We start from the raw sequence: 127,081 nt of genomic DNA on the forward strand, positions 1-127,081 counted from the left end.
GCAAATGATTCTGATTTATACGAATTGTGTTGACAGCATTTGTTTGTTTAGTGAATGTTGAACTTCAGCTACTTCAGATTTATTTCCTTAATGGAACGGTGTGGTTCTTCTATCTGTTAAATAGCATGTACTCTTTTTTCCTTTGTCTTTTTAGTCATTCATCATATGTTCTTCGGACTGCAAAGATGAGAATCAAAAGAAGATCCCCGAGAATTTTTCGAGATTCCGATCATTTCTCTACTTAAAAAATTAAAGGAGAAATACAGACTGAACAAAGTGACTTGCCATTTTGCAAGTTATGACAATTCAGTGCAAACTATAGTGAGTAGATTTGGATTAGTGAAATATTGAAAAAACAGTTCTCACATTTCCAATAGTTTGCTAAATACAAGAAAAAAACATGAGGGCATAACTTATCCTCTCAATCTACTGATCTAGAATGAACTATACCTGACAAATCTGTATCAATCTCATTCTACTGCAAAAAACAACACCCTATCCTCAAGATGACTACAAACAAAGGATAACAAGCGAAGACAACTACAAATTTGAATATAGCATCCTGTAAAGGAAACAAATGAACTCTAGGACGTTACACCATGAAACAGGATATTGATAATACATGATATCTGACAGAAATTGGTCTAGATATTGTTATCCATCCACTAGTATGTGCTTTCAAAGTAACATTTATCAGTTCAATTGTTGCTAAAGGTACTGTCAATCAAAAAGAAAGGTAAAGGTTTTAATGTGAACAATGGCATTGGGATTGGCCCGGAAAGACAACATTCTGTTAGGGATGTTTTTATTTGCCTCTAAACTATATTCTCAATTTTTTTTCCCACCTTCAAAAATGAGCTACAACACGAATATGTACACAGAAAATTTAGGAAAACAACTACAATTGGAATGAGAATGACATTTCTAGAGAAGGTTGATCTGGAGATGACCGAGAAGAAACTCTGCGTTATGAATCATGCGTGTGATCAAAACGTTCACCTTATGTAACTCTTAACCTATGGGCTTCATTACCAATAGGTATATGCAACAGCCCTCAAAGAATCAAACACAAGTTGGTCAGCAGCTGGAAGAACACCATTTGAACAGGAAGCAAATTGCGGGTGCCTACCATGGGCGTTATCTAGAATACCGGACAAATTTGTAGATACAAATGTGCGTCATGACCTCTGTGGGCAAGAGGCTCATGCTTGTATGACTCCCACCTTTTATCCTCATGATTTCTAGCTGCAAGAAGCCGGCCAGTCCGGGCACTTGCTCTATCAGATTGGTTGCGGTCATGACTGAGATCAAAAGCCCTTGGTCTGCCCCCAGTATCATTACAATCATGGTTCCGGCTCCATTGATTCCTCGAACTACATTGCCGATCTCTAAAAGAAACTCGGTACAATGACAAAGAAATTCTTTTACATGTCATATAATAGAAGTACAAAATACAGTTTTATTATTTATAAAACTTCCCTTATCGCTTTTTGGAACAAAACACAAATATATTATTCATATCATAAAAGATACCTAACTTTTAGAAAGCATTAATTGGGAAATAGCTGATAAATCAACCAATGCCCACAAAACAAAAGAAAATGCAAAGGAGGCTATGGAGGGCATCAAAAGTTCAAGTGTACATGGTTTTATGGTGCAAAGAGGAAGCATGGTTAACCAGGTATTATCTATCAAAACTTTCTCGCAAATGATAATGCATTAAAATGGCTAAAGGTACATATGGAACTGATGCATAGAGAAAGAATAACTTCTATGTAAAGTAAATTAGACTAGTAAGTTAAATAAAAACATCATATTGAGGAAGAGTTAACGGACAAAAATGTACAGTTCAGCCTAAAGTGCCCCATTATCTATGACTAGGAAAATGAAATAAAGTGAAGAAATTTTAGAATTCATCAAAAAAGAAAGAAAAAAGTGAAAGACAAAATTTTACAAACTTATTCTTCATTTAAAGCAAATTAGAAACTTCTTTTTGAATTAGAAGAGTTAACAAGTAATCAACTATAAATTAGTAGTGTAGACAAACAGTTATAAATCTCCTCCATGGGTATATTAAATTTTTCATGCTTTATAATTCTTGACAATAACAATTACAAACTAATGCAATGCAAAGATAAGAAGCAAAATATAAGCCAAAAAAAAAAAAAAATCAACTGTTAGCACAAAAATTGGATAAAAAAATACAAGATCTAAAACAACTCAAATAAAACATCTATTATAATCTCAGGAAAAAATATAAAACTATAAAAGTTTCTAACAGACTTACAGATTTTCTTATAATATCAAAATGTTATGAGAATCTTATAAGATCTGGCAGGTAGGTTCTAGTACCAACACGAGGCCTCGGAGCTTCATCTACATTATGTTGGAAGGTAACAAAGGCCGCATCAAGACCAGACTCGAGCTTCCTCTCCTACTTCTTGTTCCAAAAGCTACTGGTTCAAATTTAGCATCGACTATAGGATCGCTTGATTCAGATTGCACTCCTTTATTATTTCCAGTATTCTGCCAACCTATCATTCATATGCATGTTTTTCATTGTTAGCTTCTTAATTCGATTTTCTGGAATAATGTAGTTACAATATTCCTTATTACTTTGGCTTCATGCTTTGTTGTCTTCAAATTGTAATGTCTCTATTGGACGTTGAATGTCATCAACGAAATCAAAGTTCTCAACCAATAATTTTTCATATTGGGTAGGGATTAGGTCAATCATAACCTGTCAAATTATTAAATCAAATGTTAAAAAAAACATATTAACCTAACTAAAGTGACAGTATTCAAAATTTATCTCTTCAGATGAGACTCGGTGGAACAAATCCCTCATCTTACTTATATGCGAAGGAATATTTCTCCACTTATTTATTTGTGCCCCTTCAATTTTGTATGATTTTTTGATTGGAACATGCTCTAAAAACCATGTCTGATTCATCATGATAAATGTTAGATATTCATACACGTCTGTAAAATATTGTTAAATTTAACATAGAAAATAAACTCACTGCCAAAAGACCAGCAAAGCCCTTTACCTAAGGGAGGTTGGTGTTGAAATGTATTATCTAAGTTGATGAAAATATATCTCAATTCTTAGGTAATTACTGAGTCATAAATTCATGGATGATTTCAATCCAGTTGAATCTAACAAGATTCTCAAAATCGTCTACTATATGTATAAGACATAAAGAGACCTTATATGTACTAGAATAAAATAAGACATAAACAAATATATACAAAATGTAGAATTTGCAAAATAACAAAATATCGTCATATTTTTAACACGATTGATATAAAATTTAAGTAACTCCTCAATTCTTGATATAATAGCTTCTTTTTTATTTGAGAAATAATTTAGAAAGAGGTCACTGATAATGAGTATTTTGGTGCATTATTTTGGCTGTTATTCTTTACATTTTTACCTTCCCACATGCTTAATTTTATAGTTATATTATATTTTGTGCCGAGAATTTATTTTGAACTTAATTATAATTTTTCTACAAATTATGAAATTTAATTTCATATTTTATGTGATTTTATAGGAAATTCAAAGTGTCATAGATTAGAATCGAGCTGGACCGAATTTGGCCGGATTTGGAGGTCAAACGGAGAAGATCAAGCTGAATCAGTATGGACCGTTGATCTTGATCAAGAGAGATCTTGCTCCTTCATTCTGATATAAGCATCCTACTCTTGATCCAGATCTAAAATGATATAGACCATTGGATCCAAACAAGAAGATAACTTGATCCGGACCACTCATCTTTTCATCAACGAGATCAAACGATTAGATCTTCATCCATTTCCTTTTTCAAGATGGACGGCCCAGATCGAAAGAGGGAAAAGCTCCCTTTTCGTACCTTCACGCGGACGAACAGAACTCACGATCTGCTGCTCGCGACTTCTCTTAGGCTAGGGCACGCGATTTCCCCACCGCCAGCCACTCTCTTCCTTTCTTCTTCCTCACCACAGGCAGGCGGCTCTTTCCTTACCTTCACTGCCGCCGGCCGGTCCCCACATCCATTTCTCCACTTCTCTGATCTGCTCAACTCCGCGACGACAGCAGCTCCGGCGGTCTCTTTGAGCGGACAGCAGTGTGGGTCTAGGGTTCTCTTGACGGCGGAGCGTTCTCCTCCGGCAAGGTATTCCTTCTTCATTCCTACCTCAGCGGACATCTTCCTGTGGACGGCGTTCCGAAAGCAGAGGATTCCAGCAGAGGAATCCGACTGTGCCTTATTCTCCAGTGAGCTTCTTCTCAACTTCATCACTGACGTTGTTGGATCTTCTGGTGATGGCGTTCCACAAACAGAAGGTTCCATCTCAGTGCATACTCCAATTCCAGCACAAGCACTCCAATTCCGGCAGATCACTCAAGCAAGCTGGTCGTGATCAGGGGCTGTCGTTGTGTGCTGTTCACCAGTGATGGCGTTCCAGATCTGGTACCTTTGTGTGACGGCGAAGGGTAGTTGAATGGGTGTATGATCGCTGAGGAGTGGATTTGGTGATTAACTAGTTTGTTTCCTTGTTTGATTTGTTTTGTCTTTGTTCTTATGCATTTTGGATATTTTAATTATTGTTTTGATTCATGTTTGAATTGCTTAGTTGTTAGTTTTCCTTCATGTTAATTGTTTAAGGTTAATGTAGTTTACTTTCTTGCTTAATTAGGTTGTTATGTTTTTTATTGCTTCTTAGATTGATAGATTGCACTATGTTTAGTTCATTTATGCATGTTAGTTTCGTTTAAGTATGATTGTTGATCTTGTATCATAGGGTGACAATGTGGTACAAGTTTAACACTTATGCTTAATTAGATTTTGTTTAATTGTTGTTAAGTTGTTAGTTAATTGTCTTTCTTTAATTGTTGCTTTCTTTATGCATGTTTCTTCTCTAGAAATGATCCTCACGACGTAGAGTGACACTGCGTTGTTAGTTCATATTTGCTGGTTAGTTAGGATTTCCTTATTTGCATTAGTTGTAGAAATTCCAAAACAAAATCTCCATTATTCGATTTCGTTTGAGAGCAAATGTCCTATCACTAGTTCCACGTGAGAGACGAGCCGGTCCTCTACTATACTATCTTAGTGTAGGTTTAGGGGTTTGGTTGAGTATAAATGAATTAATTTGATCCTGCGCAAGTGATAGTTGCGCGCTAATCAGTCACCCGATGCTTTAGTTGAATTGATCAAAACTGAAGCGCCTCGGTCTACAATACCAAGCAACAAAGAAACACCTCTTCTTGTAAAGTCAACCAGTACACCTGAAAAACTTAAATGATTAGTAATTTTCTACGACAAGATCAATATTATATAGGATGATATCATGGTAAACGAGGGCCTAAAATGATCCCATATCAGACCCAATGTTAGGCCTGATATGTTATCATATTAGATCCACGTTGGGCCTGATATGAGATCATTTCAAGCCCTCGTTTATCATGATATCCCAATAACCATGGCCATCAGCTGACTAACATAAATAAATATTAAGATTTTCAAACTATTTTATTTTACTAAACTACTACTTCGTGCTTCAAATTCACAATAATAAGTTGTACCTGAAAATCTAAAGGTTTGAGAAGTTGATTCCCAATTTTGAAATATTGACTAATATACTACGTATATGTTGTATATCTTGTATGTCCAAGAAAATACTAAAGGGGGATTATTTGATTATTACTATGTATTGATTATGTAAAATAATACATCTATGATGTCTTCCTTTCTTTATGGATGTTTTATAAAAACTATTAAAGTGACCTAATACGCTGTTCCAATGTAATTTCTATCTACACTGGGTGGGCCTTTGCAAATCTGATAGTTTCGAAGGTGATACATTTGCGGATAATTTAACAACAGAGGATGAAACATCCGACCCACTTCCTTCCGCCATTGTGAAAGGAGAGTATTGATAGAAACCTTAAATCTTCACTATAAAGACGGGACTAGTGTGGATTTTCGTTGGAAACCGTTGATGTCGCCTGATGGACCCACGAAGATACGTAGTCTTTCGGTGGGGGGATGATCTCGCAACTAAAAAAGAGCGAAAGATTTTTTGCAATCAGAGAGTTAAGAAAAGCGCGAGGCTTGCATGCGTTGAGAGAGGGAGGGATAAAGATGTTGACGCCATTAACATCCGAACCATCAATAAAATTTTTAAATTAAAATAATTCAAATGTGCTTCGAACGTTTGAGAAAATGGGATGAGGTGTACAAAAGAAATTTTATATTTTTTTTAACGTGGGGTTTGGCAAATACAAAACTGGGGTATATCTTTTGATAATTTCAAATTTCCACGTACACTTTATGGTAAAATGCTGTAAAAACTTAGAGTACGTTTGGGTTGCGCATTTTCTATTTTCATTTTTTGAAAAATGCGCTTTTCTTAAAAATGGTGTTTGGATTGTATTTTTCATATCTGTTTTCTAAAAAAATAGATATCATTTTCTGGAAAAATAGAGAATGACCAAAAGTTACTTTCTATTTCCTAGAAAACGTGCATTTTCCAAAAAATAAAAATAGAAAATGTGCAAACCAAAGGCACCCTTAGTAGTTACGTCTTTTTCTTGTCCCATAGTAAAATTTTATTACTTGGTGGTTATTTGGGTTATAGCCCAGCCCAAAACGAGGACACTGAATCCTAACCCTAGTCTCTTTTATTCTTCTTTCTCCGCCGTCCCTCCCAGATCGCCTCCTGCAGCAACCGTCACGTCCGCCGGCCCGATCGAGTTGGGAGGCTGCCGTCGATGTTGCTGCTGCCGCGACCGCTGATGTTGCCGCGCGCATAACCAACTTCTATTTTTTCAAAAGCATCTGTCACAGGAACATTGGCCGCTTACAAACTTACACTAGCCTGCAGTTTTTGGACAATCTCAACCTCTCCTAGCTGTTCCCCCTTCCTTGCCTATCCCCAATCTCAGCCTCTCACAATTCTCCCCCAATCAGACTGGCACAGGTTTCTCTGAAGAGCCAGAATCTTATTTCAATAAATATGAGAACCTTGGAGTCTCTGCAGAAGCATATGCACAAATATCAAACAATCAATAAGGAGTTCCGTCACAACAAGAAATCGTCGACTCTCTGGTCCAGATGTCATGAATGTCATAGTGGTAGCTGCTGAATGTGCGCCATGGTCTAAAATAGGCATGGCTTGTTTCACATTGACTAAATGAAATCATCTTTATTGAAAATTTATATTTTTGACAATGGAGGTTAATTTTTTGGTTTCACATCATTCTCAATCAGTTCTTCTGACCTTTCGTTTTGAAGAAACTTACCTTCTAGTACTAACCATTACATGAGTTGTTTGAAATTTGAACTTGTTATTCTTGGTGCTTAAATTGGTTGATGTTTTCATTTAGGTGGAGCTGGAGATGTTGCTTGAACTTTACCCAAAGCATTGGCCAAGAGAGGACATCGTGTAATGGTACTTGTCATAACTCTAAACTCAAAATTGTTTCTATGAATGGATCCTGCTCATTGGTGAGAACACGTCAATATTCCTATAGGGTCCTTGGCGTGTCCCATGTGGTTGATTTTTCTGATAATGGACTTATGATGTATACCCTAATGTGCCAGGGTAATACACAACGTTGCACATCAGGTATATGTTTATTCATGTGTTGTTTCTAGTGTCAAATACATTAAGAACCTAAGACCATTATTGTTCATATTATTTCCAGGATGATTTCTTGAATTTCATAATTATGTTCATGGCGAGCCATGCTTATTTTAAGAACCCTTATCTGAGAGCTAAAATGGTTGAAGTACTAAATTGTTGGTTACCAAAAAGAAAGTTGGAAATTCAGTTTTTTCAATTTAATTTCTTTCTAAAATTTAACACAATTTACAAATTTTAATTCTTACAGTGGGTTTTCTGCTACTGCTGTTCTTTTTAAAGGACACCAGTTGTCTCTTGACTCTCTAGTTAGAAATCTTCTTAATATTGAATTCACTGGTCTGCATACACAAGTAGATTTTTTTCTGCATTTATATTCATATTCTAGAAGTTTTTTCATGGGTAGTGAGTATAACGACTCAGTATAAGAAAAATAAATATAAGAAGAAAATGTAAATAGAGGTCGCGGAAAATAAACCAAACAACTCGAAAGAGAATCCAAGCTCGAGTGAGTCTGGCCGGTAGAACTTCTGAGTCACACAAACCTAAAAGTCATAGGAAAAACACAAGGGGTAGTGAGTCTAACAACTCGGCGGGTATAAGAAGAATAGTGCAAGGAGATCAAAGGAAGCAATATAATGTTACTTCCTAACGTAAATAAGAGCACCAATATAAATATCTGCTGATAAAAGCAAAAGCAACAACATAAGTATCTACTAACATGAATAACCAGGTATGCCAAATAACACTGTCTCCGGTTATCTTACCTACTATCTGATATCAAGGATGTCAATATAACCAACAATTAACCAAATCCATCAAGTATAATAAACAACAATAATAATCACACAACCAATGCAAATCTTGCACATACCAAGTCTTGACTACGGGGAACAATATTTTACCCGGAATGAGCCTCATGGGCAGTCAGGTGTCTACATACTAAGGGCAATATGCTACCACGAATGGTTCTTGTGGGTAGTTAGATGTACACATGACCATTATCTACGTGCAACAACATGCTACCACGAATGAATTTCGTGGGTAGGTAGGGTGAGGCAACTATTTAGCTACTGACTGCATGCAACAACATGCTACCACAAATGGGTCTTGTGGACAAATGTAATAATAAGCAAGTAAGCAGTAAACAATCACACCCAAGCGTATAAGCTGCCAATTATGCAACGGTATACTATTATTAACATAGAGCACAAATGCAAATGGCAAACAACATAGTATGAATAACAATGAGACTGCATAGATATCAAAATAGATTAAAAATAAACTCAAGCAAGTAAGTATCAAACTCAAGAAGCAAATAGAGTGGAGTCAAGGTAAGCAAGTAAAGCTACTTAATCAACATAAATGAAAGACAATCATGCACTAAGATCAAAGATCTAAAGAGGTTAAAGAAGAAACTATCCAACCTCTATTGTAGATTGTCCTAACTGTACCGTCTTCAAGTCAAAGGTCTACCTCGAGCTCGATCCTACAAGTATAAGATACCAAACAAACTAAGTACTAGAATAATACTAATAACTCTAAATAATCTAAGTAGGTTAACCATTTATTCCCCTTTTTATCAAGTATTCATTTAACCTTCTTAATCATCGTGTAGCACATTCTTAAGTGATTGCGTAAGGATTTATCAATCAATTAGTTGTCTTACAACCTAAATAAATCAATTTATTAGTTTATCTTGATTCAGCTATACTTAATCTTCAGTTTAGTTATGTAAGTCATTAGCAACTGTAATTAGACTTCAATTAACATCCTTAACTAATTAATTGATTATTTAATCAGATTAATCTCTATTAGTGATCTATCAAATCCGACAATGAATAAATCTTACTTTTATCTTCTTCTCCGCATCTGCATATAAATCAATTAGTTTAATTTACCATTAAAAATTGAATTAATCTTACCTTCTTCTCTATTTGGTGTGGGCTACATGGTGTGGGGCTATGACAGGAAGGAAATAGGTTAGCGATCGGCAAAGCCGCAACTGTTGAAATCTGACATTAGTGGCAGTGACTCACCAACTTATGGAGATCTTCCATCTTGTGGTGAGAGATTTGTTGGCTTGCATTAGAGATTCAACTTGCCACTAAATTTCTCCATGTTGCCCAAAAGGAACACAAACATTGACCTTCGGTGCAAGGGGGAAAGGTCAATGAGTGGAAGAGGCACAAGGCAAAATAGAGAACAACGGTGCATGGGTCATAATGACAAAGTATTCACTCCATGGGGAAAAGGGTTCGGGAGGTCTGCGGTTATGCCGATGGACTCGAGAAAGAATAGGGTTCAATATAGTTTTTCCTCTATTTGTTGAATTAGTTAATTCATTTGATTTGATTACTTTATTTTAATAATGGTGTTAACATGCATCTAATTAATATGATCTTTATTGATTAATATTTTATTAACATAACACTTATTGCTTCCACTAATAGTGATACATCTATTCTAGATATTTCAACATTTACTTAATTAAGTACAAAATATGCATTCGACAATTGTACATGGGAAGAATGTTGTCTCATCTTTGCCCGTCCCTGCATTCCATGCTTTGTTTTCTTAGAATATTAACTTTGTCCTCCATAGAGAAACCAATATAAATTTATAACTAATATATTTTATATTACATCCTCAAAAGGGATCATTGTAGTTTGAGTTAGAGCTTTGGATTATTCAAGACAAAGTTCCAACAATTTCAAAAGTTGAAACTAAAGATCTTTAATCTGTTTCAATTTTTACAAGTTATTGTTAATTCTGGTGATTTTACTGTCATCCAGAAATATTACTGGTGGATTAATTAATTCTTTCCTCTTTTTCAGATTGAAAGGGTAGCTAGCATGTTAATTCACTTTCTCTTGCAACTTGCTGATCTTCAACGGAGGTTTCGTAATATAAAAGATCCTGAAAAATACGAATTTAGAACCAGACAATTGTGAAAACAAGTTAGTGCAATGCCCATTTGATTTTTCGTATGATCTTAAATTACATTGTTGTTTAATGCTTGTGAATTTGCTGTGAAAGATTGTCGAGATTTATGTTTATATTGCAAGAAGTGATAAAGAGAATGTATTTCTTGTTGCAATCTTGAAGGATGGATGAGCATACAATGAGAGGTGTCGACTATGCACGATTAACTTGTATGGATAAGGATGCCTTGTGAATCAGCCTTTTCTATCATGTTTTATGTAGTGTTAATTTTTTGAAGTTTTATAAACGGTTGTTTACATCTACAGTTGATATTCTCTCGAATATTGACAAAGATGGTAAGGTGATCCAAGAGTTTGTTCAGTTTGATCTCAAACAAAATCAACAACATTTGAAGCATTGAATGTTAAGGCTATTTTTGGAGAGATACTAGATAAATTTCTTGTCTCGATTCAAGCCTGAATCGGGTTAAAAAATTCATTTGGTATCTTGTTAAGAATAGTCTCAGTATTCAATGCTTCAGAAGCTGCTTATTTGGCTTTAAGCTAAACAAACTTTTGGATCACCTTACCATGTTCACTAATTTTCGATAGAATATCAACTGCAGATGTAAACACTGTTCCATTTATAAAACTTTAGAAAATTTAACACTGCATAAATCATGATATAAAGGGTTGATTCATAAGGCATCCTTATCCATGCAAGACAATCGTGCATAGGAGATGTCTCATTGTATGCCCATCCATTTCAAAGCAGGAAACACATTCTCTTTATCATTTCTTACAATATAAATATAAATCTTGACAATCTTTCATAGCACATTCACAGACATTAAATAAAAATGTAATTTAAGATTATACGAAAAGTCAAATGAACATTGCACTAATTTGTTTTCACAATTGTGTGGTTCTAAATTCGTATTTTTCAGAATCTTGTATATTACGAAACCTCCGTTGAAGATCAACAAGTTGCAAGAGAAAGTGAATTAGCATGGTAACTACTCTTTCAACCTGAAAAAGAGAAAATAACTAATTAATTTAATAATAATATTTCCTGATGATAGTAAAGTCACCAGAATGAACAATAACTTATAAGAATTGAAATAGTTTAAATCATTGATGGACAAGAGTGATTCACAAGGCATTCTCGCCTATGGAAGACAATTGTGCATAGAAGATACCTTCTTATTGTATGACCATCCATCTTTCGAGATTGGTGAAGATGGTAAAGTAATTCAGAAGTTTTTTCAGCTTGGTCTCAAAGTCAAATCAGCAACTTCTAAAGCATTGAATGTTGAGGCTATGCTTGAAGAGATATCAAATGAATTCCTTGATCCGATATAGGTATAACCTCCTCGAGTCCTTGAAAAAAAACATCTTAATCTTGTAAAGCAACACGAGATAAATTCATGTTTATGCAGTGAATAGTTTATTAATTTTCTCCTTGTGATGCTGACCAACATTATTACTTTTGTTTAGTATAACTGATGAGAGATCCTGCCATTTTACCTTTATCAAGAATATAAGTAGACCAGCCAGTTATCCAAAGGCGCTTGCTGAGTGGTAATGTATAGTTTTCCTATCATTAATCATTTTCTTTCTCATGTCTGATGATGAAAAAACTAAAATATCGTCTTGTAAACCCAGACCGATCCATTCAACCATTCCCATCTCACTCAAGACATGCTGATACTCAACACAGAGCTGAAACAAAGAATCCAAGATTTCATCAGATCTGTAGAGGAAACGAAGCAGAGGGAATGAAGCTTCTGAAGATGTTTGTGGTTGAGTAAATGCAGATCAAAGCTGTTTACGAAAATGACAAAGGGTGAAGCTGAAGGTCCACCTTTCTAGTCTTCAATAGTGGGGGAAATTGTTATCCATATTCCAACACCTTTGTGACCGACAAAAACACATTAAAGGCCTTACAAAAGGCTTCTGCTATGAATTGTAAAACTTTTCTTATTCTTTCATTACATAACATATAGAGAATTTATACTCGTTTACAAGGTTTTTCCACTTCTCGGTTGCCTAAGTGGTTGGTTTTTTTTACTATTTTTTATACATAATATTATAAATAGTTATTATTCTTTATCATATTTATTTTTAATAAATATATTAATAAAAAATAAAAAATTTAATCTAAATATTAAAAAAAAAAACAAAACAATTTTTAATATATATGTATATATTAAATTAATAGAATAATTTTATTAGGTTTTAATTAAACTTATTTAAATTATTTCAATTACAGTTAAATGTTAATTAAAATTAGTAACAAGAAGTTATTTAATTAAATCTAACTTATTCGTGTACAAATAGTTAAGTAACGAGTTTGACGCATCGTCGAGACTAGGCATCGCCTAGGCTATGTGACGCATTCTGATGTGTCCTTGGGTTGGGGTGATGTGTTCGGTCTTGTCGCCAGGCTTAGGAGATACATTGGACTCATCGGGTTCGGGTGATGTGTCTAGGCCCTTCGTTAAGCTTGGTCGATGCGTTCGGGCTCGTCACTCGGCCTGGGTGATGCGTCCAAGCTCGCACGACGCGTCCGGACGTGTTGTTTGGCTTATCGTCAAGCTCAGGGGACGCATCCAAATTGACACATGTTCAGACGCATCACCAGGTGCATCGTCGATCTCGGGCGACTCATCCGGACAAGTCTAAGGGTTCGTTGCTGGGCTTGAGTAACACGTTATAGATGACACGTTCGTGCTTGCGCGACGCGTTCGAATTCGTTGTCGAGCCCAAGCAATGCGTTGCGGTGGCGAAACAGTGGCTACGGTAGCAATTCTAGGCATAGCGATGGCAGATGGAGGGGGGTTATTGCCTAAAGCATTGTCTCGAGCAAAGACAGTGTAGTTGATGTCCGTCTCCCGTTTAGGCTGCCACCATTTAAAACACTGTCTAAAGATAACACATTAACAACTAGGATATTTCAACAATAAATTGAAATGATAGTGTAAAATGGTGATTTTGAAAGTTTAGAGTGGTCATGCAAAATGGAGCAAAGTAAAAAGGGCTAGCGATTGTACGATGCTCCAGCCATGCGGGGTCCCGGGGAGGATCCACTATACGTAGTCTTACCCTGTTTTTTGCAAGAGGATGTTTCTAGGATTCGAACTCATGACCTTTTGGTCACATGACAATAACTTTACCGTTGCGCCAAGGTAAAATGGAGCAAAGTACAGTGGTAAAATAAAATTTGTAAATTATATCACGTCTTTGATAATGGTTGATTGGTCATTTATTAACTTCTTTATTAGAATAATTGAAGAAAAAGATGATGTTGTTCACTCTAAGTGGTTCAGTATTATTGATCCCATGATAAAATATAGACAAGTAAATTATGGAGGACATTTTGTTTTAGCGCAATGGTCTTTTATATAGGAAGGTAAGGTAGAATAGTGATCCTATATATAGAACTAGCATGAAGCTTCCTTCATTAGCTCCCATAAGCATAGCTGAATTTTATTCGAGTGGTAGATTGTCATAAAAGAACAGAGATCAAATCTCCTAAAGAACAATTCCTTGGGAAATAAAATCCCTCCCATCAAAAGAGACATCATTCGATCATTATGATTTACCTCCCTTTCAAATGCCTTAGGCAGACTTGAAGAGGCACCTTAGTTGAGCCCATCACCACTTCATTCAGGATTGGCGAGGAGTTTCTTCTATACATTACATGTGTCGGGCTCAAATCTTAAATGAGTTCACAGTTTTTTTTTATTGAGTTAGACCTTCAGTTGGAGATTAAGTTTTTTTTAATATTCTACATAAAGCCTCAATTGATAGAGATAGGAGATTGTTTCTTATTCATATCATATGATTTACTTTTCTGTCGGATTTTCAAAATTTAGACCTAAACCTATGATTTTCTGTAATATCTAGAAAATCTCAAGCTAAATTACGAGGATGGCCTTCTTCCATAACCTTGCACCATGAATAAACTGCATGTGGTTAGTTCTTGTCACTTCCTGAATGAATGTGGCCTTCTTTGATATGTATGGGTTTTCCCAAGTATCGCTTATAAGAAGTTAATCTACATATATTCCATCTATTTAGATTGAAATGACATGCAAATGATTCTGATTTATACGAATTATGTTGACAGCATTTGTTTGTTTAGTGAATGTTGAACTTCAGCTACTTCAGATTTATTTCCTTAATGGAACGGAGTGATTCTTCTATCCGTTAAATAGCACGTATTCTTTTTTCCTTTGTCTTTTTAGTCATTCATCATATGTTCTTCGGACTGCAAAGATGAGAATCAAAAGAAGATCGCCGAGAATTCTTTGAGATTCCGATCATTTCTCTACTTAAAGAACAAAAGGAGAAATCCAGACTGAACAAAGTGACTTGCCATTTTGCAAGTTATGACTCTGCAGTGCAAACTGTGGCGAGTAGATTTGGTTAGTGAAATATTGAAAAAATAGTTCTCACATTTCCTATAGTTGCTAAATACAAGAAAAAAACGTGAGGGCATAACTTATCCTCTCAATCTACTGATCTAGAATGAACTATACCTGACAAATCTGTATCAATCTCATTCTACTGCAAAAAACAACACCCTATCCTCAAGATGGCTACAAACAGAGGATAACAAGCGAAGACAACTACAAATTTGAATATAGCATCCTGTAAAGGAAACAAATGAACTGTAGGACTTTACACTATGGAACAGGAGATTGATCATACATGATATCTGACAGAAATTTGGTCTAGACATTGCATCCATCCACTAGTATGTGCTTTCAAAGTAACATTTATCAGTTCAATTTTTGCTAAAGGTACTATCAATCAAAAAGAAAGGTAAAGGTTTTAAAGTGAACAATGGCATTGGGATTGACCAAGAAAGATAACATTCTGTCAGGGATGTTTTTATTTGCCTCTAAACTGTATTCTCAATTTTTTTTTCCCCACCTTCAAAAATGAGCTACAACACGAATATGTACACAGAAAATTTAGGAAAACAACTACAATTGGAATGAGAACGACATTTCTAGTTAAGGTGAAGAAGGTTGATCTTGAGAAGACTGAGAAGAAACTCTGTGATGTGAATCGTGCTTGTGATCATAACGTTCACCTTCTGTAACTCTTAACTTATGGGCTTCGTTGCCACTATGTATACGCACAGCCCTCAAGAATCAAACACAAGTTGGTCAGCAGCTGGAAGAACACCATTTGAATGGGAAGCAAATTGTGGGTGCTTGCCATGGGCGTTATTTAGATTACCTAACAAATTTGTAGATACAAATGTGCGTCATGACCTCTGTGGGCAAGAGGCTCATGCTTGTATGACTCCCACCTTTTATCCTCATGATTGCTAGCTGCAGGAAGCCGGCCAGTCCGGGCACTTGCTCTATCAGATTAGTTGCGGCCATGACTGAGATCAAAAGCCCTTGGTCTGTACCCAGTATCATTACAATCATGGTTCCAGCTCCATTGATTCCTCCAACTACATTGCCGATCTCTAAAAGAAACTTTCTGTACAATGATAAAGAAATTCTTTTACATGTCATATAATAGAAGTACAAAATACAGTTTTATTATTTATCAAACTTCCCTTATCCCTTTTTGGAACAAAACACAAATATAATTTTCATATCATAGAAGATACCTAACTTTCAGAAAGCATTAGTTGAGAAATAGCTGATAAATCAACCAATGCCCACAAAACAAAAGAAAATGCAAATGAGTCTATGGAGGGCATCAAAAGTCCAAGTGTACATGGATTTCTGGTGCAAAGAGCAAGCATGGTTAACCAGGTATTATCTATCAAAACTTTCTCGCGAATGATAATGCATTAAAATGGCTAAGGTATATATGGAACTGATGCATATAGAAAGAATAACTTCTATGTAAAGTAAATTAGACTAATAAGTTGCTCTATGCTTATCTTTAGATTCAAGCATCAATAGACTTTCAAACTAAAAATTTGTAGCTAACTAAAAACATCATATTGAGGAAGAGTTAACGGACAAAAATACAGTGCAGCCTAAAGTGCCCCATTATCTATGACTAGGAAAATGAAATAAAGTGAAGAAATTTTAGAATTCATCAAAAAAGAAAGAAAAAAGTGAAAGACAAAATTTTACAAACTTATTCTTCATTTAAAGCAAGTTAGAAACTTCTTTTTGAATTAGAAGAGTTAACAAGTAACCAACTATAAATTAGTAGTGTACAAGAACAGTAATAAATCTCCTCCATGGGTATATTAAATTTTTCATGCTTTATAATTCTTGACAATAACAATTACAAACTAATGCAATACAAAGATAAGATGCAAAATATAAGCAAAAAAAAAAAAAAAAAATCAAATGTTAGCACAAAAATAAGATAAAAAAAATACAAGATCTAAAACAACTCAAATAAAACATCTATTGTAATCTCAGGAAAAATATAAAACTATAAAAGTTTCTAACAGACTTACAAATTTTCTTATAATATCAAAATGTTATGAGAATCTTACAAGATTTGGCAGGTAAGTTCTAGTACCAACACGAGGCCTTGGATCTTCATCTATATTATGCTGGAAGGTAACAAAGGCTGCATCAAGACCAGACTAGAGTGACATAATAGGCATCAGTCGAGAACTGTATCCCATAGCTTGTACATAGCTCAGATTAGTAGAAATAGATCTTCCAGGACCATCCCATGGATAATGACTACTATGATAAATTTCTAGCCTACATAAGGTGAAGTGTAGAATACAGTTCCATAACAAGGATTTTGGCAGAACCATCCATATACTAGATTTTGCTCATGGCCATTCAGATCACTGTTTAGAATGTGAAGTAGATTCCTTAGAGAACTCAAAACCAGAATTCATAGAATGTTTAGAATGTGAAGTAGATTCAGAACTTTCTTGAAATTGATCCGTCACTTCTTCCCTATCCAATTGCCCTGCGTGTTCATCTGTTTTTCAGAGTTGGAAGTGAAACTACCAAAGGGAAATACCAAGTATGGAACTGGTGGACCGGTAGCAACAAATGTAGGAAAGAACTTGGAATAATCCAAGGCCCTCCGCTGGGAAGTGTCAACAAGAACGGGTGCAAAAGGGATCAATGGATCTGACGGATGTTTCTCAGATTCCTGGCCTGGTAGGTTCTAGCTCTTGCATCTGGTGCGACTAAAGATGATGATTCTGTGATTGTTTCAGGCATATCATTTCCCACAGTTGAGGGTATCAAATCTGAGACATCATTATTTACCTTGACTAAACCAATGTCAGAGGAACCCTCAAACTGCAATCTACTGCTGTCTTTTCTACGAGGAGATGGTGATACTGATGGAGAACTTGATTTTCTACCCCATTGTTCCCTAGCAAACCCTGAGGTATTTGCAGTTAGCTTGTCTTTATGATTTTCTAATATAGATTTGCCTCTAGAACTTCTTCTAGAAGAAGCTGACCGTGACAGAGGGAAAATCCTAGGGTTTGCAGTCCAGGAATTAGATTGAACATCATCAACTTTAGTTGTTTTGGATTGAAATGAGCCATTGGTTTCTTCTCTAGTCAAACTCCCATCTTCTCTAACTACTCTATCACATTCCCATATATTTGAACCCGAATTGATGCCTCTTGCTGTAGGACTCGAGGTGAAACTGCCCTTTAGTTTTTGCTGCTTGTAGTCAGGAGAAACACAGTGACCAGGATTAGACCCTCTGGAGAGTACAGCCTTTTCTTCCTGCCAATTACTGTGACCAACTTCATTTGCCTTGAGCTCCGCTTCTGCAGAACCATCATTAAAAGAATCAACAGTGCCCGCATTTGAACTTAATGTGGCAACATTGATGTAATGGGAAAGGGAAATGGAGGCAAGACCAAGTCTTGTTCTTCCTGCTGCATCTCCAAGGCCTCTGATACAGAAGCAAGTTCAACCCCCATCTTAGAAAATCCACAATCAGCCTGATGGCTATATGAAAGATTGTAAACATTTTTGTGATGGAATCAGCTGCTTTGATGCAGAATCATCAAAAGACTTGGAATTGTAACTGCCTCTCATTTCAGATCCCATGTCTTTCTTTCTGATATTAGAATTGAACTTTGCTTGGCTTTGTATTTTCACTGTTTCCATTGCTCTACCACGTCTTGCACGAGATAAATCCAAAGATGTTTCTGTTAGCTCAGGACTAGATCTAGTCTAGTCCTTGCAAAGTGAAGTTTACCCTGCTCTTTCCATGGATTGGCAGAGTAACTAGATTTCAATTTTTTATTTTTATTTTTGTCACTATCAAGAGAGACTGCAGATAAAGTGTTAGCTTTGAACATTTCCTGATGATTGGTAACAATTTCATTAATCAAATTATGAGAACTTTGGCTAGGTTTAGTAGAATGTGTTGGTGCGGTTCGCACGAACGGTCTAATCCGGATTTTGATGAATGGCAAGTTAAGTTAGATTCTGTTGTGATCTAACCACTTGATTGAGTGTGCAGGAAATCCAGCTAGGTCGATAGGCCGACCGAATAGCTGGTATAAAATCCATCTAGGTCGACAGACCGACCGAATAGCTGGGACGAAATCTAGCTACGTCGACAGACCAACCGAATAGCTGGTACGAAATCTAGCTAGGTCGACGAACCGACCGGATAGCTGGTATGAAATCCAACTAGGTCGACGGGCCGACCGGATAGCTGGTACGAAATCCAACTAGGTCAACGGGTCGACCGAATAGCTGGCACAAAGTCCAGATAGGTTGACGAGCTGACCGGATGTCGACAAACTGATAAGTTAAGGTAAGTCACTGCAAGAGAGTGACCAAGGGAGGACATGTCCTAGTTGGAGGGACAGTAGGCGTCAGTCCAGTTTAGGTCCATTTAGGATCCCTAAGCTGAGACCTTGACTAGTTCTTGGTCTTAGGAGGACAGGAACTAATTACTATTCTACATTATTATTAAATTATCCTAATGCTTATTTTGCAGGGTATTTCTGGATTAACATTATTTTGCAGGGAAGAAAATTACCTTCGGATGAATAGTGTTCGAAGGCGCCTTCAAGCAGTGAAGGCGCCTTTGTATTGTTCATTGAAGGTGTCTTCCACAGGATAAAATTTTGGCATCGTATCGGATAAGTGCTGGGATGTTCGAGATCAAACTTGCCTCATTAGAGGCGCCTTCCATGGCTATGGAAGGCGCCTTCCACAGCCTATATAAGGCAGACTCGACCAAGCAACCAACAACAACTACCATACAAGCTACTACGCGTTCTTTTGAGGTTCCGACTGCTCTGGGCTCCTGCTACTACTTTGCTACGAATCTGCTGCGTCCAACAACTTCTCTGAGGAGTTTTGATCGTGGCCGGCAGACCGATATCGACACGAGCAACTCAACATCAATCTCTAGGTGTCGGTAACATTTATTTTTGTGTATTTAATTCTTGCAAAAGAAAAAGTGCAGGGTCAAAATCCAAGTCTGAACCAGAAGGCGAGTCTGACCCGGACTCAGATGATGAAGAACACTTGGTGAAGTTGGTAAGAAAAATGTTCACTAGGAGAATGAAGAATTTCACCAGCAAGAACTTGCAAAAGATCAACTCCACCTCCAACTCCAACAACAAGAACGTGACCTACTTCGGATGCAACAAAAAAGGGCATTACAAGACCGACTGCCCGAATTTGAAAAAGAATGCCCTCAAGGTGAAGTGGGATGAATCGTCCGGAGATGAATCAGACAGCAGAGAACCGAAGCACTCCAACAACCTCGCACTGATGGTGCACGGTCCAGAATCGGAGAGTGAATTGGAAGACGGGTCTGAACCTGAATCGAACCACGAGTCCGCACTCGTTTTTGAAGGTTCCGATGAGGTATATTTTGTTGGTCCTTTTGGAGGCCGACAAGAGGGGAGGGGTGAATTGTCCTACAAAAACAATCAACCCTTTCTCGACTTATAGCTTGAATAAGAACACTTGTAATTAAAAATAAAGAGACTAATTAAAACGAAATAGACACAAGAGAAATTACTTAGTTTGCAATCAGAAGATTGCTAATCCAAGGAATATGAAGCACACTTTCTTGAAGATCTCCTTCGGACGGAGTAGCCTCTTACAGCATTAACAGCACACAAAGAAAAGTAGAACAAAAAGAAATGGATTACAAGTTGTTCTAACTGGTGAAATCAGTGCTATATTTATAGCACTATTTCGGGCGCCTAGAAGGGTTCCGGGCGCATGGAGTGGGATAAAATTCAATCCCCGACGTGTCAGTTAATGACCACGTCACTCTTGATAAACTTTAGGTTCCAGGCGCTCGGAAGGACTTCGGGCGCCAGGACTCTGGGCGCCCGGAATGGCTCCGGGCGCCTGGACCACAAAAGTCAACGGGATTGACTTTTTGTGGTCTGGTTCCTCTACTCCAGTTGTGCTCGTCTCGGTCCAGCTCTTCCGCTCCGACTCCACTAGCTTGGGTGATCTCGTCCATCCAGAATAGAGCTCACCCGAACCCAAATTCTGGCATTCTCCTCGAGCAGTCTTCCTCCCCGGTTTCTCGTCCCTCGAACGCCGCGTACGTTCTTCTCGTCCACCGGTGTACTCTTCCGCGACACCTCGTCCCTCGGATGCACCGAGCCCGTCGGTTCTCTTCCCGTGTCGTCCTTCTCGCTAGCCGCATCTTCCGCTCGACTTCATGTGTTCCTAAGCTCCTGCACACTTAGACACAAGGGTTAAACCAAACAGGACCTAACTTAACTTGTTTGATCACATTAAAACAACCTTGAGGTTCCAACAATCTCCCCCTTTTTTATATGAGCAACCCAAGTTAAGTTAGGGTAAACTAATAAAAAAAATGCAATGTAAAGACAATTAATTTTGCAAATAAGTGTAAAAAGATTTTTCAGTTTAACAATTGGATATACCTCCCCCTAGACTTAATATCCTTCTTCCCGTTTGATCACATAAAAAATGGGGTTCCTTAATAAGTCTAAGGTTAATTTTTTTAAAAAAAATTGCAATAAATTAGAAAGTTTTAAGTGTTAATAAAAATTTCTAAGTGAGAAAATTTTCAAGTAGAAAAATTTCTAAGTTAAAAATCAAATTTTTGCGCAACGGAAAAAATTTAACAGAAATAATTTAAATGAAGTCTGCTGCTATATATAAAAAAATTTGCTGAGTTAAGAAAAAAAGTTTCTAAGTGAAGATTTTTTTTAAAAAATTTTAGAAGAAATTTTAACAAATGTTAAACCATTGACAAAGATTGAAGACAATTAATTTTTCTACTTATCAATTTGTCAATTAATTATTTAATTCAGAAATTGGCTTCCAGGCTGTGGCGAGGCACTAGGTCTTCTTGGTTATTGGATCATTAACCACTTCTAGACAAAGACTTTTAATGAATTCAAATATTCAATTTTTTACCTGAAAGCCCTAGGTCTAATTTCATTTTTAATTCAAACAAATTTTTGGAACTCAATACAGGTTCCTGTTGGAACCCCAAGGTTGTTTTGGTGTGATCAACAAGTTAAGTTAAGTCCTGTGTGTATTTAACCTTGTGTCTAAGTGTGCAGGAGCTTAGGAGCACAGGTACTCGAGCGGAAGACGCAGCTAGCGAGAAGAACGGCACGCTGTGCGTCCGAGGGACGAGGCGCTGTGGAAGAGTACACCGGCAGACGAGAAGGAAGCGCGCGGTGGGTCCGAGGGACGAAAGCCGGAGCGGAAGATTGCTCGGGGAGCAAGAGACGTAGCTAGCGAGAAGGTCGACGACCGAGGGACGAAGACTGCGGATGAGTACGCTGGCGGACGAGAAGGAAACACGCGGCAATTCCGAGGGACGAGAAGCCGGAGGGAAGCACTCTCGAGAAGACTGGAAGTTGGGTTCGGGTGAGCCGTATTCCAGATGGCAGAGATCACCCAAGCGAGCGGATCCGGAGGAGAAGAACCGGACCGAGGCGGGACTGAACCAGAGAAGAAGTACCGGACGAAAAAGTCAACAACTGTTGACTTTGCCCTCCGGGGCACCGCCCTGAGCAGTAAAATTGATCAGATCGAGTTTTGACTCGATCTGAACGTTGGGGGATAAGTTTTATCCCCCCCAGGGCGCCCGGAACCCTTCCAGGCACCCTGACCAAGACTATAAATATAGCCTTGGTCCAGAAGCTTCAGATCAACTCAGAGATTTACATTCCAAACACTTGTGCGATTCTGTTCTAGTTTAGCTTCTGTCTTTTGTGCTTTCACTGCTGTAAGAGGCTTCTCCGCCTGAAGGAGATATTTTAGTGCATGTTCATTCCTTGGATTAACAACCTCCTTGGTTGTAACCAAGTCAAGTTGTGAGCCTCTTCTTTCTGCTTTTTATTTACTGCTAATTTACTTTATGCAAGTGTTCTGTTGAAAGTTCGAGAAGGGTCTTTGTTGTTTTTTTTATAGGCTATTCAACCCCCCTTCTAGCCGGCCCAACGGTCCTACAAGTGGTATCAGAGCCGAGACGCTTCAGGAGGACTAACCGCCGAACGAAGCAACGAGATGGCCGGATCTAACATCCATCCGCCAAAATTCGAGGGGGACTTTGCAAGCTGGAAGAAGCACATGGAGGTATTTTTCGGTACCGATTTTGATTTATTACTAACAATGGAACTCGGTTTTGAAGCTCCCGAGGGTAAAGCAAAAAGTCAATGGACAAAGAAAGAGAAGGCCGAGTACGTGGCAAACAAGGAAGCAAAATTCCATCTGCTAACCGTACTTCCGCCACAAGAAGTTAACCGTGTCGGCACCTACAATTCGGCAAAGGAGCTTTGGGAGAAGTTCCTTGAATTACACGAAGGAACATCCGAAGCCAAGCTTGCGAGACGGGACTTACTTCGCAACCAGCTCACCAACCTCCGTCTTGAAGAAGGTGAAACAATTGCACATCTACACTCGAGGATACAGGAGCTCATCACCGGACTTTCGAATCTCGGAGAAGAGGTAAGTAACCGAGATTCGCTCAGGTACGCTTTAAATTCCTTCCCTAGAAATTCAAAATGGGCATCATTAGTAGATGCCTTTTACATTTCGAAGGACTTAGAAAAAATTTCATTAGAAGAATTTTTTTCAACATTTGAAGTGCATGAGTCAAGATGTGCAGGAATGAGGGAGCCAAAGAACAACGTCGCCCTCAAAGCTTCGAGAGACGAACCTGAATCAGAATCTTCTCTCGACGACGAGGAAATGGTAATGATGGTAAGACGATTTAAGAAGTTATACAATTTTAGAAAAACTAACCATCCACATGGTAGAAAGAAAAGAATCCGCTTCTACCATTGCGACGAAGAAGGGCATGTCAAGGACAACTGCCCCAAGCTGAAGAACAAAGATAAGGAAAAGGGTAAGAAGCCTATCCAAAAACGAAAGGCCCTGAAGGCGACGTGGGACGATACGTCGTCCGAATCGGAAGTCGAAGCATTCTCCGGACTCGCACTGATGGCGAGTCATCAAGACGACGACTGCGATTCAATCTCTTCCGAAATGAGCATCGAGAGCATCGATGAAGGGGGAGACACGTCGGAAGAAAGCAGCAGCTCAGGGGGAGAAATGGACAATGACATCGACAAGGTAAGTCAGGTACAATCTCTTCCTCCCGATAAATGTTTAAGTTCGTTAAACTTTTAACAAAAGATTGCTGCAAATTAGAAAGTGAAAATAAAAATTTAAAAGTAATTCTAGCTAAGTCTTGTCCCTTAGAAGAATTAGATAAATTAAAAATAGAAAATGAAAAATTGAAACTTGAAAATGATGATTTGAAAATTCAAGTAGATAACTTGAAAAACTATGCATGTTCATCTAAAACCAATTTTAGAAGATTTAATAATTTAAATTGGTACTTTAAATATCACCCGGGACAAATTAGGAACATTTCAAGAAAATATGTCCCTAAAAGCTTTTTAATTAATCCAGTAGGGTGGAACCTATATTGGGTTCCTAAATCATGCCTAAACTAAATTGTAAAATTAGCGCTTTAAGTGAGAAAATTAAACAAAGAATTTCCTTATGAGGCTTTGTCAAGGAAGTAGTTGTTGCTCCAATAACCAAGAAGGCCTAGTGCCTCGCTATGACCTGGAAGCCAAAATATTGAAATAAATGTTTAATTAACTTACTAATAAAGCATTAATACAAAAATTAATTAGTGTTTTAAAAAGGTTATTCAAAACATTTTATTTTAGAAATTTACTTACTTAGAATTTTTTTCCCTAAGTCATTTTTTTGTGCTTAAAAATTCTCAAAAATTTAAGTTAGGATTTTTTTAAGGATTTTTCTTACTTAGAAAAATTCTCAAAAATCACTTCTTCCTAAGTTAAAAACTTTTTCCTGAAACTAGAAATCTCAGCTTAAATTACTTAGAAAAATTTTCTAATTTTCTTAAAAAATCTAGAATTTTTTTTAGAAATATTTTCTAAGTTTTTTAAACCCTTTGATTGTTTTTTCTTGGAATCCCATTTTTTTGTGATCAAAGGGGGAGAAGGAAAAGTATAAGTCTAGGGGGAGGTAGATAGATTTAATTTTTTTTATTTTTTCTATCTTTTTTCACTTAAATTGCAAATTAAGTTAATTTACTTAATTTTATTTTATGTCTATTTTAACCCTAGCTTAACTTAGGTTGATCACACCAAAAAAGGGGAGATTGTTGGAACCCCAAGGTTGTTTTGGTGTGATTAACAAGTTAAGTTAGGTCCTGTGTGTATTTAACCTTGTGTCTAAGTGTGCAGGAGCTTAAGAGCACAGGTACTCGAGCGGAAGACGCAGCTAGCGAGAAGGACGGCACGCTGTGCGTCCGAGGGACGAGGCGCTGCGGAAGAGTACACCGGCGGACGAGAAGGAAGCGCGCGGTGGTTCCGAGGGACGAAAGCCGGAGCGGAAGATTGCTCGGGGAGCAAGAGACGTAGCTAGCGAGAAGGTCGACGACCGAGGGACGAAGACTGCGGATGAGTACGCTGGCGGACGAGAAGGAAACACGCGGCAATTCCGAGGGACGAGAAGCCGGAGGGAAGCACGCTCGAGAAGACCGGAAGTTGGGTTCGGGTGAGCCCTATTCCGGATGGCAGAGATCACCCAAGCGAGCGGATCCGGAGAAGAAGAACCTGACCGAGGCGGGACTGAACCAGATAAGAAGTCCCGGACGAAAAAGTCAACAATTGTTGACTTTGGGCTCCGGGCGCCCCGAGCAGTCCGGGGCGCCCGGAGCAGTCCGGGGCGCCCGGAGCCCTCCGGGGCACTCGGAACCCTCCAGGGCGCCCTGAGCAGTAAAATTGACCAGATCGAGTTTTGACTCGATCTGATCGTTGGGGGATAAGTTTTATCCCCCCCAGGGCGCCCGGAACCCTTCCAGGCGCCCTGACCAAGGCTATAAATATAGCCTTGGTCCAGAAGCTTCAGATCAACTCAGAGATTTACATTCCAAACACTTGTGCGATTCTGTTCTAGTTTAGCTTCTGTCTTTTGTGTTTTCACTGCTGTAAGAGGCTTTTCCGCCTGAAGGAGATATTTTAGTGCACGTTCATTCCTTGGATTAACAACCTCCTTGGTTGTAACCAAGTCAAGTTGTGAGCCTCTTCTTTCTGCTTTTTAATTACTGCTAATTTACTTTATGCAAGTGTTCTGTTGAAAGTTCGAGAAGGGTCTTTGTTGTTTTTTTTACAGGCTATTCAACCCCCCTTTGGCCGGTCCAACGGTCCTACAGTTCCTTCCAACAGGGTTAATCAGGTATTTTCTAAGTATATAAACTTTTGATATTTTTCTGATATGACTTTTGTGAAACCTATAGTACCGGTTTAATTCTCAATAGTTTCTAAAAGCAAAAAAATTTGAACAAGCAGAATTTTTCAAGTTTTCTATTTTTCTGTTAATTTATCATTTTCAAGTCTTACTTTATCAAAATCTTCTATCAGACATGATTTTGCTAAAATTCTTTTTATTTCTAAACTTTTATTTTTTTAATTTATTATTTTTACTTTTAAATTTGTACATAGATTTTGCCATAGACTTAATACCATAATAAAGTTAATCAGGAGGTAAGAGGCATACCTCACTTATCATATCAGACTTGAAGCCTGACTCTCCCCCTGCTTCGTTGCATTCATCTGAAGTCACTCCCCCTTCATCGATGCTAGCTTCTGATGTGCTTTGCTCTTCATGGTTCGTGATAACTATGATTTTACAGTATTATTTTGATTCATACATGCTTGGTTTGATGTTATTTTCATAGATGAAACTTATATTTACATCACATTCACGCATTGCCTTTATTCTTGGACTTAATTGCAAATTATCTTATTCTTTGTGTTATTTGATGCTAATATTTGATTGTGTAGGCATCAAAGTTCTTGGATTTGGATTTATTCGAACCAAATTTGTGCTCGAATCGGAGTTTAAACGAAAAGATCAAGCTTTGGAGAATTATGGACCGTTCATCAAAGATCAGAGAGATCTGAGCCATCCATTGAAGATCTGGTCCATTCGACCTAAGGAAGAGTAGATCCAGACCCTTGATCAAGATCAATACCTTCAGATCAGATTTTAAGTGACTTTTCACCGTTGATCAAGATCCAAATCAATCACAGCCACCCGTTCAGATCTGAAATATGATTTAAAACAAGAAGCTACAGTTGCTTCGTTTGTCGATCTCTCCGCACAATGTTCGCGTCGCGCGGGCATCTCCTACGAGTTCCGATCCCGATTTTCATCTCCGATCATCTTCTCAGGCGACGTCTTCAGTGGAGATCTTCAAGGCAGCTTCATCCCGATCATCTGGAGCTGCCGGCAAGCATTTTTTCCAGCGCAATTTTGCTCTCGACGATACTCTATTTTCACATATTTGTTGGGTGTTCCCTCATATCTGTGACTCTCCTCCGATCAGCGGCATTTGGCGGAGTTCCTCCGGTGTTCATGAGCTTCATTCGACGATCATCCATCATCCGTAGCTTTCATTCCACATTCAGAGATCCAGATTCGCAAATTTCCAGATTTTCAGCACTTGATTAGATTAGGGTTGTTTCTAGCTTGCCGGAGGCGTTCCTCTGGTGTGGCTGAACAATTCCGAGCTCATTTACAGCTGAGGGTTCTTTATTAATGACCGGAGTTGGGTGTTCCCGTCCCCGGCCTCTTGTGTGACGGCAAGAATGTGACGTTTGGTTAGATTGATTGTGAGATTGGAACGGTTATCATTTTATATCACTTGTTACTGTTTTTGTAGCTAAAACAAGTTTCTTTTGATGTTTGTTATATTCGTATTAGTAATCTAGCATTTCTTTATCTTGTTGAAGTTAAATTTGTGTCTAGTAGTTGTAATTTCATTGATGCAATTTAGTTTAAGTCTTGTTTGATGCTTAGTTAATTGTTAAGGGTTTAATTTCTAAGTTAGGTTTTGAATTGAGCTTTAGATCAGATTTATCTTATGTCTTGTTATCTCATTCCCTATTTTATTCAATGCTTTAGATTAGATTTTATTTGAATCTTGTTATTTCATTGCTTAGTTAGTTGTGTTGATGGTGAAATCTATAATGTAGAGTGACAATGCATTATGGATAAACTATTGGCACCTAGTTAGCTTTCATTATTGCATTAGATTAGTTTCCTACTCGTTTTGTTTTTCATTCGTTATATTTAAAACCAAACAACCCCCATGTTCATATTAAAAACCCAAAAAATAGGAATAACATACAATCCTAGATTACCATCCTATCGTTGCTTTCGTTGGAGACGACCTGAGTCATTTCTATGCTACATTAGCTTAGAAGGGGTTCGGTACTAAATTCCTTTGATCTCGTAACACGACAAAAACGGGCTTATCAGTTCGCCATCAATAATATATCGACATATTCTTGTATTTCGGACTCAGATGATGAGTTGTCGTCCCAAGTAGCTTTTAGAGTCTTGTACTCCTTGGGTATCTTGACTTTATCCTTTTTGAGTTCTGGGCAGTCCTCTTTTAAGTGTCTTTCCTTTTGACACTGGTAGCATCGAACCTTTCTTCTATTTCTTGGATTTTTTTCTTATTCTGCATTTCTTTAAATTTATTAAATCTAAAGAATTTTCTAAAATTCCTTACCATATAAGCTTCTTGATCTTCTTCTGAGTCTGACTCAAGTTCATCATTCTTGGTTGCATTTAGCGCCATAATCTGGCTTGATTCTTTTGTTATCCCTGCACATTTGGTTTCATGTAATTCTAAAGTGGAAAAAAATTCCTCTAGGGTACTTAGATCCAGGTCCTTTGAGATGTAGTAGGCGTCGATTATTGAGGTCCATTCTGGAGTCCTGGGAAAGACATTGAGTGCGTAGCGTATCGTGTCCCGGTTGGTTACCGATTCACCGAGGTTTTCAAGTCCGGTGATTAGTTCTTTTACCTTCGCGTGTAGATCGGCTACCTTCTTGACTCTTTCCAGACGAATATTCATGAATTTATTCCAAAGTATGTCTCTTCTTACGAGCTTGGCTTCAGATGTGCCTTCGTGGAGTTTCAGGAATTTTTCCCAGAGTTCTTTTGATGACGAGTAACTCCCGATGCGGTTGACTTCTTGAGGCGGCAGTACGCTCAGCAAGTGATACTCCGCTCGGTTATTCACTACGGAATCATTTTTCTCTTTCTTCGTCCAAAGACTCTTCTTTTTCCTCTCCATTTTGATTCATAGGAGCTACAAAACCATATTCTATTATTAAACGAATCTCAAAGTCTGTTTTCAGAAATACCTCTATACGACGTTTCTAGTGTGCGAAGTCTCTCTCGAATTTTGGTGGAACGATGCTTGGTCCGGCCATTGGTTACTTTGCTTCAGACAGCGATTAGTCCTTCTGAAGCGTCCTTACTCTGATACCACTTGTTGGTCTCTTTGTAGACCGACAAGAGGGGAGGGGTGAATTGCCATACAAAAACAAATCAACCCTTTCTCGACTTATAGCTTGAATAAGAACACTTCTAATTAAAAATAAAAAGACTAATTAAAATGAAATAGACACAAGAGAAATTACTTGGTTTGCAATCAGAAGATTACTAATCCAAGGAATATGAAGCGCACTTTCTTGAAGATCTCCTTCGGGTGGAGTAGCCTCTTACAGCGATTAACAGCACACAAAGAAAAGTAGAGCAAAAAGAAATGGATTACAAGTTGTTGTTCTAACTGTTGAAATCAGTGCTATATTTATAGCACTGTTCCGGGCGCCTAGAAGGGTTCTGGGTGCCTGGAGTGGGATAAAATTCTATCCTTGATGCGTCGATCAATGACCACTTTACTCTTAATAAACTTTGGGTTCCGGACGCCCGAATTCCGGGCTGAAGGGCGCTGGAATTCCGTTCTGTTTTAATTTCCTTGTACAAAAAAATTGTACAAGAACAGAACTCTTCCTAGCAGCTCGCATGTTCGATCAAAGATGTGTTCGATCAATCAAGAAAATTCTTGAATGATCAAAGCACACCTTGATCGAAATACAAGATCGCTGGTCTCTTGTGTTGATATTCAAAATCAATACGCAAAATCGATACAAAGAAAAACGAAACTAGATATGCAACGGAATTAAAGAACAAGTTGTACCTTTTCTTTGTATTTAAAGACCTCCTGATCTTCTGTCGTATTCCTCTCCTCTTCTTAGACGTCGTGTGGGCGATGATCTACCAAGAACAAAACCACCCTCCTCTTCTCTTCCAAAACCGTCGGCCAAAAAAAGGAGTCTCTAGGATGGGGTCTCTTCTAATCTTCTTCCTCTCCTTCCTCTTCTTCCTTGCGTTCCTCTTCTTCCTTGCGTTCCTCTTCTTCCTTTTCTTCAAGTCGCCGGCCACCACGAAGAAGAAGTGTCGCCGACCCTAGCTAGGAGAGGAAAGGGAGCGGCCCTTACAAGGTGAGAAAGGGGGGGGCCCTTGGTGGAGGTGGCGCCGGCCCTAGGTGGGGTTGAAGGTGGCGCCGGCCACAAGGAGAAGAAGAGGTGAATGTGGCACCAGCCCTAGGTGGAAGAGGGGGCGCCGACCACAAGGAGAGAAGAAGATTATGGAGAATTAGAAAGTTAGGTTTTAGGGGTCACATCCTACTCCTTTTTATAGACTTGTCGTCGGTTATAAGGAAAGAAAAATTAACAAAATTTTGTTTAGAAAAAATCTAAACAAACTATGTTAAACCAAACCAAGTTAAGTTAAACTAAACCAAGTTAAGTTAAACCAAACTAAGTTAAGTTAAACCAAACCCAGTTATGGATGGGTGGATGCGAGGCTTTATATATAGAGGCTACAATAGGGACCTAGAGAAGGAATTGATTTAGGTCTCCCGAGGGGCTTGGGTTTCCCGTGTTCACCCCGAACACTGATGTGGTCGCGACTGCCACTCGCTCACATCAAATTAATTCATTTATACTCAACCGAACCCCTTAGCCTACACTAAGGTAGTATAGTAGAGGACCGGGTCATCTCTCACGTGGAACAAGTGATGACATTTGTTTTCGGACGGAATCAAACAGGGATTTTGTTTTGGAATTTCTACACCTAATGCAAATAAGGAAATCCTAACTAACCAGCAAATATGAACTCACAATACACTGTCACTCTACACTATGAGGATCCAAGAAACGTTCATAAAGAAAGCAATAATCAAAGACAATTAACTAAACAACTTACCAACAATTAAACAAAATCTAATTATGCATAAAAGCTAAACTTGTACCACATTGTCACCCTATGATACAAGATCAACAATCATACATAAATGGAACTAAACAGAATATGAAACTAAACAAAGTGCAATCTATCAATCTAAGAAGCAATAACAAACATAACAACCTAATTAAGCAAGAAAGTAAACTACATTAACCTTAAACAATTAACATGAAGGTAAACTAACAACTAAGCAGCATGAATCAAAACATTAACTACAATATCCAAAATGCATAAGAACAAAGACTAAACAAAATCAAACATGGAAATAAACTAAGTTAATCAATCACATTCACTCCTCCACAATCATACGCCAATTCAACTACCCTTCGTCGTCACACAAAGGGCCCAGATCTGGAACGCCATCACTGGTGAACAGCAAACCCAATGACTACCTACTGCTCGCGGAACAGCTTGCTTAAGTGATCTGCTGGAATTGGAGAGCTTCTGCCGGAATGGAAGTATGCACTGAGATGGAAACTTCTGCTTCTGGAACGCCGTCACCAGAAGATACCTCCACAGCACACAGTACTGGAATGAAAAGAAGCTGCTCGCTAGAGAAGAATGATCGGCCGACTCCCTCTGTTGGAACTCGCTACTTTCGGAACGCCGTTCGCAGGTAATGTCCGCTGAGGTAGGGATGAAGAAGGACTACCTTGCCAGAGAAGAACGCTCCGCCGTCAAGAGAACCCTAGACTCAAAGTCGCTGTCCGCTCAAAGAGACCGCCGAAGCTTGCTGTCGTCGCCGAGGTAAGTAGATCGGAGAAGAGGAGAAATGGATGTGGAGGACCGGCCGGCGACAGTGAAGAGAAGAAGAGGTGCCGCCGGCCGGAAAGAAGAAGAAGAAAGGAGAAAACGCTGTGGGGGGAGAGGGGAGCGCCGCTGTGCCCTAGCCGCGCGAGAAGAGGAAAACGCGAATAGAAGGGGATCGGGGCTACTGTGCGTCGCGTGAGAAGGAGGAGAAAAGGGAGTTTTCCTAATGGGTTTCGGGTTTGGGTAAGGAAAGGGATCTTGAGTTATGAAATTGGACCTAAAGTTTGGGTTTTAAAAGTGGGCTTGAGGATTGAGCTTCTCTCTTTGAAATGAAATGAATCAAGGCTCAACCTTAGCTTTGGGTTCAATTAATTTGACTTAGCTCATGTTTGTGGCATCTTTTTAATTCCCTATAAAATCATGAAATAATACCAAAATTAGGGAGAGACTATTATAAACTCATAAATATATCTTAACTCATGAATCATGATATAAAGCAAGATTTAAATGAATGAGAGGACAAAAATGCTAAGTATGAAAGCTAAAATATCACATAAAAATGATACTTATCAAACACCCAACTCAAGTCCATCAATAATAACTCATACCACTAAAAGGTTATTATTGAACTACCGTATCAATCCCATATTACAATATAGGTTTCTTCTTATTATGAGTGCGTTAAACTCCCTGTGTTTAAGATATCATATGTTCGTTAATTAAATGAGTTACCGACAAATCAATTAATTAACATCTAATTCCAAGAGTAGTACTACTCAACTTTATTATCATGCCGGACTAAGTCCACCTACAGGGTTTATATGATAATCCTTATGAGCTCCTCAAGAGGACATCATCAACCTAAATAATTATAACACAGATTCCTTCTATAATCAACAATACACCATATAAATAGTACTATCTCCCAACTTATTGGGCCTATTGATTTAACGAATAAATCTCACTCATTGATAAGTTAAAGAAATAAATACTAAGTATACGTGCTTGTTATTATATAGGGATTAAGAGGACTCACATCCATAATAACAGTGGTTTTGTTCTTTTATGTAGTCAGTACAAATCGAACAACCTCAAACGGTCATGCTCAATACACACATAATGTACTAGTGTAATTTTATAGTTAAAACAGACTAATACCAAATTACACTACAACCGTTCCAATGGTTTGTCCCAATCCATCTTGGTTGTGAGCTACTATTTATAATTTATAAGGAACCGATAACATGATCTTCTGTGTGACACCATACACCATCTTATCTACAATATAAATTAAATGAACAACTACATTGACATATATATAAATATAAAATACAGACATTTGACCAAAGTGATTCTCATTTCAAAATATTTCAAAATAGATGTTCATACAAAAGCTAGGCTTATAGTATACATCCCAACACGGGCGCCCGGACTACAAAAGTCAACAGGATTGACTTTTTGCGATCTGATTCCTCTACTCCGGTTGTGCTCGTCTCAGTCTGGGTCTTCCGCTCCAACTCCACTATCTTGGGTGATCTCGTCCATCCAGAATAGGGCTCACCCAAACCCAAGTTTCGGCCTTCTCCTCGAGCAGCCTTCCACCCCGATTTCTGATCCCTCGAATGTCGCGTACGTTCTTCTCATCCACCGGTGTACTCTTCCGCGGCACCTCATCTCTCGGACGCACTGAGCCCGTCGACTCTCTTCTTGTGTCATCCTTCTCACTAGTCGCGCCTTTCGCTCGACTTCCTGTGCTCCTAAGCTCCTGCACACTTAGACACAAGGGTTAAACCAAACATGACCTAACTTAACTTGTTTGATCATATCAAAACAACCTCGAGGTTCCAACATATTTAAGATTAAATAAAAAGTTTTTTAAAATCATTGTATACTTAAATAGGAAATTAACTACTTATGAAAAATAAATAAACGAACTAACAAAAGAAAATGATAAACTTAATGAACAATTAAAATTGAACTCAACAACTGAACCAATTCAAACTGAAATCACAACTCAAGTTGCAAAACTTGATGAGGATAATCTTAAATTGAAAAATGAAATAGTTAAACTAAAGGAATTACTTGAAAAATTCACAACGTGATCCAAGTATCTTACATGATACTTGGATCACAAAGAGCTGTGTACAACAAGTCTAGACACGGATATAAGCTCAGCTCAACCAACAAATCATTTATATCTTTAGTTAATCAAAATAAAAATCAGAGTAAAGCTTGGATTCCGAAAGCGTATCTAACGACGCAAGTAGGACTCAATCAATATTACATCTTAAAGATAAAATTTATTATATAAATCATAATAAATCATCTCCCTTAAACTCTAAAGTTAAATCTTCAAAAATAAATATAAAACAAAAGAAAAACCTTAAGTTATTCAAACCTAACTTAAACAAATACAATATAAACAAAAATTATAATAAAATATACTATAATTATAAAAGTAATCGACATAAACCCAAAACTTAAACTCAAAATGTTCAACAATTCAGGGGAAGCTCCAAATTAGTTGGCACCTCTAAAATAATAACTTATCCGATAGGGTAATTAGGACTAGCTAAAATAGGGACAACAGTTTAACTTGACAAAAGTACTGGTGAAGTTTTGGATGATTGTAGGTTAGAGAAACTATGTGTATGCATGTCTGGGAAGATATGACTTCGACCTGCTGCATTTGGCTTAGTGAAACTAACTGAAGCTACCCCTTACGGATTCTAACTAGTTAGACCAAGGTTTTATACTAAGTTCAATGGATAGGACTATTTGGAAAACCTCGAAGGCATGGTTACACTAATGATGTCCAAGTGACTCACCATAACCCAGAACTTTATCCAAAGAATGTCTATTTATTGAACTCAAAGCTAAACCTGAATTTAACACAAAGTTAAACCCAACCCTGAAATTGAATCTAACTCATCTCACAAAATAATAGGATTCCCTAATTGAAAACGTAGATAGGATGGGATGACTAAGGATTTAAATTTAAAATTAAACACAAAAATTGTAAATCAAAATTAAAAATTAAGCAAAAAAAAAATAAAAAAGTAGATTTAAACTTAAAAAAAATTTAAAAAATTAAATTAAATTTAAACTTAAAAATTAAAAAATTTAAATTTAAACTTAAAATTTTAAAAAATCAAAATTAAAAATTAAACTTAAAAAATTAAACTTAAAACGTAAAACTTAAAACTATTTTTTAAAAAAAAAAATAACTTAAAAGTCAGCTCAAATCTAAATTGATATTAACTCCTACCTATTAGAAGAAACCAAGTGGATATTGGTGTTAGGACCCTCGGTGATCGGCTAGAGAGGGGGAGGGATGAATAGCCCTTGATTACAATCGGGAAGTTGTTAATCTAAGGCAGATGGAGTCGTACTATTTTCTCCTCCAGGCAGAGAAACCTCTTTACAGCAATGAAAGCGCAGAAAGACGAAGTTAAACAGAAAAGGAAGTGTGTACAAGTATTGCTTGGATATTTCTTATTGTTGATAGCTTCTTGAAGTAGGGCTGCTTATATAACCCTGCTTGGGGCGCTTGGAAGGGTTCCAAGCGCCTGTAATGAGATAATATTTTATCCCCGATGTAACGGTACGTGCTACGTCAAATTTGGCTAAGTTTTGGGTTCTGGTCGCCCGAAAGGGTTCCGGGCGCCCCGGACTGCTCCGGGTGCCCTGAAGGTGAATGTCAACCTTTTGTTGACTTTCTCTTCGGGCCTCCAGCTTCGGCTCCGCTTGCTTTGGTCGAAATCTTTTGCTCTGACTCTTCTTGCTTGGGTGATTTCGGCCATCCGGAATAGGGCTCATCCAAACCCAACTTCCGACCTTCTCGAGCAAGCTTCCGCTCCGGCTTCTCGTCCCTCGAAAAATGTCGTGCACCTCCTTCTCGTCCGCCCGCGTACTCTTCCGCAGTAACTCATCCCTCAGACGCATCGAGCCCGTCAGCTCTCTCCCATAACATCGTTCTCGCTAGCTGCGTCTTTTGCTCGACGCACTGTGCTCCTAAGTTCCTGTACACTTAAACACAACGTTAAATACAACAGGACATAACTTAACTTGTTTGATAACATCAAAATTGTTGGAGCAATCCCAATGGTTCGTGTGACTATGTGTTTTGGTATTTGAGCAAAGGGTTTAAGTTAGGTTCACCCTTATATTTGATATGTGTATTTAAGTTGTGCAGATTTGTAGAATACACATGTGACTCAGGTTGATGGCTTTGGGTCCGGTGAAGGATGGAGCATCCGAGGGACCGTGGACAAGGCAGCGAGGACAAGGCCCAAGGGAAGCGAGTTCGAGGCATATGCGAAGGATGACATTGGGGACGAGCCGCAGGCTTGAATGCATCCGAGGGACGAGAGCCAAAGGAAATAGGCTTGAAGACAAGAGGTTAAGGCTGCAAAGAAGCGTCAAGTAAGTCATAAGAGTGAGGGTACGAGTGCATGAGAGATTGTACTCGGAGTAAAATCCTATTTTTAGGGTTTTACTGTACTGTTACTGAAGCATTACTGTAGTTTACTGTAGCAGTCGACTGCATGTTTTAGCAGTCGACTGGTGCAGTCGACTGGTGCAGTCGACCGTGCAGTCAATTGGGAGTGAACAGAATGCTTCTGTTCGTTCAGTCAGTGTGGAGCAGTCGACTGCTAGTTTTATCAGTCGACTGGTATCGAGCCGTTGGGATGTAACGGTCGAATTTCCACAAAGGGCAGTCGACTGGTAGGTGGGGTTTTCAACCCGCGACCTATATAATCAAGGCTTCGAAGCTTGGTTATCCTTGACGAAATTAGTGGTGGTAAACCCTAATTAGTAGTCTACTAGTCTCAAGAGTCTTGGTTGGTGTTGTGGTAAGGTTTCTCCACCCACAAGAAGCGACTTGAGCTAGCTGGAGTTTGTCGGGGGCTAATCCACCGACGGATAGGGATTGTCCACCTCAAAGTCACGTCGTGGAGTAAGAGCAAGCAATCTCCGAACCACGTTAAATGTTCGTGTAGCTTGGTTTGATTTCTTTCTTGTCTTTAGCTTTCTTTGTGTTCATATTAGTTTGTATTTCCGCTGCGCAAACTAATAAGTGTAGGAAGCGAGTATTTGGGAGTGTCGTCTATTCAACCCCCCTTCAAGCCAGCCACCGATCCCCTACAAAAACTACTTTGGGGTACTAACAATCTCCTCCTTTTTGATGCGAGTAACTCAAGTTAAGTTAGGATAAACCAATATAATGTAAGAGCAATAAATTTGCAATTAAAGTACAAAATTTTTTAAAAGTTTAAACTACCTCCCCCTAGACTTAATCTTCCCTTCTCCCCCTTTGATCACATAAAAAATGGGTTATCAAAAAAAATCTAAGGGTAACTTTTCAAAAAATAAGAAAGTTTTTATTTAAAAACCCTAATTTTCTGACAATTTTGAAAAACTTATCAAGTTTTAAAAACTTTGAAAAAATTTAAAAATAACTTTGATATCACTTAAAAATTTATAACATAAATAATTTTAGAAACTTTAAGTTTTGCAAAGAATTTTCTAAGTAATAAAATATTGAGTAACTATTTAAAGCATTAATTTCAATTAAATGCTTTATCAGTTAGTCAATTAAACATTTTATTTTATTAATTGGCTTCCAAGCTGTGGCGAGGCACTATGCCTTCTTAGTTATTGAAGCAACAACTACTTTCTAGACAAAGCCTCTTAAGGAAATTAAATATTTAATCTACTCTCTGAAAGCCCTAAGTCTAATTAATTTTAATTTAGACAAGATTTTGAAATCCAATATATGTTCCAGCCTATTGGATTAATTAAAAATTTTTTAGGAACATATTTCTTTAAAAATTTTCTAATTTGTCCCTTGTGATAATTTAGGTACCAATTTAGACCATTGAATTTTCTAATACCTTTATTATATGAGCATGTATGATTTTTCATGTTTTTTATTTCTTTTTGTAAATTATCATTTTCCAATTTTATTTTATCAAATTCTTCTAATGGACAAGATTTGGCTAGAATTAATTTTAACTTTTTATTTTCTTTTTCTAGTTTGCAACAATTCTTTGATAAATATTTTATAAACTGGAATGACTTATCAGGAGGAAGAGAACGTATCCAACTTACCTTGTCGATCCCGTTATTCGTAGCTCCCCTTGAAGTGTTGCTTTCTTCCGATGTCAATCCCCCTTCATCGATGCTCATTTCGGATGAGCTTGCTTCGTTTTCGTCGTCTTGATGACTTGCCATTAACTCAAGTCTGGCAACAGCTTCAATTTCTTATTCGGACGATATTTTTTCCCACGTCGCCTTTAACGTCGTCTTGTACTTGTTTGATTGGGCATGCTTTTTGTTCTTTCCTTTGTCCTTGATCTTTAACTTAGGGTAGTTATCTTTAACGTGCCCTTCTTCGTTGCAGTTGTAGCATCTAATTGTTCTTTTCTTTTTACCCTGCAGATAGTTATTTTTTCTAGATTTAAATAATTTTTTAAATCGCCTTACCATTATTACCATTTTGTCATCGTCAAGAGAGGATTCTGAATCTTGTTTGTCCATCTTTGCCTTAAAGGCAATGTTGTACTCCGACTCCTTCTTCGAATCTGCACATCTCGTTTCATGGACTTCAAATGTTGAAAACATTTCTTCTAAGGTGACAGATTCTAAATCTTTAGATATATAGTAAGCATTTACTAATGGTGTTCACTCGGTAGGTTAGGAAATGCATTAAGTGCGTACCTTAGCGAATCTCGGTTGCTTACCTTTTCTCTGAGATTCGTTAGTCTGGTGATTAGTTCCTTTATTCTTGAGTGAAGATGTGCAACGGTTTCTTCTGCTTCCAATTTTATGTTACTCAGCTGGTTCCTTAGCAGATTCCGTCTCGCGAGCTTGTCTTCGGACGTCTCTTCGTGTAGCTCAAGGAACTTCTCCCAAAGCTCCTTTGTTGAGTTATAGGTGCCGATCCGATTGACTTCTTGTGGCGGTGGGATGCATTGCAGATGAAACTCTGCTTTGCCAATTGCCACGAAGTCGGCCTGCTCCTTCTTCGTCCACTGGTATTCTTCCTTACATTCGGGTACTACAAAACTGAACTTCATTATTAAAAGCAATTCAAAATCGGTTTTAAAGAATACCTCCATTCTCTTTTTCCAGCTTGTGAACTCCCCCTCGAATTCTGGTGGGTAGATGCTCGGTTCAACCATCGTCTCGTGTGCTTTGTTTGGCGGTTAGTCCTCCTAAAGCGTCCTGGCTCTGATACCACTTGTGAGGATCCTTGGCGGGCGGCTAGAGAGGGGGGAGGGTTGAATAGCCCTTGGTTACAATCAGGGAGGTTATTAATCCAAGGCAGATGAAGTCTCACTATTTTCTCCTTCAGGCGGAGAAACCTCTTTATAGTAATGAAAGCGCAGTAAGACGAAGCTAAACAGAAAAGGAAGTGTGTACAAGTATTGTTTGGATATTTCTTATTGTTATTAGCTTTTGGGAGCAGGGCTACTTATATAGCCTTGCTCGGGGCGCTTGGAACCCTTCCAGGTGCCTAGAATGAGATAATATTTTATCCCCAACGCAACGGTATGTGCCACGTCGAATTTGGTTAAGTTTTGGGTTCCGGACGCCCGGAAGGGTTCCGAGTGCCCTAAACTGCCCGGAATGGTTCTGGGCACCCTGGACTGCTCCGGGCGCTCGAACTGCTCTGGGCGCCCGAAATGGTTCTAGGCACCCCGAAGGTGAATGTCAACCTTTTGTTGACTTTCTCTCTAGGCCTCCAACTTCAGCTCCGCTTGCTTTGGTCCGGATCTTCCGCTCCGGCTCTGTTCGCTTGGGTGATTTTGACCATCCGGAATAGGGCTCGCTCAAACCCAACTTCCGGCCTTCTCGAGCAAGCTTCCACTCTGGCTTCTCGTCCCTCGAAAATTTCGCGCACCTCCTTCTCGTCAACCCACGTACTCTTTCGCAGCACCTCATCCCTCAGACGCACCGAGATCGTCGCTCTCTCCCGTGACGTCTTTCTCGCTAGCTGTGTCTTTTGCTCGACGCTTTGTACTCCTAAGTTCCTGTACACTTAAACACAAGATTAAATAAAATAAGACCTAACTTAACTTGTTTGATCAGATCAAAACTACTTTGGGATACCAACAATTGGACAGTGGTTGCTCCAAACACATGATGGGGGATCATGCCAAGTTCACTCAGTTAATATACAAAAACTTAGGAACAGTTGCCTTTGGAAACAACGACAAACTCAAGGTAATTGGGATAGATAATATTGAACTTAAAACTGATTTTATTGTTAAGAAAGTATTACTTATTGAAAATATCAAATACAACCTTCTTAGCATTAGTAAATTATGTGATTCTGGATATAAGGTTAGGTTCTTTTCCTCTGAATGTCTAATTAAGCACTTAGATAACTGATGTGTGTAGATTATATACACTTTTATGCATGTTTTAACGCACATCTACTTGTATTTCATTAGCATAATCTATGTTTATTGCACCCTATTTCATTATAATGACATACTTCCATTATATTCTATTCGGAGATCTATTCTTTGTTTTTTTGATTGATAGGATGCGATTTGGAGCAAAAATGGAACTTAAATAAAGTCTAGAGCTTTCAGAGCGTCTGGGCAGTGTGGAATTCACACGGGCATGTGAAAATTAAGTTTTTCCATATTCTGGCCATGTAGATTCGACACGGCTATGTTAAGGCCATGTGGAATCGACATGGCCGTGTCAAGGCCGTGTGGAATCCACACGGTTGTGTGAAGGTCGTGTGGAATTTCAACACAGCAGAGTGAAACTAAAATGGCCATAACTTTGTTCTTGGTTGGAGTTACGGGCTGCTCTTTATATCAAAATGTAGATAACTTCAAGATCTACAACTTTTATGAAGGCTTCAATCAGAGAAAACCCAATCTTGGTAGTCTAAAACATGTTGCAATGAAACATAGCCATGCGGAGCCATGACAAGGGCCATGCAAGGGGTGTGCGAGATCCAGTGTGAATCCATCCAGAAACATTAGAACACGACCGTGTGAGCCACACAATCGTGTCACCTTGGCCGAAAACAAGATGTATGAGGCTGTGTCGATCCACATTCAGCAAGTGATAGACCCGTTCGGTAATCCGTCAAACCATTTTTGTGCCGAGCCAGATAGAATATTAAGGAACACTTGGCACCTAATGACATCACTATACTGATGCAGCAGGGCAGCGTTCCTAAACTTACGGAGATGATCTTCCGGGTCTTGACTACCATCATATTCTCCGATAGCGGGAGGCCGGTATCCCTTAGGTAAATTTTCGCAGAGCACCCTTGTAGAGAAGGGCACTTGCTTCTCATAATCCATTCTGAACTCCTCCTTGAGAACTATATGTTGGTGCAATTTCCAGCAGGTCAAGGTTGACCTAGTTGACCAAGCGTAAACCTTGGTCATGGTTTCGATGTTTGAAAATATAGAAAGACATGTCGACATGGACAATGCAGGTGCAGTTGTCCATGCGGAGAGATACTGATCAGGGTCTGATCAGGTTGGATGAAGAAGAGTCAAGTAGGTCAAGGTTGACCGGATACTTGACTGGGAAGTCCTAACTGGGATGTTAGGCAGTTCGGAAAGTCCTGGTGAGTGAAACCAGGCAGTTCGGAAAGTCCTGGTGAGTAAAACCAGGCAGTTCGGAAAGTCCTGGTGAGTGAAGCCAGGCAATTGGAGAAAGTCCTGGTGAGTGAAGCCAGGCAGTGGGAAAGTCCTGGTGAGTGAAGCCAGGCAGCTGGAGAAAGTCCTGGTGAGTGAAGCCAGGCAGTGGGAAAGTCCTGGTGAGTGAAGCCAGGCAGTTGGAAAGTCCTGGTGAGTGAAGCCAGGCAGATTGGAAATCCTGGTGAGTGAAGCTAGGTGAAAATCCTAGTGAGTGAAGCCGGGCAAGGAAAAATCCAGATGGATCAAGGGTGATCGGACATCTGGTGTTGAGAAGGTCAAGTAGGTCAAGGGAGTGATCGGATACTTGACACGAAGAGAAAAGTCCAAGTGAGTCAAAGGGATTGACCGGACACTTGGTGGGGAGTCTTAGCAGGTCAAGGGAGTGACCGGATGCTAAGCATGAGATACCAATAGGTCAAGGTTGACCGGATATTGGTTTGGAAGGCGTGGGACTTGGTTTGGGAAAAAACTAAAAGCTGGATCGATCAGTGGATCGATCCAGTGATACACTGGGTTATCTGATCGGTCTGGTGACCGATCAGTAACCAAACAGTATGCTACTGTATGTTATCTGATCGGTCTGCAGACCGATCAGAAAGCGAACAGAAGTTCAGGAGAAAAGGAAGGAACTGCATGCTGATCGGTCCATGGACCGATCAGAGGAAGCTATGATCGGTCCCCAGGACCGATCAGAGGAAGCTATGATCGGTCCCCAGGACCGATCAGCTGGAAGCCTGATCGGTCCCCGGGATCGATCAGGTATACACAGAGATGGGAGAGCATTTTGATCGGTCTGGGGACCGATCAGACTGGGGCCTGATCGGTCCCCAGGACCGATCAGACTGGGGCCTGATCGGTCCCCAGGACCGATCAGAGGTGCCCTGGACCGATCAGGCTTCAGCCTGATCGGTCCAGAACTATCCGTTGGCTCATAACGGTCTTCTTTCTGCTGTCTTCTGGCTTCTTCTTCGCAGGTATAAAAGAGGCTGAGGGCTTCTACAGAGGTACTTCTTCTTCCTTCTTCTTCCTTCTGTGAACTGAGCCGCTGCTGTGCTCTTGAGCTTTGCTGAGCTCCGAAGCTTCGTGTGAGCTTCTTCGACTGAGTTGCTTGTTGGCATTCGTCCTTGAAGTTGGTGCTTCATCCGGGACTTCAGTCGACGAGAAGGCAAGCGAGTATTTGTACATTCATTGTGTATTTTGTTCTTGCTCTTCTTTGTATTTCCATATTGCTGTTGCAAGCTATTGTGGCGAGGTTTCTCCACCCACAAGGAGTATTTATTAGCCGGTTCTCCGGGGACTCATCCACCGACGGATTGATAGGCTTCATCCACCTTACGGACACGCCGAGGAGTAGGAGTATATCTTCGAACCTCGTTACATCGACGCGTGTTGAGGTTTGTCTTCTTCCTTTTCGTTTCTACGGTTTCATTTCCGCTGCGCTAACCCTAATCGTAGGAAGAAAAACGAAGATTTGGGGGCGGCTATTCACACCCCCCCTCTCTCTAGTCGAGTACATCGATCCTAACAAGTGGTATCAGAGCGAGGTCGCTCTTCGTTGGATCAACACCCGGGGGAGCACGAGCTAGAGAATGGAGTTATTTGGAGAAGACGTCACAATTCCACCTTTCTACGATCGCGACGACTTTGCGTTTTGGAAGGTAAGAATGAAGTACTTTCTTATGACTAACCTTGAAAATTGGAGTTGTGTTCAATTAGGTTTCAAGCCTCCGATGGACAAGAAAGGAGAAACCCTAGAGAAGAAGGAGTGGACCAAGGAACAAGTCCACCAATCCCTAGTCAACGATGAGGTATTGAAAATTTTTGAATTTTCTTTACCTAATGATGTTTTGTGTAGGATAGGTGGATATAACGATGCCAAGGAGTTGTGGAACAACTTGGCAAAGTTCCATGAGGAGAACTCCACTTCAAGTCATGAAGAGGAGTCAAGTGAGCCAAGTAGCTCACATCATGGAGGCATGGACTTAGAGGTTGAGGGCTACTCAACATCTAAGGAAGAAGAGGAGGAGAGTTCTTCTTCAAGAATGGAGCAAGAGGAAGAAGCTTCTACCTCCGGAAGGGATGAAGAAGAAAGTCTTCATCTATCCTCAACCCTAGGTAACTCAAGCATTTCAATTTCAAATAAATTACACATAATATGCTTTGAGTGTAGGGAGTATGGACATTACAAGAGTAAGTGTCCAAGGAGGATTAGGAAGACTCCACCGGCACCAAAAGTCAAGGAAGCCGGAGTCCCGATATGCAAGGGCAAGGAGCACGTGGTGTGCTTCCAATGCAAGCGAAGGGGACATTATCGGAGCCAATGTCCGAGGGGGAGGCAATCTCACAAGGACAAGAGACTGAGCACATCGATAGGGGGAGCTAAGGCAAACCCTAAGGTAATCTCTAAGGCACATTATTGCAATTCTAGTAGGATGCATGCTAGTAGCCTTATTGCTATAGTCAAGAATGATAAGCATGTTAATTTTAGGAACCAATACATGAGCTTAGGAGCCAAACATGTTAACCTAGATAAGGATAATACTAGAAATGTCAACCTTAGGATTAACTCATCTAAGGTTAAGGAGAACTTAGATAGGAATCCCAAATCAACTAGACACATGCCTAGGAATACCTCAAAGAAAAATGAAAAATTAAAAATTGAGGTATTAGAGAAGGAGAATCACGTCTTGAGGTCAAGACTTGATACTTTAGAAAAGACCTTTAAAAATTTAGAGAAGTCATCTCTAGGGTTTAAGGGTCAAAAACCAATGTCCAAGGACAAGAAAGGTTTGGGTCACAAACCTAAGTCCCAAGTGGTCAAGCCCACTTATCACAATGTTCCATTCGATTATGGAACAAAATCTAGGGCTAGGAAGACCATCACCAAGGTCACAAGGGGAGTCACCCCTAGAGTTGATCTTGATGAGTCCCAAATGACCAAGGCTTCAAAGCCTAGGAGGGTCATTAGGAGGGTTGCTAGGGAAGTCATCCCTAGTGAATATTTAGTGAACCCAATGAGCTCAAATAGGTATTGGGTTCCTAGGAGCGTGATTTCATCACGCTAGATTAGTTAGGGTGTGCCAACCTTACTTGAATAGGTAGTTAACCTAATCATGGCAAAAGGTGACACTTTAGGATTTTTCAAGGTATAATCAAGCCTTGAAAATGAAATTAAGAATTATTCCTATGGTGATTAGAATGTGCCAATCAAATTTGAGGAATCTTTCTAGAGTCAATCTAGTTGGCACATAGTGATCTAAAAGTCTTGAGGATAAGATTTTAGGTCTATTACACTTAGGAATATAGAATTTATGGTAAAATGATCGAAATTATCAAAAATGACAACTAAGGCTGGAATTAGGTATCTTCTATACCTTTACATGTTATTTGCCATATATTGTTTGCCATATGTCATGTCATGACATCATATTTATTTTATGATCATTTAAAATGTCATGATAATGCTTAGGTTAGTTAAATGTCATGCTCTATTTAAGTTTCATACTTTATGCCATGACATCATGACATTGGCACATGTTTTTACTTATGATATCATTATTTGCCATGTCATCATCTTTGCATTTATAATCAATGAAATTGATTTAAGGTTAAAAACACAATTTGATATGGAGATCAAATTGTTGTTTAGAAAATACATGAGAACTTAGCCTAAGATGACTTAAACCCATATCTCACATCAAAATTGACTTGGATGTGTTTGATACACCTTAGATGTGTGTGAGATATTAGGATCATGAGTTAGGATCAAGGTGCATAGTTCTTGTACCTAGATGAGCCTAATTCGAAATTGGGGATCATAGGAAAAGCTTGTGTACAAGTCATGTACATTTAGCCCTAAGATTGTGGTCCTAAATTAAATGGTTTAAAATCATTTCAAAATTGATTTGAAAAACCTTGATGAAGCTTTTCTAGTGATAGCATTCATCATTGAGCAAGTTGATACAAAGTTTTTGAAACTTTGAGCTATTTCAAAACTTTTCGAACTTTGTATCAAGATTTGAAAATGGAAGCTATTTTCATAGAAAACTATTTTTCCATGATAGTATATGTTATGAGGAATGTATCCTCAAAATTTTATAATTTTTGAAATTTTCTGTGATTTTCTAGAGGTTTCTGAATTTCGGGAGAAGAAAAATTCAGAAATCGAAATCAGAGGTCGTGGACCGATCAGGAGGTTCCCTGATCGGTCCAGGTCTGTGTGGATCGGTCATTGGACCAATCCAGAGGGAGCCTGATCGGTCTGGTGACCGATCAGGGCGTGCCAAACTGCTGAAATTCGACTGGTTGTCTGAAATTTCAGCTCGGGAGTTGGTATTTTGAAGGTTTGAAACTCTCCAAGACATTGTTGGTGCAATGGTCAAGGGGGAGTTGACCTTTAGGGGGAATTTTACCTATTAGTCAAGGGGAGTTGACTTTTAGGGGGAGTTTTTACTCCTAAAGACTTGAGTGATATGGGATTATCACTAAGTTAATTGTTGACATTAGTATCAAGGGGGAAATTAAGGGTTTCAATGAGAGGTATAGGACTTTCATTAGGAAGAAACTCTTGACCTTGATTCACTCTTTTTGATGTGTGTCAAAAAGGGGGAGAATGGAGAATGTCTAGAGAATGTTCAAGGAAGAACATTGGAGTTAGTGGGAGAGTTTGTTGATCACAACGAGTGAAGTTGTGAACAACGATAACTTACTCTTCAGGGGGAGAGTTTGTTGATGTGTGCCAATAGGGGGAAAATGAAGGGTTTAAGTTAGGCCTTCATTATCTAAGAAGGAGGTTGTCTTCTTAGAAGGAGAATGTAAGGTTGTAACTTATGTTTCATTACCTAGTGGCATGAAGAAAGTTGAGGCTATTGGATTACCTTAACTTAAAGGTATTGTTAAACATCAAAAAGGGGGAGATTGTTGGTGCAATTTCCAGCAGGTCAAGGTTGACCTAGTTGACCAAGCGTAAACCTTGGTCATGGTTTCGATGTTTGACAATACAGAAAGACATGTAGACATGGACAATGCAGGTGCAGTTCTCCATGCGGAGAGATACTGATCAGGGTCTGATCAGGTTGGATGAAGAAGAGTCAAGTAGGTTAATGTTGACCGGATACTTGACTGGGAAGTCCTAACTGGGATGTTAGGCAGTTCGGAAAGTCCTGGTGAGTGAAACCAGGCAGTTCGGAAAGTCCTGGTGAGTGAAGCCAGGCAGTTGGAGAAAGTCCTGGTGAGTGAAGCCAGACAGTGGGAAAGTCCTGGTGAGTGAAGCCAGGCAGCTGGAGAAAGTCCTGGTGAGTGAAGCCAGGCAGTGGGAAAGTCCTGGTGAGTGAAGCTAGGCAGTGGGAAAGTCCTGGTGAGTGAAGCCAAGCAGCTGGAAAGTCTTAGTGAGTGAAGCCAGACAGATTGGAAATCCTGGTGAGTGAAGCTAGGTGAAAATCCTAGTGAGTGAAGCTAGGTGAAAGTCCTGGTGAGTGAAGCCGGGGAAGGAAAAATCCAGATGGATCAAGGGTGATCGGACATCTGGTGTTGAGAAGGTCAAGTAGGTCAAGGGAGTGACCGGATACTTGACACGAAGAGAAAAGTCCAAGTGAGTCAAAGGGATTGACCGGACACTTGGTGGGGAGTCTTAGCAGGTCAAGGGAGTGACCGGATGCTAAGCATGAGATACCAATATGTCAAGGTTGACCGGATATTGGTTTGGAAGGCGTGAGACTTGGTTTGGGCAAAAACTAAGAGCTGGATCGATCAGTGGATCGATCCAGTGATACACTGGGTTATCTGATCGGTCTGGTGACCGATCAGTAACCAAACAGTATGCTACTGTATGTTATCTGATCGGTCTGCAGACCGATTAGAAAGCGAACAGAAGTTCGGGAGAAAAGGAAGGAACTGCATGCTGATCGGTCCATGGACCGATCAGAGGAAGCTCTGATCGGTCCCCAGGACCGATCAGCTGGAAGCCTGATCGGTCCCCGGGACCGATCAGCTGGAAGCCTGATCGGTCCCCGGGACCGATCAGGTATACACAGAGATGGGAGAGCATTCTGATCGGTCTGGGGACCGATCAGACTGGGGCCTGATCAGTCCCCAGGAACGATCAGAGGTGCCCTGGACCGATCAGGCTTCAGCCTGATCAGTCCAGAACTATCCGTTGGCTCACAACGGTCTTCTTTCTGCTGTCTTCTGGCTTCTTCTTCGCAGGTATAAAAGAGGCTGAGGGCTTCTACAGAGGTACTTCTTCTTCCTTCTTCTTCCTTCTGTGAACTGAGCTGCTGCTGTGCTCTTGAGCTTTGCTGAGCTCCGAAGCTTCGTGTGAGCTTCTTCGACTGAGTTGCTTGTTGGCATTCGTCCTTGAAGTTGGTGCTTCATCCGGGACTTCAGTCGACGAGAAGGCAAGCGAGTATTTGTACATTCATTGTGTATTTTGTTCTTGCTCTTCTTTGTATTTCCATATTGCTGTTGCAAGCTATTGTGGCGAGGTTTCTCCACCCACAAAGAGTATTTATTAGCCGGTTCTCCGGGGACTCATCCACCGATGGATTGATAGGCTTCGTCCACCTTACGGGCACGCCGAGGAGTAGGAGTATATCTCCGAACCTCGTTACATCGACGCGTGTTGAGGTTTGTCTTCTTCCTTTTCGTTTCTACGGTTTCATTTCCGCTGCGCTAACCCTAATTGTAGGAAGAAAAACGAAGATTTGGGGGCGGCTATTCACACCCCCCCTCTCTAGCCGAGTACATCGACCCTAACATTATAGATTTACCCTTTTTAGAATCCCTAGGTGGGGAGCTTTCTGCTTCAAAAGCTTGCGGTTGCTCCTTCTTATTATAGCCGCTCGGGCCCTTGTGATGGTAATCAAGGCCAGGCTCTTGATAGAAGGCCGAGGGAAACTCCTCGGGCTGCTTTCTTTTAGACCCTTTATCAGAAGCATGAGTCGGCTCCTTAGAAATTGCCGATATCTTGTAAGGTCGAGAAGCGGTGGTCTGCTTCTCGGAGGCTGCCCACCTCTTGGCATCTTTGTACAACTCGAATTCTCCGACCATCATGGTTACATTGATCCTCCCGGTGTCCTCTATCTTTTCACTCAAGAACAGGCAAAGAATTTCAACCGACGACGTCAAATTGATCATGTCCGGAGTCTGAGTCAGACGAAGGTCGGATGAAGTGTCGCTAGCGTTGACAGGGAGGAGACTGTGATGCGGCGGTCACACGAGCTTCCCAGAATGGACCCCCACGTGACCCTGAAGAAATACGGGGCCTGCGTCGGTGGTACTGGACCCTTGCACACACTCAGACAAGCACACGAAGCGTTAGACCCCAAGAACCAGGGAAAAAGTTTCCGGAGCAGGCCCTCCGATGCTCAAGTCAAGTACTTTTTTCCCCAGAAGAATAGTGTACGAAGGAAAAAGAAAAAGTAGACAAGTGTGTGAGTGAGCGTACCTACGCGAGGGAGAGAACGCCCCTTTTTATATGACAATACGTACCTTCTGGAGACTGACCCTTGTCAAAGGATGTCGGGTGTCAGGACTTGTCGAGTAGTGGAGGACACGTGGCCTTCTCCTATAGGCTGGAGGAAGGATCTACTTGCAGGCGATCCCAACTGCTAGAATATTCCCTGACATACAGCAGATATTCTCTGACAGATAGTTATGATTCCCTGGCCTGTTGTTGTGTAGTACCTTCTATACTACCCGAGTGTAATTGAAACAACCCTGGTTAGTCTGTTGGGTGCTAATGAACAGATTGGTCGTGCCCCTTCTACCGGCCTTTATAATTCTGACCTCACCGAGGGTGACAGGTTTGCTCACGTAGGCCAGCTTGACAACCCCTGATCGGTAAAACCAGATTGGGTTTGGTCCTGACCGTGCTTCCTGCCCCGACCGCGCTTCCTGTCCCAGGCCTGGTTTCCTGATCGGTAGACTCCTCTCTGGCTTCATACACCGGCTGACCCTAGGTGGTCCCACTCCATATATCGACTGTTACTTCTCCTTATCTTCTGACTGTCACATCCTCTTGACTTCTGACTGCCATATCTTTTTGACTTCTGACTATTATGTCTCCTTAATCTATGACTATCATGTCCCTTGACTTCTGACTGTCATGTCCCCTTAACCAGATCCTACTACTATACATCGTATCAGTTAGTGTTCCGACAGAAAAGACCCGGTTGCCGCTTCAGTTAAGTCTTCATTCGAGGGCCAAGAGGCGGCCTTGCCTAATGGTTGACCGCAGATCTGTTTCTTCCTAGTCATCATGCAAAGAGCTAAACCCAAACTAATGATGATCCATAAGCTAACTTTTGTAATTGTCGTATAGCAAAGTACGATGAAATAGTTGATATCATATAAATTTGAGAGATCTCCACTTTTCTGCATTCACTTTTCCACATCGTGTTATCATGTTTTTGCTACGGAAACAGTTCTATTTGAGAGCAGGCAGTTGAATTCTGCAATGTACTGATTTCATATGCCCAAACAAAGATTTTGAAATGTTATCTTCATTCCCGATTTATATATTTTATTCTTCTGATACGCTAGGACTCCTTGAGCTTTTTGTGACTATTGTATCCAGATAGTACTAGAGTGGTGAGTAAAGTTGCCCTGTATGATATTCAAATAGTAGTTTTATAATTGTTAATAATAATAATAATAATAATAATTTCATTTTTTTTGGTTTAATTTTATGGTTTTCAGAATATTCCTAGACATAGTTGAGCAATTTTGATCATGATTTTTAATTTCCAAAATTGTGACAGTGAAACTGTCATGTAAAATAGTTAATATCACTTTTTATTATTTATTTTTAAAAAAAAATTATAATTTTAAACTCAAAATACAAATGCAGAGTGAGTCTTCAATCACCCATCTCATACCCTGCTACCAATAATCTTTACAAGAACAGGACCCGTGTCTGAACGAGTGAAACCTGTTTCGGTCTCGGACTACAATTTCGCGGTTAGTAATCTCAGATATCAATTTCAAAGCAGCGTGGCAGTCACTACAAACTCGGAGATTCTTCATAATCCTAATGGGTGTGCCGTTGGCAGTGTTCATTAGCCCAGACGCAGCTGCTAACTTCTCACTATGGTGATATAGCACACGTTCCTTGTTCTTCTCATCCATGTCAAGCAATACTGCTGATGTATCAGGAACATAACCCCGATGCCTCAACTTCTCCAACAGTTATCCAAACTTCTGTGGATCTCCTCAATTTGTGGATGATCACTCCCACCAGCTACGAACGAATGCACCACTCCGTCCAAGGAAATTGTGCTCCACCCTGGAGTCTTCTTCAGTCCTCGATCCTTCATCATCCGTCGAATCTTAGCCACATCCTCCCATCGCTCTGCGTCGGCATAGATGTTCGATAGAACGACATAATAGCCATCGTTACGAGGGTCCAATTCCATCAAATTGTGAATTGCCTCTTCTCCCATTTTGATATTCTTATGAACTTTGGCTCCGCCCAGTAGTGCACCCCAGACAACACTGTTGGGCTCGATTGGCATCTTGTTTATGAACTCCCTGGCTTCCTCGAGGAGCCCTGCGCGACTGAGGAGGTCAACCATGCAGCCATAATGTTCGATCTCAGGGACAATGCCATAGTCTTGGGTCATGCTCCTGAAGAACTGCCTTCCCTCCTGCAGCAGGCCTATATGGCTGCAGGCGTGAAGCAGCCCCACAAATGTGACGGCGTTTGGCTCAACGCTAGCTTCCTCCATCTTGGAAAAGAGCTCCAATGCTTCCTCGGCTTGCCCGTGCATCGCATGCCCACCAATCATCGCTGACCATGACACCACGGTTCGCTCAGCCATTTCATCGAAGACTTGCCGAGCCAGCTGCAGGCACCCGCACTTGATGTACATGTCGATCAGCGTGTTGCAGACGCGCACATTGTTCTAGTGGAGTGAGCACTGCATTGCGAACGCATGGATCCGTTTCCCCAAATCCAGCTCTCCGAGGTCAGCACAGGCCGCGAGCACGGCGACCACCGTCACCTCATTTGGCTGCATTCCGGTGGTTTCCATGTCGCGGAACAACCGGAGAGCCTCATTGGGATTCTTCCACTGGACATACCCTGCGATCATCGCCGTCCATGACCGGACGCTCCTCTCTGGCATTGAGTCGAACAGCTGTTGTGCGACCACCATTTCGCCTTCCTTCGTGTAATGTGTAATCATGATGTTCCAGGTGACCACGTCCTTCGCCGGAATGACATTGAAGAGAAGACTCGCGGAAGCCGTGTCACCGAGGGAGGCATACATGTGGACGAGGGTGTTAAGGAGAAAAATGTCAGAGCGGAAGCCGAGCTTCTCGACGAGGGCGTGGACGGCGCGGCCAAGGAGCAGAGAAAGGGGAGAGCGGGAGCAGGCTTTTAGCACGAAGGATAAAGTAAAAGTGTCCGGAAGGACGCCGGCGAAGCGGAGGCGGGAGAAGAGTGCGAGGGCTTCGCCGGGGCATGGGGAGGAAGAGAGGGTATTGAGGTGGGTGTTCCAAAGGAGTGTCTCGGAAGGGGCATCTCCGTATAAGAGGAAGACACGGCGGGCGTAGGAGAAGTCGGAGGGGGAGGAGAGCGCGCAGACCGCGGCGACGCGGGTGAGAGAGATGGGGAGGGAGGAGGAAAGGGGGAGGCCGGACTTGATGAGGCGGGCGTGGAGCTGCTGCAGCTGAAAGGGCGTGGAGAAGCGCAAATCAGGTGCCTCTTTAGAGCTCTGCGAGGCGGCGATGGCTGCGTTCACGTTGTAGGGAGGCGAAGTTGGAATTTGGAACGCGGATAGAGTATGCCATGGTAGGAACGAGTAGCCTACATGGTTTAAATAGAAATAGAATAAATTTATATTTTTAACTAAATTTTCATATAAAAATTAAATAAATGCGATAAAATAGCGATTAAATGAATTAAAAATTAAAATGATTAAATTTTCAATTAAATTAAACTTGAAATTTAGCTTTTTAAAATGGTGACAAAAGCGGTTTATATGAAAATATTCAAATTTTTAACTTTAATTATTCAGTTTCATCCGTTAATTCAATTTAATCTGCTCATTATGAAATCATAATCACTTATCATTTTGGACATATTTTGTCATTTAATATATGTACATATAAAGGGTTTAGTGGCTAGCACATGAGGTATTGTCACAATATAAGGGGATATATATCGTCCCCTCGGATGAGTCTAGTGGTTAACACATGAGGTGTTGTCACAATGAAGTCTGAGATTCGAATGTCGGCAAAGTTGAGGTAAATACCCCTCTTATGTGCTAATCACTATTCCAAAGGCTAGTAGCCGCCTGTGATTTACTTCCTCCGTATTGGTCTTGGGACGGATTAGCGGGAACGCTGAGAAATTAAAGATGAGTGCATTCATTTTCTGTCACAATATAAGGGGATATATATCAAATCAATAGTATCTTTAAAAGGAATCCTTTGATAATCGAACCATTTAAATTGAAATTAAATGATTAATCCAACCGATCAAATTTTAGTATAAGATAAATAAATAAATTGAATCAATAAAATATTAATTAATTTGATTGAAAATTAAAATGATTAAATTTTTGATTAAATCGGGAATTGAAAGGGAAGGAGAATCATGAAATTATGAAACTCTCAATTTTAATTTGGACAGTTGAATTCAATTTAATTCACATCCCTAGTACTAAGTTCTCACTTCATATAACAGAAGTGGAGTTTAGTGAAAAAGTTTATCTCTACCTATTTAAACACAAAAATTTGAAATTTATAATAACAAATCATTCTTTATGACGTCTTAAACTCTAACGATTTAAATCCTTGCCTTGTTTGCCCGATGGCGGCCAAGAAGCGTCAACGATTTTTGCTGAAAAATTTTCGCTTCCCACTTGAAAAACTCTCGTCCTATAATGACTCTAATATTGCTTTCTTTTGATATACATTTTTCAATTAAGAAGCACGGGAGGTTTTAATTTTTTTCCTTGCCAATTATATATGTATATTAGTTAGATAATATGAATATCGTGTGGACATTAACCTAACAACATAAATAACATTTAGACCTTTCATATTTTTTTTTGTTGGATATGTATACTAGTTTTACTTGTCATGAACCTTTCAAGCAAATGGATGATAATACCAACTAGGCTGGTTCATCAGTTGGTTTTATGAAATAGGTAAATTCATAGCATAATTCATGTATAATTTGAAATTTAATTTAGTTGTGATTTAGTTTAATCTCAATTAGGAATGATTTAATATACTGTACACTAACATATACACCGAATATATTGATATTAATAATAATTTTTTTATTTAATCGGTATAAAATTTATATCATTCCGAAAATCTAATATACTAAAGTTTTGGAACATTAATATATATCTTTTTTATATCGAATTTTTTATACTAAAATTTTTCCATATGATAGTGATTTCATATGTAAAATTTAATATACTATATCAAATACGTAGATAACGTCATTTTTTAAAAAATGTTTTAAATTCATAACATCTCTCTTTTTTTTTTTTACTTTATTTTTTATTTCGTTATCTTATTGGAAATGGAACATTTAAACTAGATAAGATGTCTACCTTTAATATTTAGTTACAGTATGTTATGTTTTGAAAATAATTATATGTTAGGCAATGAAATGCCTAAATTATTTCTTTCCTTTCACATTATTTGGTGCATGTGTTTATATTATTTTATTTATTTATATTTTTTTGTGACCTCTCTTTCATTTTCATTTTTTTCAATTCCAAAAGTTTTATTATTCTTTTATTCTTTCAAAATTTTCTTACTAAAATTGCTATGAAATGTTCAGTGTTGTTTGAAATATTTTCTTATATTTTATTTGACAGTGAACTAAGTGTTTAATTATCATTGTAACTGTTTTTCATTTATTTTTTTTTATTTCTATAGATAAATAAATTACTCATCATTATGAGATCCTTCCAAAAATCACCAACAACAATTTTTCTCATCTAATAGAAATCTTCCAATAAAAAGTTAATTCTGAATTTTTATTAATCTATTTGATTTTTTTTCTATATTTATTTGTTCTTAAGAGGTATTGATTTGCTAATCATGTTTATAGGTTGATCGATTATCATATGCAAGTTCGGGAATGTTTGTGAATCTTAGTTCAGAGATCCTTCCAATAAAAAGTTAATTCTGAAATTTTTTTAATCTATTTGATTTTTTTTCTATATTTATTTGTTCTTAAGAGGTATTGATTTGTTAATCATGTTTATAGGTTGATCCATTATCATATGCAATTCGGGAATGTTTGTGAATCTTAGTTAAGTGATACTAGAACAAAGATTGTTAATTATCATTGTAACTATTTTTCATTTTTTTTTATTTCTATAGATAAATAAATTGCTCATCCTTATGAGATCCTTCCAAAAATCACCGACAACAATTTTTCTCATCTAATAGAAATCTTTCAATAAAAAGTTAATTTTGAATTTTTGTTAATCTATTTGATTTTTTTCTATATTTATTTGTTCTTAAGAGGTATTGATTTTTTAATCATGTTTATAGGTTGATCCATTATCATATGCAAGTTCGGGGATGTTTGTGAATCTTAGTTCAGTGATACTAGAACAAAGATTGTTAATTATCATTATAACTGTTTTTCATTTATTTTTTTTTATTTCTATAGATAAATAAATTGCTCATCCTTATGAGATCCTTCCAAAATCTCCGACAATAATTTTTCTCATCTAATAGAAATCTTCTAATAAAAAGTTAATTCTGACTTTTTGTTAATCTATTTGACTTTTTTTCTAAATTTATTTGTTCTTAAGAGGTATTAATTTGTTAATCATGTTTATAGGTTGATCCATTATCATATGCAAGTTCGGGAATATTTTTGAATCTTAGTTCAGTGATACTAGAACAAAGATTGTTAATTATCATTGTAACTGTTTTTCATTTATTTTTTTTATTTCTATAGATAAATAAATTGCTCATCAGATCCTTCCAAAATCTTCGACAACAATTTTTCTCATCTAATATAAATCTTCCAATAAAAAGTTAATTCTGAATTTTTGTTAATCTATTTGATTTTTTTTCTATATTTATTTGTTCTTAATAGGTATTGATTTGTTAATCATGTTTATATGTTGATCCATTATCATATGCAAGTTCGGAAATGTTTGTGAATCTTAGTTCAAAGATCCTTCCAATAAAAAGTTAATTCTGAATTTTCTTAATCTATTTGATTTTTTTTCTATATTTATTTGTTCTTAAGAGGTATTGATTTGTTAATCATGTTTATAGGTTGATCCATTATCATATGCAAGTTCGTGAATCTTAGTTCAGTGATACTAGAACAAAAATTGTGAATTTAGATATATATCGATATGGTATTATATTGTACTGAATATTTCGATATTGGTATTTAGATTTAATATTTTTTGATAAAATATATACTAAAATACCAACCAAATTAGTAGGTAATTGGATAATTATAATTTTTATTAGTTTTTTTTTTCATGTTTTTTATTCGTTTAATTATTTTTCTTGCTTTATTAGTGAAGATGATTTATTTTTTAATTAGTGGATAATTGGAAAACTATATATTTGTTCCTTTTATAATTTTGGTATAGAAAGTATTGTAATATACATATTGTATCAAAATTTTAGTATATCAAAATTCTTAATAAGTATATCAAATTTATATCATATCAAAAATTTGATATATCGAAATTTTAATATACCAAATTTTAGGTATAATATTAATATATATTTTCTGTTTTTCTACTTCTTTTCTATCCTTGGAAGTTGTAATGCTAACATGATTTTTGATAATGTTAACTAATATACCTTCTTTTTGTTTTAAGTGTGTTCTATTTTGCAGTGCACATGTCAAGGAAAGTATTGTAATTTATATTTAAATTATTTACACTATTATTCTGATTATGGATTTTTTTAAAAAAATTTGATTGGATACTAGAGAATGTTTTATAAAATATATTCTCCATAATGTGGGCTGGGATGTTATTAGCTATTTATATCATATATAATTATTTATAATATTGGTCTTGCTCTAACTACTTTGATTTATTCTGACACTGATTGCCGAGATTTTGGTGTTTTATATCAAACAGGCTTAAGGAAAAAAATGTATGATTTCTTAAATTTTGTAGCTGAGCATTTTTCACAAGTTGTCTATTGAATTCAGTTACTTATCTCAAAATTGAGAAAATGGGTTATGTTTATAATTTCATCCTAAAGTGTCGCTAGACATGTTACCATCAAGAAGACCTTTCATTTATTTATTTTATACTATTTAGATTTGATTAAAAGATTACTTATCCCAAAATTTACTTTGGGCTCGCCTTTATGTATATTCTTAAAATATTCTATCTAGCATCAAAAGATCTTAATAAGCTTCCGATTAAATCTAAAGCTACTGTTAATTATAGAATTAATTTGGATATATATTGCTAATTTGAACTCACCTTCCTTACATTTCAAATATGGGTGTCAGAAATTGTTTTGATTCATGAGATGCAATGTTAAAGGTTATCCTTTTCTCCCCTTCTTCTCCTTAACTCACTCCATCCCAAACAAGGATTAAAATTCATGTGGAATGAGATTGTGATGGTGGTGTGAAGATATCTTAAATTCTATTTATATAGACATGGAGAGGAGAAGATTGTAGAAGAGAATATTGAGATTGATGAGCTTTCCGTTGTGTATCTACACAATTTTGTGAGGAGGATAAGAAACATTTGTGTATCAATTTTAACTTAAAATTGTGTCAGCCCAAAATTATAACATTGTTTTTGTCGAATAAAATGAAAAGTTTGAGAGCATTTGATTTTTTTTTTTTTTTTTTTTGAAAAATATATGTTTTTTCGTTTCCTAGAAAATTACTTTTAGACCTACTCTATTTATCCATAAAATGAGATCTCATTTTCTAAAAATAAATATGAAAATTATCAACTAAATAATATTTTCCATTTTCTCAAAAATTAAAAATTAAAAAATTACAAACCTTAGTTTTTTAGTTAGGGTTGAGTATTCTATTCAAATTGAATCGCAAATCGAATTCAATTAATCGAAACTAATTGAATAAATCAAACTCATAAAATATCGATTAATTTAGTCAAAAATTGAATTAATTGATTTTTTTTTAATAATGATGGAATCATGGAAGATTTAATCGAAATCAATTTTTTTATTTCGATTTATTCAGTTTAACTGAATAAGAATTTTTAAAATCAAAACTTAATAAAATATTTTTTTTAAAAAATAAAATATAAAAATAATTGAATTGAATTTTTAAATTTCATTGATTCTATTGATTTATTTAATTTAATCAAATTTTTACTTCGACGACTAATATAGGTATTAGGCAGACATGGGTCATTGTCCATGGGCATAAATAGGGCCCGCGCCAAGTTATCGGAGTGGATGTAAGCAAACTCACAATGCTATAATAGGGGTTTATAATATGAGGTTGATGCTATAAATTCAATATTATAAATCTGACCCCTACTATATATGGGTAGGGTTTATAGTTTTTTCTATAAATCGGTCCAAAAATTTTGGGACCGGTTTATACTTTTGTTTTTTAAAAAAAATTGTAAAGAGGGTTTTTGCTCTCCCTCTTGACACGAGCGTGAGGAGACATGTAGCAAGGACACGCTGTCCTATTTATTTATTTATTTATTTATATTTTTTGTTAAACATTTGTTTATTTTTATAGAATTATTATTTTTACATAAATAAATGTTTAAAATTTTAAATACTAATATAATTATAAATATTAAATTAAAATATTAATTAATATTATATATAGTAGATAAAATTATAAATAAAGATAAATGAAAAAATATAAATAAAAATAAGTAAATTGACAGTGAAATTATAAAAAAAAAGTTGTTGGAGAGGTTAATAATAGTGGAAAGAGGTTTTTAAAAAGAGTAAGATTTTTTAACTTTTGATATCACAGTGATATAATTGAGCATAAATCTATAAGAGGTTTACGATTGTGAATACTTACTAGGCTTACATGGTGCAGGTGAGACTGTTGACTTATATAGAAACAGGTGTTAAGCAAGGGTTTGACTAAGCCAACATTTGAGAATAAATTTATCGATTTACCCTCGCTATTCTCCCTTTTGCATTGACAAGGACGATTTTATCCATCAATATGGTGCAATAATAAAACATTGATATAATCTCTCAAATATATGATTTGATTATAAAAATGACATATTATATGATATTTTTACAATATTAGACTGTTTGATTGCGAGATCTTTAAAATTTATCACTTCGTGAGATAAAAATAATCATCTTTTAAATTAGTTGATTCAAAAAATTAAATATCTAATACTAAATAAAAAAAATTTAAAAAAAGGATAATGTATATTATTTCTCTCTCCGCTCCTGACTTCTTCTCCCCTCTCCTTTCAGGCCAATTAAAAATAACATTAACATTTGTTCTTTTAATTGACTTGTCTTGCTAAGTCATTTACAAATTTGAAGTAAAATTGCTATAATTTTTCATCCTTAATATGGGTGTTCATTCAAATATTAGAGGTTCATTTCGGTGAAACTTGATTTAACTAAATCTAATTTTCTTTGTTGTTTTTTTTTTCTATTTTTTTAGTTTGAGATTAGTTTTGCATATTCAATTATTAGGGTTCTTCCCAAACTTATTGATCTTTTGTTTAATATTTTTAACCAATACAAAAGCTTAAAATTAGCAATATGATATTGAGATTATGCTGTAACTTTACATTTTTTGTTTAAACATGTCCTTTAATTTTGTTGGTAAAAATTTCGGCTTTTTATCAAAAGGAGTATGTTGAATATGATATTTACCAAAAGATATATCATAGTTCTGTTTATACCAAAGGATGCACAAAAAAATAAAATTCTCCTTTTTACCCCTCCTGCCAACCTCCTCTATTCATTAATCATTTTCCAAGCATCTAAGTCATTTTTTAATTGAAAAATCATTTTATGGTTTAGATGCATGTGCCCCCCACTCTCCCTCCATCTCTCTTCTTGGTCTTATAAACACGAAATGATCATGTGCATCATCTGCTTGTCATAATCCTGTTCGGCGAGATTGCAAAAGACTATTTAGGGTTTAGAGATATTATCCTAAAAGTTTCAAGAAATGAGTTCAAAGGACAATAATGATTAAGAACCTCGGCGTTGAAGAACAAATTTCTAACAAAAGTGAAATTAGTAGAAGAAGATAGATAAATCTTTAACGATGTATATATAAATTTACTACTGTAAAATAGGATTATCGTGTAAAAAAAATTACAATTTTGTAGCAAAGGCTAATGACAAAAATCGTGTTTATAGTGTCATTGAATGTGTGGGGAATAAATATTGAACAACACCTGTAATATGATGTACTCCATTATTTAATCGGTTTGTAAGATGCTCCACTGTAATGTTAAATTTCAACTAGACCTTGTTCATGTATTTTAGTTTGATATGGTAGGTATTAGTACGTTAGGCCTAATATGCGATCATATCAGTCTCACTTTCTTCCTTGATCAAAATTTGATTTAATATCATATCTACCTTCTTCTTACTCAACCCTCCATGGTGATTGAGAGTTTGCATACATCCAATTACCTAGGTCTATCAGTGGATTTTATTCAAAACTCACTGATGAACCTAAACTTGTTTGATTACACCCATTTAACGTATTGTGAGTTTCTTGTGTTGCAAGGAGTTAAATTGTGCTATCCATTGCTTATTTAGAGCTCTCAGTGGTGATCCAACGTTACAAGAAGTTTTTGCTTCAATGCGGGCTTGATATGAGATGATATTAGACCCAACATGATCTTTGGTTAAAACTTTACTTTTATACCATATATATCTTTTTCTCACTCAACCCTTCCTAGTCGTTGAAATTATGTAAAATTACAAAAATCTTAGGTCTATTAGTCAGATTGTGTCACAACCAATGATAAATTATGAAAATCTAATATGTACACCATATCTATCGTTACATGGTCTTTGCTAAATTAGTATGTACAACAATACTTGATTATGTAGTTGTAAGTTTGCTAAATTAGTTTGTACTTTATTTATCAAGGACGATCATATTACTGAAAAAAAATTTCTCTGAGATATGGAATACGCTTGATACAAATTCTCATGGACGTGGAGTTATTATAAGAGAATTATCCTGAACAAATATTCCATCGTTTTCTGAGTATAGTGGTGTACAGAATACAAATAGAAATACAAGCAACAATTTAATATTTGATCTAAATAAAGAAGTAAATATTTTATAAGATGAGATTCTGAATTTTTGTATAATACTTGTTGATTAATTTGAGCCTACGGATGATGCATAAGATTCAAATTCATGTGTACCATTTTGTGGATATGTACAGAACGTAGGGGTTGTAGTGTGCAGCGTTCGGAGTTTTACCTAAGTCCGGATTTTGCTGCAGGTGACCAAGGCGTTGATTTCATTTCATGGTTTTTTGGTTTCGGTTTAGTGCATGGACATGGAATTGCATGGTTATGGGAATGGTGTAGAGATTGTATATGTTATGGAGTCTATGTGATGTGCATGGGCATGGAGAATGTAAGTTTTTGTGATTGGTGTGTGTGAAGTCCATGTGATGTGCATGGACTTGGGTGTGCATACATGTGTGTTTTGCCTGTGTGATGTTTGGTGGAGGTTTAACTCACATGTAGAGGTAAACAACTCCATGCTAAGATTGTCTTTTGTTCTCGCTGATGGAGGTCAGGATTAGAAAGATTGTCTTTTGTTCTCGCTGATGGAGGCCACATCCTGACGCTTTAATACATTTACCTATTCTATTTCAGTTTGAGCCTATTTGGAGGGAAGATGAAGAGCATTATATTTGAATTGAAAAGGACTTACAATGCAATACAAATATATAAGAATTTTTAATTGATGATATACAGATTGAATAATATGAAAATTTTTCAGAATAGTACAATGATTTAGAGGAGAAGTTTCTAATAGTTGATAATTCATATATTTTAAATTCTTGATTGCTCTAAAGTGTTAGGATGTATACTAAAAGTCTAGCTTTTGGTATAAACATTTATCTAGAAATAAGAATCACATTGGTCAAATGTCTACATTTATGATAAATGTAATTGTTCAATTAATTTATATTGTAGATAACATGGTGTGTGGTGCCACATACAGAGGATCATGTTATCAGTACCTTATAAATTATAAACAGTAGCTCACGACCAAAATGGAAAGGAACAAACCATTAGAAGGTCGTAGTGTAATTATGTATTAGTTTATCTTAACTATATAATTACACTAGTACACTTAGAGTGTATTGAGTAGGACTATTAAAGGTCGTTTCTTTTATACTGGCTTTATAAAGGAACAAAGACCTCAGTTATTATGGAAGTGTGTGCTCTTAATCCTAATATAATAATAAACACATATATTTGATATTTATTTCTTTAATTTATCAATGGGTGAGATTTAGTTTGATAAATCAATAAGCCCGATAAATTGGGAAATGATATCACTTATAGTGTGTGTTGTTGATTATAGAAGGAAACTGTGTCCTAGTAATCTAGGTTGAGAATGTCCCCAAGAGGAGCTCATAAGGATTGTCATGTTAAACCCTGCAGGTGGACTTAGTCCGACATGACGATAAGGTTGAGTGGTACTACTTTTGGACTAAGATATTAATTAAATGAGTTGTCAGTAACTCACTTAATTAGTGGACATTCGACATCTTAAGCACAGGGAGACTAACACGCTCATAATAAGAAGGAGCCCAAAATATAATTTGGGATTGGTGTGGTAGTTCAATAATAGTTCTCTAGTGGAATGAATTATTATTGATAAAATTAAGTTGTGTGTTCGGGGCGAACACGGGATGCTTAATTTTATCGGGAGACCAAAACTAATTCCTCCTCTCGGTCCCTATCGTAGCCTCTTGTATATAGAGATTTATACCCACCACATACCCACCTTCTTACCCATCCAATGGGGCCGGGCAAGCTAGCTTGGAACCCAAGCTAGGGCCGGCCAAGACCAAGTGGATGAGCCAAGTTGGTGGCCGGCCAAAGCTTGGGTCCCAAGCTTAGGTGGCCGGCCACTAGAATATTAAATGAGATTTTTATTAAAATTATTTCTTATGTGGATATCATGATTTAAAAGATAGTTTAAAAAATTAAAAATTTCCTTTTATAGCTTTCTACAAAAGATTAAGAGAAGAGATTAATCTCTTTCCTTATTTGTAGATTAAAAGGATGGTTTTAATTTTTAGTAAAAACTTTCCTTATTTGTAAATCATCCACATGTTTAAAAGAGAGTTTAAAAATTTGAAATCTTTCCTTATTTGTTGATTAAAAGGTGAATTTTAAATTTTAAGAAAACTTTCCTTTTTAAACATGTTCATGATTTAAAAGAGAGTTTAAAAATTAAATATTCTCTTTTATAAGTTTCTACAAAAGATTAAGAAAAGATTTGATATCTTTCCTTATTTGTAGATTGAAAGAGATTTTAATTTTTAGAGATAACTTTCTTTTTTATCCACATGTTTAAAAGAAAGGTTTTAATTTATAAAATTTCCTTTTTATTAACCAATCATGAAGGGATAAAAATTATTGGAGAAATTTTTATAAATTTCTGGAAACAAATTATGAAGTTTTAATTCTTGTTTTAATTAAAACTCTCCTTGTTTTGGGGAGAATAGTGGCCGGCCAAATAAATTGGAGAAGAGGAAATTATTTTTAATTAAATAAATTTTCTTTTTCATGGCAAAAGAATTAAGGAAGTTTTTATTTAAATTTCCTTATTTGCCAAGACCAAGGATTATAAAAGAGGGGGTAGATGTGCCTTCAAGATGAACAACTCTATTCTATTTTCTCCCTCTTTTCTTCCTTGGTGTGGCCGGCCCTTCTCCTTTTCTCTCTTCCTCTTGTGTGGCCGAAATCCTTTATCTCTTGGAGCTTGGAGGAGGTGGCCGGATCTAGCTTGAGGAAGAAGGAGAGAAAGCTTGTATCCCTTGGAGCTTGGTTGGTGAAAAAGTTCTTCATCCTTTAGAAGGTATGCTTGGCCGAAACTTGAAGGAAGGAAGAAGAAGGTGCCTTGGTGGTTCTCGTCTCGGAAGATCGTTGCCCATACAACGTTCGGGATTAAAAGAGGAATACGGTAGAAGACCTAGAGATTTTTGTATGCAAAAGAAAAGGTATACTAGTATTTAATTTCCGCATCATACTAGTTTTATTTCTTTGTAAAAATACCAAATACAAGAGGCATGCGATTCTAGTATTTCGAATTAGTTTTCAATGTCGTGTTCTTTTGTTTTTCTTTTCCTTGTGATTTGATTGTTCTTTTCGGTTAACCTAAAGTTATTTAAGGAAATTAAATATTAGTTTTCCTTAAAAGGCTTTGTCTAGGCGGTGGTGGTTGTTCCCATATCCAAGAAGGTCATGTGCCTCGCCATGCAGTCCTGGAAGCCAATTTTGAAAATTAATATTTAATGGAATTAATAACCTAGGTGATTTGGATCAAACGTGTTAAGTTCCGCAGGAGATCCAAGTCTAAACCTAAAAGAACAAATAGATTAAACTTTGGATCAAACGTGTTAAGTTCCGCAGGCGATTCAAGTTTAATTTAAAAGAACATATGGTAGCTAGGAAAAGGTTCAGACCTTTGTACAAAATTTTTGTACAGTGGAACCATTAGGTTTTCCGAGTAGCAACCAACAATTGGTATCAGAGCTAGGGTTTTGCCTCTGTGTATTTGGTATTAGTTTAATTATGCACATGTCATACATAATTTAAGCAGGATAATAGTAGGATGTGCTAATTTTATGGATGCAGGATCCAACTATTATGGCTTATAGATATTGTGTGTGTGATTGGACCCTTGGACATGTCAAGGGCATTTTATTGTGTGTGCATGATTATATTATAAAATACAGCAGGAGTTGTATTTAGTTTTATTAGGATTTTATTTTTTGATCTAGTTACATGTACATTCCTTTTATGGAATATATGATCGATGGATGTAAATTTTATTTTATGTTCGATCTAGTTTACATGTATATTCCTTCGAGGAATATAGGATCGAAAAATGTAAAATTCTATTTATGTCGCGGATCGAATCTTGCAAGGCGTGAAACCTTTTGAGGATCAGAGGCGCAGCGGAACAAGGTGCAAGATGAATGCGACAACTAGACCCGGTGGCGATGGCCAAAGATGGCAGCAGCTAGGGTTGGCGACACACGGAGGACAACAATAGATAAAAGCCATAATAATTGAAAATTAGTTTTTCTATTTATTGCTTTTTATGCTGTGCTGTGTGTGCTTGTTAGTATGCATGTTAAGTAGGCTAGCATAGTCAAAATTCCTCACTTTAAATAACTAAGTGGGAGAGAGATTTATTTTTAAATAAATTCCACGGTCTCCATTACTGGTTTATAAGTGATGCAACAAGCTTGCGCGTTGGCTCTGAGTGCCTTCCTCCATATCGGATGAGCTTGTTTGCCGATCACTAGATTAAACTTCCATTTTGGATGACTATAGGAAGTTAATTAAGAGCGTGTGATCTTCCCCATCGGAAGGGGCACAATCTTATTAATGGACTTAGTGTCAAGTAATGGTATACACTTAGGCACATCTAATAATATCCTCCCCATCGGAGTCACTGCTATTATTTGTGTGACCGTAGAAAACCAACTATTAATTTGTCAAAATAAATAGGTTGACAAGTTAATAAAATTAAAAACCCCTCTTACAAATGTTTGATTTTGTATACGTCCACATTATCGTGGCATACAAAATTCACGGTGTTTGAGGTAATTTTATTTGTCATAAAGATTTATTGACAAGATAATTAATGGGTAAACCCCTCCTCTTACAAATGTTTAATTTTGTATACGTCCACACTATCATGGCATGCAAAATTCACGGTGTCTGAGATGTTGGTGAATTTAAATAATATTGTTTGAGGAATCAATGTTATTTTAAATTCAAAAGTTTTGACCAAATATTTGATCAAAGAAAGATCAACTATTAATTTTATTCGTCATAAATTAAAGTTGACGAGATAATAAAATTAATGGATAAAATCTCTTCTTTGATTTTGTATACGTCCACACTATCGTGGCATACAAAATTCATGGGGATTTTAAGGAATTGATCTTGACCAAATATTTTTGTGATTCTTAGGATTTAAAATGTTTGTCAATTCCCTAGTTGTTATACTATAGAAAAGACTTAGTAGTCCCAATTGTAATGATTGAAAATAGGACTTGGACATTAAGGTAGTCTGTCTTCTTAGAACTAAGAACAATATAGGTGTATTTAATTCATTAGTTGAAACATGTTTAGTGGCGTTATCTACCAGAACGTGGAGTGTAGATACAGATGCCATTAATCATGTCCGCAATTCATTGCAGGGCTCCAGGAAACCTGACAACTAAATGAAAATAAAAACACTGTCTACATGGGCACTACTGTAAAAAGTGGTAGCTATTGCAGTGAGAGATGCTTATCCTCTGATAGGAATAAAATATGGATTTTAGAAATTGTCTTTACGTACTAAGTTTAGAAAGAACTAGTTTTCAGTTTCTAAACTATTAAATAATAGATATTGTGTCTATTTTGATAACAAAGTTGTTGTCAAGAAAAATAGGGAAGTTATCTATTCTGGTATGATGATTGGCAATTTATAAATCCAATAACTCCCACAATGCAACAAATGGAAATTAGTAACACATCTTTTAACTATAAGAGAAAACAACCTTCGGAAATGAACCATTTATATCTTTGGCATCTAAGGCTAGGTTATATTAACTTGAGTAGGATTCATTGGTAGCTAATGAACTTTTGGGTTCATAGTAGTGGAAATCTTTCCAACCTGCGAGTCTTACTTGGAAGGAAAAATAACCAAGAAGCTTTTAAGTCTAAGGGGTATAGAGCCAAAGATATGTTGGAATTGGTTTATTCTGATTTGTGTGATCCTATGACTATCCAGACAAGAGGTAGTATCGAATATTTCGTCTATTTTATAGACAACTATTCAAGATACAAATACATTTACTTAATGTGCCGCAAGACTAAGTGCTTTGATTAGTTCAAAGAGTACAAGGCTGATGCGGAGAAACGTTAAAGTAAAAGTATCAAATCACTATGGTAAGATCGTAGTGGCAAGTACCTCTTGGGACAATTTAGGAGTTACTTATCAAAAGTAGGGATTCAATCCCAACTAATTGCACTTGGTACACCCCAACAGAATGGTGTAGTAGAAAGAAGATATAAGGCTCTTATGGAATAAGTAGATCGATGATGAGTTATTACCAAATTTGTTTTAAGGATATATACTGGAAACGGAAGTGAACATAGTATCTTCTAAGTCAGAACTCTCTACTCCCATAGAATTGCAGATTGGGCGTAAGTCTAGTCTGAAGCATATTCGGATTTGGGTGGTCTAACACATGAGAGACACTGATAAAGTTGGACAGGAATTCACTTGTTTGTGGGTTATCCTAGAGAAACGAAAGTAGGTTTATAGTCTTAAAAATCAGAAGGTCATTGTTAGCATCAATAACTGATTTTTAGAAGAGGACTATATAATGAACCACAAGCCCATAAGTAAATTTGTTCTTAATAAAGGACACGTCTAATCTAGTACCAACTGTACAAGATGAAATATCACAAGAAACTGTAACACGTATCACAATTGATACACAATTATAGACAGTGCCTAATTGTAGTGGGAGGGTTGTCAAACAACCTAAAAGAGTCATGTTTTGAGAGAGTCTTTTGGACTTGATCCAAAATGAACATGAGCCTGATCCCGGACATATGATGAAACACTCCAAGATAAAGATGCAACATCTTAGCAAAGAGCAATGAATACAGAATTAGAATATATGTATTCTAATAAAATCTGGAAGCTTGTAGAACCACCAGATGGTGTAAAAGCTATTGGGTAAAAATAGGTCTACAATAGGAAAAGATGGATAGACAGGAAGGTGGAAACTTTCAAAGCAAGGCTTAATGAAAAAGGAAACTTTTTTACTGGTAGTCATGCTTAAGTTTATCTGGATTCTTTTATATATTTGGCAAGTGGATGTCAAGACAGTATTCCTTAATGGAAGTCTTGAAGAAAGTATCCATATAGAGTAATCAGAAGAGTTCATTGCAAAGGGTAAAGAGCATCTTGTGTGTAAGCTCAATTAGTGTATGGACTGAGGCAAAGCTTCAAGGTCTTGGAACATCCGGTTTATCAAAATAATCTAGACCTATGGATTTATTTAGTAACCGGATAAGTCTTGTGTATACAAAAAGTGTGATGGAAACGTGGTGATATTTCTTGTACTATACGTAGATAACATTTTTGGTAGTTGGAAACAATATCAAAATGTTGTCAAAAGTAAGGGTATGGTTGTCCAAACAATTCAATATGAAGGACTTGGGAGAATGTATATATTCTTGGGATCAAAGTAATAAGAGATCGCAAGAAAAGAATATTTTACTTATCCCAAGCTTCATATATCGAAAAAATCCTTGCTCATTTTAAGCATGCAAAACTCTAAGGAAGGTTTCTTACCTTTTTAGCATGGAGTAACTTTATCTAAAGAAATGTCTCCGTAGACATCAAAGGAGATAGAGGAAATGAAGGCAGTTCTTTATGCTTTGGCTGTCAGAAGCCTAATGTATACTATGCACGAGATCAGAAATCTGTTTTACCAAAAACATAGTTAGCAGATATCAAAGTAATCCTGGACAAGGATATTGCACTGCAGTAAAGCATATATTGAAGTACCTTAGAGGCACTAGAGATTATATGCTAGCTTATAAGGCAGTTAATTTGGTCCCTGTGGGTTGCACGGATTTTGACTTCCAGTCGGATAGGGACAATAGTAAGTCAACCTTGGGGGTTTGTGTTTACTTTAGGAGATAAAGTCATAACTATGGAAGAGTGATAAGCATAGGTGTTTTTCTGGACTCCACCATAGAAGCTGAGTATATGGCAAACCTCTGAGGTAGTCATAAAAGCTGAATGACTCAATAACCTCAAGATAGACTTAGATATGATTTCTGATTTGTCCAAAGATTATTACAATTTATTGTAATAATAGTGGTGCAGTAGCAAACTCGAAGAAACCATGAGTCTATAAGGCAAGTAAACACAATAGAGCGCAAGTACCACCCAATACGAGGAATCGTATAAACGAGGAGAAGTTGTTGCTGTCTAGATTGCATCAGATGATGACCTATAGATCTTTTCACTAAGGCCCTTAAGGCAAGAGCTTTTGATGGGCATGTTGAAGGGTTGGGAATCAGATGTATGGCAGCAGATATAGCAGCTTAGTCTTTTAGTATAAGTGGGAGATTGTTAGGATGTATACTAAAAGTCTAACTTTTGGTATAAACATTTATCTAGAAATAAGAATCACATTGGTCAAATGTCTACATTTATGATAAATGTAGTTGTTCAATTAATTTATATTGTAGATAACATGGTGTGTGGTGCCACACACAGAGGATCATGTTATCAGTACCTTATAAATTATAAACAGTAGCTCACGACCAAAATGGAAAGGAACAAACCATTGGAAGGTCGTAGTGTAATTAGGTATTAGTTTATCTTAACTATATAATTACACTAGTACACTTAGAGTGTATTGAGTAGGACCATTAGAGGTCGTTTCTTTTATACTGACTTTATAAAGGAACAAAGACCTCAGTTATTATGGAAATATGTGCTCTTAATCCTAATATAATAACAAACACATATATTTGATATTTATTTCTTTAATTTATCAATGGGTGAGATTTAGTTTGATAAATCAATAAGCCCGATAAGTTGGGAAATGATATCACTTATAGTGTGTGTTGTTGATTATAGAAGGAAACTGTGTCCTAGTAATCTAGGTTGAGAATGCCCCCAAGAGGAGCTCATAAGGATTGTCATGTTAAACCCTGCAGGTGGACTTAGTCCGACATGACGATAAGGTTGAGTGGTACTACTTTTGGACTAAGATATTAATTAAATGAGTTGTCAGTAACTCACTTAATTAGTAGACATTCGACATCTTAAACACAGGGAGACTAACACACTTATAATAAGAAGGAGCCCAAAATGTAATTTGGGATTGGTGCGGTAGTTCAATAATAGTTCTCTAGTGGAATGAATTATTATTGATAAAATTAAGTTGTGTGTTCGGGGCGAACACGGAATGCTTAATTTTATCGGGAGACCAAAACCAATTCCTCCTCTCGGTCCCTATCGTAGCCTCTTGTATATAGAGATTTATACCCACCACATACCCACCTTCTTACCCATCTAATGGGGCCGACCAAGCTAGCTTGGAACCCAAGCTAGGGCCGGTCAAGACCAAGTGGATGAGCCAAGTTAGTGGCCGGCCAAATCTTGGGTCCCAAGCTTAGGTGGCCAGCCACTAGAATATTAAAAAGGATTTTTATTAAAATTATTTCTTATGTGGATATCATGATTTAAAAGAGAGTTTAAAAAATTAAAAATTTCCTTTTATAGCTTTCTACAAAAGATTAAGAGAAGAGATTAATCTCTTTCCTTATTTGTAAATTAAAAGGATGATTTTAATTTTTAGTAAAAACTTATTTGTAAATCATCCACATGTTTAAAAGAGAGTTTAAAAATTTGAAATCTTTCCTTATTTGTTGATTAAAAGGTGGATTTTAAATTTTAAGAAAACTTTCCTTTTTAAACATGTTCATGATTTAAAAGAGAGTTTAAAAATTAAATATTCTCTTTTACAAGTTTCTACAAAAGATTAAGAAAAGATTTGATATCTTTCCTTATTTGTAGATTGAAAGATATTTTAATTTTTAGAGATAACTTTCTTTTTATCCACATGTTTAAAAGAAAGATTTTAATTTATAAAATTTCCTTTTTATTAACCAATCATGAAGGGATAAAAATTATTGGAGAAATTTTTATAAATTTTCGGAAATAAATTAGGAAGTTTTAATTCTTGTTTTAATGAAAAGTCTCCTTGTTTTGGGGAGAATAGTGGCCGGCCAAATAAATTGGAGAAGAGGAAATTATTTTCAATTAAATAAATTTTCTTTTTCATGGCAAAAGAATTAAGGAAGTTTTTATTTAAATTTCCTTATTTGCCAAGACCAAGGATTATAAAAGAGGGGGTAGAGGTGCCTTCAAGGTGAACAACTCTATTCTATTTTCTCCCTCTTTTCTTCCTTGGTGTGGCCGGCCCTTCTCCTTTTCTCTCTTCCTCTTGTGTAGCCGAAATCCTTTATCTCTTGGAGCTTGGAGGAGGTGGCCGGATCTAGCTTGAAGAAGAAGGAGAGAAAGCTTGTATCCCTTGGAGCTTGGTTGGTGAAAAAGTTCTTCATCCTTTAGAAGGTATGCTTGGCTGAAACTTGAAGGAAGGAAGAAGAAGGTGCCTTGGTGGTTCTCGTCTCGGAAGATCGTTGCCCACACAACGTCCGGGATTAGAAGAGGAATACGGTAGAAGACCTAGAGGCTTTTGTTTGCAAAAGAAAAGGTATACTAGTATTTAATTTCCGCATCATACTAGTTTTATTTCTTTGTAAAAATACCAAACACAAGAGGCATGCGATTCTAGTATTTCGAATTAGTTTTCGATGTCGTGTTTTTTTGTTTTTATTTTCCTTGTGATTTGATTGTTCTTTTCGGTTAACCTAAAGTTATTTAAGGAAATTAAATATTAGCTTTCCTTAAAAGGCTTTGTCTAGGCGGTGGTGGTTGTTCCCATATCCAAGAAGGCCATGTGCCTCGCCATGCAGTCCTGGAAGCCAATTTTAGAAATTAATATTTAATGAAATTAATAACCTAGGTAATTTGGATCAAACTTGTTAAGTTCCGCAAGAGATCCAAGTCTAAACCTAAAAGAACAAATAGATTAAACTTTGGATCAAACGTGTTAAGTTCCGCAGGCGATCCAAGTTTAATTTAAAAGAACACATGGTAGCTAGGAAAAGGTTCAGACCTTTGCACAAAATTTTTGTACAGTGGAACCATTAGGTTTTCCGAGTAGCAACCAACATAAAGGCTATTTGAAAAGGCAACATATATGAATTTTGTGTTGAACAGATTTTTTCGTCTTGACAAAAGTTCAAGAATGCACTTGTGAAATATGTCATGGTTAAACATATGAGGTATAACCCAGTTAACACTCGAAAAAATAAAGTAAAAGTTATCTGCTTTGATCAACCATGTATATAGAGAGTAGTTGCCTGGGGATGTAGAGTCCACCGTTACGAAATATGTAAAGGAACATCAATGTGGCACAATTAGGAAAAGTGCTGATCATTAATCATGCTCTTCCTCCTTTGTAGTCTCTTTTGTTGAAGAACAATTTGTTACTAATGAACAGTACAAACCAAGTAAGATTATATCAGATATAAAATCTAAGTTTGGAGTGACCATATCATATAGAAAAGCATACATAGCTCAGGAGAAAGCGATGAAAAAGGTCGTTGGAGATTTTAACCAAACATATAGATATCTTTCATTATATCTATGTGAGTTAAGAGTCAGAGATCCTAAAATCTATGTAGCACAACACAGGAATGGTGACAATCAATTCCAACACTATTTTTAGGGTTTTAGAGCTTGTTGAAAAGTATTCAAGTCTTATCTATGCAAATTGATCAGAATTGATGACACATATCTAAGAGGGAAGTAACCGGGTGTATTATTGATGATTACATCAAATGATGCTAATGACAATGTCTTTCCAGTAGCCTTTGGAATCACTGAAGTTGAATGTGGGTCTACACGAGAGTGATTTTTGGATCATATGAAGAGATTCTTTGCTGTTGATGCACAGTCAATGAGCATAGTATCAGATAGACACCATGGTATTATATCAACAATTAGGAAAATCTACCCAACCGTCCATTATGCTTTCTATTGCCACCATATATCTTGCAATATTGTAACAAATACTGACAGTAGGTCAACTTTAGGCTTGCTTTGGGTAGCAACACGAGCAAATATAACACTCTAATATGATCTAATAATGCAGTCCATATTAAAAAATATCCAGATGCCCATAAGTGGCTTTAGTCCTTAAAAGATGAGCTAATGTACACTTTAGTGGGAGAAGGTACACAATGCTAACCACTAATTGTGTAGAGAGTTTAAATGCTTTGTTTAAGCATACATGTGAACTTCCCATAAATAGGTTAATTAACAATACAAGAAGAAAAGTAGCTTAAAGGCTCTTTAACCGTAGGGAGAAAGTCTCGAAATGGTATATTGCTTTGATACCTCATGCTACCAAAGAAATGGATTCAAGGAGAGAGAAAGCTAGACAATATAAAGTTCATTCTACTCTCAATCTGAAATGGAAGTAGAGATATGAGGTGCTTCATTCATTATTGATTTGGAAAGAAAATATTGTAACTACGAGGAGTTTCAAATTTCAAGACTACCTTGCTCACATGTTATTGCCATCATCATTCACCGAAACATAGATACACTCTCATTTTGTGAGCATTATTTTCATTTACAGAATTGGAATGTGACATACATGGATTGTATTTACCCCTATTGAAGTAAGGAATTTTGGCCTAGGGGCGTAAACAACATTATAGTTCTATGTCTTCGTAGCCTTATGCAGCCCGATAGGCGAAAGAATGCATGGATTGAGTCAAAACATAATGAGATGGTAAAAGTCAAATGTAGCCAGTGTAAACAACTGGCTATAATCGAAGAACTTATAGAATGTCGCCAACCCCTAGTTATATATATATATATATATATATATATATATATATATATATATTACTTGATTTATATATTTTGTAAGCAAAATGAGTGGATCCATATATTTTGTATGCAGTACATCCATAGTGTTATAATAAAACAGTTGTGCAAAGTGATGTTATTGTTATATCTTTGTGTTGGGGTTGTAAGGTTGCAAACATAGTCCCACATTGAAAACACACGGGATAAGAGAAAGATATTTCCGTTGGCATGAGGTATTTTGGGTAGAGCCTAAGAGCAAAATCATGAGGGCTTAGGCCCAAAGTGGACAATATCATGTCATTGTGGAAATATCTAAATTCTTTTCGATCTTACACTTTATATGTAGCGTTTGTTTTTTAATACAATGTTATTTATGATATGAGAAGTGTAAACCAATCCCAGCAAGGCAGAACTAATACTTCACACTATATCTTCATTTTGTAAACTAAAAACTCACTAACAGTTGTGAATTTTCAGAAATATAATATGCTCAATCCAATAGTGCATTTCAACTCTGTAGGTTGGGGTTGAAAATTTAAAAGTCTTGTAAATTTATTTTTAACTGTATCTAAGTTATGAAAATAAAATGAGTGTTATTGTACTTGAAAAATAAAATAGGACATTAGTTGTTGTTCATTGGATACAAATTAGGTACATTATTTTGTGCCAACTGACACGCTACAAGAACTTTATTGGTAGTAGTTAAAACTAAAATTTAACACTATATCTAGCTTCTTCTCTCTTAAACCTTCCTAGGGAATGTGAATTTGAAGAAATCCAAATAACCTAGGGTCATCAGTGGGTTTCAGGTCAAAATCCACTGATGGACCTAAACATGTCTGTTAGCGCAGCAGGCCCGGCAAGAGGGGGGGGGGGGGTGAATTGCCTATCAAAATAAAAAACAACATCTTCTCAATCTTTCAACTTTAATTAGTAACAACAACATAATTATAATAAATTAAATTAAACAACTAAAAAAGAAGAGACAAAAGATTTACTTGGTTACAACTTAGATGATTATTAATCCAAGGCAAATAAAATACTAAAAGAAAGTCTCCTTTGTTGAAGGCGGAGAAGACTCTTATACTCCCTGAAAACTCAAGAAATTGCTAGGAAATTAATACAAGAGTTTATCAATATTTTTTAGGTCTAGGAGTCTTTTTATAACCCCTGAAAAATATTATCCAGGGTTTGAATATGCCTTCAACAACGTGGAAGGCGCCTCTAGCAAGGCAAGGGAGGATAAAACTTTATCCTTTGCCAACAACAGTTTTTACCCAGTCTAAAGAGCCTTTAAGTGATTGAAGGCGCCTTCCATGAGGGCTTAAAGGCACCTTCCATGAAGGCTTGAAGACACCTTTCATGAAGGCTTGAAGGCTCCTTTAGCAGCTGCTACCGAGCTCCATTTTTCTCCTTTGGCTCTTTTGTTGCTCCGTTTGCTTGGGTGATTTCAGCCAACTGGAATAGGGCTCACCTGAATCCATTTTCCGACCTTCTCCTTGAGTAGGTTTCCACTTCGGCTTCTCATCCCTCAGAATGTGGCACATGTCTTTCTCGTCTATCGGTGTACTATTCTATAGCATCTCATCTCTCGGATGCACCGAACTCATCAATTCCCTTCCTATACCATCCTACTCGCTAGCTGCGTCTTCCGCTCGACTTCATGTGTTCCTAAGATCCTGCACACTTAGACACAAGGATTAAACATAACAAGACCTAATTTAACTTGATTGATCACATCAAAACTATCACAGGGCACTAACAATGTCCAATTGCACCTATTTTAAGTCTTGTGAGTTTCTGGTGTTGTGAGGACTCCAACAGTGCTATATATTACTTATTTAAAGCTCTCCAGAGGTGCTCCAATGTGACGATAAATTTTAACATGATTCTGGGCTTGATATAGGATCAGATCATGCCCAACGTGAGCCTTATATGATCCGTCCTTGGCCACTTTGGTCATTGTTCGCAACCAATATTTTGATTCCGATACCTAAAATTTCACACCATATCTCAAGTCTGTAAACAAAAAACTTGCTAATAGTTGAGATATTTTTCAGAAATTCAAATAGGCTAGCACCACGAGATACTTCAGCCCCATCAAAGATTGAAGACACATGTTCATCAAATATAGAAATAAAATGTATTGAACTTAAGAAGCTCAAGACCAAAATATTGAAGTTAGGGTCGATTGTGTAGGACCGTTGGGCCGGCTAGAAGGGGGGGTTGAATAGCCCAAAAAAAAAAATAATAAAAGCAACCATTCTCGAACTCTTAAACTAACACTTGTATAAAATTAGCTAAGCAGAAATACAAAAAAGAAACGAGGCACCGTGTTTGACTTGGTTACAACCGGGGAGGTTGTTAATCCAAGAAAAGTGATCGCACTAAAAACTCCTTCGGGCGGAGAAGCCTCTTACACCGGTGAAAGCACAAAAGCAGAAGCTAAACTAGAACAATGAGCGCACAAGTGTTTGGAATGCTAATTACTGAGTTGATCTAAAGCTTCTGGACCAAGGCTATATTTATAGCCTTGGTCGGGGCGCCTGGAAGGGTTCCGGGCGCCCTGGGGGGGATAAAATTTTATCCCCCAACGTCCAGATCGAGATAATGTGTTCCGGGCGCCCCGGAGCAAAAAGTCAACTCTGGTTGACTTTTGCGTCCGGGACCTCTGCTCCGTTTCAATCCTGCCTCGGTCCGGGTCTTCCGCTCCGGATCCGCTTACTTGGGTGATCTCTGCCATCCGGAATAGGGCTCACCCGAACCCAACTTCCGGTCTTCTCGAGCGTGCTTCCCTCCGGCTTCTCGTCCCTCGGAATTGCCGCATGTTTCCTTCTCGTCCGCCAGCGTACTCATCCGCAGTCTTCGCCCCTCGGTCGTCGACCTTCTCGCTAGCTGCGTCTCTTGCTCCCCGAGCAATCTTCCGCTCCGACTTTCGTCTCGTCCGCCGGTGTACTCTTCCGCAGCGCCTTGTCCCTCGGACGCACAGCGTGCCGTCCTTCTCGCTAGCTGCGTCTTCCGCTCGAGTACCTGTGCTCCTAAGCTCCTGCATACTTAGACACAAGGTTAAATACACACAGGACCTAACTTAACTTGTTGATCACACCAAAACAACCTTGGGGTTCCAACAATCTCCCCCTTTTTGGTGTGATCAACCCAAGTTAAGCTAGGGTAAAAATAGATATTTAATAAAATTAAATACATTAACTTAATTTACAATTTAAGTACAAAAAGATAGAAAAATTAAATCTATCTACCTACCTCCCCCTAGACTTATACTTTCCCTTTCTCCCCCTTTGATCACAAAAAATGGGGTTCCAAGAAAAATAATCTAAGGGTTAAAGACCAAAAAAAAATATTTCAAAAAAAATTTCTAAATTTTTAAGAAATTTAGAAAGTTTTTCTAAGTAATTTTAAGCTGAGATTTCTTGTTTAAAAAGATTCTTAACAAAAAAAATGATTTTTGAGAATATTTTAAAAAAAATTCTAAGTAAGTAAATTTGAAATAAAATGTTTTGAATAACCTTTTTCAAGCACTAATTAATTCTTGTATTAATGCTTCATTAGTAAGTTAATTAAACATTTATTTCAATATTTTGGCTTCCAGGTCGTGGCGAGGCACTAGGCCTTCTTGGTTATTGGAGCAACAACCACTTCCTTAGACAAAGCCTCATAAAGAAATTATTTGTTTAATTTTCTCACTTAAAGCGCTAATTTTAATTTTAAAATTAATTTAAGCATGATTTAGGAACCCAATATAGGTTCCAACCTACTGGATTAACTAAAAAGTTTTTAGGGACATGTTTTCTTGAGATGTTCCTAATTTGTCCCGGGTGATATTTAAAGTACCAATTTAAATTATTAAATCTTCTAAAATTGGTTTTAGATGAACATGCATAGTTTTTTAAGTTATCTATTTGAATTTTCAAATTTTGATTTTCTAATTCCAATTTTTCATTTTTCAATTTTAATTTATCTAATTCTTCTAAGAGACAAGACTTAGCTAGAATTACTTTAAAATTTTTATTTTCACTTTCTAATTTGCAGCAGTCTTTTGTTAAAAGTTTAACGAACTTAAACATTTTATCGGGAGGAAGAGATCGTACCTGACTTACCTTGTCGATCTCGTTGTCCGTTTCTCCCCCTGAGCTGCTGCTTTCTTCCGACGTGTCTCCCCCTTCATCGATGCTCTCGATGCTCATTTCGGAAGAGCTTGAATCACAGTCGTCGTCTTGATGGCTCGCCATCAGTGCAAGTCCGGAGAATGCTTCGACTTCCGATTCGGACGATGTATCGTCCCATGTCGCCTTCAGGGCCTTTCGTTTCTGGATAGGCTTCTTACCCTTCTCCTTGTCTTTGTTCTTTAGCTTGGGCCAGTTGTCCTTGACGTGCCCTTCTTCGTCGCAGTGGTAGCAGCGGATCGTCCTTTTCTTCTTTCCCTGCGGATGGTTAGTAGATCTAGATTTACAAAGTTTCTTAAATCTTCTTACCATCATTACCATTTCCTCGTCGTCGAGAGAGGATTCTGACTCAGGTTCGTCTCTCGAAGCTTTGAGGGCGACATTGTTCTTGAGCTCCTTTATTCCTGCACATCTTGACTCATGAACTTCAAATGTTGAAAAAAATTCTTCTAATGAAATTTTTTCTAAGTCCTTAGAAATGTAAAAAGCATCTACTAGTGATGCCCATTTTGAATTTCTTGGAAATGAATTTAAGGCGTACCTGAGCGAATCTCGGTTACTTACCTTTTCTCCGAGATTCGTGAGTCCGGTGATGATTTCTTTTATTCTGGAGTGCAGATGTGCGACTGTCTCGTCTTCCCCAAGCCGCAGGCTGGTGAGCTGATTGCGAAGCAGATCTCGTCTAGCGAGCTTGGCTTCGGACGTCCCTTCGTGCAGCTCAAGAAACTTCTCCCAAAGTTCCTTTGCGGAGTTGTATCTACCGATCCTGTTGACTTCTTGAGGCGGAAGAACGCTCAGCAGATGGTACTCTGCTTTGCCGTTTGCCACGAAGTCGGCCTGCTCCTTTTTTGTCCATTTATCTATTTCCTTGTCCTCTGAAGCTTCAAAGCCAAATTTCATTGTTAAAAATAATTCAATATCTGTTGTAAGAAATACCTGCATCAGTTTTTTCCAGGTAGCGAAGTCCCCTTCATATTTCGGCGGGTGGATGCTTGGTCCGGCCATCGCGTTGCTTCGTTCGGCGGTTAGTCCTCCTGAAGCGCCTTGGCTCTGATACCACTTGTAGGACCGTTGGGCCGGCTAGAAGGGGGGGTTGAATAGCCCAAAAAAAAAACAAAAGCAACCCTTCTCGAACTCTTAAACTAACACTTGTATAAAATTAGCTAAGCAGAAATACAAGAAAGAAACGAGGCACCGTGTTTGACTTGGTTACAACCGGGGAGGTTGTTAATCCAAGAAAAGTGATCGCACTAAAAACTCCTTCGGGTGGAGAAGCCTCTTACACCGGTGAAAGCACAAAAGCAGAAGCTAAACTAGAACAATGAGCGCACAAGTGTTTGGAATGCTAATTACTGAGTTGATCTAAAGCTTCTGGACCAAGGCTATATTTATAGCCTTGGTCGGGGCGCCTGGAAGGGTTCCGGGCGCCTTGGGGGGATAAAATTTTATCCCCCAACGTCCAGAACGCGAAAGATGCGTTCTGGTCAAACTTCATGTTCCGGACGCCCCGGGCTGCTCCGGGCGCCTCGGACAGTTCCGGGCGCCCCGGAGCAAAAAGTCAACTCTGGTTGACTTTTGCATCCGGGACCTCTGCTCCGTTTCAGTCCCGCCTCGGTCCGGGTCTTCCGCTCCGGATCCGCTTACTTGGGTGATCTCTGGCATTCGGAATAGGGCTCACCCGAACCCAACTTCCGGTCTTCTCGAGCGTGCTTCCCTCCGGCTTCTCGTCCCTCGGAATTGCCGCATGTTTCCTTCTCGTCCGCCAGCGTACTCATCCGCAGTCTTCGTCCCTCGGTCGTCGACCTTCTCGCTAGCTGCGTCTCTTGCTCCCCGAGCAATCTTTCGCTCCGACTTTCGTCCCTCGGAACCACCGCGCGCTTCCTTCTCGTCCGCCGGTGTACTCTTCCGCAGCGCCTCGTCCCTCGGACGCACAGCGTGCCGTCCTTCTCGCTAGCTGCGTCTTCCGCTCGAGTACCTGTGCTCCTAAGCTCCTGCATACTTAGACACAAGGTTAAATACACACAGGACCTAACTTAACTTGTTGATCACACCAAAACAACCTTGGGGTTCCAACATATTGTAGGTAATTCGTTCTTTTCTAATCCTTAATGACATGTTAGTATTTGAATTTTTTCATCAAGCGAAGATATTTTTTAAGAAGAATAAAGATGGTGTGATAGTAGTGTTAGAGTGTATACTAAAAGCTTAGCTTTTTGTAAATATTTATTTTGAAATAAAGAATCACATTGGTCAAATGTCTATATTTATGCTAAGTGTAGTTGTTCAATTAATTTATATTGTAGATAACATGGTATATGGTGTCACACACAGAAGATCATGTTATCAGTTCTTTATAAATTATAAACAGTAGCTCACGATAGGAACAAACCATTGGAATAGTCGTACTGTAATTTGATATTAGTTTATCTTGACTATAAAATTATACTAGTACACTCTGAGTGTATTGAGTAGGATCATTTAAGGTAAGTTCTTTTTATACTGACTTAATAAAAGAATAACACCTTTGTTATTATGGAAGTGTGTGCTCTTAATCCCGATATAGTAACAAGCACGTGTACTTAGTATTTATTTCTTTGACTTATCAAAGGGTGAGATTTAGCTCGATAAATCAAGAGGTCCGATAAGTTTGAAAATGATATTATTTATAGTGTGTGTTGTTGATTATAGAAAGAAACTGTGTCATAGTAATCTAGGTTGATAATGCCCCCAAGAGGAGCTCATAAGGATTGTCATGTAAACCCTGCAGGTGGACTTAGTCCGATATGATGATAAGGTTGAGTGGTACTACTCTTGGAGCTATATATTAATTAAGTGAGTTGTCAGTAACTCATTTAATTAGTAGACATTCGATATCTTATGATCCTGTCCGAAAGCTGAATCAACGGACGCTGGGCACGTGACGCTCTCCAAGCGGCTGACGTAGATCTCCTGACTGTTCACACGGGCCTCCGGTGAACCTGCACAGAAGTCGGGTCGGGGAGGGGTTCCCGGCGATGACCCTCCTGTTGGTTGCTACTCGGAAAACCTATAGGTTCCACTGTACAAAAATTTTGTACAAAGGTCTGAACCTTTTCCTAGCTACCATGTGTTCTTTTAAATTAAATTTTGGATCGCCTGCGGAACTTAACACGTTTGATCCAAAACTTAATCTATTTGTTCTTTTAGGTTTTGACTTGGATCTCCTGCGGAACTTTACACGTTCGACCCAAGTCTCCTTAAGTTATTAATTCCATTAAATATTAATTTCCATAATTGGTTCCCAGTACTGACGTGGCGAGGCACATGACCTTCTTGGATATGGGAGCAACCACCACCGACTAGACAAAACCTTTTATAGAAAGCTAATATTTAATTTCCTAAAATAACTTTAGGTTAACCAAAGAGAACAATCAAATCACAAGGAAAAGAAAAAATAAAAGAACACAACATCGAAAAAACATATTCGAAATTCTAGAACGTAAGCCTCTTGTATTTGGTATTATTTCCATAAATAACTAGCATGATGCGGAAATAAAAATTACTAGTTATACCTTGTAGAAAAACCTCTTGATCTTCTACCGTATTCCTCTTCTAACCTCGGACGTTGTGTGGGCAACGATCTACCGAGATGAGAAACCACCAACCACCTTCTTCTCCTCCAAGCAAGGTTCGGCCACAAAAGGAAAACTTCACCAAGGAGAAAAACCAAAATACTAACCAAGCTCCAAGAGATGCTAGCTTTCTCTCCTTCTTCTTCTTCTTCTTCTCCAAGTAGTATCCGGCCACCACAAGAGCTCCAAGGAAGGGAGAGAGGTTCGGCCACCACAAGAGGAAGAGAGGGAGAGGATGACCGGCCACACCAAGGAACAAAAGAGGGAGAGGAATAATAGATGTTGTATCTCATGAAGGCACCCTCACCCCTTCTTTTATATTCCTTGGCCTAGGCAAATTAGGAAATTTAATTACAATAAAATTTCCTCAATTTCCTTGACATGATTTTATTGAGAAAAATAAAATACAATTTCCCAAATTAAAACCAATGGCCGACCACATCAATGAAGGAAAAAATTAGACAAGTTTTAATCAACAATTACAACTTCCTAATTTGTTTCCGGAAATTTTAAAAAATAAAATTTCTCTTTAAAATCTCTTCATGGTTGATAAAAGGAAATTTCTATAATTTTAATTTTATCAACATGTGAATAATTTTTAAAGAGAAAATAAAACATCTCTCCAATCTACAAATAAGGAAAGAGATCTAATCTCTTTCTTTAATCTTTTGTAGATCTTTTACAAGAGAGATATTTTAATTTTAATTCTCTTTAAATTATATCTTCCACATAATAATAAAAATTAAAATTAAATTCCTTTTTTAATTTAATTTGGCCGGCCCTACTAGCTTGGGTTCAAGCTAGGGCCGGCCACCCAATTTTATACCTAGGCCGGCCCTAGCTTGTTCCCAAGCTAGCTTGGCCGACCCCTATTGGGTGGGTATAGAAGGTGGGTATAGAACTCTATAAATAAGAGGCTACGATAGGGACCGAGAGGAGGAATTGGTTTTGGTCTCCCGATAAAATTAAGCATCCCGTGTTGCCGAACACACAACTTAATTTTATCAATGATAATTCATTCCACTAGAGAACTATCATTGAACTACCGCACCAATCCCAAATTACATTTTTGGGCTCCTTCTTATTATGAGTGTGTTAGTCTCCCTGTGTTTAAGATATCGAATGTCCACTAATTAAGTGAGTTACTGACAACTCATTTAATTAATATCTAAGTCCAAGAGTAGTACCACTCAACCTTATTATCATGTCGGACTAAGTCCACCTACAGGGTTTAACATGACAATCTTTATGAGCTCCTCTTGAGGACATTATCAACCTAGTATCTCTAGGACACAGTTTCCTTCTATAATCAACAACACACACTATAAGTGATACAATTTCCCAACTTATCGGGTTTATTGATTCATCGAACTAAATCTCACCCATTGATAAATTAAAGAAATAAATATCAAACATATGTGCTTGTTATTATATTAGGATTAAGAGCACACACTTCCATAATAACTGAGGTCTTTGTTCCTTTATAAAGTCAGTATAAAAGAAACGACCTCTAATGGTCCTACTCAATACACTCTGAGTGTACTAGTGTAATTATATAGTCAAGATAAACTAATACCTAATTACACTACGACCTTCTAATGGTTTGTTCCTTTCCATTTTGGTCGTGAGCTTCAGTTTATAATTTATAAGGTACTGATAACATTATCTTCTGCATATGACACCACATGCTATGTTATCTACAATATAAATTAATTGAACAACTACAAACAAATGTAGATAAATTGACCAAATGTGATTCTTTATTTAACATGAATGTTTACAAAGCTTAGGCTTTCAGTATACACTCCAACAATCTCCCACTTATACTAATGACTAAGCTGCCATATCTTCTACCATACATCTAATTCCCATTCCCTCCACATGCCGATCGAAAGCTTTCGCCGGAAGGGCCTTAGTGAAAGGATCTGCCAGGTTATCTGCTGATGCAATCTTGGTGATGACAACTTCTCCTCGCTTCACGATATCTCGTATCAGGTGGTACTTGCGCTCTATATGTTTACTTGCCTTATGAGCTCGTGGTTCCTTCGAGTTTGCAACTGCACCGCTATTATCACAATAAATTGTGATGATTTTGGGCAAACCAGGAATCACATCTAAGTCCATTAGAAAGTTCCTGAGCCATACTGCTTCTTTAGCTGCCTCAGAGGCTGCTACATACTCAGCTTCCATGGTTGAGTCCGAAACGCATTTCTGCTTAACACTCCTCCATGAAATGGCTCCACCTCCTAAAGTAAACACATAGCCTGATGTAGACTTACTGTTATCCCTATCTGATTGGAAATCTGAATCCGCCACAGGGAGCGGATCGTCCGCTTGGTAAACTAGCATATAATCTCTAGTCCTTCTCGTGTACTTTAATATATGCTTTACCGCAGTCCAATGTCCTTGTCCAGGGTTACTGGTATCTGCTGACCATGCCCACGGCAAAGCAGATATCGGTCTCGTACATAGCATTGCATACATTAGGCTTCCTACGGAAGCATAAGGAACTGCTTTCATGTCTTCTATCTCTTTCGACGTCTTTGGAGACATCTCTTTAGACAGAGCTACTCCATGTCTAAAAGGTAAGAAACCTTTCTTGGAATCCTGCATGCTAAAACGAGCAAGGATTGTATCTATATATGAAGCTTGGGACAGACACAACATTCTTTTCTTGCGATCCCTTATCACTTTGATCCCAAGAATGTGTGCACACTCTCCTAAGTCCTTCATATCAAATTGTTTGGACAACCATACCCTTACGTCTGATAATACCTTGACATTGTTGCCAATTAACAAAATATCATTTACGTATAGTACAAGAAATACCACCACGTTTCCGTTACACTTCTTGTATACACAAGACTCATCCGGACACTGAATAAATCCATACGACTGGATTACTTCATTAAACCGGATGTTCTAAGACCTAGAAGCTTGCTTCAGTCCATAAATGGACAGATTGATCTTGCACACTAGATGCTCTTTGCCTTTTTCAATGAACCCTTCTGGTTGCTTCATATGAATGTTCTCTTCAAGACTTCCATTAAGGAAAGCTGTCTTGACATCCATTTGCCAAATCTCATAATCCATATGAGCAGCAATGGATAAGAGTATCCGGATAGACTTAAGCATGGCTACCGGTGAAAAGGTCTCCTCATAATCGATTCCCTCTTTCTGAGTGTACCCTTTCGCAACAAGCCTAGCTTTGAAGGTCTCTACCTTCCCGTCTGTCCCTCTTTTCCTTTTGTAGATCCACTTGCATCCAACGGCTTTTACACCATCAGGTGGTTCTACAAGCTCCCAGACTTTATTAGAGTACATAGACTCTATTTCAGAATTCATTGCCTTTCGCCAAAATGCTGCATCTATATCTTGGAGTGCTTCGTCGTATGTTCGTGGATCAGGTTCATGTTTACCCGGGATCAAGTCCGAAGACTCTCCCAAAAACATGAATCTTTCAGGCTGCCTTACAACCCTCCCACTACGACGAGGCACTTTCTGTGGTTGTGTATCATGTGTGACACGTGTTGCAGTCTCTTGTGGTACTTCATCTTGTACTGTTGGTACTGAAGTAGACATGTCCTCTCTAAGTTCTTCTAAAACAACTTTGCTACTGGGCTTGTGATCCATTATATAGTCTTCTTCTAAAAACTGGGCATTGGTGCTAACAATGACCTTCTGGTCTTTAGGACTATAAAATAAACCACCTTTTGTTCCTTTGGGATATCCTACAAACACGCGAACTTCTGTACGGGATTCTAACTTATCAGCATCTTATTTCAGCACATGTGCTGGACTACCCCAAATCCGAATATGTCTTAGACTGGGCTTTCGCCCATTCCATAATTCTATGGGAGTAGAAGAAACTGATTTAGAAGGTACTAGGTTCAGAACGTATACTGCTGTTTCCAGAGCATATCCCAAAACGAATTAATTCTCAATAACTCATCATTGATCTAACCATCTCCATAAGAGTCCTATTCCTTCGTTACACCACCATTCTGTTGGGGTGTTCCAGTGCGACAATTGGGATTGAATCCCGTCTCGATAAGTAATTCCTAAACTCTCCTAAGAGGTATTCGCCACCACGATCGTAGTAGTGCCTTGATACTTTTACCTAGTCGTTTCTCCACATCAGCCTTGTATTCTTTGAACTTATCAAAGCACTCGGACTTACGGCGCATTAGGTAAATGTATCCATATCTTGAATAATCGTCTATGAAAGAGACAAAATATTCAAAACCTCCTCTTGCCTGGACAGACATAGGACCACACAAATCAGAGTGAACCAACTCTAACACTTCTTTGGCTCTATACCCCTTGGCCTTGAACGGCCTCTTGGTCATTTTACCTTCCAAGCAAGATTCACAAGTTGGAAAATTTTCCAACTCAAATGAACTCAAAATTCCATCGACTATAAGCCTCTGAATCCTACTTAAGTTAATATGACCAAGCCTTAGATGCCAAAGATATGCTTGGTTCATTTCCGAAGGTTCTTTTCTCTTATTAGAGTTAGAAGATGAGTTATAAATTTCCATGTTTTGCTTTGTGGAAGAAATTGGATTTAAAGTATACAAATTGCCAACTAATGCACCAGAACAGATAATCACTTTATTTCTTTTAATAACTACATCGTTACTGAAAGAAACTGAATATCCATCTAAAAATAGTTTAGAAACTGAAATTAAATTCTTTCTAAAACTGGGTACATAAAGACAATTTCTTAAAATCAAATTTCTATTTCTACTAAAAGATAAGTAGACGTCTCCCACTGCAACAGCTGCCACCTTAGTAGCATTGCCCATGTAGACGGTAATTTCTCCTTCAGATAGTCGTCGGGTTTCCTGGAACCCCTGCAAGGAATTGCAGACATGATCAGTGGCTCCTGTATCTACACACCAGGTGCTGGTAGATAACACCGCTAAACATGTTTCAACAACTAGAGTATGAGATATACCTTTGTTTTGGTTCCTACGAGGACAGTCCGCCTTCCAATGTCCTGCCTGCTTACAGATGAAGCACTTGCCCTTCGGCTTCTTCATTCCAGCTTTAAATCCCGTACTCTGAGATTTATTCACTTTCTTTGCTGAACCAGCTTGTTTCTTCTTCTTCTTTCCTTTCGGTTTAGAAGTAGAACCATTTTCAGCATAGTGAATTTGAGCATTGTGACGAAATAATCCTTCTGCTGCTTGAAGTTCTATCAGTAGTTCCGCTAATGAATAAACCCTCTTATTCATATTATAGTTCAGGCGAAACTGCTCAAAACTTCTAGGTAGCGTTTGGAGGATCATATCGATCTGGGTTTCCCCATCAATTTCTCCTCCAAGGATTTGTATCTCATTCAGATAAGCCATCATCTTTAGGATATGATCCCTTACAGGAGTACCCTCTTGCATGGTGGCTGTCATTATCTTTCTCATGGCTTCTTGCCTAGAAGCCCTATCCTGATGACCAAAGAGTTCCTTGAGATTGTTCATAATATCATAGGCTGTTGGTAAATCTTGATGCTGATGTTGCAATACATTTGACATTGAAGCCAAAATGTAACACCGCGCCATCTCATCTGCTTTTACCCATTTCCTATGATATTCAATCTCCTCTTGGGTAGATTCACGAGTGGGTGCATCAGGACAAGGTCAGTACATATTTATAGCTTTCAGCAGTAAGAACAATGTCCAGGTTTCTTTTCCAATCTATGTAGTTTGGTCCAGTAAGTCTATTCTATTGAAGTATGATGGACAGTGGGTTGAAAGACATCCTAAGAATCACAAATAACTTTTGGTCAGAACTCTAAATTTAGAATAATATTGATTCCTCAAACAATACTATTTTAAATTAACCAACACCTCATAACACCGTGAATTTTGTATGCCACGTTAGTGTGGACGTATATAAATTCAACATTTGTAAAAGGAGGGTTTTAACCCATTAATTTTATTATCTTGTCAACCTAACTTTTTGACAAATAAAATTAATAGTTGGTATCATTTGGTCACACAAATAATAGCAGTGACTCCGTTGGGGAGGATACTATTAGATGTGTCTAAGTGTATACTATTACTTGACACTAAGTCCATTAATAAGATTATGCCCCTTTCGTTGGGGAAGATCACACGCTCTTAATTAACTTCCTATAGTCATCCAAAAATGGAAGTATGTTCTAGTGATCCGCAAACAAGCTCATCCGTTATGGAGGAAGGCACTCAGAGCCAACGCGTAAGCTTGTTTGCATCACTTACAAACCAGTAATGGAGACCATGGGATTTATTTAAAAATCCCTCTCCCACTTAGTTATTTATAAATGAGGAATTTTAACTATGCTAGCATACTTTACTTGTAAACTAACATGCACACACAGCATAATATAAAAGCAATAGAGAAACTAATTTTCAACTATTATGGCTTTTATCTCTAGTTGTCCTCCGTGTGTTGTCATCCCAAGCTATTTGGCCACCGCCACCGGGTCTAGCTGTCGCATCCATCTTGCTCCTTGTTCCGCTGCGCCTCTGGTCCTTAGAAGGTTCCACGCTTTGTAAGATTCGATCCACGACATAAATAGAATTTTACATTTTGATCCTATATTCCATAAAAGGAATGTACATGTATCTAGATCAAAAATAAAATCCTAATAAAACTAAATACAGCTCCTGCTGTATTTGAATACAATCATGCACACACATTTAAATGCCCTTGACATGTCCAAGGGTCTAATCACACACATAATAACTAAAAGCCATAATAGTTGGATCCTGCATCCACAAAGTTAGCACATCCTACTATTAACCTGCCTAAATTATGTATGACATGTGCATAATTAAACTAAATACCAAATACACAGAGGCAAAACCCTAGCTCTGATACCAATTGTTGGTTACTACTCGGAAAACCTATAGGTTCCACTGTACAAAAATTTTGTACAAAGGTCTGAACCTTTTCCTAGCTACCATGTGTTCTTTTAAATTAAATTTTGGATCGCCTGCGGAACTTAACACGTTTGATCCAAAACTTAATCTATTTGTTCTTTTAGATTTTGACTTGGATCTCCTGCGGAACTTTACACGTTCGACCCAAGTCTCCTTAAGTTATTAATTCTATTAAATATTGATGTGCGTAGATTATATACTCTTTTATGCATGTTTTTACGCACATTTACATACTTTAAGCATGCTTGATCTATGCATTTTTATACTTCCAGCTTTCTTTTTAGCATATTTACTCTTTTGGTTCGGAGATCTGCTTTTTGTGCATTTTCTGTACACAGGAGTCGATTTGGTGAAGAATCTACATCTTTGGGCATGCATTGGAGGAAACGAAGGGAGAAAGCACCGGGCCGTGTACCTCACACGGAGCCGTGTGGAGTTTGGCACCAGCAGAAGAGGAAGATGACATGGCGTGTGAACCTCGCCTGCGGCCGTGTCAGGTTTGAAGCCAACGAGGCGAAGCCTTACAGGGGCCGTGTGGATCTGCAGTGTGAGACTTCGAGACCAAGCGGTGTGGCCGTGTGCACCACAGTAGTGTAGCATTCGAGAGCGAAGGGTTCGGCGGTGTGGAGTCACTGCAGTGTGCGGCTGGCGAGAGGGGGGACATGGCGTGTGAATCTCACACGGCCGTGTCACGGGGCCGTGTGGCGCCCGATTCCCTCCTCTATTTAAACCCTTCTTCATGAATTGAAAGGGGATCTCTCCCCCTTTGGGAGAAAGCAAGTTTTGGTGGTTTCCTCCCATTCTTGGGAGGATTTCTGGGCGATTCTAAGGGAGATCTCGATGATTTCGACTCCGGAGCGAGGATTGGATCCGAAGACAAGGCTTCTTCGTAGATAAGTTTTCTCTTTCCCCCTCTTCTTGTTTTCTTGGATTGGGGATTCAAGGAATGCTTGTAATCTCTATTTCTTCGGGTTTTCTTCCTCGATTCATGGAGTAGATCTTGTATTCTAGGATTAAGGGAGTATTTGTATGATGGATTGATGTAATCTCTTATGGATTTGCCATTTTCTTGTTTCAATGACATTATCTTGCTTGTATCAATTAGATCTTGAATGATTGATGGTGATTTGTGCTTAATTCTCATTCTTGATTGATTGTTTGGATTTCTTATGGACTTTGTAAAGATAAACTCTCACTCGATCATCCGAGGGATCCACGTGACAGGTGCAAGCCCGTGTAAGGACGTTTGAGAGATAATCTTGAAGAGGAAATAGGGATATTCAAGAGAGTAGGATGGATTTTATGATTAGCTTCTTGTATCTTGATAGATTAATGAGTCGTGGGCTTCTACGTTGATATCCGAGGAAGGCATAGTAATAGGTGCACTTCTGTGTAAGGACAACATAGGTTCATGTCTAATTAATCCTATTTAGATACATTTCTCAGTCCTTAGCCGGTTGTCTATTGCAAGAGGGAACCGGCAACTTTCTACATGTTTGGCAATTGAGGGATAAGAATTGGTGAACCATTTACATTCAAGAAATCTTACAAAGAAACCGAAACTCCTAGAATCTTCCTTTATCATAACCCAAAACTCTAAACTCTTGTTTGTTGATCTTTAATATTAGATTTGTTTACCTTTACTTTGCTTTTGAAACGATTGGATAGTTGTTTAGCTAATTCGCATTGAGACATTTCTAGTGCTTATTCCAGTCCCTGTGGATACGATAATATTTTATATTACTTGCGACATTTCCGTACACTTGCGGAGAGTAACAAGTTTTTGGCGCCGTTGCCGGGGACTGCGCTATAACATTAGGAATTATCAATTGAGTTAGACTAAACATAACTTTTCTTTCTTTCTTTACATTTTCATAGTTGTAACTTTAGAATCCTGTTTCTATAAGCTTTTCTTTTCTTGAATAACATTCTTGACAATTCTTTTTGTTGCAATTCTAATTCTAATTCTAACTTTGCATTCTTGATTTCTAGCACTCTAATCTAACTTTTCTCTGTTTTCTCTTTTGATCTAGTTTCTTTCTTATTTTCTTTTGTAAACATATCTTGCAATTTTTAGCATATGAATTATTCTAGATATTTTTCTTTTTCCTTTTATCTTTTCTTTCTTGTTTTCATTATGCACTTTCTTTCTTGCAATTTAAATTCTGCATTTGCTTTCTTGCTTTTCATATTGCATTTTATTTCTTGTTTTTGATTCTTGATAATTTTCTTTTTCTTCTTGAATATCCATGAGCACTAACATGTCAAGCAGGCCCATGAGAAATTTTTCTACACCCTTTTCTGCAAGATTTTTATCTCCCATTGTGCAACCTCAAATTGAAGCAGAAAGTTTCCAACTAGACCCAGAGATAATTTTCATGATACAAGGTCACAAATTTGGAGGAGAAGTATCAGAAAGTCCTTATCTGCATCTTGAAACATTTTTAGAGATTTGTGATTTGGTGAAATGTGAAGGAGTATCAGCAAATGCAGTTCAATTGATGACATTTCCTTTCAGTATCAAGGATAAAGCAAGGACTTGGCTATATTCTCTCTGTCCTCAAAGCATCACAAGTTGGGAACAATTGGAGAAGCAATTTCTGAATCATTTTTTCCCTCCAAGTATAACAGTGTATATGAGGAATTGCATAACAAATTTTTCTCAGGCATATGGAGAATCATTATTTGAAGCATGGGATAGATTCAAGAGTCTTCAAAGACAGTGCCCTCATCATGGTTTTGAAAAATGGTTGATTTTGCACATATTCTATGGGGGAATTTCTTTCTCAGACAAGACTTTATTGGATTCATCAGCTGGAGGTTCTTTTATGGACAAAAGTGTAGATGAAGCTTATTCGTTAATTGATCAAGTGACATTGAACCTCCATGAATGGTCGAACAAAAGTTGGATGGAATTTCCCTCAGATATTCAAGAAGTGAAAGCCATAAATGTAAGAGAGCCTGTCAAACAAAATGAAATTCAACCACCTAAAAATGTTAAAATTCACAAGTCACAGAGTGAGGAGTTCAAACATTTGGGGGCAAAGCTTGATAGTATTGTTTCAAAATGGTTTAAAGAAAATTCCCCTCCTACACAGTCAAGATCCAATGAAAAGTGTGATGATGTGGGGTTGAGAAGTGGCAAAAATCATGAAGAACTTCTGAAGAATGACATGTTTAGAATTAAGGAGAAGAATAATAGAAGATCACAAGAACTCAATTCCATTTATCTAGGAAATTCCCAAAGGCCAGAAGTACCTTTCCCTCAACGATTAATCACACCAACATTAGATAAGCAAGTTGGACCTCCTCCAAAAGCCCAAAGGGAATTTGGGAAAAAGGGAGTTCAGTCTTTCCTAGGACCTTCACTAAGGGTTCCTTTTCCACAAAGGTTAGTGGGGGTCAATGAAAATAAAGACTTCGGCAAATCCTGTGACACTAATATGGTTGAGTGTAGATTTTTGAATATATATGAAGATGAAGATTTTTCAGATGAGGATTTTATTGATAATGTAGTGGTAAATAAGTTTTCAGATCTATCTCAATATTTTATAAGGTGTTATAGTGACATCGAATTTTCAGATGATGAATGTGATGTGGTAGATCAACTTAAAACTGCAAGTGAAGTTATTGATCCTCTTGTTATTGATTCTCCTATTGAGGACATAGATGTTGGTTTATTTTTTGATGTATGTGTTGATGATGATGATATGGAAGAATGTGTAGGGAGCTGTGTTGTGGAAGCAGCATCTCAAGGATCACCACCTTTGTCAAGACAACCCTTAGAGGTTTTAAGAATTGATCAAGTTTGGTATGCATTATCTCCGCTCGGCCACTAACAACTTCTAATTTTCTTTTGCCAGAGATGGGTGGAGGAGATAGCCGTCTCCAACCGCCTGGCGATGGTAGACGAGGAATTGAGGCAACTGAAGGCGGCAGGCGGTCCGTCCGGCTCTCAAGGCCCTTCGTATGTCGAGCTGCAAAGGGAGCTGAAGAAAGCTCAAGCTTTGCTGGCGGCCGAGCAGAAGAAGACGGCTGATCAGGCCCACGCCTTGGCCGAGTCCAAGCGGCAAGTCAAGTCGCTCGACCAGAAAATAACCCTTGCCACCACTCGAAAAAACATGACCATCTCCGATCTGGAGAAAAAGAATGTCGAGGCTCGGGGATTGGAGCTGAAAGTCAAGGAGTTGATGGAGCAGCTCGATAAAGAGAAGGCGAGCCGCTCGGCCGATGCAATCAAGCATAAGGACGAGCTGAAAACTCTGCAAGAATCCCTCGCTGCCTCCCAAGCGGTCTTCACAGAATATCAGGAGGCCGAGCCGAGTCGGGTCGCCGCCCTGAGACAGAATTACATCCGCTCGCCTGAATTTTCGGAGAAGGTTTGCGAGCGGATGTATACTGCGTTTGACCTTGCCATGACCGCCACGGTGACCTATCTGAAGTCCAAGGGGCACCTTCCCGAGTCCGCCGTCATCCCGGTCGCAGATCAAGTGGCTCTTCTCGACAACATCCCTAAGGACCTCTATGATTACCTAGAGTAGGAGTTTTACATGTAATTTGGCCGCTCGGCCCAAGGCACTCCTTTTTTGTAATTTGGCCACTCGGCCAGTCTTTTTAATATGCTATCCTTTCGCTCGTTGTCCTTTTGCTAGTTAATATGTGTGTTGTCTGCTCGCCTCTTATCACACCTCTCATGCTCGAAAGGTATTTTTACTAAGTATTTTGCGTACCATTTCCGCTCAGACGAATAGGTCCTGATTCCACGAGATTATTCACTGGATATTGATGAAGTACCTTTGGGTACTGGGCCGAGCAGAACGCATAGTTGGTCAAACGATATTAATACCGCTTACAAGTCCTTTTGATTGCCTTCTTCGTCCGCTCGGAAGATTTATAGACGCCGGCTCATCTCTCGATTTTTAACGTCGGAGCTCGACGGTCTTCCACTCGGAAGATTTATAAACGCCGGCTCGTCTCTCGATTTTTAATGTCGGAGCTCGACGGTCTTCCGCTCGGAAGATTTATAGACGCCGGCTCGTCTCTCGATTTTTAACGTCGGAGCTCGACGGTCTTCCACTCGGAAGATTTATAGATGCCGGCTCGTCTCTCGATTTTTAACATCGGAGCTCGACGGTCTTCCGCTCGGAAGATTTATAGACGCCGGCTCGTCTCTTGATTTTTAACGTTGGAGCTCGACGGTCTTCCGCTCGGATGATTTATAAACGCCGGCTCGTCTCTCGATTTTTAACGTCGGAGCTCGACGGTCTTCCGCTCGGAAGATTTATAGACGCCGGCTCGTCTCTCGATTTTTAACGTCGGAGCTCGACGGTCTTCCGGAAGATTTGTCGGCTCGTCTCGATTTTTAACGTCGGGCTCGACGGTCTTCCGCTCGGAAGATTTATAGACGCCGGCTCGTCTCGATTTTTAACGCCGGAGCTCGACGGTCTTCCGCTCGGAAGATTTATCCGCTCGTCTCTCGATTTTTAACGTCGGAGCTCGACGGTCTTCCGCTCGGAAGATTTATAGACGCCGACTCGTCTCTCAATTTTTAACGTCGAAGCTCGACGGCCTTCCGCTCGGAAGATTTATAGACGTCGGCTCGTCTCTCGATTTTTAACGTCGGAGCTCGACGGTCTTCCGCTCGGAAGATTTATAGACGCCGGCGCGTCTCTCGATTTTTAACGTCGGAGCTTGACGGCCTTTAAGGATAATTTTAACACTTCCGTTCGGCGAAGCTATTTGCCATCCTTCAAATCATTTTTGCTTCATGCATTACAAGTACATAGGCGACCCAAGTATATGTAAAATTACATCAGCGCACCTCTTACCCAGCTCGGTACGGTTGGAGATGATTCGCGCTCCATGGTCGATCCAGCTGCCGCCCGTCTTCATCCTCCAAATAATAAGCACCCGAGCGGAGCTTTTCGATGATTTTGAAGGGGCCTGCCTAGGGAGCCTCCAGTTTGCCCACGTCGCCGACCGACTTTACTTTCTTCCAGACAAGGTCGCCAACCTGGAATGCTCTGGGGATTACACGCCGATTGTAGTTTTGCTTCATCCGTTGCCGGTACGCCATCAGCCGGACGGACGCCTTGGCTCGCTCCTCGTCGACCAAATCCAGCTCCATGTTCCTCCGCTCGGCGTTGCCATCATCATAGTTCTGGATCCGAACGGACTCGACGCCGACTTCGACAGGAATAACCGCTTAGCCGCCGTACACCAGATGGAAAGGCGTGACGCCCGTTCCTTCCTTTGGGGTCGTTCGGATGACCCATAAGACGCCAGGCACTTCATCCACCCAGCTTCCTCCCAAATGGTCGAGCCGAGCACGTAGAATGCGAAGAATTTCCCGGTTGGCTACTTCGTCTTGACCATTGCTTTGGGGATACGCCACAGACGTGAAGTGTTGCTCGATGCCGTAGCTTTTGCACCAATCTTCGAGCAACTTTCCCGCGAACTGCCGCCCGTTATCGGAAACAAGTCGACGAGGGATGCCGAACCGACAGATGATGTGTTGCCATATAAAATTTTTAACCATCTGCTCGGTGATCCTGGCCAACGGCTCGGCCTCCACCCATTTGGAAAAATAGTCGACAGCCACCAGCAAAAACTTCCGCTGACCGGTCGCCATAGGAAACGAACCCACGATATCCATTCCCCACTGGTCGAACGGACATGATACGGTAGCTGCCTTCATTTCCTCCGCCGGTCGGTGATAGAACTTGTGAGACTTCTGGCAGGAAAGGCACATTGCGATGGTCCGAGCGGCGTCTGCTTGCAAGGTTGGCCAGAAGTATCCAGCCAGCAGGATCTTCTTAGCCAACGATCGTCCGCCCGGATGCCCTCCACATGATCCTTGGTGTACTTCTTGAAGAATGTACGTCGCGTCCTCCGAGCTTACACATTTCAATAGTGCCCGAGAAAAAGCCTTCTTGTAGAGTTGGTCTCCAATGAGCGTGAACCGACCGGCTCTCCTTCTTAATAGCTGAGCAGCTTCCCGATCGGACGGTGTTGCACCCGTGCACAGAAACTCTATGATGGCTGTCCTCCAGTCACTCGGAAACGCGAGGCCCTCCATCCGGTTGACATGTGCCACTAGAGATACTTGTTCAATTGGCTGTTGGATGACGACCGGCGTTATTGAACTTGCTAGTTTGGCCAACTCATCTGCCGCCTGGTTTTCCGCTCGGGGTATCTTCTGGATAATGACCTCTCTGAAATTGGCCTTGAGTTTTTCGAAGGCTTCCGCGTAGAGTTTGAGCCGAACGTTGTTAATTTCAAAAGTACTTGAGAATTGCTGAGCGGCCAACTGAGAATCTGAATGCAGCGTCACCCGTCCGGCTCCCACATGCCGGGCGGCCTGTAAACCGGCTATAAGGGCTTCATACTCTACGTTATTTGTAGCTATGTAATCCAGCCGGACGGATAAGTGCATTTTTTCTTCTTGAGGAGAGAGTAATAGTAGGCCAATCCCGCTTCCGAGCCGAGTAGAAGATCCGTCCACGAATATTTTCCACATGGCTTCGGGCTCTGGCCTTTGTACTTCAGTGACAAAATCCGCCAAGGACTGCGCCTTTATCGCCGAACGGGGCTGGTATTGAATGTCAAATTCGCTCAACTCCGTTGTCCATTTGATGAGCCGTCCGGACGCTTCTGGGTTTAACAGCACTCTTCCCAATGGGCTGTTTGTCCGGACAATGATAGTATGAACCAAGAAATAGGGACGGAGGCGCCGAGCGGCGAGGACCAAAGTGAAAGCCAGCTTCTAGAGCCCAGTGTAGCGAGATTTAGCCTCTTTTAAAATATGACTTAGAAAATATACAGGTTCTTCTCCGCTCGCCCTTACTAGTGCCGAGCCGACTGCTTGCTTGGTTGAAGATAAGTAGATGCAAAGTGGCTCACCCACAACTGGTTTGGCTAGCACCGGCAGAGAGTTCAAGTATGTCTTCAGATCTTCGAACGCCCGATCGCATTCTTCGTCCCAGTGAAACTTAGTGGCCTTGCGCAAGATTTTGAAAAAAGGCAAGCTCCGGTCGGCAGTCTTGGAGATGATTCTAGACAGAGCTGTTTATCCGACCGGTCAAGCGCTGCACTTCCCTCAAATTTCTTGGAGGCGGTATATCTTGTAAGACTTTCACTTTGCTGGGATTTGCCTCGATGCCCCGCTCGGTCATTATGTATCCCAAGAAACGCTCGCCTTTTGCTCCGAACAGACACTTCTGAGGGTTCAGCTTAACTCCATATTTCCGTAGCGTTCGGAAAGTCTCCTCCATGTCTTCAAAGAGATCGGCCGCTCGGACGGACTTGATGAGAATGTCGTCCACGTATACTTCTAGATTTCGCCCGATCTGCTTTTTGAACACTTTGTTCATCAAGCGCTGGTAAGTGGCTCCCACGTTCTTCAGTCCGAACGACATCACATTATAGCAATAGGTGTCGTCGGCTGTAACGAAGCTGACTTTTTCTTGATCTTCTCGGGCGAGCGGCACTTGATGGTAGCCTTGATATGCGTCGAGCATGCATATCAACTCGCAGCCGGCCGTAGAATCCACCAGTTGATCGACCCGGGGCAAAGGATAAAAATCTTTTGGGCACGCCTTGTTAAGGTCCCGGAAATCGATGCACACTCTCCATTTGTTGCCCGGCTTGGAGACTAGTACCACGTTTGCCAACCAGCTCGGGAACTGGACTTCGCGTATGTGGCCGGCCTCCAAGAGTTTCTCGACCTCCGCTCGGATGATTGCATTTTGCTCGGCGCTGAAGTCCCTCTTTCTCTGCTTCACCGGCCGAGCGTCCGGTCGGACGTGGAGCTCGTGCTGCGCTATACTTGGTGAAATTCCGGGCAGCTCATGCGTTGACTAGACGAAGACATCCCGATTTTTCTGGAGGCATTTGATCACTTCCTCTTTCTGGCTCGCCTCCAGATCGGCCGGAATGAAGGTTGTAGCCTCCGATCGGGTCGGGTGAATCTGCACTTCCTCTTTTTCTTCATAAACCAAAGAGGGAGGTTTTTCAGTTATAGCGTTCACCTCGATTCGTGGCGTCTTCCGAGCGGAATTGGCTTCTGCTCGGACCATCTCGACGTAGCATCGCCGAGCCGCTAGTTGATCTCCTCGTACTTCTCTCACTTTGTCTTCAACCGGGAACTTGATTTTCTGGTGGAAAGTGGAGACTGCCGCTCGGAATTCACTTAGAGTCGGTCGTCCCAATATGACATTGTACGCCGATGGAGAGTCCACCACAACGAAGTTTGCAGTCCGCGTCCTTCTGAGCGGCTCCTCCCCCAGCGATATGGCCAGCCAAATCTGTCCGACCGGTTGAACTTCATTGCCCGTGAACCCGTAGAGGGGGGTTGTCATGGGCAGCAGCTCGGCTCGATCAATTTGTAGTTGATCGAAGGACTTTTTGAATATGATATTGACCGAGCTTCCTGTGTCAATAAAAACGCGGTGAATAGTGTAATTGGCTATTACCGCTTTGATGAGAAGAGCGTCGTCGTGTGGCACTTCGACTCCTTCCAAGTCCTTGGGCCCGAAGCTGATTTCGGGTTCGCTCGCCCGTTCCTAGCTGCAGCCGACCGCGTGGATCTGGAGTTGCCGGACACTCGCCTTCCTTCCTCGATTAGAGTCACCTCCGGTCAGCCCGCCAGCTATAATGTTGATTTCGCCTCGGGAAGTATTGTTTCTATTTTCTTCTTCCCGAGCGGACGGTCGGGGTCGCTCCCTAGACATCCGTGGATTCTCACGCCTCGGAGTGTGATGTCGCTCGGGAGTCAGTTGTTGTCGCCTGTCGGCTATCATCCGATCGGCTTCACGAGGCCTCTGTCGCTTGTCGGCTGATGGCGATCGACGGCCGCCACTTCGGGGAACGGGGTGGGTGATTAGAGGAAGACTCCGGCAATCCCTGGTGTCATGTGTGTCCGTCCGGTGGAAGGAGCAGAACATTGGGGTCCATTTCTTCTTTGGCTTGGCCCGTGCGGCAGATACCTCTTGCACGTGAGACCTCACATGGGGGGAGCGGATTGCTTCGGCTCTCGGTCCTCTGGGCGACTGAGGAGCAATGTGAGGCTTTTGCTCGACAGGGGGAGCCCGCTCGGTTGAGGTTTCCTTTCTTCGGGCCGCTTGGGCTTCCTCCACGTTGATGTATTCGTTGGCCCGGTGTAACATATGGTCGTAGTCTCGAGGCGGTTTCCGAATGAGCGATCAGAAGAAGTCCCCGTCCACGAGGCCTTGTGTGAAGGCATTCATCATAGTTTCCGAGGTGGCCGTTGGAATATCCATGGCCACCCTGTTGAACCGCTGGATGTAGGCTCAGAGCGATTCGCGGGCTTCTTGTTTGATAGCAAACAGACTAACACTAGTCTTTTGATAGCGCCGACTGCTTGCGAAGTGGTGGAGGAAAGCCGTTCGGAAGTCTTTAAAACTTGTGATGGATCCGTCCGGCAACCTCCGAAACCACCGTTGAGCCGATCCCGAGAGGGTGGTAAGAAAAACTCGACACTTCACTCCATCTGTGTATTGATGAAGAGTAGCTGTGTTGTCGAACTTACCCAAATGATCATCTGGATCGGTGGTTCCGTTGTATTCACCGATCGTCGGAGGCACATAGTGCTTTGGCAGAGGGTCTCGTAGAATAGCCTCTGAGAATTGACGGTTGATCCGTTCGGGAGAGGCGTTCGCTCGGGGGGCTTTGCCTTTTCTGCTGTCTCGTCTCGGCACTTCATCTGAAGAAGATCCTCGATCATGATTAACTACTGCGGCTTCAGGAGTGCGGAATAGGGCCCGATGGAATGGAACTGTGGCCGGCGGTGCTTCCGCTCGGCCACCCGATGCTGATGTTGCTTGTTGCTCAATCCGCTCGGCTTGCGACTTCTGCCTTTGTTCCACAAGTTTAGCTGCTCGCATCTCGATCAGAGCATCTTGCTTCTCTGTGGAGAGTATCACCGAGTGTTGTCGTCCAGCTTCGTCCATTGCTTCTGATCGGATGCAGGAGCGTTCCCACAGACGGCGCCAAATTGATCCTGTCCGAAAGCTGAATCAACGGACGCTGGGCACGTGATGCTCTCCAAGCGGCTGACGTAGATCTCCTGACTGTTCACACAGGCCTCCGGTGAACCTGCACAGAAGTTGGGCCGGGAAGGGGTTTCCAGCGACGACCCTCCGACGCTCAAGTCAGGTAAGCAAACAAGAAAATGACGTCGAATATGTGATCTCGCGTACCTCCGGTGAAGTGCGAGGCTCCTTATATAGAGCTGGGAAGGAGCTCATGCACACATACCTAGGTGAATACGTGTCCCCAGCCCATACCTCAGTAAGGGCTTGTCAAAAGGCTTACCTGACACCATACTACTACAGTCCAGGCATGTCTTCGATGGGACAGCGGAATCCCTTGTCGTAAGATTTGAAGTATGGTCGGATTATAGAGCATGCCCGCTGTCAGAAGATGTCCATTGTCCTTTTCTCTTTACTCCCTGCCGGCCGTCCGGCCGGCCTGCACTCGCCTTATGTTCGGCCGGTCATATATAGTGATCTACTTGGGAGATTCTCGGTAATGTGCTCTGTGGAGACTGTTAGCAGTATGCTACCTTATATCTTCGACCGAGCGTGCCATCCGCTCGGCGCTATGATCCTGTTCAACGAGCGCCGGAACCCCAACTCCTGCCGGGGCGCCTTTTGCCATCAGGTAGACACCGGTCGGCCGACCGGGCGGTTGGCCCACCCTTCTCTGGTCGGCCTACCGATACAACCTTTTCTCGGTCGATCCATCCTTGTCCGATTGACCACCTGGCCCTTTGACTTCCACGTTGCGTTGACTCCCCGGAACGGGGGTCTCCTGTTCTTACCGCTGGATCATCTTAAATACAGGGAGATTAACACACTCATGATAAGAAGGAGTCCATATAGTAATATGGGATTGGTGCGGTAGTTCAATAATAACTCTTTAGTGGTATGAGTTATTATTGATGAACTCGAGTTGGGTGTTCGAGGCGAACACGGGAAGCTCAAGTTCATCGAGAGACCAAAAACCAATTCCTCCTCTCGGTCCCTATCGTAGCCTCTTATTTATAAAGTTTTATACCCACGCATACCCACCTTCTTACCCATCCTAAGGTGGCCGGCCAAGCCAAGCTTGGAGCCCAAGCAAGGGCCGGCCAAGATCAATTCTTGGATGGATCAAGTAGGTGGCCGACCCTAACTTGGAACCCAAGTTGGTGGCCGGCCACAATAAAATAAAAATGATTTTATTTTTTTAAATTTTTCCTTATATGGAAGTCATGATTTAAAAGAGAGTTTAAAAATTAATCTTTCCTTTTATAGCTTTCTACAAAAGATTAAGAGAAAGGTTTGATATCTTTCCTTATTTGTAGTTTAAAGGAAGATTTTAATTTTTGATAAAACTTTTATTTTTGTAATCATTCACAGGTTTTAAAAGCGAGATTTTAATTTATAAAGTTTTCTTTTATAACCAACCATGAAGGGAATTTTTTAAAGAGAAATTTTTATTTTAAGAATTTCCGGAAACAAATTAGGAAGTTTTAATTTTTGTTTAAAACTTTTCTTGTTTAGAGGACAATGAGGTGGTCGACCATTAAGGGATTTAAAAGGAAAATTTTAATAAAATTTTTCTTCTTATACATTGACAAGGAATATAAGGAAATTTTATTTATAAAACTTTCCTTATTTGCCAAGACTAAGGAATATAAAAGAGAGGGTAGAGGTGCCTCATCTCACAACATATGATCTAGTATTCCTCTCTTCTATTCCTTGGTGGTGGTCGACCCTCATCCTCTCCTCCTTTTCTTCTTCTTTGGCCAGCGACATCAACTCTCTAGGAGACTCTTCGTGGCCAGATTTTGCTTGGAGAAGAAGTAGAGAAAGGAGGCTTTGTTTCTTTGCATCTCTTAGAGCTTGGTTGGTGGCCGAAGACCTTCATCTCTAGGAGATTCTTGGTGGCCGAAACTTGCAAGGAGAAGGAGGCTTGGGTGGATTCTCGTCTCGGTAGATCGTCGCCCACACGATGTCCGAGATAAGAAGAGGAATACGATAGAAGATCGTGAGGTCTATAAGCTGCAAAAGGTATAACTAGTTATTAAGTTTCCGCATCATAACTAGTTCATCCTTTTATTTAGATCTTGAAATACCAAACACAAGAGGCTAGTGATTCAAGGTTTCAGATTTGTGATTCGAATTTGTGTTTCTTTTGTTTTTTCAATCTTGTGATTCGATTGTTCTTTTTGGTTAAACCTAGGGTTACTATAAGGAGATTAAATATTGAATTTCTTTGAAAGGCTTTGTCGAGGCAGTGGTGGATGTTCCCATACCCAAGAATGCCAAGTGTCTCGCCATGTTTGACCTGGGAGCTGATTTCTGAAATAAATATTTAATCAAATTTGTAACATAGGTAGATTTGGATCAATAATGTTAAACATCGTTTGCGATCCAAGTCTAAACCTCTAAGAATAGATAAGTTAAGTTTGGAATCAATAATGTTAAGTTCTGTTTGCGATTCCAAATTTAATTTCTAAAGAACACAACAGGTTGTTAAGAAAGGTTCAGGACTTGTACAAAATTTTTGTACAAGGGAACCAGTACGATATTCCGAGTAGCAACCAACAAGTAGATGCATTATTGAAGCCGAGTTAGTTAAAGTAAGTTAGTTGGTAGCGTAATTGTATAATCATGTACACCAATGATGATTATTGGAGTTAAATAATAATTAATAGTGCTAACTTATTTTTTTTGTTTTTGACAGATTATGTAGGGTTACAGTGCTTCCAATATGGTCCAACGTTACTTTCTCATTAGATATGCAAATTTTTATGACAATATTTTATTGGACTCAATACACCAATGAAGATTGCATAAATTCTTATTGGACTATTCTAGCTAATGAAGCCAAAACCTCTAACTCACCATACTATCCATCAATATTTTGTGGACTTGGATTTGAAATAAGTATTTGAGCACCTGATCTTATTTTTATATATATTGGTTGTACTCAACTACAATTTTATCTTGTTTACATAAGAAATGTTTGGAATGATGCACGTGGACGCATTGAAATAAAGTGCTAAAACTGATGAAGACAAGCCCATTAGATATATTTTCTGTCCTTTAAATAATGAAGATGATCATTGGAATCTAATGGCCATAGACCTAGAGGAAGGTCATATAATTCATCATAACTCTCTTTGCATCACAGAAAATTAAACTGTTGTTTTTGTCACGCCCCAGAGGAGTCCCTGCCAGACAAAAATCTGACAGCATCTCCCTTGTACGGGTGATAATATGAAACATTACTACATACAAAATATACATCAACCACATACGACTGGAATATATACACAACCACGCAGTTTATATCATCAACCCACTCGGCCGGAATAAAATAAACACAACCACGCAGTTTAATAAGCCTACACGGCTGAAAGTACACACACAACAATGTAAACACAGCGGAAAACATAAAATAATACGTTCACTAACAAAAATACCTACAACCACCAGACTAAACTCCAAACACAACCACAAGATCACGAAAAGCAAAACACCACGAATGAACTCCAAACACCGACCAATTCATACAATACTAAAAATCGTTGTATGCTGAAAATACAAGTAAAGCAAAAATAAAACCGATAAAACGCAGGACCCAGGACTGGCAGCCGACATCTCTCCAAGCGTCCATGACTCATCTACCTGCTACCTGGCGAAAGAAAACCATTTCGGGGGTGGTGAGTATTGGAACTCAGCGGGTAAGGGAAAAGATAGTGCATGAACATAATATATAAATAGAGAATAAGCCAACAGTATACAGTCTCATAAAGGGAATATCAGATACTACAATAGAGCCAAAATAAATGCTCGTACCTGAAACCATATCCTAGGCTAGGTATAGTAGGTCAGAACTGGTACTAAAATGCTACAGTACTGCTCATAACCACAGAGATAATAAGCAAGGTATATACAAATTTCAATGACTAAACATCTATAATGAGAATACATCTCAACATAAGTAGACATATCAGCATATGTGAGCAACAGCAGTAAGTAAACAATAACAGCATATATAGATAGCAGCAGCCAAAGCAAATATAATAATAACAGCGTATGCACGGATGATCACTCCCGCCCACCTCTCTGCATCATGACCCCTGTATGGTCGAGAGGTCGGGTCAGTGACAGATTGTACACCACTCCAGCTGCTACTCACACGAGTGGTCGAGGGGACAGTTGCATAGTAGCTAACTAGCTACATCTGCGACGGGGTCCCTGCTGCTCGTACTCCAGTTACCACTACCCATAAGTGGTCGAGTGCGACACGACAGGACAAGCGGCATCAACTCCACTACCACTCTCTCGAGTGGTCGAGGATGCGGCCCTGGTCAACGATTCTCTCGACCGCAAGGGAGAATTGGTCGTTGACATGCATGCCATGACATGATGCGCCAAATGCAATAATCATCACACAAATATAAACAAAAATTAGGTATACTACATGAAGCCAGCATGCTCAATTTAGTATATAATAAACAACAGTCAAAGCATACAAACATGACATCTAATATCTGCTATGGATTATGGACAACAACAAGAGATTGTATAGATATGAAAACGAATATTTTAAAGATCACGTGGAAGTATCAAGTGCAAGAAAAATAAGAGTGGAGTCAAGGTAACAATCCTTATCCAAAAATAGCTCATGCACTAAGTTCAAAGAACTAAAGAGACAAAGTAAGAAGTATCCGCCTTTATACGTAGGTCGTGCATCCAACATTTTCCACCCGTTAAGTGCCTCGTTGTAAATCAAAGCCCTGTAACAACATATATAATTAAGTTATTCCCCATGTATCCAAAATAAACTTGCACTCCTATTTAGGACTCAAATTCGGTTATTAATTCAGTTAACTATAAATCTCGGAGCTAACCTAACCTTAGATTAAACCCAACATTTTATCTTAATCATTTCAAACAACCACCTGGAATAATTATCCCTAACCATATTAGCAACAATTCGGTTCTAGGCTACAACCCAGTACACAAGAAACAATCTAGCAAAGGAAAAAACCAACGTCAAGGCCAGGACATGTACACCACAACCCACAACTTACTACATAAAACGGAATTCAACATAAAAATAGAAAACCAACCTGGAAAATCTTCTCCGAATTCGTCCCAGACTATAGCCATCACCAAACAAGACCATGAAACCAAACTAGAGAATCACCACTGAACCTACCCTAATCCAATTTTGTCATCTACACGAACTAATCAAAATAGGGCAGAAACTTTAATCATCAAGAAGAATCAAGGTAACCCAAATTCAATCATCAATTCCCAAATCCGTTGTAGAAACTTTAGAGGAGACATAGGGCAGAGCAAGGAAAAACACAGAAATTTTGATTCACAACTCATTCAACCAGAAAACCAATCATATTCGACAATCACCATAAATCTAAGCATCTACCCCTTACTTCATGGAGTTTATACCAATACAAGATGTACATGTTGGCCAGCTCTCGTCATGGCCGGAGGTGGTAGTGGATCGGGCGGCTGGCGCTAGGGCAGAGAGGGATGGAGCAACATCAAGGTTGAGGGGAAACCGGCGGCTCACCGTAGTGACGTCAAGGGTGACGACTGTGTTAGAATGTATACTAAAAGCTTAGCTTTTGGTATAAACATTTATCTAGAAATAAGAATCACATTGGTCAAATGTCTACATTTATGATAAATGTAGTTGTTCAATTAATTTATATTGTAGATAACATGGTGTGTGGTGTCACGCACAGAAGATCATGTTATCAGTACCTTATAAATTATAAACAGTAGCTCACGACCAAAATGGAAAGGAACAAACCATTGGAAGGTCGTAGTGTAATTAGGAATTAGTTTATCTTAACTATATAATTACACTAGTACACTTAGATTGTATTGAGTAGGACCATTAGCGGTAGTTTCTTTTATACTGATTTTATAAAGAAACAAAGACCTCAGTTATTATGGAAGTGTGTGCTCTTAATCCTAATATAATAACAAGCATATGTATTTGATATTTATTTCTTTAATTTATCAAAGGGTGAGATTTAGTTCGATGAATCAATAAGCCCGATAAATTGAGAAATGATATCACTTATAGTGTGTGTTGTTGATTATAGAAGGAAACTGTGTCCTAGAGATACTAGGTTGATAATGTTCCCAAGAGGAGCTCATAAGGATTGTCATGTTAAACCCTGTAGGTGGACTTAGTCCGACATGATGATAAGGTTGAGTGGTACTACTCTTGGACTAAGACATTAATTAAATGAGTTGTCAGTAACTCACTTATTTAGTGGACATTTGATATCTTAAACACAGGGAGACTAATACACTCATAATAAGAAGGAGCCCAAAAATGTAATTTGGGATTGGTGCGGTAGTTCAATAATAGTTCTCTAGTGGAATGAATTATTATTGATAAAATTAAGTTGTGTGTTCGGGGCGAACACGGGATGCTTAATTTTATCGGGAGACCAAAACTAATTCCTCCTCTCGGTCCCTATCATAGCCTCTTATTTATAGAGTACTATACCCACCTATACCCACCTTCTATACCCACCTAAAGGGGGTCGGCCAAGCTAGCTTGGGAATCAAGCTAGGGCCGGCCTAAGCTTGGTTTATGGGTGGCCGGCCCTAGCTTGAACCCAAGCTAGAGAGGGCCGGCCATAATAAAATTAAAAAGAATTTTAATTTTAATTTTTATTATGTGGAAGATATAATTTATTAAAGAGAATTAAAATAAAAATATCTCTCTTAAAAGGATCTACAAAAGATTAAAGAAAGAGATTAGATCTCTTTCCTTATTTGTAGATTGGAAAGATATTTTATTTTCTCTTTGAAAATTATTCACATGTTGAAAAATCAAAATTATAGAAATTTCTTTTTATAAACCATGAAGGGATTTTTGAAGAGAAATTTTATTTTTAAAATTTCCAGAAACAAATTAGGAAGTTTTAATTTGTTGATTGAAACTTGTCTAATTTTCCCTCTCTATGATGTGGCCGACCATTATATGAATAATTGGGAAATTTTATTTTATTTTTCTCAATTAAATCATGTCAAGGAAATTAAGGAAGTTTTATTGTAATTAAATTTCCTAATTTACCAAGACTAAGGAATATAAAAGAGGGGGTTGGAGTGCCTTCATGAGGGAAAATCTCTATTATTTTTCTCCCTCTCTTATTCCTTGGTGTGGCCGGCCAACCTCTCTTTCCCTCTTCTTCTTTGTGGTGGCCGAACCTTTCTCTTGGCTTGGAGCTCTTGTGGTGGCCGGATACTACTTGGAGAAGAAGAAGAAGAAGGAGAGAAAGTTTGCATCCCTTGGAGCTTGGTTGGTGTTTTTTTTCTTCTTCCTTGGTGAAGCTTTCTTGTTTTGGCCGAACCTAGCTAGGAGGAGAAGAAGGTGTTTGGTGGTTTCTCATCTTGGAAGATCGTTGCCCACACAACGTGTAACGACCCGCCTTCTGGGTACTAAGCTGTAAGGCGAATCGCTACAATACTGCTAAGCTATACTGCGCGGAAAGCTGGGCTAATTAAAATTTTACTCTACTATAACTAAGACAGCTGATAAGAAAGGTCTAAAGACCTCCTTTGCTGGTGTACATGTGCTAAAGAGGGGAAACTAAACATCCCAACTTAGCTAGGGACTCATAATTTACTTCCCAGCTGATCGATCCACGGATCGATCGGACTACTCTGATCATCCCCGGTGGATCGGTGGCGGACCGATCCGATATCTCTGAATCGGTCGGCGACCGATCCGAGAACTAAATTCTCCGGAAGCTCATGTATTGCGGATCGGTCGGTGGCCGATCCGGTATCTCTGAATCGGTCGGCGGACCGATCCAGAAAATTCTCCGGAAGCTCTTGTATTATTGGATCGGTCGGTGACCGATCCGGAGGATCTGTAGCATACTATATCCGTCTGGATCGGTCGGCGGGCCGATCGATGCTGCAATCGAGCTCGATCGGTGCAGAACCGATCGAGTCGATTCGCCGGAAAATCGAGACTTGACACTTTGGCGTGCCAAAATACAATCTAACGACTACCTACTGCATAATAAACTATTCTAACAACATGTAATAACATTCTAACATGATTACTGACATTTTAAAACATTCTTTCATAGTTCAATGCGTTCCAAATCTAAATTGCATGAAAATGAAAGTATCAAAACTAATAAGCTGAAAGTGCTGAACGTAAATGCTAACGAGTTCTAATGCATAATTAAAACTTGTTAGATCCCTGAGATCTTTCATTCCAGTTCCACACACACACATCCTCATCTGCATTGACCTCCAGCCTCCACTGCTAATCCACTTTTCTTTTACCTGTATCTGCAGTATAAGAAAAGTAGTACCTGTAAGCTAACGCTTAGTAAGAAACCATCTACCTCACAAAATCATGCATACGATGCAGTTATGATTTGAAAACATGCTATTCGAAAATATTTTGAACAGGCTAGCATGGCATGGCATACAATCATAGAAACATGGCATACTGAACAAGTCATGGCATATCATACAACTAATCATAAAGCTAACATAGAGAACTGAACTGAAACATAATACTGAGCTAAACTAAACTAAACTGAAGCTGAAATCAACTCAACTAACATAACTGATTTTGAGTTTGAAAACTAGTACATAATAAGTGAAAATAATAAACATGCTGTTGGGCCCGGCAACTGTACTTGCTGTGCGCGCATCCCTACTAGACCCGGGGTTGCAAGTCCCGAATTTAGCAGGGTTTACTAGGTTGTCTGAACCTAGGGACGACTGTGGGAGTCCAACCCAATGGATATCTAATCCAGTACAGTGCCACTGAAAATAAAATACTGAAATAGCTAATACATGCTTTTTCATACTATTCCTAGGTTATCTGAACCTAGAGCTAGGTTATCTAAACCTAGAGGCGACTGTGGGAGCCCACCCATTGGATATCTAATCCATATAAGCTGAAATAAACTGAAAATACTGAATAGATACCTCTAAAGTATCTAACTGAGCTGTTACAAATGCCTATGGTGCATTTTTACTAAACTAGCTATTTTATCGAACACCTGGGATGCTCTAACTCTTCTTCCTATTAGGGAGACCACCTCTAGGCACCCGACAACATCTAACCTCCTATCTGAAGAGGGAAGACATGCCCGGCCCATCTAAAGGTGCTCAACTAAGTCCCTAATCTGCGAAGAGAGTTAAATACACCCTAGATATCGATAAAAATCCGCATACATCCTAACTAAAGTATAAAAACTCAACCGGAAGCTATTATACTGCAGGTGAGGGGTTTCTTACCTCTTGATCGTAATTTCTTACGATTCTATTCGCTAGAACTCCGGTGGAGATGATCCTCTCGACGATCCGATCACGTCTTCGCGTTCCTCTCGCGGAGAAGAACCTCTTTCGTGTTGGAGTCGTCGCCGGAAGATGAACCTAGGGACCTTGGGCTAGGGCGCCGAGAGAAGGAGGAGGAAAGAAGAGGCGGCGTGAGGTTTTGGGAGAGGAGAAAAAGTGGCGTGAGGTTTTGGTTGAGAGATTTCCAAACCAAAACTAAGTTAAAATAAACCAAACCCACTTGAACCTCCTATTTATATTAAGTGGTAATTTCCGCCCAAACCTAACATAAATATTATTGAATCCCTTTCCTTTCAGCACGGCCCTGCTGGGTTCACTGGTTTCTAACATTATCCGTAAACCGTAGGTCTCGGGTTCAATTCCCGCTTAGGCCGTTTTACGATTCTATTTATTTTTGCTACTTCCGCTACTCGGAAAATTCCGGAAAAATATCTAAAAACTCCAGAAAAATCATAGAATAATTCTAAAATAAATTCGGGAATTTTTCGGGCTTTACACAACGTCCAAGGTTAGAAGAGGAATACAGTAGAAGATCAAGAGGTCTTTCTAAAAGGTATAACTAGTAATTTTTCTTTCCGCATCATACTAGTTATTTTTGGTAATAATACCAAATACAAGAGGCTTACGATTCTAGTATTTCGAATATGTTTTTCGATGTTGTGTTCTTTTGATTTATTTTTCCTTGTGATTTGATTGTTCCTTTCGGTTAACCTAAAGTTATTTTAGGAAATTAAATATTAGCTTTCCATAAAAGGTTTTGTCTAGTCGGTGGCAGTTGCTCCCATATCCAAGAAGGCCATGTGCCTCGCCACGTCAGTACTGGGAACAAATTATGGAAATTAATATTTAATGGAATTAATAACTTAAGGTGATTTGGATCGAATGTGTTAAGTTCCGCAGGAGATCCAAGTCTAAACCTAAAATAACAAATAGATTAAGTTTTGGATCAAACATGTTAAGTTCCGCAGGCGATCCAAAATTTAATTTAAAAGAACACATGGTAGCTAGGAAAAGGTTCAGAGCTTTGTACAAAATTTTTGTACAGTGGAACCTCTAGGTTTTCCGTGTAGCAACCAACAATTGGTATCAGAGCTAGGGTTTTGCCTCTGTGTATTTGGTATTAGTTTAATTATGCACATGTCATACATAATTTAGGCAGGATAATAGTAGGATGTGCTAACTTTGTGGATGCAGGATCCAACTATTATGGCTTATAGTTATTATGTGTGTGATTGGACCCTTGGACATGTCAAGGGCATTTATTGTGTGTGCATGATTGTATTATAAAATACAGCAGGAGCTGTATTTAGTTTTATTAGGATTTTATTTTTTGATCTAGTTTACATGTACATTCCTTTGAGGAATATAGGATCGAAAAATGTAAAATTCTATTTATGTCGCGGATCGAATCTTACAAGACGTGAAACCTTTTTGAGGACCAGAGGCGCAGCGGAACAAGGAGCAAGATGGATGCGACAACAAGACCCGGTGGCGGTGGCCAAAGATGGCAGCAACTAGGGTTGGTGACACACGGAGGACAGTAATAGATAAAAGCCATAATAGTTGAAAATTAGTTTTTCTATTTATTATTTTTTATGCTGTGTTGTGTGTGCTTGTTAGTATGCATGTTAGGTTGACTAGCATAGTCAAAATTCCTCACTTTAAATAACTAAGTGGGAGAGGGATTTATTTTAAATAAATTCCACGGTCTCCATTACTGGTTTATAAGTGATGTAACAAGTTAGCGCGTTGGCTCTGAGTGTCTTCCTCCATATCGGATGAGCTTGTTTGCAGATCACTAGATTAAACTTCCATTTTGGATGACTATAGGAAGTTAATTAAGAGCGTGTGATCTTCCCCATCGGAAGGGGCATAATCTTATTAATGGACTTAGTGTCAAGTAATGGTATACACTTAGGCACGTCTAATAGTAACCTCCCCATCGGAGTCACTGCTATTATTTGTGTGACCGAAGAAAACCAACTATTAATTTGTCAAATAAATAGGTTGACAAGATAATAAAATTAAAAACCCCTCTTACGAATGTTTGATTTTGTATACGTCCACACTATCGTGGCATACAAAATTCACGATATTTGAGGTAATTTTATTTGTCATAAAGATTTATTGACAAGGTAATTAATGGGTAAACGCCTCCTCTTACAAATGTTTAATTTTGTATACGTCCACACTATCGTGGCATGCAAAATTCACGGTGTTTGAGGTGTTGGTGAATTTAAATAATATTGTTTGAGGAATCAATGTTATTTTAAATTCAAAAAGTTTTGACCAAATATTTGATCAAAGACAGATCAACTATTAATTTTATTCGTCATAAAGTAAAGTTGACGAGATAATAAAATTAATGAATAAAATCTCCTCTTCGATTTTGTATACGTTCACACTATCGTGGCATACAAAATTCATGAGGATTTTAAGGAGTTGATCTTGACCAAATATTTTTGTGATTCTTAGGATTTAAAATGTTTGTCAATCCCCTAGTAGTCATACTATAGAAAAGACTTAGTAGTCCCAATTGTAGTGATTAGAAATAGGACTTGGACATTAAGGTAGACTGTCTTCTTAGAATTAAGAACAATATAGGTGTATTTAATTCATTAGTTGAAACATGTTTAGTGGTGTTATCTACCAGAACCTGGAGTATAGATACAGATGTCATTAATCATGTCTGCAATTCATTGCAGAGTTCCAGGAAACCCGGCAACTAAATGAAAATTAAAACACCGTCCACATGGGCACTACTGTAAAAATGGTAGCTGTTGCAGTGGGAGATGTTTATCTTTTGATAAGAATAAAACATGAATTTTTGAGTAATTGTCTTTATGCACCAAGTTTAGAAAGAACTAGTTTTCAGTTTCTAAACTATTCAAAGAACTTGATATTCTGTCTCTTTTAATAACAAAGTTGTTATTAAGAAAAAGAGGGAAGTTATCTGTTCTGGTACGTTGGTTGGCAATTTATAAATCCAATAACTCTCATGATGCAACAAATGGAAATTAGTAACACATCTTCTAACTTTAAGAGAAAGTAACCTTCGGAAATGAACCAATTATATCTTTGGCATCTAAGGCTAGGTTATATTAACTTGAGTAGGATTCATTGGTAGCTGATGAACTTTTGGGTTCATTAGTAGTGGAAATCTTTCCAACCTGCGAGTCTTACTTGGAAGGAAAAATAACCAAGAAGCTTTTAAGTCTAAGGGGTATGGAGTCAAAGATATGTTGAAATTGATTCATTCTGATTTGTGTGATCCTATGACTATCCAGACAAGAGGTAGTATTGAATATTTCGTCTATTTTATAGACAACTATTCAAGATACAAATAAATTTACTTAATGTACCGCAAGACTAAGTACTTTGATTAGTTCAAACAGTACAAGGCTGATGCGGAGAAATATTAAAGTAAAAGTCACTATGGTAAGATCGTAGTGGCAAGTACCTCTTGGGAGAATTTAGGTGTCACTTATCAGAAGTAGGGATTCAATCCCAACTAACTGCACCTGGTACACCCCAACAGAATGGTGTAGAAAAAGGAAGGTATAGGACTCTTATGGAAATAAGTAGATTGATGAGTTATTTAGAATATTACCAAAATCATTTTAAGGATATACTCTGGAAACGGAAATGAATATAATACCTTCCAAAGATAGAACTCTCTACTCATATAGAATTGCTGAATAGGCGTAAGCCTATTTCGAAGCATATTCGGATTCGGGTAGTCCAACACATATGCAGAAGAGAGACAATGATAAGTTGGATAGGAATTCACTTGTTTGTGGGTTATCCTAGAGAAATGAAAGTAGGTTTATAGTCTTAAAAATCAGAAGGTCATTATTAGCATCAATGACCGATTTTTAGAAAATGACTATGTAATAAACCACGTGCCCATAATTAGATTTGTTCTTAAGGAAATAATAAAGGACATGTCTAACCTAGTACCAACTGTACAAGATGAAATATCACAAGAAACTGCAACACGTATCACAAATGATACACAATTGCAGAAAGTGCCTCGTCGTAGTGGGAGTTAGGCAACCTAAAAAGATTCATGTTTTGGGAGAGTTTTTGGACTCGATCCCTGGAGGACATGAACCTGATCTCCGGACATATGACGAAGCACTCCAAGATAAAGATGCAGCATCTTGGCAAATAGTAATGAATAACAGAATTAGAATATATGTATTCTAATAAAATCTGGAAGCTTATATAACCATCAAGTGGTGTAAAAGCCTTTGGGTATAAAAGGGTCTATAATAGGAAAAGAGGGATAGACAGGAAGGTAGAAACTTTCAAAGCAAGGCTTGATGAAAAAGGAAACTTTTTCATTGGTAGCCATGCTTAAGTCTATCTGGATTCTTTTATCTATTTGGCAAGTGGATGTCAAGACATCATTCCTTAATGGAAGTCTTAAAGAAAGCATCCATATAAAGCAACCAGAAGGGTTCATTGCAAAGGGCTAAGAGCATCTTGTGTGCAAGCTCAATCAGTTTATGGACTGAGACAAAGCTTCAAAGGTCTTGGAACATCCGGTTTATCAAAGTTATCCAGACCTATGGATTTATTTAGTAACCGGATAAGTCTTGTGTATACAAAAGGTGTGATGGAAACGTGGTGGTATTTCTTGTACTATACGTAGATAACATTTTTGGTAGTTGGAAACAATATCAAAATGTTGTCAGAAGTAAGGGTATGGTTGTCCAAACAATTCGATATAAAGGACTTGGGAGAATGTATATATTCTTGAGATCAAAGTAATAAGGGATCGCAAGAAAAGAATATTTTACTTATCCCAAGCTTCATATATCGGAAAAATCCTTGCTCGTTTTAAGCATGCAGAACTCTAAGAAAGGTTTCTTACCTTTTAGGCATGGAGTAGCTTTATCTAAAGAGATGTCTCCGAAGACATTAAAGGAGATAAAGGACATAAAGGCAGTTCCTTATGCTTCGGCTCTGGGAAGCCTAATGTATGCAATGCTGTGTACGAAACAGGATATCTGTTTTGCCGTGGGCATGGTTAGCAGATATCAAAGTAACCCTAGACAAAGACATTAGTCTGCAGTAAAGCATATATTGAAGTACCTTAGAGGCACTAGAAATTATATGCTAGCTTACAAGGCAGCTATTTTAGTCCCTGTGGGTTGCATGGATTTTGACTTTCAATCGGATAAGGACAATAATAAGTCAACCTCGGGGTTTTGTGTTTACTTTAGGAGGTAAAGTCATAACTATGGAAAAGTGTTAAGCATAGGTGTTTTTCTGGACTTCACCATAGAAGCTTAGTATATGGCAAGCCTCTGAGGTAGCCATAAAAGCTGAATGACTCAATAACCTCAAGATAGACTTAGATATGATTTCTAGTTTGTCCAAAGATTATTACAATTTATTGTAATAATATTGGTGCAGTAGCAAACTTGAAGAAACCATAAGTCTATAAGGCAAGTAAACACAATAGAGCGCAAGTACCACCCAATACGAGAAATCGTATAAACGAGGAGAAGTTGTTACTGCCTAGATTGCATCAGATGATGACCTATAGATCTTTTCACTAAGGTCCTAAAGGCAAGAGCTTCTGATGGGCATGTTGAAGGGTTGGGAATCAGATGTATGGTAGCAGATATGGCAGCTTAGTCTTTTAGTATAAGTGGGAGATTGTTAGAATGTATACTAAAAGCCTAGCTTTTGGTATAAACATTTATCTAGAAATAAGAATCACATTGGTCAAATGTCTACATTTATGATAAATGTAGTTGTTCAATTAATTTATATTGTAGATAACATGGTGTGTGGTGTCACACACAGAAGATCATGTTATCAGTACCTTATAAATTATAAACAGTAGCTCACGACCAAAATGGAAAGGAACAAACCATTGGAAGGTCGTAGTGTAATTAGGAATTAGTTTATCTTAACTATATAATTACACTAGTACACTTAGAGTGTATTGAGTAGGACCATTAGCGGTAGTTTCTTTTATACTGATTTTATAAAGAAACAAAGACCTCAGTTATTATGGAAGTGTGTGCTCTTAATCCTAATATAATAACAAGCATATGTATTTGATATTTATTTCTTTAATTAATCAAAGGGTGAGATTTAGTTCGATGAATCAATAAGCCCGATAAATTGAGAAATGATATCACTTATAGTGTGTGTTGTTGATTATAGAAGGAAACTGTGTCCTAGAGATACTAGGTTGATAATGTTCCCAAGAGGAGCTCATAAGGATTGTCATGTTAAACCCTGTAGGTGGACTTAGTCCGACATGATGATAAGGTTGAGTGGTACTACTCTTGGACTAAGACATTAATTAAATGAATTGTCAGTAACTCACTTATTTGGTGGACATTTGATATCTTAAACACAGGGAGACTAATACACTCATAATAAGAAGGAGCCCAAAAATGTAATTTGGGATTGGTGCGGTAGTTCAATAATAGTTCTCTAGTGGAATGAATTATTATTGATAAAATTAAGTTGTGTGTTCGGGGCGAACACGGGATGCTTAATTTTATCGGGAGACCAAAACTAATTCCTCCTCTCGGTCCCTATCATAGCCTCTTATTTATAGAGTACTATACCCACCTATACCCACCTTCTATACCCACCTAAAGGGGGTCGGCCAAGCTAGCTTGGGAATCAAGCTAGGGCCGGCCTAAGCTTGGTTTATGGGTGGCCGGCCCTAGCTTGAACCCAAGCTAGAGAGGGCCGGCCATAATAAAATTAAAAAGAATTTTAATTTTAATTTTTTATTATGTGGAAGATATAATTTATTAAAGAGAATTAAAATAAAAATATCTCTCTTAAAAGGATCTACAAAAGATTAAAGAAAGAGATTAGTTCTCTTTCCTTATTTGTAGATTGGAAAGATATTTTATTTTCTCTTTGAAAATTATTCACATGTTGAAAAATCAAAATTATAGAAATTTCTTTTTATAAACCATGAAGGGATTTTTGAAGAGAAATTTTATTTTTAAAATTTCCAGAAACAAATTAGGAAGTTTTAATTTGTTGATTGAAACTTGTCTAATTTTCCCTCTCTATGATGTGGCCGACCATTATATGAATAATTGGGAAATTTTATTTTATTTTTCTCAATTAAATCATGTCAAGGAAATTAAGGAAGTTTTATTGTAATTAAATTTCCTAATTTACCAAGACTAAGGAATATAAAAGAGGGGGTTGGAGTGCCTTCATGAGGGAAAATCTCTATTATTTTTCTCCCTCTCTTATTCCTTGGTGTGGCCGGCCAACCTCTCTTTCCCTCTTCTTCTTTGTGGTGGCCGAACCTTTCTCTTGGCTTGGAGCTCTTGTGGTGGCCGGATACTACTTGGAGAAGAAGAAGAAGAAGGAGAGAAAGTTTGCATCCCTTGGAGCTTGGTTGGTGTTTTTTTTCTTCTTCCTTGGTGAAGCTTTCTTGTTTTGGCCGAACCTAGCTAGGAGGAGAAGAAGGTGTTTGGTGGTTTCTCATCTTGGAAGATCGTTGCCCACACAACGTCCGAGGTTAGAAGAGGAATACAGTAGAAGATCAAGAGGTCTTTCTAAAAGGTATAACTAGTAATTTTTCTTTCCGCATCATACTAGTTATTTTTTGGTAATAATACCAAATACAAGAGGCTTACGATTCTAGTATTTCGAATATGTTTTTCGATGTTGTGTTCTTTTGATTTATTTTTCCTTGTGATTTGATTGTTCCTTTCGGTTAACCTAAAGTTATTTTAGGAAATTAAATATTAGCTTTCCATAAAAGGTTTTGTCTAGTCGGTGGCAGTTGCTCCCATATCCAAGAAGGCCATGTGTCTCGCCACGTCAGTACTGGGAACCAATTATGGAAATTAATATTTAATGGAATTAATAACTTAAGGTGATTTGGATCGAACGCGTTAAGTTCCGCAGGAGGAGATCCAAGTCTAAACCTAAAATAACAAATAGATTAAGTTTTGGATCAAACGTGTTAAGTTCCGCAGGCGATCCAAAATTTAATTTAAAAGAACACATGGTAGCTAGGAAAAGGTTCAGACCTTTGTACAAAATTTTTGTACAGTGGAACCTCTAGGTTTTCCGAGTAGCAACCAACAGGCTGTAAGGCATCGGCGCTGCTTCGTGCGGCGGCTCTGCGGCTTCAATGCTAGGGCACAAGGACGATGACATGTGGTGCCTGCGTTAGGAGGAGAGCCGGCGGTGTGGCTCGAGGGAGAAGAGTAGAGCCGGCAGTGTGGCTCGAGGGAGAAGAGGAGAGTCGGCGGCTGATGGGGTGCGCGCGCGCGAGGAAGAGAGGGAAGAAGGAGATCGGCGGGTCGGTGTCAAGAGCAAGAGAGGAAGGTAGGGGAAGAAGGTGAGTTCGGCGCCGTGAGGGGAGGAGATGAATTCGGCGTGATTGGGGCGGAGAGGAGCGGAGGGTTAGGTTAGATTTTTATAGCTGAAACTTAGCTTTAAGAAAAATTAAGACCTAAGTTTATTTCTCAATCAACTCCCATATTTGGGTATTCCAAATAGACCTTTTACAAAGCCTATAATTTTATCCCCTCAAAATACGTCATACAAGTTCCGAAAAATCCTCGAAAATTTTCTAAAAATTCTAAAAAATCCCAATAAGATTATTTGTCAAATAACCCTATTTTTATTTTTTATTTTGTTGTCGTATTTTACATTCCCCCCCCCCCCCCCACTAATAAAAATTTGGTCCCCAAATTTACTACTAACTTAGGAATCCTCATCTAAGGATAACAACCAAATAACACACCCATATACTAGTCCATCATAGTGTCATGATCAAATCCTTAACCGAAAAGGATGCTTCTGTGGGTTATGGACTCATCTTGCTTCCACTGCGCCACTCTGATATTCTGCCTTCACTTGTTGACACACAGAGAATCAGACTTCAAAGATCACAATATCATCCTCTGCATTTTCGCTTTCCGTAATTGCTATATATATAGGGTGACTTAGACCTATGAAAGAGTAAGTCGATCTCCTACTGATCAAGCTAATAAGAGTAAATTAGTCCTCCACTAACCAAACCAACGCGAGTAAATCGATACTCTATACATCGGGTCCATAAAAATAGCTAGGGCACTGTAAACCTAAATAGCAAAATCAAGGACTCCTCATGTCCGTACAACAAACATACCCAAAAATAAGATCACTAGCACAAAGTCTGTAATATAATCTTCAACTAAAATCACCAACTCCATAAATATCAAGGCATTATACTCTTTAAGTTACTATCAACATCAAAGACTAAATAGTAGACCATCAAGTCTAATATCCACTAATAGGTCATCAAAAGACAACATATCACCATATCTGATCTAACCAATATAATGACTGACACCACAATCATACATGGTATAAACACATGGTACAAACAACTAAACAAGCACACATGGTATACACAACTAACTAAGTACTAATAAATATGTATGATAACAATTTACACACATACCTCCTATAGCTTGGAGATGTCCTGCCACTGCCTGGTCCCAAAACTCAAAAAGTCACATCGGAAAATCAAAATACAAAAAGAAAAACCTGTTAGTTAGAGCCATAGAGCCAATCATTCGATGATTGTATGGACTCATGTATATCATATTCTTGTATATTAATAAAGGCATTTGTTTGGTTATTATACTTATTTATATTAGTGCCAAATAGACTAAGTATAATAGCGTCCTTGAGTAGAAGGTTCATACCTATATCAATCGATTAGTTGAATCGATAGTGAGATGATATAGGGAACACTACTCTAAATCATTCCTAGTCGAGTATTAGCATTCTGGGACAATGTTAATACAATAAGACTAGCATGTAGGTCAGCTCGATGACTTGATCTCACAAGTCATGGATATAGAGATATCAAGCTGACACATGGGTATGCATTAGAGAATGTATACTGAATGACCCGCCATGAGAAAGTATCATGGATCGTTATATGAGTGTCATATACTTTCTCATGTGACTATTAGTATGACTATTAGTCCTTAGACCTGAAGTCACCATGGATCCCTACATAAGGAGTTATGTACTTTGTTTCATCAAACGTCACCCGTAACGGGTGGACTATAAAGGCGATTACCGGGTATATAACGAATTATGTAGAGGGATGTGAGTGATGTAGATGGGATCTATCCCTCCCATATGAAGCGACATCGGTATTCTTGATAGAGTGAGACCACTAAGTGCATGGCCATGCCCAAATGAGTCAACATTAGATGTTGAGCTCATTTGATCGAGTGAGTCTACTTGGAGTTCAAGATTTAGATTGATTAGAGGATGACACGGTCTATGCCTCATATTGATCAATCTAGATGTCTAGGATAGAAGGACACTTGTCATTATTTTGTGAGTAGTCACAATTGGTAGTCACAAGGTGATGTCGGATCTCGACATTCTTGTAACTTGGGTAGTAATGATGTGTTGCTAGATACCGCTCATTACTTATGCTCCTAAATGGGTTTAGGGCATTGCCAACGTTACAAGAACCTATAGGGTCACACACTTAGGACAATTAGATGGAAATTAGGTTCATATGATGAACCAAAAGGATTAGATTCATTTGATGAATCAAATTGGATTAAGAGTAATCCTAATTGGGTTAACTTGAGTTCGACTCAAGTTGATTCATGTATTTAATGAGTCTAATTTAGATTATGACTTATTAAATCAATTTAATTTAATGAATTAGATTCATTATATTAAGTTGGCTCGAATCAAATGGTTGGATTAGATCAACCATGGTAGAGATTGAGTCAAGTTTGACTTGACTAGAGAAGGAAGACCAAAGGTCAATTTTGACTTGACCTTTTGCCACCTCATTGGTGAGTTGGCATTAGGTGGACCAATGATGATATTCCACATCATCATGGATGCCACTTCATGGAAGTTACAAAGCCATTTTCTTATTAACTTCACATTAATTGCATTTAATGGGGAGTTACACTAGAGAAGAAAAGTGGCCGGCCACTTTGTGAATGGTAGTGAATTCATTTTCATTCAAGTGTGGTTTTTCTTCCTCCTTCTTCCTCTCAAGCTCTCCCTCTCCCTCTCCTCCTCCCTTGGCCGAACCACATAGGTGCTAGCACACCTTGGTTTTTGGTCACCTCCATCTAGTGTGTCCGTGTGGATACTTCTAGAGGACCGACACTTGACGGTCTTGAGATCCGACATCATTTGGACGAGCGGGATTCGCATGGGGCGCGCATCAAAGGTATAATCTTAACTTTAGTGTAGATCTAAAGTTTTACAAACTTGTACAAGAAAAAGGTTTTTTGAAAAGTTTTGTTTCCGAATCTTTGCACGAGATCCATGGCTTTGGGTGACTCGGGGTTTCCGCGACGCGAAAAAGCGGTTTTCGCGGCCCGATGAACCCAACAGTGGTATCAGAGCCACGTACAAAGACTTGTACGAGTTCGTTTGTATTTTTATGAAAAATATACCTTCTGTGATTTTCTGTAAAAATTAAGTTTTTAGAGTTTTTATGAGTAATTTTTCCGTAGAAGCGAAGCACAAGTGTCTCGGCACTTGTAGGCTTCGGCTACCGGAAAGTTTTCTTGTAAACGGCTTCGTTTTGCCCCAAATTCGTTTGGGACAGCGGGGTCGGGTGCCATTAGATCGCAAAGGAGCAACTCACGATGGTTAGATCGTGGGTAGGGGTACTGCCCCTAACCCCGCAAGGGGATTTGCTCCGCGATTGCACCCGAAATCGCTAAAAACGAACCCGCCGGGAAGATTTTTCCGAAACGGCAATGTCTCGGCCCAAATCGTTTTGGGACAGCGGGTTTAGGCGCTGTTGGATCGCAAAGGAACCCTCGCGATGGTTAGATCGCGGGTAGGGGCGCTGCCCCTGGGCCCCGCAAGGGGATCCGTTCCGCGATCCGCTAAACGGGACCGCCGGGAAATTTTACTCGTAAAAATTTTAAAAATTAATTTTAAAAATTATAGAAAATTATGAAAATATATAATTTTGGATTATATATTAAATTTGTGATAGTCATGGCCCAAAGACCCAATTTGATTGGACAATGTGTTGTAATTCATAATACGGCCTGCGTGCCGTTATGTGATGTGCGTTTATTTTCGCGACCTGCGAGTCGTGCCTCTCTCTTATATTCTGGTTGTAAATTAGATTTAGACTTGAATGTAACTCGAGTTTCAAATTGTAATGTACAAATTGGAGCGGTGGAGGGTCCACACGAGACGGAGTTCCGAGGCGGGCACGAGCAACATAAGGCGGTCAAAGGGAGGAGCTTGGAGAAGCTATTGACCCTAGGTTGACCATTTGATCTTCTCATTGGCTTGAGAAGATCGTAGTAGGGCCATGACTAAATCACAAATAGATTAATTAATTAATTGTTATGTATTTGATGCATGTTTAATAATTAATTAATTAATTAGTGCCTTAACGATTAGATTAGATCTAAGTCGTGCACATGATGCACCCTTGCGATTAGATTAGATCTAAGTCGTGCACAAGATGCATCCTTCTCGATTAGATTAGATCTAGATCGAACCAACTCTAAAATGCCTAACCGTGCCGTGATACCTATCACTACCTCGATCACATGTATTGTTGAATCTGCCAAAGCAGAGCAATACGTATTATCTTGGTAGGGTACGGAGGGACAATCTTGGTCCCGCCTATCAACGCATGGGTGAATACAAACTCAATTAGATTGAGTATTCATAGTTACTCGGTTGGATCGAGTCAACTATAGGCATTCTTCCAATAGTTGGAAAGATAGATCAAAATCACATCTATATTAACTCTCGGGCGTATTAGCCAAAGCTAACTCGAGTTTTAATATAAATGCGGATATTGATTTTATAAACAAGAGTTGCATAGAGATGTAATTGGTAATCGTTACCTACCGATCATACTAAGCCTTGGGCGTATTAGCCAAAGCTAACTCAAGGGTTAGTATGATGTGGATCTTATCCCACAAGAATTATAGAATTCAGTGGGAGCATCATTTAATTAAAGGCCTAGTTAAATGATTTTAAAAGAATATGATATTTATTTCTGCAAATTTTCTGTTGTAGATAACCATGACGTCAAACACGAATTCCTTCTCCCTGCGATCTGTCCTTGAGAAGGACAAGCTCAACGAGCAAACTTCCTGGCTGGTACAGGAACCCGAGAATAGTTCTCACCCAAGAACGTACACTCGAGCAGCCTATTCCGGAGGCTCCTCCCGCCAATGCCCCATGAAAGACAAAGATGCTTACAAGAAGCATCAAGATGACGATTAGATGTGTCTTGTCTAATGCTTGCGACCATGAACTCGACCTTCTAAGCAACACGAGTTGATGGGCGCTACGATATGGTTGAGCATCTTCGCCAACTATATCGGGGACAAGCGAGGCATGAGAGATTTGAGATCTCTAAGGCACTGTTTCAGTGCAAGATGTCGACGGGGCTCCTGTAGGTCCTTATGTACTCAAGATGATTGGGTACATAGAGAACCTACAAAGACTAGGGTTCCCACTTGGCCAAGAGCTGGCCACTGACTTAATCTTGCAATCCTTGCCGGATAGCTATAGTCAATTCGTTCTGAACTATAACATGAACGAGATTGACAAGCCACCGCCCGAGCTCCTTAGTATGTTACGAACTGCTGAGATTAACCTTAAGAAGGTTAAGCCCATTCGATGGTCCAGAAGCACAAGGGCAAGCCCAAAGGTAAGGGAAAGTCTCAAACCAAGGGCAAAGGCAAGGCAAGCCAAAGGAGGGGTCGCCAAGGATGCTACCCGCTTCCACTGCGAGGGCACTGGAAGAGGAACCGCAAGGTATACTTGAAGATCTTAAGAAGAAGCGAAGTGAGACTTCCACTTCAGGTATATATGTTATAGAAGTCAATCTATCTATTTCTACATCATGGGTATTAGATACTGGATGTGCTTCTCACATTTGTACTGATGTGCAGACGCTGAGAAATAGCAGAGCATTGGCAAAGGGCGAGGTGGACCTACGAGTAGGCAATGGAGCACGGGTTGCTGCTGTTGCTGTAGGAACTTATCAGCTATCTCTACCCTCTGGGCTTGTACTAAATTTAGATGATTGTTGTTATGTGCCTGCTCTTACTAAGAACATAGTTTCAGTTTCTTGTTTAGAAAAGAAAGGATACTCTTTTATAATAAAAGACAAATGTTGTTCTGTTTATTTAAAAGATATGTTCTATTGTAGTGCACGACTAATAAATGGACTCTATATTCTAGACCTTGAGAGCCCTATCTATAACATTAATACCAAGAGGTTCAAGTCAAATGACATGAACCAAACTTATCTCTGGCACTGTCGCTTAGGTCATATAAATGACAAGCGCTTATCCCAGCTCCATAAGGATGGTTTGTTGGACTCATTTGATTTTGAATCATATGAGATATGCGAGTCATGCCTACGAGGCAAGATGACCAAGACTCCCTTTAGTGGGCACAGCGAGAGAGCGACTGATTTGTTAGGACTCATACATAGTGATGTATGTGGCCCTTTCAATGTCGCTGCTAGAGGTGGTTATAGATACTTCATCACATTTACTGATGACTTCAGTAGATATGAATATGTGTACTTGATGACACATAAGTCTGAATCCTTTGAAAAGTTCAAAGAATGAAGTACAGAACCAGCTTGGCAAGAGTATTAAAATACTTCGATCAGATCGAGGTGGTGAATACTTAAGCCATGAGTTCCGTGACTACTTAGCTGAGTGTGGGATTTTATCTCAACTCACTCCTCCTGGAACACCACAGTGGAATGGTGTATCCAAAAGGAGGAATCGTACCTTATTAGATATGGTACGATCTATGATGAGTCACACAGATCTTCCGACATATCTATGGGGATATGCTCTAGACACGGCAGCTTTCATACTCAACCGAGTTCCATCAAAGGCCGTGATAAAGACACCATATAGGATATGGACTGGGAGAGATGCCCAGGTGTCTTTCATGAGGATTTGGGGTTGTGAGGCTTACGTTAGACGTCAAGTCTCAGACAAGTTAGGACCCAAATCCGACAAATGCTACTTTATTGGATATCCCAAAGAAACTAAGGGATATTACTTCTATATTCCCATTCAGCACAAGGTAGTTTTGGCAAAGACTGGGGTCTTTCTAGAAAGGGACTTTGTCTCTAGAAAGACTAGTGGGAGCGCGTTCGATCTTAAAGAAGTTCAAGATGCGAATAATACACTGATGCCTCGATGGAAATTGAACTGGAACCACAAAGTGTTGTGGATGATGTTCCACAAGGAGTTGAGGAACAACAACCAATTCAAGTAGACAAACCTCTTCGCAGGTCTGATAGGGTACGTCGTCAGCCTGAGAGATACTCATTTCTCTTGTCTGACCATGATGACGTTATGCTCATAGAGGATGAGCCTACCACCTATCAGGAAGCTGTGATGAGACCAGATTCCGATAAATGGCTAGAGGCCATGAGATCCGAAATGGAGTCCATGTACACCAACCAAGTATGGACTTTGGTTGATCCACCTGAAGGGGTAAAACCCATTGGGTGTAAGTGGGTCTTTAAGAGAAAGACTGACATGGATGGACTTATTTATAAGGTTCGCTTGGTAGCTAAAGGTTTTAAGCAGATTCATGGTATTGACTATGATGAAACCTTTTCTCCAGTAGCGATGTTTAAGTCTATTCGGATCATGCTTGCTATTGCAGCCTACCATGACTATGAGATATGGTAGATGGATGTCAAAACTGCGTTTCTGAATGGAAACCTACTAGAGGATGTGTACATGACACAACCTGAGGGTTTTGTAGATCCACAGCATACTAGTAGAGTATGCAAGCTGCATAGGTCCATTTATGGACTAAAGCAAGCTTCTCGGAGTTGGAATCTTCGTTTTGATGATGCAATCAAACAGTTTGGTTTCATCAAGAACGAAGATGAACCTTGTGTCTACAAGAAGGTTGTAGGGGATATAGTTGTCTTCCTCATATTGTATGTGGATGACATACTACTCATTGGGAAGGACATCCCTATGCTCCAAGACCTGGCTAGGGAGTTTCTTCTCAATGAAGGACTTAGGTGAGGCATCCCGCATTCTGGGGATACAGATCTATAGAGATAGATCTAAGAGATTGCTTGGCCTAAGTCAGAGTACATATATTGACAAGGTACTCCTTCGGTTTGCCATGAAGAACTCCAAGAAGGGATTTCTGCCGATGTCACATGGCGTGAGTCTTTCGAAGACTCAAAGTCCCTCTTCTAGAGAGGAGAGAGACCGCATGGATCAGATCCCTTATGCCTCAGCCATAGGATCGATCATGTACGCCATGCTATGTACTCGGCCTGATGTCTCGTATGCTTTGAGCATGACGAGCAGATACCAGTCAGATCCTGGATAGCGGTCAAGAATATTCTTAAGTACTTACGAAGGACTAAAGAATATTTCTTGATATATGGAGGCAATGATGAGCTAACCGTAAAGGGTTACAGTGATGCTTTCAGACCGATCGGGATGATTACCGATCGCAGTCGGGGTTCGTTTAAATGGTGGTGCTGTCAGCTGGAAGAGTTCAAAGCAGGATACAGTGGCTGATTCTACAACAAAGGTTGAGTATATTGCTGCATCAGAGGCAGCAAAGGAGGCAGTTTGGATCCGCAAGTTCATTACTGAACTTGGGGTGGTTCCTAGCATCGCTGACCCAGTTGAGCTCTATTGTGACAACAATGGAGCTATAGCACAGGCGAAGGAACCTCGCTCACACCAGCGGACCAAGCATATACTACGGCGCTTCCATCTCATTCGAGAGATTATCGATAGAGGAGATGTGAAGATTTGCAGAGTACCTACAGAGGCTAACATCGCAGATCCCTTGACCAAGGCTTTGGCACAGAGGAAGCATGATGGTCACACTAGGTCTTTAGGCCTTAGAGCCTATACTGATTGGCACTAGTGCTAGTGGGAGATTGTTAGTTAGAGCCCTAGAGCCAATCATTTGATGATTGTATGGACTCATGTATATCATATTCTTGTATATTAATAAAGGCATTTGTTTGGTTATTATACTTATTTATATTAGTGCCAAATAGACTAAGTATAATAGCGTCCTTGAGTAGAAGGTTCTTACCTATATCAATCGATTGGTTGAATCAATAGTGAGATGATATAGGGAACACTACTCTTAATCATTCCTAGTCGAGTATTAGCATTTAGGGACAATGTTAATGCGACGAGACTAACATGTAGGTCAACTTGATGACTTGATCTCACAAGTCATGGATATAGAGATATCAAGTTGACACATGGGTATGCATTGAAGAATGTATACTGAATGACCCGCCATGAGAAAGTATCATGGATCGTTATATGAGTGTCATATACTTTCTCATGTGGCTATTAGTATGACTACTAGTCCTTAGACCTGAAGTCACCATGGATCCCTACATAAGGAGTTATGTACTTTGGTTTCATCAAACGTCACACGTAACTGGGTGGACTATAAAGGTGATTACTGGTTATATAACAAATTATGCGGAGGGATGTGAGTGATGTAGATGAGATCTATCCCTCCTATATGACGGGAGTGACATTGATATTCTTGATAGAGTGAGATCACGAAGTGCATGACCATGCCCAAATGAGTCAACATTAGATGTTGAGCTCATTTGATCGAGTGAGTCTACTTGGAGTTCAAGATTTAGATTGATTAGAGGATGACACGGTCTATGCCTCATATTGATCAATCTAGATGTCTAGGATAGAAGGACACTTGTCATTATTTTGTGAGTAGTCACAATTGGTAGTCACAAGGTGATGTCGGATCTCGATATTCTTGTAACTTGGGTAGTAATGATGTGTTGCTAGATACCGCTCATTACTTATGCTCCTAAATGGGTTTAGGGCATTGCCAACGTTACAAGAACCTATAGGATCACACACTTAGGACAATTAGATGGAGATTAGGTTCATATGATGAACCAAGAAGATTAGATTCATTTGATGAATCAAATTGGATTAAGAGTAATCCTAATTGGGTTAACTTGAGTTCGACTCAAGTTGATTCATGTATTTAATGAGTCTAATTTAGATTATGACTTATTAAATCAATTTAATTTAATGAATTAGATTCATTATATTAAGTTGGCTCGAATCAAATGGTTGGATTAGATCAACCATGGTAGAGATTGAGTCAAGTTTGACTTGACTAGAGAAGGAAGACCAAAGGTCAATTTTGACTCGACCTTTTGCCACCTCATTGGTGAGTTGGCATTAGGTGGACCAATGATGATATTCCACATCATCATGGATGCCACCTCATGGAAGTTACAAAGCCATTTTCTTATTAACTTCACATTAATTGCATTTAATGGGGAGTTACACTAGAGAAGAAAAGTGGCCGGCCACTTTGTGAATGGTAGTGAATTCATTTTCATTCAAGTGTGGTTTTTCTTCCTCCTTCCTCTCAAGCTCTCCCTCTCCCTCTCCTCCTCCCTTGGCCGAACCACATAGGTGCTAGCACACCTTGGTTTTTGGTCACCTCCATCTAGTGTGTCCGTGTGGATACTTCTAGAGGACCGACACTTGACGGTCTTGAGATCCGGCATCATTTGGACGAGCGGGATTCGCGTGGGGCGCGCATCAAAGGTATAATCTTAACT

General features: G+C 38.9%; 1 long non-coding RNA gene, 1 other non-coding gene and 1 pseudogene across 3 annotated transcripts; 1 reads left to right on the plus strand and 2 right to left on the minus strand.

Annotated features, from left to right (window-relative positions):
* The first annotated feature begins 3,873 nt into the window (after window positions 1-3,873).
* LOC122019814 lies at window positions 3,874-12,590 on the plus strand. Of its 2 annotated transcripts, none has more exons than XR_006122039.1 (6): window positions 3,874-4,516; window positions 7,373-7,437; window positions 7,520-7,614; window positions 10,286-11,915; window positions 12,051-12,134; window positions 12,219-12,590. It is a non-coding gene; the product is annotated as an uncharacterized LOC122019814 (long non-coding RNA). The 2 variants fall into 2 exon arrangements; XR_006122040.1 differs by having other exon boundaries at window positions 10,467-11,915.
* A 37,834-nt stretch (window positions 12,591-50,424) lies between these two features.
* Window positions 50,425-104,238, minus strand: LOC122019470 (annotated as a pseudogene).
* LOC122022005 lies at window positions 90,683-90,788 on the minus strand. Its single transcript, XR_006122755.1, has one exon. It is a non-coding gene; the product is annotated as a small nucleolar RNA R71 (small nucleolar RNA).
* Window positions 104,239-127,081: the final 22,843 nt, after the last annotated feature.

Source organism: Zingiber officinale, chromosome 9A (genome assembly GCF_018446385.1).
Source record: "Zingiber officinale cultivar Zhangliang chromosome 9A, Zo_v1.1, whole genome shotgun sequence".
Classification (NCBI taxonomy): domain Eukaryota; kingdom Viridiplantae; phylum Streptophyta; class Magnoliopsida; order Zingiberales; family Zingiberaceae; genus Zingiber; species Zingiber officinale.